At 45.7% G+C, this 144179-nt stretch overlaps 3 protein-coding genes across 3 annotated transcripts; 2 read left to right on the top strand and 1 right to left on the bottom strand.

Moving 5' to 3' along the window:
- The first annotated feature begins 21359 nt into the window (after positions 1–21359).
- ZMYND19 (zinc finger MYND-type containing 19) lies at positions 21360–56615 on the top strand. The gene is made up of 6 exons (XM_082262932.1): positions 21360–21430; positions 31704–31763; positions 43444–43550; positions 44510–44650; positions 44925–45105; positions 56116–56615. The coding sequence occupies exons 1-6, from the start codon at positions 21380–21382 to the stop codon at positions 56257–56259; spliced, it is 684 nt and encodes a 227-aa protein (XP_082119058.1). The 5' UTR covers positions 21360–21379; the 3' UTR covers positions 56260–56615.
- Positions 56616–82715: 26100 nt separating this feature from the next.
- On the top strand, positions 82716–105474 carry DPH7 (diphthamide biosynthesis 7). The gene is made up of 10 exons (XM_082263662.1): positions 82716–82799; positions 85373–85537; positions 89794–89930; positions 94830–94917; positions 95108–95199; positions 95408–95571; positions 96623–96695; positions 96984–97049; positions 98279–98445; positions 104744–105474. The coding sequence occupies exons 2-10, from the start codon at positions 85397–85399 to the stop codon at positions 105157–105159; spliced, it is 1344 nt and encodes a 447-aa protein (XP_082119788.1). The 5' UTR covers positions 82716–82799; positions 85373–85396; the 3' UTR covers positions 105160–105474.
- Positions 105475–108806: 3332 nt separating this feature from the next.
- MRPL41 (mitochondrial ribosomal protein L41) lies at positions 108807–119817 on the bottom strand. The gene is made up of 2 exons (XM_082262658.1): positions 119681–119817; positions 108807–109230 (listed from the first exon to the last, which is right to left on the bottom strand). Exon 2 carries the CDS (start codon positions 109219–109221, stop codon positions 108814–108816), a length of 408 nt encoding a protein of 135 aa, XP_082118784.1. The 5' UTR covers positions 109222–109230; positions 119681–119817; the 3' UTR covers positions 108807–108813.
- Between the last annotated feature and the right edge of the window lie 24362 nt (positions 119818–144179).

Raw genomic sequence — 144179 nt, 5'->3', positions numbered from 1 at the left:
GGAGCCTGTACCTGTAACCTGTGAATCCCAGGTAGAGGTGGTGGAACTGCTAGTTGACGGGATCAAGAAACACCAGGTGACCTTGCCTAGCAGGTCTGATCCTTGCTGATTCAGCCGGTATAACTGGCTGAGACTTTATGGTTTACCCTTTTGGACGTTTGGGAGATCCGTCATAGTCTGAGAAGATAGATATTTTTACCTGAAGCCATAATCGCTGTCCTATAATATAGACAGCTATTATTTCTAGTGAGTTTGTATTTCAGCCATCTGGTGGAGGCCTATTGTGCACGAGTTATTTCCTATAGAGCACTCCTATCTTCCACCGTTTTTGTTTTTGACGGAATATTCCTATTATCAAGGACTCTTCATCACATCTGTTTTCACTGTAACAGAATATCTTGATGGACATCCAGCAGTCTCTAGACATATTATTTTCACAGATATGAGCATTGAATTTTTGTTAATTTTCAGGACTTTTATATTTTTGCATATATTTTTGCTTATTAATTTGCAAATGTATACTTTATTGTGATACATTATTGTTTACTTATAGCGCTGCAATTTTTTCTTTATTAGGAGCCTGTAAAGCATTGCATCCGTGATCAGCAGATCTCAAGAGCAATAAAGGGCTCTTTCAGACTGTCAGTCTAAGCCAGGAATGGGCAAACTACGGCCCGGCGGACCTTTTATTCCAGCCCGCGGAGCGCGCAGTGTTCCCCGGGCCCCGGACCGGTACCATGGATCAAACGGTATCGGGCCACCTGAGGAACTTCGGCAGTGGCGGCCGGGGTGCACAGAGCAGTGCGTCCCGAGCCCGCCCATTGTGTGACAATAGCGAATGAAAATAGCGAATGAAAATTCGCTATTGTCACATGAATCCTCCTCCTAACCAATCAGGAAGCTGGTCCTCCCACTTCCTGATTGGCCGAAAGGCAAACCCCATGCCATTGGCCGAGGAGGAGGCGGGAGGACTGAGGACTCGAGGAGACATCGGGGGAATGAAGAGAAGTGCTGCCTGAGGTAAGTGCACTGGTCTCGTGGGGGGGGGGGGGCACGCTGGCATATCTGCGCTGAAAGGGGGTACGCTGGCATATCTGCATTGAAAGGGGGCACGCTGGCATATCTGCACTGAAAGGGGGCCCCCTTGCATATCTGCATTGAAAGGGGGCACGCTGGCATATCTGCATTGAAAGGGGGCCCCCTGGCATATCTGCATTGAAAGGGGGCACGCTGGCATATCTGCATTGAAAGGGGGCACGCTGGCATATCTGCATTGAAATGGGGCACGCTGGCATATCTGCACTGAAATTTAAATTTAATTTATATTAATTCACACATACACACCGTCCATCTACTCTTGGTCCGGCCCCCGGGTCCAATATATGAACCCATTGTGGCCCTCGAGTCAAAAAGTTTGCCCACCCCTGGTCTAAGCTGTCTGCTCATACTTCGTACAAGCAGGAAGTTACACACCGGCAGGTAGCACCAATGAACTACCCAGAGTGATCAACAGCGCCCTGCTACTTCATTGAGAACTACAAGCCCACAGCTGCAAAGGCTGTTGGTACTTGTAATTTTCATATCCACAAAAAACTGTGAATGACTGATGCTCACTTTCAAAACAGGGGGGGAAGGGGGTGCATGGGTTGCTGCATCTGTAACATGTTACACCCTGAATATGGGTGTAACATGTTACAAAAGGTGAACTTATCCTTTAAAAAGAAGAAAGCAGATATATCCTAACAGAATAAGTGACCAAAGGTTTGGAAACCTCAGTGGCAAATGCAGGTAATTTTGAAGGAAGCTTTTCTTGAGAAGCATGAAAATTGCTATTGCTGACTCCTTACTCTGAAAATGCTAGTTCCTTGGCTGTCATTTTGACCCTCTGCCTTCAATACTGTTACTAACTAAACCTATATGCCCTATAGACTTCAGGGCCCTTAGATCATCCCATGTGTATTGAACGCATATTTTCTAGTGTATTGCATTAAGTCCCAGTTCACACTGGTGCGATGCGGGAAACCCTGCAAATCAGTGCCGGTTCTCGCATCAGAATCGCACAGTGGTTCACACTGGGATCTGCGAATCGCTGGGGGTGTCAATGTAATGACACCCCCAGATCAGTTTTCAGATTGCAGTTCGAACTGTGAAATGGTGCAGGAATCGGATTGCATAGGTGTGAACACCCGTGCAAACCGATTCCATTGCAAAGCAAAAAAAGGGTCCTGCACCATTTTGGTGCGAATGCGATAACAGCCATACATTTTGTATGGCTAAAATTGCAGACATCACATGTGATCTGCACAGCAATGTGGTGCGAATCATATGCGATGTCTGGCATCACACTAGTGTGAATTGGTGCTTAGACATTCTGCCATTTTACAGTGGGTACGGAAAGTATTCAGACCCCCTTAAATTTTTCACTCTTTGTTATATTGCAGCCATTTGCTAAAATCATTTAAGTTCATTCTTCTTCCTCATGAAGGTACACATAGCACCCCATACTGACAGAAAAACACAGAATTGTTGACATTGTTGCAGATTTATTAAAAAAGAAAAACTGAAATATCACATGGTCCTAAGTATTCAGACCCTTTGCTGTGACACTCATATATTTAACTCAGGTGCTTTCCATTTCTTCTGATCATCCTTGAGATGGTTCTACACCTTCATTTGAGTCCAGCTGTGTTTGATTATACTGATTGGACTTGATTAGGAAAGCCACACACCTGTCTAAATAAGACCTTCCAGAACACAATGCATGTCAGAGCAAATGAGAATCATGAGGTCAAAGGAACTGCCTGAAGAGCTCAGAGACAGAATTGTGGTAAGGCACAGATCTGGCCAAGGTTACAAAAAGATTTCTGCTGCACTTAAGGTTCCTAAGAGCACAGTGGCCTCCATAATCCTCAAATGGAAGACATTTGGGATGACCAGGACCCTTCCTAGAGCTGGCCGTCCGGCCAAACTGAGCTATCGGGGGAGAAGAGCCTTGGTGAGAGAGGTAAAGAAGAACCAAAAGATCACTGTGGCTGAGCTCCAGAGATGCAGTCAGGAGATGGGAGAAAGTTGAAGAAAGTCAACCATCACTGCAGCCCTCCACCAGTCGGGGCTTTATGGCAGAGTGGCCCGACGGAAGCCTCTCCTCGGTGTAAGACACATGAAAGCCCGCATGGAGTTTGTTAAAAAAAACACCTGAAGAACTCCAAGATGGTGAGAAATAAGATTCTCTGGTCTGATGAGACCAAAATAGAACTTTTTGGCCTTAATTCTAAGCGGTATGTGTGGAGAAAACCAGGCACTGCTTATCACCTGTCCAATACAGTCCCAACAGTGAAGCATGGTGGTGGCAGCATCATGCTGTGGGGGTGTTTTTCAGCTGCAGGGACAGGACAACTGGTTGCAATCGAGGGAAAGATGAATGCGGCCAAGTACAGGGATATCCTGGACAAAAACCTTCTCCAGAGTGCTCTGGACCTCAGACTGGGCCGAAGGTTTACCTTCCAACAAGACAATGACCCTAAGCACACAGCTAAAATAACGAAGGAGTGGCTTCACAACAACTCTGTGACTGTTCTTGAATGGCCCAGCCAGAGCCCTGACTTAAACCCAATTGAGCATCTCTGGAGAGACCTAAAAATGGCTGTCCACCAATGTTTACCATCCAACCTGACATAACTGGAGAGGATCTGCAAGGAGGAATGGCAGAGGATCCCCAAATCCAGGTGTGAAAGACTTGTTGCATCTTTCCCAAAAAGACTCCTGGCTGTATTAGATCAAAAGGGGGCTTCTACTAAATACTGAGCAAAGGGTCTGAATACCTAGGACCATGTAATATTTCAGTTTTTCTTTTTTAATAAATCTGCAACAATGTCAACAATTCTGTGTTTTTCTGTCAGTATGGGGTGCTATGTGTACATTCATGAGGAAGAAGAATGAACTTAAATGATTTTAGCAAATGGCTGCAATATAACAAAAGAGTGGAAAATTTAAGGGGGTCTGAATACTTTCCGTACCCACTGTACTTGAATTTTATTGAGAATTGAAGGAATTGTAAGGGCAGAAGGTTTTTTTTTTATCTAAATGCATTAAGATAAAAAGCCTTCTGTGTGTAGCAGCCACCCCAGCATTCCCTAATACTTACCTGAGCCCCATTTCTATGCAGCGATTTCCACGAGTCCCTCGGCCGTCCGGGACTCTCTCTCCCGATTGGCTGAGACACTGGCACCATTGGCTCCTGTTGCTGTCAATCAAAGTCAACTAGCCAATCAGGAGGGGGAGGGCAATGGCAGCTCTGTGTCTGAATAGACATGCAGAGCTGCAGCTCGGCTTGGGTGGCCCTATGGCAAACAAGCAAAAAATTGGGGGAGCAAACCCTGAACATGTATATCTAAAGCCGGTGCAGCTATGAACCAAGCGACATGTATATTAAAAAAGAATAGCGCACACATGCAAAAGAAATGACTATCAAATATTGAGACAATCCATAAATAAAAATGGGGATTTGGTCCCACCATATGGCCATATCGTGCTCAAGCCCACCACTACGTCAAAGTACCTCATTGCCAGTGGGTCCTGCACTATCCATAAAAAAGGGGTGAATCCAGCCTCTCTAACCCTTGGAGACAACACTCCTTGCTGGGAGAGATGTGCTAATGCACTACAAGGGACTCCTCCAATATCTACATGATAGTGGACACTGATAGAGTACAGGTGTGTGTGTGTGGGGTGCTCAACCCCAGAAGTCTGGTCAGACCGAATAAATAATAAACAAGCAAAAAATTGGGGGAGCAAACCCTGAACATGTATATCTACTGTAAAGCCGCTGCAGCTGTGAACCAAGCGACATGTATATTTAAAAAGAATAGCGCACACATGCAAAAGAAATGACTATCAAATATGAAGACAATCCATAAATAAAAATGGGGATTTGGTCCCACCATATGGCCATATCGTGCTCAAGCCCACCACTACGTCAAAGTACCCCATTGCCAGTGGGTCCTACACTATCCCTAAAAAAGGGGTGAATCCGGCCTCTCTAACCCTTGGAGACAACACTCCTTGCTGGGAGAGATGTGCTAATGCACCACAAGGGACTCCTCCTATATCTACTTGATAGTGGACACTGATAGAGTACAGGTGTGTGTGGGGGGTGGGGTGCTCAACCTCAGAAATCTGGTCAGACCGAATAAATAATAAACAAGCAAAAAATTGGGGAAGCCCTATGGCAAGCTGCTTGCTGTGAGGCACTCGACAAAAGGGAGGGGCCAGGAGCAGAGAATAGGGACTTGAGAAGAGGAGGATCCGGGCTGCTCTGTGCAAAACCACTACACAGGGCAGGTAAGTATAACATGTTTGTTAAAAATAAATAAATAAACAGGAGACTTTACAATCACTTTAAGGAAAATGGGTACTTACAGAGTGCAATAAGATTATGCAATAGCACAAAAAGTCAAGAGAAGTTTCTCCCTGCAAGTATTATACCTACTGCTGCCCAGCAGCATTAAATTAATAGGTAGTCAAATAGCAAAGCCCATTCCTGAAATTGCAATGTGTATCATGTCAAAAAGGTGGGGGCCCTTCAGCTGAGGACCATAGATCAGCAAAATACATTCAGTCGTCTATGGGACCACTCTAGCTTGTGGCCAAAATGCCGGTTTCAAGGCAGAGAGAAGAAAAAGTAAAATAAAATAATAAAGAAAAACTATGAAAAAGAAGAGAGGGTGGGAGGAGGCTATCCCTGTCCCGGTGGCTTGCAATGAAAAATATTAACACGCTGTACTAGATTACTTCCCATTAACACAACTGCCTATGTGCTTCCTAGAACTGTAATCTAGCCAGATCTGCCAGATGCGCTGAAATTTATTGTGTTTGTCAGTTAGAATCGCCATCACTTTTCACTTTGTCGAAGTTGAGAATAAGCGTCTTCCCCTCTTTAGCAATCGTTTGTTTAGTGGCCGAGAAAATATGGGCCACAATAGAGCGCTCTCATTTGGTGGCGCCTTCTATCAGTTTGTGTAGGAGTGCCTACAAAGGAAGACATCCTGTTCCCTTGCTTAACTGTCTCTGGATTTTCTGGATTCAATAGCATATGAATAATTGACCGGGAACAAGTCAGAACTCTTCTGCGTACCTTTTCTACTTTTGTGTCACAGGAAATATTAAAGCCACTGGACCAGCATGACGTCCAGGCACCAAGCATTTTTAGGAGGTCAGTTTCATATTCTCTTAGTGCTTCTCTCTCAAGTCTGCATGAATAAGATCTTCACATGTAATAATAAACAGCAAAATTATCCTAGATCAGGAAGGCTATACCTTTTATCATTACAAAGCAGTCCTTATGATCCAGTTTAGAGACATTTCCTAGGCTAAGATAATGTCATCAGTTTGTTGCAGATAGAAGGAAGCATTTCTTCAGTCCCAACTCTCCCAGTGATTACTCACACTGGAAAGCTTGTAGGAAGTCACAAGGCCCAGAGGCTGCAGCCCGTGGCTTGGGTGTGACAAATGTAGGTAAACACTGGAAGGTGCTGCACAGGTACCAGGATTTACATGATTATGTCATCACAATCACAGACGTTTTAGTCCAGGAAGTAAATGCTGACCCTGCATAATGCCTGAAAAAATATAGTCCATCCTGCTAAGGAAAAAAGTTTATAACTGCATTATGATCACTGTGATATGTACCTAGATAGCAAGCAATTGTGCTGCAAGTTTGAAAATGACTTGCCAGGCTTCACAAGTTTGTTGCACAATTGCAGTAAGTCTGCATTGCATGGCCCCAGATCAACTTTCTTTGCAAACATTCTGCAAGTCTGCTGCAAGTTCTGGTTCAGTTATGTTGTGCAATAGTCATCCCACCACAGGGGTCACTGTGGCTGAATTTTCATGCTGTAGACTTGCAGAGCTCTTGCTGTAGACTCGCCACTGCAACTTTGCTCTTGCTAGAGACTTGCCATGCAAATTTGCTACAAATTGGAAATGTGCCAACTAGAACTTATGTTTCAAGTGCTCTGCAAGTGTACAACTTGCCGGTGAAAATGTGCAGCAAGTTAACAGACTTACAATTCAACACTGCCACCAATTTGTGGCAAGATATCTTTGCTATCTGGATTATAAATACCTGTAAGGCAGCCTATACATTGATCATTATTTTTACATTCCATTCGGGGGGGGAAGTTTACCAAAAAAAAGATCTGATTCCCCCATTCACAAATTTGATGTGGATGTGATATTGTATTCTGACAGCGGGGAGCCCACTGCCCCATCAGCATACAATGATCAGTGTTGCCAGCTATAGCCGGCGGCACTGATCATTCGGGAAAAACCTGACAGGCTGGTAGTACATAAGTAGATCAGTAGATTGACTTGCGTACAGCAAGCCTGCTCATACATGGATTGATATCTGGCCAGTCCCTGCTCAACCTGCAGAATTTTGATCCACGTATGGCCGGCTTAAGTGTTAGGTTCAGGGTGCGTGGGGGGCGCAGAGAACACAGTAATTAATGCTAGTGGCTATGGCCGCTAGCAATAATCGCATGCTAAAAATCCAACATGTTGGTTCTATCCAAAGTGGATCGATTAATCGACTTGGGTACAATCAGGCTGCTCATGGATGGATCGAATCTCGGCTGGTTCCTGCTGAACTGGCCAAGATTCGATTCATCTATGGCCGGCTTTAGAACTCCTCGTGGTAAGATAGAAGATGAACAAACGTATCTGTATTCCACATAAGGTATAGAGAATGCACTGAAAACCACAACAAAAAAACCACAACAAGGTCTCATTCACACTTGCGGCCACAGAGCTGAAGTTTTACCACTCCCTGACTGCCCACCTTAAGCTACAATGGTAGCTGGATTTGGTTGTACACAAACTTCTGCAAAAATTATATCCCATGTTAAAGGGAATAGGGTCATGCTGAAATCGCCTTGCAACTGCATGTAATGTAGGTGGTTGCGAAGCAGTGGTGTGAGCTTTTCACAGAACAGGCAGTAAGGGGGTGACATCCAGCCACCAGTCAAACACCCTCTGAAAAGTGATCCATGGTGGATATCTTCTCAGAAGAGAGGAAACGGCTGTAAGTCCGAATGAGCCCTAAGATCCCATTCACACCTCAGCATTTTGTAGCTTGAAGTTTCAAAATGCTAAAGGAGGGGAAAAAAAAAAATTATTCTCTGTGGAGTTGGTTCACATCTCCACTCCAAGTCACTTGAAGCTCGAAAAATTTTGGAGTTTTTTTTTGCAGCTCAAATTGGGAAGATTTGAATGTTTTTGGCACATTTTACCCACATAGAAATGAATGGAAACACACGCTTTGCATGTTTTTGTGCGCATTTTGTCACACGTTTTTGTGCAATTTTATGCTCAAATGAAAGAATGTAAATAAAATAGTAATAATATATGAATAAATACACAAATAACTAAAAATCATAAAACTATATGAATAATATGTAATAATAAATAATATTTAATCCCTAATCTTAAAAATGTTATTTATTAAATGGACACGACCTGCAGCTCGGCTTGGGTGCCCCCAAAGCAAGCTGCTTGCTGTGGTGGCACTCGACAGGAGGGAGGGGCCAGGAGCACAGAAGAGGGACCATAGAAGAGGAGGATCCAGGCTGCCCTGTGAAAAACCACTGCACAGGGCAGGTAAGTATAACATATTTGTTTTTTTTTTAAAAAATAAAAAAAAAATGAGACTTTACAGTCACTTTAGTTTATTATTATTATTAGAAAGTAGTAGTAGTATTAGCACCCTAACAAAAATAAATTAATAACTCTAACCTTCTAATCCTACCCCTAAATGTAACCCCTTACCCTAACAAAAATAATAATAATAATAATAATAATAATGAATTATAATAAAAAAGAAAAAAAAGGTGATGGAAAAGCTATAATTGCTGAAAAACCTAGCAACAAATGATGTAACAGATGATAGTTTTCTCTATTGGCTAAAAAAAAAAAAAAAAAAAGCCAAAGCTCAAAAAAACGCTGTATAAAAACGCCCAAATTGTGCATACAAACGCTGGAAATAAGCTTAGGTGTGAATGCAGCCTAAGGGTGGAAAGAGTTATTTTTTAAAGTAGAAACTTGTTTGATTTCTTTGTAGAAAGAATTAATTTGTTTCAGTTAAGTTCTTTAGTTTTGAATATCCAGTTATTTGGACATCATATCGTTAAAGATCAATTAACCCATTAGTCCCGGCCGCACGCAAATATGCGGCCTCTGGGCGAATGGGCCTTGCCGCTGAGCGGACACATATTTCCGTGAATTGGTGTGAATACAGCTGTGCGCTCCTGGCGACTAACGGAAAGCTCCCAATAGCTACTTTGATCAGGAGCTTTCTGACCATGTGACCGCTGTTACAGCCAATCACATCGGGCACGCGATCATAAACCCCGCCCCACCTCCAGACATCCTAAACCCCTTAAAGGGCCAGGAATTACTGGCTCCAAGGGTTTAAATGAGGAATGGGATAACTAGGATTTGTGAAGTTGATGGAACAGGTATGGGTCTGTTTTACAGTTGTGTTCAAAATTATTCATCCCCCAATGCTGTAAAGGGTTTTAGGGAATTTAGTGTACATTTGTAATTGTATTCAGAATCAAATCCTACAAGGACTTCTTAAAGAACCATATGCAACTAAAATGACATCAATTGGTTTTGTAATACAGTAGTAAATGTTTCTTTTCTGAATTCGTCATTGACACAATTATTCAACCCCTTACAGACTACCACTCAGAAGAACAGAGGTTCATTGAAGTGTTTTCAATCAGGTATTGAAAACACCTGTGGATGTCAGGGAGCACCAATAAAGCCTAATAAGCACCAATTAGGCAGCTTTAAAATGACTGTGATACTCAGCTCCTTCTAGACATTTACTGGTGTGGTTACAAACATGGTGAAGTCAAGAGAATGGTCCAGGAAGACAAGAGAAGAGGTGATTACTCTTCACAGGAAGGGCAATGGCTATAAGAAGATGGCAAAGATGTTAAACATACCAAGAGACACCATAGGAAGCATCATTCGCAAATTCAAGGCAAAGGGCACTGTTGAAACGCTACCTGGTCGTGGCAGAAAGAAGATGCTGACTTCAACTGCTGTGCGCTACCTGAAGCGTAGAGTGGAGAAAAGTCCCTGTGTGACTGCTGAGGAACTGAGAAAAGATTTGTCAGATGTGGGTACTGAAGTTTCTGCTCAGACAATACGGCGCACACTGCGTAATGAAGGCCTCCATGCCAGAACTCCCAGGCGCACCCCCTTGCTGTCTCCAAAGAATAAGAAGAGTCGACTGCAGTATGCCAAAAATCATGTGGACAAACCACAGAAGTTTTGGGATAGTGTTCTGTGGACTGATGAAACAAAATTAGAACTGTTTGGGCCCATGGATCAACGCTATGTTTGGAGGAGGCCTATGAAGAAAAGAACACTTTGCCTACTGTGAAGTATGGCGGGGGGTCAATCATGCTTTGGGCCTGTTTTGCTTCTGCAGGTACAGGGAAGCTTCAGCGTGTGCAAGGTACCATGAATTCTCTTCAGTACCAAGAGATATTGGATGACAATGTGATGCAGTCCATCACAAACCTGAGGCTTGGGAGACGTTGGACCTTTCAACATGACAATGATCCCAAGCATACCTCCAAGTCCACTAGAGCATGGTTGCAGATTAAATGCTGGAACATTTTGGAGTGGCCATCACAGTCACCAGACTTAAATCCGATTGAGAACCTCTGGTGGGACTTAAAGAAAGCAGTTGCAGTGCACAAGCCTAAGAATGTGACTGAACTGGAGGCTTTTGCCCATGACGAATTGGCGAAGATTAGTGATGTCGCGAACCTAAAATTCGCCGTTCGCGAACGGCGAACGCGAACATCGGCAAATGTTCGCGAACCGCCATAGACTTCAATAGGCAGGCGAATTTTAAAACACACAGGGACTCTTTCTGGCCACAATAGTGATGGAAAAGTTGTTTCAAGGGGACTAACACCTGGACTGTGGTATGCCGGAGGGGGATCCATGGCAAAACTCCCATGGAAAATTACGAAGTTGACGCAGAGTCGGGTTTTGATCCATAAAGGGCATAAATCACCTAACATTCCTAAATTGTTTGGAATAACGTGCTTTAAAACATCCAGTGTGTGAATACGATCAGGTATGATGTTTTATCGGTCAAGTAGTGTAAGGGTTACGCCCGTCGCCCGCTTCACAGTGACAGACCAAACTCTGACAGACCAAACTCCCCGTTTAACAGTCAGTCAGTCCATTTGCACAACCGCAAACTCCCCATTTGCACAAGGTTGGATACCAAGCTAGCCATGTCCCGTTCCTTGTCCTCACTGACATCATTAAAGGTCTCTTCCTCCACCCAGCCACGTACAACCAAGGGTCCCCGAAATGTGAGAACAAGCCCCCTGGGACGCCTGCTGTGGCTGGTATTCCACCTCCTCAAAGCCACCTTCCTCCTCTGACTTCTCTTCTTCAGACTCCTCTCTCTGCGTTGCCACAGGTCCAGCAATTGACAACGACAAGGCTGCTTCTGGTGGTGATGGGGACCACAACTCTTCCTCTTCATGCTCATCTACAGCCTGATTCAGTACTCTTCGCAGGGCACGCTCCAGAAAAAACGCATATGGGATGAGGTCGATGATGTTGCCTTGGGTTCGACTGACCACCAGGTTTGTCACCTCCGCAAAAGGACGCATGAGCCTACAACCATTGTTCCTGAGCATTCAGTAACGCGGCCAAAAAATACCCAGCTCCGCAGAAAGAATAAAAGAAAATGAATGTTTTTTCTATGAAAAATTATCCCGCGGATCGCTTTTGGTCTGTTCACAATGAAGCAACGTTTTTTTTTTTCATCTGGGGTGTGCCAACACACTCCTAGAGGTGATCGCTTCATTGTGATACGCAAGCCCCTTCACCACGACAAGGTAACGATCACGAAGGGGAATTGACACATGTATGTGCCTTTTTTTTTGTTTTTTGTTTTTTTGCAGCCACAGTGTAGCACCAGAGGCCAGAAAAATTAGGCATGTACACATGCATGAAAAAGTAGGTATTGTTGAAAAATTGAGGTTTTCAAGGCAGAAAGTGCACTAAAACATTGCGGCTTGAACCGTAGTTGGTGGCGGAGACGTCATGTAAGTCATCCGGCATGCAGAGAATGATTAAATACAGCAGCGTGTGGACCATTTTTAGCCCAAGGCATCTCAGTCATCACCAGGCCTTTTTTAGTCAAATGCATCCCCCACTGTCAGTCCCTTCGGGATCCATGCCTCATTCATCTTAATAAACGTGAGGTAATCAAGACTTTTTTGACCTAGGCGACTTCTCTTCTCAGTGACAATACCTCCTGCTGCGCTGAAGGTCCTTTCTGACAGCACACTTGAAGCGGGGCAGGCCAGAAGTTCAATGGCAAATTGGGATAGCTCAGGCCACAGGTCAAGCCTGCACACCCAGTAGTCAAGGGGTTCATCGCTCCTCAGAGTGTCGATATCTGCAGTTAAGGCAAGGTAGTCTGCTACCTGTAGGTCGAGTCCTTCTCTGAGGATGGACCCCGAAGGGCTGTGGCGATGCGTAGGACTAAAAAAGCTCCGCATGTCCTCCATCAACAAGACGTCTGTAAAGCATCCTGTCCTTGCCGGCGTGGTTGTGGTGGTAGGAGGAGGATTACTTTCACCTCTTCCCCTGTTGGATTCCCGTTGTGCTTTGACATCACCCTTATATGCTGTGTAAAGCATACTTTTCAACTTATTTTGTAGCTGCTGTATCCTTTGCGCCTGCCGGTAATTAGGTAACATATCAGAGACTTTCTGCTTATACCGGGGGTCTAGTAGCGTGGCCACCCAGTACAGGTCGTTCTCCTTCAGCCTTTTTATACGAGGGTCCCTCAACAGGCATGACAGCATGAAAGACCCCATTTGCACAAGGTTGGATGCCAAGCTACTCATGTCCAATTCCTCGTCCTCACTGATGTCATTGAAGGTGTGTTCTTCCCCCCAGCCACGGATACCAGATAGGTGACAACGAGCACCCTGGGATGCCTGCTGTGGTTGGTGTTCCTCCTCCTCAAAGCCACGTTCCTCCTCTGACTCCTCTTCCTCAGACACCTCTTCCAGTGTTGCCGCAGGTCCAGCAAGCGATGGTAAGGCTGTTTCTGGTGGTGGTGATGGTGACCACAACTCTTCCTCTTCACGCTCATCTACGGCCTGATCCAGCACTCTTCGCAGGGCACGCTCCAGGAAAAAAACATATGGGATGATGTCGCTGATGGTGCCTTCGGTGCGACTGACTAGGTTTGTCACCTCCTCAAAAGGACGCATGAGCCTACAGGCATTGCGCATGAGCATCCAGTAACGTGGCAAAAAAATACCCAGCTCCGCAGAGGCTGTCCTAACACCCCGGTCATACAAATACTTGTTGATCGCTTTTTCTTGTTGGAGCAGGCGGTCGAACATTAGCAGTGTTGAATTCCAACGTGTCGGGCTGTCGCAAATCAAGCGCCTTACTGGCATGTTGTTTCGCCCTTGAATATCTGCAAAGTGCGCCATGGCCGTGTAGGAACACCTGAAATAGCCACACACCTTCCTGGCCTGCTTGAGGACGTCCTGTAAGCCTGGGTACTTGTGCACAAAGCGTTGCACAATCATATTCAACACATGTGCCATGCACGGCACATGTGTCAACTTGCCCAAATTCAATGCCGCCAACAAATTGCTTCCGTTGTCACACACCACTTTGCCGATCTCCAGTTGGTGCGGGGTCAGCCACTGATCCACCTGTGCGTTCAGGGCGGACAGTAGTGCTGGTCCGGTGTGACTCTCTGCTTTCAGGCAAGTCAACCCCAAGACAGCGTGACACTGTCGTATCCGGCATGTGGAATATGGGGAGCTGGGGGGGTGCAGTTGGTGTGGAGCAAGATGCAACAGCAGAAGAGGACTCAGCCGAGGAGGTTAGCAAAGAGGATGGAGTAGGAGGAGTAGAGGAGGTGGCAGCAGGCCTGCCTGCAAGTCGTGGCGGTGTCACCAACTCCTCTGCAGCAGAGCCACGCATTCCATGCTTGGCAGCCGCCAGCAGGTTTACCCAATGCGCAGTGTAAGTGATATACCTGCCCTGACCGTGCTTTGCAGACCAGCTATCAGTGGTCAGATGGATCCTTGCCCCAACACTGTGTGCCAGACGTGACATGATTTCCTTTTCCACAATAGAGTACAGGTTGGGGATTGCCTTTTGTGAAAAATAATTTCGGCCGGGTACCTTCCACTGCGGTGTCCCAATAGCGACAATTTTTTTAAAGGCTTCAGACTCCACCAGCTTGTATGGTAAAAGCTGGCGGGCTAAGAGTTCCGACAAGCCAGCTGTCAGACGACGGGCAAGGGGGTGACTCTGTGAGATTGGCTTCTTACGCTCAAACATTACCTTGACAGACACCTGACTGTGGGCAGGTGAGCAGGAACTGCTGAAGGTGAGAGGCGGAGGGGCGGGTTGTTGATAGGGGGCATGGAGGACAGCAGTGGTTGACGTGGCTGAAGATGCTGGACCAGGAGGAGGATGGTGGCTTTCAGTTTGTGTGCTGCTTTTACTCATGTGTTGATCCCATAGGCGTTTGTGATGTGAGATCATGTGCCTTCGCAAAGCAGTTGTACCTAGGTGGGTGTTGGACTTCCCACGACTCAGTTTCTTTTGGCACAGGTTACAAATGGCATCGCTGATATCAGAGGCAGACACACAAAAAAAATGCCACACTGCTGAGCTTTGCAAGGACGGCATTCTGGTGGTGGCAACAGCTTGCGTTGATTGGCGTGCTGTCTGGCTGACCCCGGGTGCCGAATCTACATGCTGTCTGACTGCGCCACTAGCTCCTTGCGATGACCTCCTCCCCCTGCTTCCAACTCGTCTCCTCCTCCTCTCTGTCTCCCCATCTGAACTTTCCCCCTCTTCTTCTGCTCTTCGAGCAGGCACCCAGGTGACATCCACAGACACATCGTCATCATCAGCCGCTTCACTTGACAACTCAGCAAAGGCAGCAGCAGCAGGTACAACATCATCATCATCATCACAATGTACGTCCATGTGTATAATGCTGCCTGACTGAGACATATCCCCGTTATCTACATCCTCTGGCACTAATAGTTGCGCATCACTTATTTCTTCCAACTGATGTGAAAATAACTCCTCTGACGGATCAAGTGAAGCGGCTGTGGTGCTAGTGTTGGTGGTGGTGCCGGCGGGCTGGCGAGTGGTAAATTGAGAGGTGCCCGAAGCTGAGCTGGAGGAGGATGGTGCATTAAGGTTCCGAGCGGAAGCTGTAGACGATTGGGTGTCCTGTGTAAGCCAGTCAACTATGTCCTCAGAATTTTTTGAGTTCAGGGTCTGTGGTGGCCTCTGAACACTGGGCATTATTCTACGGCCTAAGGAAATCACAGCACCACGACCACGACGGCCCTTGCGGGGTGGCCTACCTCTGCCTGTCATTTTTTTTTTTAATGTGTTGTACTATGAGTGCAAGGTGCCTTGCCACCCTATAGGAGTGTTGGGCAGTGGGTACAGTACACTCTGTGGGCCTGACAGTCACTGGCACCCAGGCAACTGCAATTATAAAAAAAATATATATTTTTTTACTTTGCAAGCTGCTGTGCCACCTTATATATCAGTGGTGGGTGGGCAGTGGCACAGTACACTCTCTGTGGACCTGACAGTCACTGGCACCCAGGCAACTGCAATTATAAACAAAATATATATTTTTTTACTTTGCAAGCTGCTGTGCCACCTTATATATCAGTGGTGGGTGGGCAGTGGCACAGTACACTCTCTGTGGACCTGACAGTCACTGGCACCCAGGCAACTGCAATTATTAACAAAATATATATTTTTTTACTTTGCAAGCTGCTGTGCCACCTTATATATCAGTGGTGGGTGGGCAGTGGCACAGTACACTCTCTGTGGACCTGACAGTCACTGGCACCCAGGCAACTGCAATTATAAAAAAAATATATATTTTTTTACTTTGCAAGCTGCTGTGCCACCTTATATATCAGTGGTGGGTGGGCAGTGGCACAGTACACTCTCTGTGGACCTGACAGTCACTGGCACCCAGGCAACTGCAATTATAAAAAAAAATATATATTTTTTTACTTTGCAAGCTGCTGTGCCACCTTATATATCAGTGGTGGGTGGGCACGCAGTGGCACTGCAGTGGGCACAGTACACTCTGTGGACCTGACAGTCACTGGCAGCCCAGGCAACTGCAATAATAAAAAATATTTTTTTTTTCAATTTGCAACAAGATGCTGTGCCACCGTATATATATCAGTGGTGGGCAGTGCACTGCAGTGGGTACAGTGCACTATGTGGACCTGACACAGCACTCACTGCAATTATGACAGAGGAAAAAAAATATTTTTTAAAATGCAAGGTACTGTGCCTGTGCCACCCGAAATGAGTGTGGTGTGCACACAGTACAGTCTGTGGTGGGTCTGTGGCCTCTCACACACAGTGGGCAGGCAACTGCAGTGTACAATAGATATATATATATATATATATAAAGAAAAAACTCAATTACCAGCCCTTAAAAGGGCTTTTGGGGACACTAGATATATATATATATATATATATATATATATATATATACAGTGGGTACGGAAAGTATTCAGACCCCCTTAAATTTTTCACTCTTTGTTATATTGCAGCCATTTGCTAAAATCATTTAGGTTCATTCTTCTTCCTCATGAATGTACACATAGCACCCCATACTGACAGAAAAACACAGAATTGTTGACATTGTTGCAGATTTATTAAAAAAGAAAAACTGAAATATCACATGGTCCTAAGTATTCAGACCCTTTGCTGTGACACTCATATATTTAACTCAGGTGCTTTCCATTTCTTCTGATCATCCTTGAGATGGTTCTACACCTTCATTTGAGTCCAGCTGTGTTTGATTATACTGATTGGACTTGATTAGGAAAGCCACACACCTGTCTATATAAGACCTTCCAGATCACAATGCATGTCAGAGCAAATGAGAATCATGAGGTCAAAGGAACTGCCTGAAGAGCTCAGAGACAGATTTGTGGCAAGGCACAGATCTGGCCAAGGTTACAAAAAGATTTCTGCTGCACTTAAGGTTCCTAAGAGCACAGTGGCCTCCATAATCCTCAAATGGAAGACGTTTGGGACGACCAGAACCCTTCCTAGAGCTGGCCGTCCGGCCAAACTCAGCTATCGAGGGAGAAGAGCCTTGGTGAGAGAGGTAAAGAAGAACCCAAAGATCACTGTGGCTGAGCTCCAGAGATGCAGTCAGGAGATGGGAGAAAGTTGTAGAAAGTCAACCATCACTGCAGCCCTCCACCAGTCGGGGCTTTATGGCAGAGTGGCCCGACGGAAGCCTCTCCTCAGTGTAAGACACATGAAAGCCCGCATGGAGTTTGCTAAAAAACACCTGAAGGACTCCAAGATGGTGAGAAATAAGATTCTCTGGTCTGATGAGACCAAAAATAGAACTTTTTGGCCTTAATTCTAAGCGGTATGTGTGGAGAAAACCAGGCACTGCTCATCACCTGTCCAAAACAGTCCCAACAGTAAAGCATGGTGGTGGCAGCATCAAGCTGTGGGGGTGTTTTTCAGCTGCAGGGACAGGACGACTGGTTGCAATCAAGGGAAAGATGAATGTGGCCAAGTACAGGGATATCCTGGACAAAAACCTTCTCCAGAGTGCTCTGGACCTCAGACTGGGCCGAAGGTTTACCTTCCAACAAGACAATGACCCTAAGCACACAGCTAAAATAATGAAGGAGTGGCTTCACAACAACTCCGTGACTGTTCTTGAATGGCCCAGCCAGAGCCCTGACTTAAACCCAATTGAGCATCTCTGGAGAGACCTAAAAATGGCTGTCTACCAACGTTTACCATCCAACCTGACAGAACTGGAGAGGATCTGCAAGGAGGAATGGCAGAGGATCCCCAAATCCAGGTGTGAAAGACTTGTTGCATCTTTCCCAAAAAGACTCCTGGCTGTATTAGATCAAAAGGGGGCTTCTACTAAATACCGAGCAAAGGGTCTGAATACTTAGGACCATGTGATATTTCAGTTTTTCTTTTTTAATAAATCTGCAACAATGTCAACAATTCTGTGTTTTTCTGTCAGTATGGGGTGCTATGTGTACATTCATGAGGAAGAAGAATGAACCTAAATGATTTTAGCAAATGGCTGCAATATAACAAAGAGTGAAAAATTTAAGGGGGTCTGAATACTTTCCGTACCCACTGTATACATATATATATATATATATATATATATATATATATATATATATATATATGAAGAAAAAACTCAATTACAGGCCCTTAAAAGGGCTTTTGGGGACACTAGATGATATATATATATATATATATATATATATATATATATATATATAAAAAAAAAATTACACAAATACCAGCCCTTAGAAGGGCTTTTTGGGGTGCTGTCAGGAATAGGATGCTGTCCTTACAGCAGTAGTGGACCAAGAACACTGCAAGACCAGGAACAATGACTAACTGTCCCTAGCTTAACAGCAGCAGCAGCAGCTCTCCCTACTCTCACTACACACACTGCTTCAGAATGATCTAAGATGGATGCTGCCCTTGCTTATTTATAGGAGGTGGGAGGGTGTGGGAGGGAGGTATGCTGATTGGCTGGAAATGTGCCTGCTGACTGTGAAGTTCAGGGTCAAAGTTTGCCTCAATGATGTATTATAGGGGGCGGACCGAACATCGCATATGTTCGCCCGCAGCGGCGAACGCGAACATGCTAAGTTCGCCGGGAACTGTCCGCCGGCGAACAGTTCGGTACACCTCTAGCGAAGATACCCGTAGATCGCTGCAAGACACTTGTGTCAAGCTATGCTTCACGTTTAAAAGCTGTTATAACTGTAAAAGGATGTTGTACTAAGATTGAATGTCACTTGGGGGTTGAATAAAACTGATAATGATGTGAGCACAGAAAAGACATTTGTGGTTATTTCATTATAAATGTTGTGTTATATTTGTCTGACCTACACGTGCCTCTTTGATTTAATTGTAAGCAGGATGACTGAATGATCAAAATCAATGTCAAACTGGCCATAACAATCAATTTCAGTGGGGGTTGAATAATTTTGAACACAACTGTATGTGAGTGAGAATGGAGCAGTGGTGTACCTGGTTCCTATGAAGAGGAACTCTAGGTTTGGAGGATCATTGTTGGGGACTGTTCATGGAAAGGCTGTGGATGCTGAATAAGAAAAGGGCTAGAAAAGAGTAAAAAGTCTACCTCTAGCTGTGACCTCTCTGTGGCAAGTGGAGAAAGCATCTTGGTTTGAGTGACCTATGAAGAGTGAGTACAGAGTTTCTGCTAAAAGAATTATGATGATATAATTAGATGCAGAGAGTCGCCCTAGGAATGGTCCCCTATGTCAGGTGGTAAACAGACACTTCTGGGAGATCTTCACATCATTGCAGGAGAAAGAAATGAGAGCTAAGGGGGGACCACAGAGATTGACACTCCTGAAAGTGTTGGTTTTTTAGCAGAGCTACAATTTGCTCTAGGCTAGCCAGTGAGTCTTCTGGTAGCACCATCACTGCTTGGTGGGCATCATCCTCTAGCGAGTTAATGGCCAGCTTTACAATTAGCTGGGTGGGGACCTGATACAGGCAGGCAGCACTCTCCAGTCTATCTTCCCACTCTGATAGGGAGATGTTGGACCTGTTGAATTTTGGCAATAAGGCCAAGGCTGCTCCTAGTGGTGCCATGGTGGCCCCCACTACTCAATCTGTACCAGCTGCGAAAAGGGGCAAATACTGCTGACTACCACCAAGTTGTGAGCAGGGTGCACGTGGTGTGTTGGCCAACAGGGACCACATAGAGGCCAGAGTAAACGACAACAGTGTGTTCACAATAAATCCCAACAACGTACAGCCAGGCCCAGTGAGTAGACACAGCTGGCCACAGCCACTTACAGAGTCTGCAAAAAATATCTTTCAATTCAGATGATACTGACAGCGTCTGCAACAGGGAGAGTGAATGCAGCCTGACCAATCCACACCCAACTGGGAAGTTACTCCAAGCAGAGCCACAGAAAAAAGGTGTAGCCCCTACTTCTCTGGAACCTCTCCCTAGCTCTCAACACTTTCCCTGACAGATGAGGAACCGTCCCTCCACTCAACACTCGCAAAATGCACAACTTAAATTGACACTGCCCTCACCCAAGATGGCTGCAGGGTCAGTTGGGGCACCAGTGTCCAATGGGATGGCTGCTCCCTTGACGACAGCAGGAAGTCATCGAGGAAGTTCTTTACCCCTTTATTCCCCTTCTGTACCGTCGCTAGAGCCACCTACAGAAGGGAGTACAGACTGCGCCTGCCTACAGTTGGCCTCCAGATCTCTATCCAATCAAGCATCTGTTGGATGTGCTGGAAATACAAGTTTGATCCCTGGAGGCCTCGCTTCACAACTTACAGGACTTAAAGGACCTGCTACTGAGGGCTTGGTGCCAGATACCAGAACGTATGATCACAGGTCTAGCGGAGTCCATGCCTCGAGGGGTCACGGCTGTTTTGGCAATAAAAGGGGGACCTACCCAATGACAGAAAACAATATGGATAGATAGCATCATGGAAACAAGGAACATGAAGTTAAGTAAGCTCCGGGAGGCAGTGGAGGACAGAAAAGTCTTGTCCTATGGTCCATGAAGAGTCGGACATGACTAAACAACAATCCAATGTTAGTTGGGTAGTCATAAAATAATGGCTGATCACTAGAAATACCAGCTGCCAGTCTGGAACTGGAGAACTCCTATGCTGACTGCTCTGATCTGACCATGCTGACTTCTCTGCTCTGCACCCTTGTTCGGGGTCACAGTGAAGGCAGAGGCTATCATCACACCAGCCTCTTCTAAAGGAGGGCACTAGCGATAGGCCCGCCCCCGCACTGGCCTCAGGCCCGGCCCCTTTTTATTCCTGGCACTCATCTTCCTTCTATTACATCACTGAGGGATCACGGCGGTTCCCGCGAAACTAACGTCACTAGACGGTCCCTCCCGCCCCTTGTCCATCCGCGTCAGAGAAACCGACCGGCCACGCCCATTATTCCCCCTGATTGGCTGACGTGTGCCGGCTGCGCGCTGAGGTCTCCATCCTGACGGCGTAACTGATTGGCTGCATGAGCGGCTTGGGGCCGGGGCTCCGCCTGCTCTAGGTGTAGCCTGTCGCGCTCGGCGTGTGGGGGAAAGGCGGCGCGTGGCACCCCCAGCTTCTCCCGCGTGCAGCGGCGCGAGCTCCGGCGGCAGGGCACCCGCGTCCTGAGCGGACCGACCTCTGAGGAGAGAAACACGAGCGCCCCGCTCCTTTACCGGCCATGACCGACTTCAAGCTGGGTATCGTGCGCCTCGGCCGGGTGGCTGGCAAGGTGAGCTCTGGAGCTGACAATACATGTGTGGGAGACTGCTTGTGTCCGGCATGGGCTCACCCTTCTGTGGGAGGGACCTGCACTGCTCCTCCTTGTGGACAGCGTGAGGTAATATGAGGGCGACTGGGGCCACGTGCTGGGGTCTAATCCCTGATTACTGCACTTCACCACTAGGGGGAGCTCTGTCACCTGTGTGGGGTACCTGAACATTACTGTACACTGCCACTAGGGGGAGCGCTGTCACCTGTGAGGGGTACCTGAACATTACTGTGCACTGCCACCAGGGGGGAGCTCTGTCACCTGTGCGGGTTACCTGAACATTACTATACGCTGCCACTGGGGGGAGCGCTGTCACCTGTGAGGGGTACCCGAACATTACTGTACATGGCCACTAGGGGGGAGCTGTTATCTGTGCCGGGTACCTGACCGTTACTGTACACTGCCACCAGGGGGCGCTCTGTCCCCTGTGTGGGGTACCTTAACGTTACTGTACACTGCCACCAGGGAGAGCTGTCACCTGTCCCAGGTACCTGAACGTTACTGTACACCGCTGCCACTAGGGGGTGCTCTGGCACCTGTGCCGGGTACCTGAACATTACCGTACACCACTGCCACCAGGGGGCGCTCTGGCACCTGTCCTGGGTACCTGAACGTCACCGTACACTGCCACAAGGGGGAGCTCTGGCACCTGTGCCGGGTATCTGACTGCTATCGTACACTTCCACAAAGGGGAGATCTGTCACCTGTGCCGGGTATCTGAACGTTACTGTACACTGCCACAAGGGTGAGATCTGTCACCTTTGCGGGGTACCTTAACGTTACTGTACACTGCCATCAGGGGGCGCTCTATCACCTGTCCTGGGTACTTGAACGTCACCGTACACTGCAACAAGGGGGAGCTCTATCACCTGTGCCAGGTATCTGAACGTTACCGTACACTGCCACAAGGGGGAGCTCGGTCACCTGTGCCGGGTATCTGAACGTTACCGTACACTGCCACAAGGGGGAGCTCGGTCACCTGTGCGGGGTATCTGAACGTTACTGTACACTGCCACCAGGGAGAGCTGTCACCTGTCCCAGGTACCTGAACGTTACCGTACACCACTGCCACCAGAGGGCGCTCTGGCTCCTGTCCCGGGTACCTGAATGTTACCGTACACCACTGCCACCAGGGGGCGCTCTGCTCCTGTCCCGGGTACCTGACCGTTACCGTACACCACTGCCACCAGGGGGCGCTCTGGCACCTGTGCCGGGTACCTGAATGTTTTACCGTACACTGCCACAAGGGGGAGCGCTGTCACCTGTGCCGGGTACCTGACCGTTACCGTACACTGCCACAAGGGGGAGCTCTGGCACCTGTGTGGGGTACCTGACCATTACCGTAGACTGCCACCAGGGCGTGCTTTGTCACCTGTGCGGGGTACCTGAACATTACTGTACGCTGCCACCAGGGGGAGCTGACTTTCCTGTGCAGGTATTTTCATGACTGTACACCACCACTAGCGGAAGCTTTCCTGTGCAGGGTATAGGCATGTGACCATTTATTACCTGTGCTATGGCACTGGGGGGGAGCTCATACCCCTGTACATAGTATAGGTATGTGACCATCTAATACTATTGTGTGCTGTTACAAGAGGGAGGACTGTACCTTTTGCGGGTATCATAACATTACTGTGTACACTGCCACCAAATGGAGCTCTCCTCTGCAGGATACAGGCATGTGACTAATATTACTGTGTGCTGCCACTAGAGGGAGCTCTGCAACTTGTGCCGATAATCATCACCATACATTGTACAGGGAAGGGAGTTCCCGCTGGCAACAGAGTATTCTCACTGTACATTGCCACCAGGGGGAGCTAACGTGTGTGTGTTGTATCATACCCCCATTGTACTCTGCCATCTCCGGGAGCTCTCCTGTCAAGGGTATAGACATGTGATTGATCATGTAATAATGTGTGCTGCCACTAGAGGGAGGGAGCTCTGTCACCTCTGCTGGATATCATAACATCACAGTACACTGTCACCAAATGGAGCTCTCCTGTGCAGGGTATATAGGCATGTGACCATCTCCTTTGTGCTGCTACCAGAAGTAGCTCTTTCAGCTATGCAGATTATTATATCCATACACTGCTACCAGAGTGCACTCATTCCCTATACAGAGTCACTGTACACTGCCACCGGGGTTGGGAACTCACTTTTCCTGTGCAGGGTATCAACATCACTGCACACTGCCATCAGAAGGAGCTCTCCTGTGCTGGGTATAGGCATGTGATCATCTAATAGTGTGCTGCCATTAGAGGGAGCTCTGCCACCTCTGCAGAGTATTATCACTGTACATTGCAGGCTAAAGGCATGGTCTCTAATGCTACTGTGTGCTGCCCCCCAGAGGATGCTGTCACCTGTGCAGGGTATGCGCACTGTCACTTTCCTGTGAAGGGTATTGTAGCATTACTGTACATTGCAGCCAGGGGGAGCACTCCTGTGCAAGGAAAAGGCATGGCATCCCCCTGTAAAGTTACTGAGCACTGCTACTGGAGTTGCACTGTCATGCGAGGGCATTTTACCATCTCCTGACTTGCTGCAGTCAGTGGGCATGGTTATCTCTTGCAGAGCCCAGATCTGGAGTAGTTGAACTCCCTTTCTATACACAGCCACCAGATGACTGTCTTGTGTAAAGTACATGGAGATGTGTAGTACACGATTGCCAGAGTTTACCCCGATAGCCCCCTGAAAATAGTTTTTTTTTTTTTTTGGTTTTTTTTTTTTGTGTCAGATGTGATATCAGTCACCAACCCCTAGAGATCAATCTGCTGCTAGTTGTGCTTGTTGGCTTATGACCGCCTCATGCCTATAGTGTACATGGTTATAGAGATTGGAGGAATTTGATGCATTTTACACATGTGTATTAGCAGGCAATGCTGCTAGAGGATAATAAAAAATGAGTGGGGGGTAACCAGCGCTATGGAGTTGTAAAATTTTACAGGTATGGAAGCTGCCACCAACCAACCCCTAAAGATTAGGAGCCAGAGATGTGTAGGAAAAAATAAAACGGTTGGAATCGGCGCTACCTGGTATATATAATGTTCCAAGATACTGTGGAGTGATTGTATTTCCAAATCGCAAATCAATATATAAAATAAGTGCAGGATAAGGTGAAAGTGCAAAATGGCAGAGACAGTATCTGGGCTAAATGTGTAAGCCCTGTGAAGTGCTTAAAGCGGAGTTCCACCCTCGGAAAGTGTTTTATTTAAAAAAAAAAAAAAAAAATACTCCCGGGACAGTCAGGGCTAGTACATTCCACAGGGCTAGCCTCTGATCTGTCCCGGGTCGCACTTACCTTTTAGAAGAAATACTTACCTTGAAAATGTCTTGTCCAGCGCTGCCATCTCGGGTGTGGGCAGCTGAAGCCAGAGCGTCCTCTTCGTCCCAGAATGCCCTGCACCGGCTCCGCTTGTCATGTCCGGTGCAGGCACGTCATTCTGCACAGCTTCTGGGCATGCCCAGAAGCTGTTTAGCAGTGAATGACGCGCCTGTACCGCAAGTGACAAGCGGGGCCGGTGCAGGCGCATTGATTCCTGGGAACGATGACGCTCATCTCCCAGGAATCAATGCGAGCAGGAAGTGACGGGCCGCGGCCGAAGAGAGAGGAAGAGGATACTGAGTATATTTTCTTCTAAAACAAGGTAAGTAAAGGAAAAAAAAAACGTGATTATCCATTTATTTTTCAGGTGACAGAGAGCAAGCAGCAGGGGAAAAATTACTTTTAAGGGTGGAACTCCACTTTAAGGTGCTATAAAAAATATACAAACTAATAACGCAAAGTGCGGATAAATAATTTGTTGTGGGGTGCAAGAAATATATATTTTTAAAATTGTGCACCAGGATCTATATAACCTGAGTGGTAAAATAAATAAAAAAAAACAGTGACAGAGAAATATATGGTGAAGTAAAAAGGGGGCGAGATCCCCTATATAAACAACTGTGCTTGGATAAAAGTCCGTGATGGGTGAGATAAAATAAAGGTGAGTATAGTGGAACACAGGTGCCTGTACCTATAGTGTCCACTAGATGTCGCACTCACCCTTTTTCTCCACTTTAGAATCACAATGCAATGTAATCAAAGTGGATAGGATTCCAAAGGGGTAAATGGGGTCCGATCTGTGACTGCTGAGCCAGGTTCCAGATAATTCTCACGGATAAGCGGGTCCCATCTAGGTGCTCAAACACAGAGACATCCCCATGGTGTAGTATATACTGTGAACATTTTATAACAGATAGTAGTGACTCGCGGTTCAGGCTGATCGATTCCCCCTTTGGGCGGAACTCTGCGTTAACGTCCCTTCCGGTTTGCAGTTTGCCGTTGTTGGAATGCGGAAGCATCCCGGCGCTGCATCTTATACACTGAATCGATCAACCGTGATAAAGTTTGAAACACAAAATCATAAATTATAATATAATAAATAACTATAAAAAAAGTTAATGTATGTGTGTATATATGTATGTATATATGTATGTGTGTGTAAAACTGCAGGAAAGGGCACTGGGGGGCAAACTAATGTGAATTTATTTCATTTTGCAATGTATCAGTGTGTTTGGTGTTTTTTACTTTTGAATTTGCCGCCGGTTCCACCCCCTGTGAACGTCACATCGCAGGAGACGGAAGCCGGGGCACACAGAGCATCGGGAGGAAGCTCCGCCGCCGCACACCGCCGGGATACATCGCTGGATCCCAGTGACAAGGTAAGTAACCCCTCTACCAGGATCCAGCGATCTTCCAAACGCTACCCCGAGTATGGCTTGGGGTTACCGCTTTTGGCACTGAAATTTAACCCCGAGCCACACTCGGGAATACCGCTAGGAAGGTTAAGTCCCCACCAGATGGAGCTCTGCCCCATGTGCTGTGTGAAGTTACTATGTGTGGCACGCAAGAAGGGGGGGTCACTTTATACTTTCCTCCATTGGAGGATGCACTGTTGTATGGTACGGAGGTGTGGCCTAGAATGCTCTGTCAGTTAGCAAATGTTTGCTCTTTCCTTTGTCACTCTAGTCACTGTCACACAGTCAGATAAAATATATCAGAAATAAGAATGGTCTTTAACCCCCCCCCCCTCCCCTAGTCATTCTTTTAAAGTCTGCGCTGACTATCATTGGAAAATTGTGAACCTGGTGTCTCTTGCACAGTGCAAAGTGTTTTGGATACTAAAGCCCCGTACACACGCATCGATTATTGGCCGTGAATTTTTGGCCAACGTCCGATCGGCCGATTGTCAGCTTGTTAGTATGATGCTTCCGACAACCGACTCTGATTTTTCGGCCGAAAAAAATTTGGTGTGCAGGCTATAAAATTTTTGTTGGCCGTCAACACAACGGCTGATTTTCCGTCAGTCAGTACAGATTTCGGCAGACAAAAATCTGATGAGCAAGACTGGGCATGCTCAGAGAAGATAAAACACACAGAAAGTAAACCAGCCCATGATATCACTTCTGAAGTTGATTTTTGTTGGCCGAGAAAATTCGTGTGCAGTCTAGGCACATTCCGACCAACAAAACACCACTTGGACAAAAGTCGGACGATCGGTCGGCCGATAATCGTTGCGTGTGTACGAGGCATAAGGCTCTCACCACACACATTACAATCTGATTGTACAGTCGCCTTTAGATCTACCAACAAATTAAAATACAAGAGCCGCCCTGACTTTGGGTACAAATTGATTGTGTAGTGTTGTATGATTTGCTTTTTTTCCCCTCTAAATTTAGAGGCATTGCAAGTGCCCTTACAGACAGACCTGATCGGGTCCTCCAGTGGCAGGTGTCAAAGGCATGTGTTCGTTGACATCCGATCCTATCTGCTAAAAACAGACCGATGATCATCCGTTGCCCATCCTTCGATCAGATGGCAGTCCGTTTTACATCTGACCACCTATAGAGGAGAGCAGGCTGTGTCCTCTCTGCAGAAGAAGAGTAAACACGGACCAGCCATCTGCCTCCTCAGCGAGTTTCAGCAGACAGCTCCAACAAAGCCGACCCCGTGTGTGAGGCCCCCTAAGGCTCCATGCACATTGGTTTAAAAATTGCTGCTTCTAATGGAGTTTTGTGTTTTGCCTGTAGAAACAGCTCAATGTTATCCTATGTAACATCCATGTATATTAGGACATATATATTTATTTATGAAATAATGAAAATAGTAAACTGCTGTGCACACAACTATCTTTTTATTCTACGTGTCCTCTGATTTTAGAAAATATATGATGGGGTTTTTAACTAACTTTTTAGTCACAAATGCAGATTTTTACTTGTGCTTAAAAATGAAAAGAAATTGCCATAATGCTGAAGTAGTTGCGTAAATTTTATGTTGCATCTTACCAGTTCTTGGATTTGGTAGTTCCATTCGTTTTCTTTTTTATTCAGGCTCAGAACATGACCTGCATATGCAGTAAAATACCTATTGGTCTAACATCTGTGAACTAAAATCTCCCCTGTCTAGGTGGCCCGAGCAGAAGTGGGACCGGGTACCTGTCAAAAGTAATTAAAAAAAAAAAAAAAAAAAAAAAAAAAACATGCCAAATGAGGCATGTCAGGGGGTTAGGAGGCCTTAAAGCAGGAGTTCCACTTTTAAGTTTTTAATTTGGAAGCTTTGAGTAGAGGTCAGTGACTGGATAGGGAGCCGATGACTGCATCACTGGAATGGAGGTGCGTTTTCTAAGGATTGCAAGTTCAGACTTGACACCTCGATCTTACACAGGTGGAGCTTCGCCACCTTTATCATACACAGGTGGAACTAGGAGAAGCAAGTCCTCCAGCCTTAGTTCAGATACAGTTGGTAGTTGCTCTTATTTCTGTAGCAAGTTATGATTGCCCAAGTTTCAGCTGTTTCACTTTAGAGAGTTGAGGTAGAAGCCAGCAAGGGGCAGTTTTTTTGTTCTTCAAAACTGTACTACAGAAAAGACATGTGGAATACCTTGAGTTTTTGCAGATTGGTGCTATAGCTGCCCACATACAGAAGATTATAGCACTTCCTCAGCAGGCATGTCATTTTCCATGTTCAGTCATGGCTGAGAACACAAGAAGAGCACAACACGTGTGGAATGTATGGCTCCCTCCTAATCTCTAGAAGGTGCAGTAGGAAGCTAACTTGTTATGCTGATCGGTATCTGTGGCTGTCTGGCGTCAATCGTCGGCCTCCTTTGTATGGCCAGCTTGTGCCTTTCAAGAATTTTGCATAGTTGGTTCAGGGTAAATCTAATTTGTTTAGTAGGGGAATGCTAGAACCTCTATTGGCTTTTTATTTTTGTCGGTTTCCCTTTTGCAGATTTATCTTCACAATCCTGTCTGATAAAATGTTGTCCCCAGAACAGAAATTGAGAAGAAATCTCCAATGGGGCCCCAAATAGCAGTAACCCCTAACGGAGTCTAATCTTTCCAAATTCTATCCAAAACAAAATAACCAGTTTGGGTAGAGGTAAACTTTCATAAAAGTAAAGAGCATTGCATATAGCAAAGAAATGCAAAAAACATACTAGAAATCGCACTGGCAGGTTGCAAGACAAAGCGGCTGACAAAAAACAGTCGGGTACATCGTGCAAACCATAGCGTGTAAATACTTTGCTGCGCTACCAAATGAAAGAAAACAATCTTATATGGTGACATAAATACATTTTAAACAAATTATAAATACCATGACAAATATTGCATCATATTTATAGTTTTGTTTCATTTATATCATTTTAAAGCGGTAGTATACCACTTTTTTTAACTTTTAACTACAGGTAAGCCTATAATAAGGCTTACCAGTAGGTACAATTAATATCTCCTAAACCTGCACGGTTTAGGAGATATTACCACTGCCAGGTCTGGGGGGTCCTTCAGAGTTCCTTGCTGGGAATTTACTCCCGAGCGCATGCGCGGGAGTGACGTCATCGCGGCTCTGGCCACTCACAGCGCCGGAGCCGCGGACCCCAGAAGAGACGCCGTGGGATCATGTCCGCTCCCACAGCGGTGTCCGGGGGTCCGTGTCGGGGCTTCGTTCTAAGGTAAGTAATTCATAATGAGCTAGTATGCGATGCATACTAGCTCATTATGCCTTTTGTTTTGCAGGGTTTTTTTTTTTGTCTTGTCAGAGTTTACTACCGCTTTAATAGCATGGCAAATTTGCATTTATACTATAGAGCAAAACAAGGCAATGAGATCTGTGTTGAGTCTTGTTTGGCCAAACGTGATTGGGATTGTGCAAGATCTATAAAATGCTTGTGAGGCTGGGTGTGTCTCCACCCAATCTGTAGTGATCCCAGCCTCTGTACTCTCAAGCTTTTAATACTTAAACATTTAGATTTTCAGGGACCTTGTGAGTTCCAAGTCCATATAGTTGATTAATGTTTAAACTTGAATACTTTGGTATTTGCTGTGTGGTTTGTGTTTATCTAAAAGTGGGTAAGCCTTTTACAATTTCTTTGATGTTTGTCTAGTGACAACCACCTCCACTATCACCTTTCCCCTTAATTGATTTGAGGCTTCAGTTCCCATTGTTATATTCCTGCTTAGTTGGATGACAGATTTACCAAAGGCATGTAGTGGATGTTCAGATACACTGTCAGTTTTCTCCTGAGACTGCAGTAAATGCATTTTTTTTTTTTTTTTTTTTTTTTTTGCATCTCTAAAAATTAGAATATCATCTAAAAGTTAGTTTCTTTCAGTAATTCAATTCAAAAAGTGAAACTCATATATTTTATAAAGATGCGTTACACAGAGTGATACATTTCAAGCATTTCTTTCTTTTATGATTATTGCTTGCAGCTAGTGAAAATCTAAAATTCAGTTTCTCAGAAAATTAGAATATTACAGAAGACCAATAAAAAAATGTAATACAGAAATGTTGGCTTACCGAAAAGTATGCCATGTACAGTATAGTATGCACTCAATACTTGGTCAGGGCTCCTTTTGCATGAATTACTGCATCAATGCGGCGTGGCATGGAGGCGATCAGCCTAGGGCAATGCTGAGGTGTTATGGAAGCCCAGGTTTCTTTGATAGCGGCCTTCAGCTCCTCTGCATTGTTAGGTCTGGTGACTCGCCTTCCTCTTGACAATACCCCACAGATTTTCTATGTGGTCAGGGCCAGGCGAGTTTGCTGGCCAAGGTATTGGTACATTTGGCAGTGTGGGCAGGTGCCAACTCCTGCTGGAAAATGAAATCAGCATCTCCATTAGGCTGCTCAGCAGAGGGAAGCATGAAGTGCTCCAGAATTTCCTGGTAGGGGGCTGCACTGACTTTGGACTCGATAAAACGCAGTGGACCAACACCAGTAGGTGACATGGCTCTCCAAATCATCACTGACTGTGGAAACTTCACACTGGACCTCATGCGACTTGGATTCTGTGCCGGTCTACTCTTCCTCCAGACTCTTAGACCTTGATTCTAAATTAAATGCAAAATGTACTTTCATTTAAAAAGGACTTTGGACCACTGAGCAACAGTCCAGTCCTTTTTGTCCTTAGCCCAGGAAAGACACTTCTGACATTGTCTCTGGTTTAGGAGTGGCTTGACACACAGACTGCAACATTTTTTTTAGCCCATGTCCTGGATACATCTGTGTGTGGTGGCTCTTTGAAGCACTGACTCCAGCCCTAGTCCACTCCTTGTGAATGTCCCCCAAATTCTTTAATGGTCTTTTCTTTACAATCATCTCAAGGCTCCCGTTATCCCTGTTGCTTGTGCACCGATTTATACCACACTTTTTCCTTCTACTCAAATTTTCATTAATATGCTTGGATACAGCACTCTGAACAGCCACCTTATTTAGCAATGATCTTTTGTGACCTACCGTCCTTGTGGAGGCTGGAGGGTGTTAATGACTCTTCTGGACAACTGTTAAGTCGGCAGTCTTCCCCATGATTGTGTAACCTACTGAACCAAACCAAGACCATTTAAAGGCTCAGGAAAACTTTGAAAGGTGTTTTGAGTTAATTAGCTGATTAGAGAGTGACACCATGAGTCTACAATTTTCTGAGACACTGAATTTTGGGTTTTCACTAGCTGTAAGCCATAATCATTGAAATTAAAATAAGTAAATGCTTGGAATATATCACTCCTCTGTGTAATGAATCTATATAATGTACGAGTTTCACTTTTTGAATTATATTACTGAAATTTAACTTTTTGATATTCAAATTTTTTGAGATGCACATGTACTTATTAAAAGCGTTATTTGAATTAATACATTTAAATGCTCAATTTAATGACAGCTTTTTTTTTTTTTTTTTTTTTTTTTCTTTTTTAGATCAAGTATACACTAATTGATGAGCAAGACATCCCTCTTGTGGATAACTATTCATTTGAAGTAAGTGTTTTCAAGACCTTTAAATCAGTCCACCCATAACAAATGTTCCAGTGTTTGGTAGATGACATGTTGTTCAACCTAATATCCCTTGAGGAATCTGGTGAGAACGCTGCACCTTTCCCCAGCTCTTCTCACCTACTGAAGCTGCTTTGAGGAGCTCCCACTGTCATTACTGAAATATTTTCTTGAATACGATGTAGAATGTGAAATAGAAACACAAACTGTAGTAGGTGGAGCAATTCTCCAAAATGGACAGGAGGTACAGAGTTGGCAGCTATAGCATTGGAATCTTGTTGCTGGAGTCCCCAATAGACCTTTCAACCACTAGCCGGAGGTCAGCTTTCTTGTAAAAGCAATCCTAGTGGCTAATCTGCTAGGTTTTCTCTTAAAAGCTGTGGAAAGGGATGCTGTCGCCTTCTGCAGGTCTCTCCTCGCACCAGCATTTCTGCTGGCTGACCATAGAGCTGATCAGAGACTGGAACAATTCCAATCCTCTCTATGGTATAGGAAACCTTAAGTAATGATGCATTTCATTTGGTTTCACGGTTGTGAACATGCCCTTTGTGGTTTAAGAAAAGATCAGATCATGCCGATCTTCATATGATCTGTTGTCCTAATAGGCTCCAGATCTCTGAGTGAAAAAATTTGAAAGCGACAGTGTGGGGAATCTGTAAGATTGGACTTGCTGGTCACTGGACTTCACGCTAATCTGCATGCTTAAATGATCCAACTTGGCACAAGGGCTCTCATCCTAAGTGGTGGTGAAAGACGGCGCTTTGCATTCAACTCAAAGTACTGTTTACTTCCCCCCCCAACTTTATTGAAATGTCAAAATTTACATTTCATTTATTTATGCACTGCAACGCAGCTGTGGTGAAGTGATGGACAGTGATTTCCTGTGGGCTGCAGTGTGTTGCATAAGAATGCAGCCTTTTTGCATGTTTGAGCAGTGCACTGCAAGTTACCTGAAGGCAGTAATTTGGTGTGACTAGGGCAAATGGAAGACCATTTTTTTCCTCTTTCGTTTATTGACGGACACAGCTCCTGATCTTCCTGACCATTGGGTTATACTACAGTCCTACCCCAGTCTAGCCAGCGAGCACGCGCAGACCTCAACTCCGCGCCAGGTCGGCCGTGACATAGCCCCACCAGATGGGGGCTGGCCTGCGAGGTCGCATACAACCCGGTCTCAGCCTGCGTCGCAGCGTTCCTCCTTTCCAACAGCCCTCCCTTTTCAATGGCGAAGAGGTTCTGTCTGGAGCGGTGCCAGCCTGGTTCCTGGTATGGTGAGTAGTTATCACCCCTCTCCCCCTGGAGGGTTTTGGGGTGGACGCGGGCCCCTCTCTGGGAAGGTTGAATTCCCGAGTTCCCCCTCCCTGGACGCAGCACGTGGAGTGCTTTGATCCTGGTGCTGCCAGTGACTGCCTGGTGGGGTGATAAGTCTGGTGGGAGCCTCTCCCTCTACTGCAGGAATCGGGAGGGTGCTCTGCGGCTGGTGACCAGGTGGTGTTGCCAGCGCGGTGGGGTGTCCCTTAGCAGTGTTTTTTTACACTTTTGTGAAGTGCCCTTATTCCTCATGGAGTCCTTGGAGCACATTTCCCCACCTGACCCCCTCTCAGAGCCTGCGTGGCCCTCTGGGTCCCAACCGTCTATTGATGCACTGACTGGAGTCCTGTGTGTCCCAGGAGGTGGGATAGTAAAAAGCGAGAGTGAGACTTTAAATGGAGGATGCTGCTTAAGCTGCGGCGGAGGCACCGGTTCCCTTTGGCACTCACAAGCCGTCTAGAGCGGCAAAAGTGTTTTCCTTCCTATTTTAAAAGATTTGTCGCAAAAGAGTGGGAATGTCCAAAACGTCCCTTTGTGGTCCCTAAGCGATTCGCAATGAGGTACCCATTTGAAGAGTCCCTCCTTAAGAAGTCGACTGTCCAGCTGACAGAAAGGTGGAGGCTGTGGCCCGCAGTATGTTCACTGTGGCTGGCTCGGCACTCAGACCGGTCTTTACAATTGCCCTGGTATCTAAAACTGACGAGTGGGCTCAAATGTTAGTCTGCGGACCAGATCTCTAAAAAGCCTTAACTGATCTTCCTTTTCAAGGTGATCACCTGTTTGGAGCTACACTGGATGACGACATTAAGAGTCTCACAGGGGGGAAGAGCACCTTTCTTCCGCAGGCTAGTAAGGGTAAGGATCCTCATCAGACGTGGCCCATCCTTCTCGGCTCGCAGGAAGGTTTTTTTGGTCCCTCAGGGTCGGCTGACAAGGGTTCAAAGCCTTTCTAGGCTTCTTCAGCAGGATCCAAGCGAACTTGGTCTGGCAAGTCCAAAGTGGGTTTCTCCAGACCCGCAGACAATGTTCCTTCTGCATGAAGGTGCGCCCTCACCCGTACCTGGGGTGGGAGGGGGATGTCTTTGCTGGTTTCCGGACCTGTGGAATTCCTTAGTGCAAGACAAGTGGGTCCACGAACTGATACGGTCCGGCTACAAGATTGAGTTTCATTCTTATTCTCCAGAGAGGTTCTTTCCTTCCAATTAGCCTCTTTCCCTGGACCGATTTGCAAGCCCTCTTCAGGGCGGTGCAAAACCTGTTACTTTTTGGTCTCGCCTCTGCTACTCAGGTCTTTGCAAAGGTGTTGCCCCCGGTGCTGGTGTTACGTCAGCGAGGGGTCGCAGTGCTGGGCTACCTGGGTGACCTTCTCTTGCGAGCAGAGTCTCTTACTGCTCTGATGGGACAACGTGGACATCACTATCCAGACTCTGAGGGAGTTCGGCTGGCTTCTGTGTTTTCAGAAGTCTGCTCTGGTTTCTTCCACAAAACTGGACTATTGGATCCCACTCTGGCCGGCGTGTTCCTTCCTCTGGACAAACTCTAGAAGTTGCATGCTGCGATTCTCTTGCTGTCCAGCAGGTGGTCGTCCCTCCGGACTTGCATGAGGGTGCTGGGCCTGATGGTTTCTACCTTTTTTGAGGCAGTCCTGTTTGCACAGTTCCATACGAGGTCCCTGCAAAGGGAGATCTTGGCCAAATGGGACAAGTGTCTGAAGTCTCTGGACAATCCGATCCGGCCGAGCCAAAAAAACAAAAGGGTCTCTGATCTGGTGGCTTCACTCTCCAGCTCTTCGCCAGGGCAAATCTTTTCTCCTCGTGTTGGACAGTGGTCTCCAAGAATACCAGCCTGTTCAGTTGGTGTCCTGGGTCGGCACTCCGGTCTCGATCAATGTCCTGGAACTCCGAGCGATCAGGCTGTACCTGAATCACTGGACAGATCGCCTTCAGGGGTGTCCAGTGCAAATCCAATCAGACAATGTCACGGCCGTGGCTTATGTCAAATCACCAGGGTGGAACAATAATTGTATTGGCAGCTCTGGAGGTAGCCGGCATTCTTCGGTGGGCAGAATGTTTTGTTCCGGCCCTCTCCGCTGTACACATTCTGGGGGTAGAAAATTGGCAGGCGGATTATCTCAGTCAGTAGGTGTTGGACCAAGGGGAGTGGTCCCTTCATCCGGAGGTGGGTCTGTTTGGCATCTTGACTCAACAGGAAGGTGAACAGGTTTGTGGCACGGTCATAAGATCCGCTAGCAGATGTGCTGGTGGCCCCCTGGGGCCAGTATCGTTTGATTTTACGCTTTCCCTCCTTTGCGCAGGATCAAAGCAGAAGAAATTCTGGTCATTCTAGTGGCCCCGGATCGGCCTTGCTGGTTATGGTACACCAATTGTGTACGGCTGGTCGCCAACGCCCTTGGAGACTACCTCTCAGGGAGGATCTGCTGTACCAAGGGCCAATCTTCCATCCTGCTTTATAGTCACTGACTTTGACGGATTAGCAGTTGAAAGCCAGGTGCTGAAGGATAGAGGTTTGTCTGGGCCGGAGATTTCCCACACTACTGAAGGCTAGGAAGTCTACTTTTTCTTGGAAAGCATACATTTCATGGTGTGAGTCGCCTGGTGTTCACCCTTGCTCTTTTTCGGTGGCTCGGGTCTTGACCTTCCTTCAAGGAGGGGTTGAGCAGAAGTTGGCCTTGAATACCATTAAAGGCCAGGTGTTGGCCTTAGCGGTCTTCTTTCAATGACCCTTAGCAATGTACTCCCTGGTGCGTACTTTTTATTCAGATGGGTTCAACGTTTGACTCCATCAGTGCGATCCCCACTACCGCATTGGGATCTCAACTTGGTGCTTTCAGCTGTACAGAAGCCTTCCTTTGAAAATATTTGGGATATTCCCCTGCTTGCGCTATCCCAGAAGGTTGCCTTCTTGGTGGCTACCACTTCTGCATGCAGGGTGTCTGAATTGGCAGTGTTGTCTTGTCGTTCCCCTTATTTGGAGGCCCACAAAGATAAGGTGGTTCTGCGCCCCTGTCCGTCATTCCTTCCAAAGGTTGTCCCTGCTTTCCATCTGAATGAGGACATTGTGTTGCCTTCCCTGTGTCCCAGGCCAAAACATCCTAAGGAAATTGTGTTGCATTCCCCGTATGCGGTTCTGGCTATTCGGGTGTACCTGGCGGCAGCTACGGAGTTTTTTTAGTAAGTCAGACTCCCTGTTTGTGGTTACGGATGGGCCTCGAAAAGGACTTTCTCTTACGTCCTCCGACAGTCGCCGCCTCTTCATATTCGTCACATATGGGGTATTAGACTTTGCTCCGAAGGAGTAGCTAGGCAACAGAATATGTTAACAATAAAGCTTTAACATATCCCACCCTCAAGGGGTGGTCCCCTCAGTCAATACCCTCCTACTTCCTGCAACCATATCTCAGTTTTAATGTCTAGCTTGTCAGGAGTGGCTGGCTCTCTCTGTGCTGGGACTTTTTGTCCCAGACTCTTTCTTCTTTTTGATATTTTGTTTGAGTTTTCTCTCTACCTTTACTTAGCTGTTATTTTTGTCAGCATTAGTTAGTTCTTCGGACGAAGAGGATCATGCGGACTGGGTCTCGGGCTGATCCCCCTGGTCGCAGGTCGTGGGTCAGTGGCTTCCCAGTCTGCCATCGAGCGTTCAGCCAGGTAACGCTCCTGGCACAGTGAACGACCCATCCCTGTTCGGTGCAGGGATGATTGGTGAGGTGGCTACCTCACCGGACGCTGTGCGGTTTCTGAACCGCCATTGTGTGTGTCTTGAATTGCGACTCTCCCTGCCTCATGTGCAGCGGCTTGTTCGCCTGTGCGGGTTCCCCACGCCATGTGAGGTAAGTGTATCTATGTGGGGACCTGTCTGTCTGGGGGGGGGTCTCAGTCTGGGACTGTGTAACCTGCCTTTAATCACACTGCTTGTCTCCCTATCTCTCGGCTGCATGCTGTGGGCTGCAAGGGGGGGGGGGGAGCTGTATGACACTGAGTATGTCAGGCTGGGCAGTGTGAGGAGCTGTGTGCTGTGGGGCATGTTTTTAATGGCATGTTGGGGCATATACAGCGATCGCTGCGGCGATCTAACATGTATCCATATAATGGGATAATATTGTGTGTGATTTTATGCACTGTGGAGCGGCGATTTCGGCGCCAAACGACGCCATTTTACCGGCGCCCGCTCCGGCCGCATGGTTTACATGCACGGCGGCCATTTTCTTGTAGCCTCCATAGGCTTACATAGAGCGCCCTGGCAGCATCACTTCCTCTCTCCTGGAAGCACCGATCGAGGCAGCAGCAGCAGCGGAGTCTCCTCAGGTTTTATCCTTCTATTCCTGTGTTCCATTGCCTGTATTCAGTCTGTATATTCCCTGTGGGGGTCTCATTGTGCCTGAGTGTGGTGCGGTGGGCTGCGCTTGCCGCGCTTGCTGTAAGGGGGCAGTTAACCCTTGGTTGTCTGGCATACAGGGGCAATGGATTCTCAGGAGGGCAAGTTTCCCACAGTATTGGTGGAAAGCCAGGGGACCGCTGTTTCCCCCCCAGGGGGGGACTTAGCCACTATTGTGGCTGGCCTTGCTGCACAGGTGCAAATGCTGGTGGCTGCTCAATCTACTAAACGGCCCAGAGTTGCTCTGTCCTCTGATTCTGAGGGTGAAGGTGATGGGGCTGTTCTGGCGGGGACTCCCCTATCGGGGTCCCGCTCCTCTCTTGATCTAGTGGGGTCTGAGGTAGAGGCTGAAGTTGAGGGGGTTGATAATTCTCCCCCTGGCTCGCCTGAAGAGCTTGCAATCATGGATGAGTTGATTGCTTCCATTAAGCAGACGCTACGTTTGCAGGACGAGGTGTGTCCCCCAGCTGCCTTGGCGGCTTATGGGACGCAGAGAAAACGCAGGACGCCGCAGGTTTTTCCCTGCAATGCTGATTTTCAACGCGCTGTTAAGGACCAATGGCGCGATTTGCGCAAGCCTTTTGCGGTACCAAGTAAATTTAAGCTGCGTTATCCTTTCTCGCCTGCCACTGATGAACGGTGGTGTGTGCCTCCGCCAGTGGATCATGCTATTGCGGTTTTGAACAAAGCCACTGCGATCCCTGCAGAGGGATCCCCTGTTTTCCGTGATGCCACGGATAGGAGACTGGAGTCTCTTGCCCGTCATACTTATTCTGTTACGGGTTCTATGCTTAAGGCTCTGTTTGCTTCTCTCATGGCGGCCCAGGCGATCGCAAGTTGGACGCAGATGCTTAGGCGCGTCCTAGTGGCCGATTCGGCCTCGGCGGCGACCCTGGATATGGTGGATCAGATCCACCAGGGTGTCATGTATCTGTGTGATGCGGACCTGGACCTGATTCCGTTGGCTGCGCGTGTGCACAGCGTGGCGGTGTTGTCTCGCCGCCTGGTTTGGTTGAAATGTTGGTCGGTGGACCAATCTTCACGTAAAACCTTAGCCAATCTGCCTTATGATGGGTCTCGCCTTTTTGGGGAGTCCCTGGATGTGTTGATTAAGGGGATTACCGGGGGTAAGAGCACTCTCTTGCCCCATTTCCCCAAGGCTAAGGGGGCTTCTGGGAAGAAGCATGCTCATTTTCGGCCCCCTCAGGGGTCCTTTCGTGCCTTTCGGCCGCACTACAAGGGCAAACCGTTCAAGGGCCAAGGCTCTCAGAAGAAGCCCTGGTCTGGGAAACAGAAGTCCGGTCAATCCGGACCTGCGGCCCATAACAGTTCGGCCTGAAGGGGCGCCCTCACCCAGTTTTGGGGTGGGGGGACGCTTGCTCGGTTTTCTTCAGCCCTGGTTGGCCCGTGTGAGGGACAGATGGGTTCTGGAAATCGTTCGATCTGGTTACAAGATCGAGTTTCTCTCTCGGCCGGAGAGCAGATTTTTTCCCTCAAATCTTCAACTGTCTCCAGAGCGCCTGCGGGATCTGCACCTGGCGGTGCGGGACCTGAGGGCTCAGGGAGTGGTGGTTCCGGTGCCTCATCGGGACAGATTTCGGGGGTTTTATTCCAATCTGTTCACCGTGCCCAGGAAGGAGGGCAAGGTTCGTCCGATTCTGGACTTGAAAGCTCTGAACCGCTCTGTGCGGGTTCGCAAGTTCCGCATGGAATCCCTGCGCTCGGTGGTGGCTGCCCTGGTTCCGGGGGAATTCATGGCCTCCATCGATTTGAAGGATGCGTACCTTCACATCCCCATATTCGAGGGTCATCAGAGGTACCTTCGATTTGCCATTGCGGAGGATCACTACCAGTTTGTGGCGTTGCCCTTTGGGCTCGCCTCGGCTCCGCGGGTCTTCACCAAGGTGCTTGCACCGGTTCTGGCATTATTGAGAGCCCAGGGCATTTCTGTCCTGGGGTATCTGGACGACATTCTGGTTCGGTCTGCGACCAGACAGGGTCTGGAGAAGGACCTGTCTGTCACAATGCAAACTCTGCAGGAGTTCGGTTGGACGATAAATGTTCCAAAGTCGACACTGAGTCCGTCGGTTCGTCTCCCCTATCTGGGAATGATACTGGACTCGGTGCAGGCGAAGGTCTTCCTGCCGGAAGACAAACTCAGGACTCTTCAGGAGGAAGTCAGGTCCCTCAGGGACGTTCCACACTCGTCTCTGCGGACGGGTATGAGATGTCTGGGATTGATGGTCTCGGCCTTCGAGGCGATTCCTTTCGCGCAGTTTCACACGCGGGGTCTCCAAGCGGAGATCCTGTCCAGGTGGGACGGGCGACCTCAATCTCTGGATCTTCAGATCTCGTTGAGTCATCGCACCAGGGAAAACCTTCTGTGGTGGCTCCAGTCCCCGTTGGTGTCCGGGGGCAAGTCGTTTCGTCCGATCTCGTGGACGATAATCACCACGGATGCCAGCCTGTCGGGCTGGGGTGGTGTTCTGGGCGTTCTGTCCGCCCAGGGGACCTGGTCGGAGGGGGAGTCTTCCCTTCCGATCAACATTCTGGAATTGCGTGCGATAAGGCTCTGTCTTCATCGCTGGACGGACCGGCTGCAGGGCTGCCCGGTTCGGGTGCAGACGGACAATGCCACGGCGGTGGCCTACATCAACCACCAAGGGGGCACCAGGAGTGCCCGAGCGGCTCGAGAAGTGGCCGACATTCTGTCTTGGGCCGAGACTCATGTCCCGGCGATAACGGCGGTTCACATTCCGGGAGTGGAGAACTGGCAGGCGGACTATCTGAGTCGCCAGACCCTGGATCAGGGGGAATGGTCTCTCCACCCGGCTGTCTTCCAGATGTTGTGCGCGAAGTGGGGTCTTCCAGATGTGGACCTGTTCGCGTCTCGCCTCAACTACAAGGTGAAGAGGTTCGTGGCAAGGACGCGCGACCCTCGGGCAGACGCGTCGGACGCGTTAGTGGCCCCGTGGCATCAGTACAGGCTGATGTACGCGTTTCCACCGATTCAGTTGCTGTCCAGGTTCCTTCGCAGGTTGCACTCGGAACGCAGCACGGTGATTCTTGTGGCACCGGACTGGCCTCGCCGGTCCTGGTACGCAGACCTCGTGAATCTGGCGGTCGACGCTCCTTGGCGTCTGCCTCTTCGAGACGATCTACTGTCTCAAGGACCGATTTACCATCCTGCTTTACAGTCGCTGGCTTTGACGGCCTGGCTGTTGAGACCGAGGTCCTGAAGGAGAAGGGTCTCTCTCCAGAGGTCGTTCATACTTTGATCAACGCGAGGAAGTCTTCCTCGGGGAAGGTTTATTACCGTACTTGGAAGGCCTATTTTGCCTGGTGTGAGTCCAGGGGGTTTTCACCCCGCACGTACTCGGTTTCCCGTGTGCTGTCTTTCCTTCAGACGGGTGTCGATCAGCGTTTGGCGCTGGCTACGATTAAGGGTCAGGTGTCGGCGCTGGCCGTTCTGTTTCAACGTCCCGTGGCTTCCAACTCCTTGGTTGGCACTTTTATTCAGGGTGTGCGGCATCTGGTTCCTCCTAGGAGGGATCCCTTGCCCCCTTGGGACTTGAATCTCGTTCTATCTGTGTTACAACGTGCTCCTTTTGAACAGATCAGGGAGATCTCGTTGTCTATGTTGTCCAAAAAGGTCGCCTTTTTGGTGGCGATCACTTCGGCTCGCAGAGTGTCGGAACTGGCGGCTTTGTCCTGCAAGTCTCCGTACCTGGTTGTTCATTTGGATAAGGTGGTCTTGCGACCTAATCCTTCTTTTCTACCGAAACGAGTTTCGGAATTCCATCTTAACGAGGATATTGTTTTGCCTTCATTGTGCACAAAGCCTAAACATCCGAAGGAGGTGCGATTGCACTCTCTGGATGTTGTTCGGGCGATAAGGGTTTACCTTAAATCGACTGAGTCTTTTCGTAAGACTGACTCCTTGTTTGTTCTTCCAGAGGGTCCTCGGAAGGGCATGGCGGCTTCCGCCTCTACCATTGCCAAATGGATCAGGCAGACCATTGAACAGGCCTATGCCTTGCAGGGGAAGGTTCCCCCTGTGCCTGTGAAGGCGCACTCTACTAGATCACTGAGTACGTCTTGGGCCTGCCGTCATGGGGCTTCTGTAGCCCAGGTGTGTAAGGCGGCGACTTGGTCGACCGTACACACTTTCACAAAATTCTACAAAGTAGATGTTCAGGCATCGGCGGATGCTTCCTTTGGCCGCAAGGTTCTTAGTGCGGCTGTTCCATAGGGTCCCTTGTTGGGGACTCCTGGCTGTTGGGATAGTTTTATGTATCCCCTGGTTTTTTTGTCTTTTCCTGGGTTGTTGCTCCTGTTGAGCACTTATTTTTGCTGTTGCCCAGCTGGTTTCCTTCCTTTGGTAAGGTTCCTTTCTTTGATGTGGAGACTGCGTTGCCTTTCGGCGCGGATGCGTTTCCCACCCCTCATGTTTGCACTGCTTTGGGACGTCCCCATATGTGACGAATATGAAGAGGCGGCGACTGTCGGAGGACGTAAGAGAAAACGGAATTTTTGTAAAATCTTACCTGTAAAATTCCTTTCTCTGAGTCCTCCGACAGTCGCCGCCCCCGCCCCTCTTTTGGGGTTTGAATGTATACTCTACTGCTATTCCACTAAAACTGAGATATGGTTGCAGGAAGTAGGAGGGTATTGACTGAGGGGACCACCCCTTGAGGGTGGGATATGTTAAAGCTTTATTGTTAACATATTCTGTTGCCTAGCTACTCCTTCGGAGCAAAGTCTAATACCCCATATGTGACGAATATGAAGAGGCGGCGACTGTCGGAGGACTCAGAGAAAGGAATTTTACAGGTAAGATTTTACAAAAATTCCGTTATTTGCTTCATCTGCGACCATTTCTAGATGGATCAGACAGATGGAGGATCAGGTTCCTCCTTTCCCTGTGAAGGCGCACTCTATGCGGCGCTCTTGGGCCTTCCATCATCGGGTATCCGTAACGCAGGTGTGCAAGGCGGCTACTTGGTCATCGGTGCACACTTTCACAAAATTTTTATAAAGTGGATGTGTTGCCATCTGCAGATGCTTCTTTTGGCCGCAAGGTTTTGCAGGCTGCGGTTTATGGGGCTTGTTCCCTCCTTTGGGGGTGTATTTTTTTCAAGTGGGCTCCAGTTGTTTTGGTTGAGCTCCTGTTACCTGTTTTGGTACGGTTTAGCCTTGGGAATTTTTTTTCTTGCTCTTCCCTCCCTTCATGTTTAACACGGCTTTGGGACGTCCCGATGGTCAAGGAGAATAAGATCTGTGTCAATGAATGAAAAAGAAAATGGGATTTTTGACTTGCCGTAAAATCCATTTTCTCTGATGTTCATTGATGGATACAGCACCCACCCCTCTATGGAGTTGTAATACTTCTGACACTGCTTGTAACAAAACTTGAGTACCTATAGCACAGAGGAGGAGTATACCACCCATAGGCATAGTCAAGGTTTTTTTTTTTTTTTTTTTTTTTTTTCTGCCTAGTGTCCTACTCCTGTAGGGGGCAGTATAACCCAATGGTTAAGAGGATCAGGAGCTGTGTCCGTCAATGAACATCAGAGAAATTGATTTTACAGTAAGTTTAAATATTTGATTGTGGGGAAAAAAATCTTAAAGGAACCCCGTCACTACATTAAAATAAATGCAAGCACACTGTAAGGCAGTACAGCAGATGGCGTGTCTGTCGATGTTGTGGGTAGTACTGCTGCTATTCAAAACTTCAGGTGTATTGAATAGCATATGACAGCCACCTGTGGTGAGAAAGGATCATGCTATGGTAATGCATGCACAGGGAGGGAGGTGGTGGTGGTGGTAATGATTTCCTATGAAAGTACGACAGCAGTTGTTTTTCTGCGGGTTGGGTGCTTTTCTTCTGTTGATTCGGTTGGCTGTCTCACGGTTACCAACCACCTGAATTAGTGGCTTAACTTGAACCCCTCTGTTTCAGGCTCGGATGGAAGTGGATGCTGATGGCAATGGGGCTAAGATTTATGCCTATGCATTTGACAAGTACAAAGGAAGGGGTTCTGGGTGCCCGCTTCACGAGTTGTTGTGGTATGTATTGAAATAATAAAAGCAGATTGTGTAATAAACACAAATGAAGATTCATTTTATGCATGTGTACACTGCTTTACCTTTTGTTCATACCATTTGCGAAAAATATTCCCCCCCCCCCAAAAAAAAAATTGTACCTAACTGCTTACTGCTAGTGTCACTTTATGTGCAGTCACTTTGTGGAAAAGGCTGCACTGGTTGGCACAGAACACACCTCTGCTTTCAGGGACCATTGTGGGCACACTTTGCATAATGTGAAAATCCTGAACATTTTTGAAGGGGCTGAGGGGATCAAGAAAATCATGACATGCTGTAGAAATATTCCACTTGCGTGATGCAAATACAAATTCACTTTATTACCCCTTATACTGAGCTGATAAATTGAGAGCGGTAGTCCTTAAGTATACAAAGCCAAAACAAAACAAAAAAAAAAGCAGTGGATAACTACTGATACTCCTGTGTTTGAAGACATCTGGGCACACCTATTGTCATTTTAATTATAATGCCCAACAACCACATAGGATAAACTTTCATTAAAAATTTACATTGTCCTCACCAAATGCCTTTTACAATGCCAGAAATTACATTGTAAAAGTAGCAGTGGCATCATCGTGCTGTACAAAGCCTGTGCAGTGAAGAGTTGTAGGAGGGGCTTAGTAGGCTCAACTCGCTACAAGCTGTCTACAGAAAACTGGAAGGCTGAGACAAGACCAGTCACAATGACCATAGAGAGAAAGCAGCAGCACACCAAGATCCATGTAAGCATACAGATGACAAATGGGAAGCCGGATTAAATGGCACCCTTTTAAAATGCCCAAAAATCCCCCACTTAAAATGGTGCTGTGCCTCCATTCCCGAAACGTAGTTTTCCTAATGTTTGTGTTTAAGTTTTTTTTTTTTTTGTTTTTTTTTGTTTAGCAGAAGACTGACATTCTATGTTTTGTAACACTGTTTTCCAGGCAACGACACAAAGGCGGCATTGCTGCAGGACTCCAGGTGTTACATTTAAATGGCATTACGGTTGATAACAGATTGGACAATCTACAAGCGGTTCCTCGGGGCATCAAACCTGCAACAGAGGAGGTGTCCAGCAAGCAAAGGTAAAGAAAAGACCACTAACCTTTGCCTTTCATCCAGCTGTTTAGGATTGACTTTCTTTTACATTTTCTTGCATCCCCACTTGTATGATAACTCATAGCAATCTGAGAATTTATATTTTAGCAGTCTGACTGTAATAAAATCCATCTTTAAGGTTCTCTTGGGTTTTAGAGCAATACAATGCTATGCTAAATGGGCTCTTTTGGGTGTTTGAAATGGAACATGGCTAGGATGTAGGGCAGGCTGGCTTCTCATGTACATTTTCTTGTATTATAGGGAACAGTCTCTCTACTGGTTGGCTATACAACAGCTTCCCACTGACCCCATAGAAGATTTGTTTCCACTGCTGAATGTTACTCGCTGCTACAATGCTAATGGAGAAGTGGTGCGGGAAGAGGAGAACTCCTGCACGTATTATGAGTGTCATTATCCTCCTTGCACTATGATGGAGAAACAGGTATGGGTCATCTGATCAGAAAATGTATTATTTTTTTTCCTTTTTTATACAGTTTATTTTCAGACACCAACAACTTAAACATTTGTTTCTCACAACAAGTAGCTTTTTTGTTCTGTTTTTATATTGTACTAATGTTGTCCCTCATTCAGGCGAGCTTTACACTGTACAATATTTATGTATAATGATTCAATGCGCTTAAGAGGGAGTTGGCTAGTCTACAGCTCCCTCTGCCCCCCCCCCCCCAAATTAAGGAATCTGATAGTTTTGCTCCCCGTTGCCTCTTGTCATTATTTAAATTTGTCACAGCTGTGTGTTGCTTCCCATGCACGGCAATGTCATTCATTTACAGGGGTCTGTGAATTTAATGAACTACATGTCCCATCTACCACTGCAGCAGACTTGTAGTTCTCAGTGGTGCGCAAGTGCAATGTCAGTGCCCTTTCAGTCCATTGATACTTCCTTCAGCTCAAAGTGAAAGTCCATACCTTGGTGCCTATGATACCTATGATGAGGCTTACCTATAGGTACTGTAAATATCTCCTAAACATGTACCGTTTAGGAGATATTTACCTTACATGCAGCCAGTGACGTCACTGGCGCATGCGCTCTGAAGGAACGGCCGCTGGTGCTTGTTTAGCAGGGGTTGAAAGTGCCCAGTGGGCAAGTGGTTAAGCAGCACCTTTTCCCCCCTGAGTGCAGCCCGCCTGGTAAATACTTTATTTGCTGTACAGGGTTATTTCTCTTCCTACTACGCACATGTGCACCTTTGCGCCATTCATTCTGATGGTACAAATATACCCATGAAGGCCTGCAGCCACCCCGTGGGGTATTACTTAGTGCTTTGGTGTACATGGAGGAGCAGGTTAGGTCTATTCGGGGGCAGAATTGACATTGTCTGCAGATATTGCACCCCCCCCCCCCCCCATGCCTTTTCCAGGCATGTATGCTTGGACACACTCCCATGTGGCCTACCTGCACCTCTGTCATTGCTTGGGCTGCTGTTACCAGTCATGAACATGGTCATCTGGGAAGACCAAGGCATTATTGCCTGACCTTCCCATTGCAGCATCATAGCATGTCTAAGATCCGAACCTAATGAGGCTGACTGTTGCTCCGGAATTATAGAATTCTGGAGGGGGGGGGGTGGGTTTTCGCTGTCTGCCCAATCAGGTCAAAGTGACAGTGTCTGCAAAGTAAAGGCCCGTACACACGTACCGATTGTCGGCCGAAAATGTTTCGGCTTGTTAGTATGATACTTCCGACAGCGCACTTTCGGCCGAACAGAATCTGTCGTGCAAGCATTAACATTTTTGTATGCCGACACCAGAACGGCCGATTGTTCGCCAGTCAGTACAGAATTCGGCCAACAGACATCAGATTTGCAAGACTGGGCATGCTCAGAAAAGAAAAAACACATGTAAAGTTAACCATCACATGACATCACTTCTGCAGTCGGCGGACAAAATTCGTGTGCAGTCTTTTGCACTTTTCAGCGGACACAACAGCCCGGGGACAAAAGACGGCCGATCGTTCGGCCGACGATCGGTACGTGTGTACGGGGCTTTAGTTTCTCTTTCGTTTATTGACGGACACAGCTTCTGATTTTCTTAAACCATTTGGATTGGGTTATACTGCCACCTACAGGAGTAGGACTCTAGGCAGAAAAGTCTGGCTGCGCCTATGGGCAGTCCCAGGGGGTATACTCCCTCTCTCTGCTATAGGTACTCGTTTTTTTCTGCCTAGTCAGGAGTAAGGCCCTAGTTCCTTTGTTGGGATCTCTGATCTGGCAATTTTTTCTTTTTTGATAGAAATTTTTCTCCTGGTTTATATCCTGTGAGATCTACAATCAACTACCGGACTGGGTGACGGGCTGGATGATCTAGATCCAGTGGTCACCCTTGTCTGGCCAGCGCATGCATGCAGACTTCAGCTCCGCACTAGGTCGGCCACGACATAACCAGACGAGGGCTGGCCTGTAAATGAAACGCTTTACAAGGTCACATATAGAGATATGCTGGTTTTCGGTAATTCGATATATTGCGGTATTGCATACCCACGGTATTGTTATTGTGGCATTTTTAAAATACCGAGTTTATCTGCTCCTCAAGTCTGACTTGTGAATTGATACATTTCAGTGAGCTGGATGACTCATTCACTCACTCAACAGAAACAGCTCTGGTAATATGATCCTAGAGTGAGAGACTTAGCTCCTCCCTGTAACCAATCAGATGACACGCACACCCATGCTTCTTCCAGGGCTTAGACACAGAAACACTGCTGATACAAGCAAGTTTCTGCAGATAGAATAAGATAGATAGATAGAATTAGATAGTTAGAGATAGACAGATCTAGATATATTTTTTTATATATATATATATATCACACACACACACACACACACACACACACACACACACACACGCGCATACCTACATGGGCATAGCAGCATATTATATATATTATACATTATACGCACACAGGCATAGCAGCCCACATTACATTATTATATAGCCATCAAGCAGTGTCTGGCCTACCTGGTGATGACTGGTGCTCGGCTCCGATGGCCTGGTCATTAAGGGGGCAAATCCTTGCGGTCCAGAAGTGGTTAAACCTGCAGGAGGACCAGTGTTTTTATCTATAAATGACTTTAATATTGCTTTAGGCCTCATTCACATATATGCGGGTTGGCGGCCCACATTTGCACAGGCATAGCAGCCCATTGATTTGAATGGGCTTGAGCTGCTATGCCTGCGTTTTTGGCTGAAAAAAGCCGCATGCAGAATTTAAGAAAATGCAGTGGCCATGAAATCCACCCTTCTTTTGCACCATGCGACTTACCTGCAGTTGCTGCACACGCAAACTGTGTTTTTAAATGCTGGGCCCACGTATATAAAAAACGCAGAAAGCTTGCTAGTGCAGAAACTGCAGGTTAGTCGCATGGTGCAAAAACAGGATGGATTTCAAGGCCACTGAATTTAAAAAAAATGCTGCATGCACCTTTTTTCTGCAGAAAATGAGAGCTAAGCAGCCCGTTTCAAATCCATGGGCTGCTATGCCTGTGCAAATGTGGGCCGCCAACCCGCATACATGTGAACCGCCAACCCGCATACATGTGAACCAGGCCTAAAGCAATAGTAAAGTAATTTATAAAAAACACCGGTCCTCCTTCAGGTTTAACCACTTCTTGACCACAAGGATTTGCCCCCTTAATGACCAGGCCATCGGATCGGAGCCGAGCGCCAGGACCAGTCATCACCAGGTAGGCCAGACACTGCTTGATGGCTTATTTTAGGCCTGGTTCACAGTCTGTACTGACTGACTATATAATTATGTGCATAAGTGAACCAAAGTCCCTAAATTCAGCAATGAAATTCAAGTGAGGTAGAAATTTAATAATTGAATACCGTGATAATACCATATACCGTGGCAAAACCTTAATCAATTAATCGCATCATGAAAATCTGATATCGTCACAAGCCTAGTCACATACGACCGGGTCTCGGCCCGTGTCACAGCATTCCTCCTGGCCAAAAGACCCCCCCCCCCATTTTGATGACGAGGGGTTCTGTCTGGAGCGGTGCCAGCCTGGTTTCTGGTGTGGCGAAGAGGGTTTTGGGGTGGACGTGGGCCGCTCCTTGGGATGGTTGAACCCCTGGATTCCCCTCCTTCCTGACAGGCACCCCCCCCTCCATTGGACGATCGGCTGTGCACATGGTGGGGGCTCCTGCCTGGGCCTGTCCTTAAGGCCTAGGGATTCCTTGTGGTGCCGCCATTTTGCTATAGCCTGTGATAATGCACGGTAGCCATGTTTGTGTAGTCCGGTGGCTGGCCATTGAACATAGCGGCAGCCATGACAATGGAGCCCTGTGAGCAGTGATTTTGCCAGTGGGAGCCCCTCCTCATCCCCTGGTACTGACTCCTGGATCTTTTCACTTCCTGATCGCCGCACATTAAGTGCAGATTATCCTGGTAGTTGCAGGTGCCTGTTTCTGCTGGGTGGCGAGTCTGGTGGGGTCTGCTTAGTGCTTTGTGCCTGGCGACCGGTTGGTGCTGCCAGCATGGTGGGGGTTGTCCCTTTGCAGTGTTTTACACTTTTTGTAGGTTTTGTAGTCTTGATCCCCTCTCTGAGGCTGCGGGGCCCTCCTGGTCCCAACCATCCATCGCTGCACTGGCGGCGGTCCTGGAGTCCTTTGTTTTCCTGGGTGGATGTGGCTTTCAGGCGACGGGCTAGCAAAAAGCGCCCATCATCCCTGCCTAATCTCTTATCGGATCCTGAATCTGAGGCGGACGTGGGAACTCCCTGCTGGGTCTGCGAACACGCTCCCAGAATCCCCAGATAATGAGGATGATTCCTCCACATCTGCAATTACGCACGAAAAGATGCTGGTGGAAGTACTGATTGTATCTGTGCTTGAGACCTTAAAGATGGACGCAGCTGCGACGGAGGCGCAGGTTCCCTTTGGCACTCGCAAACCATTAAGAGCAGCAAAGGTGTTTCCTTCCCCCGCTTATTTTGACAGAATTGTTGCTAGAGAGTTGGGACGCCCAAAGCGTCCTCTTGGGGTCCCTTAAGGGATTTTCTAGGCCATAGCCCTATGAGTAGTCCCTTATTAAGAAGTGGACTGTTCCACCAGTGGTGGACCCTCCACTTTCCAGATTGATCAAGGCAATAATTTTGGTTGAAAAGTCCCCAGCCTTTAAGAACCCAGCTGACAGGAAGGCAGAGGCTGTGGCCTGCCATTTGTACACTCTGACTGGTTCGGCACTGAGACCAGTATTCTCCATTGCCCTGGTATCGCAAACTGACGGAGTGAACTAAGCTTTTAGGCCATGACCTGGAGGGAGAACAGCTCCCCCTGCCTTTGCTGAGCTGGCGGACCAGCTGGTCCAGGGGCTGCAGTTTATCTGTGATGCCTCTTTGGATGCGGCTCCCCTAGTGGCTTGGTTCCCCGTTTTTGGCAGTGGTCCTTCGGCATGTCTTTTGGCTCAAATGCTGGTTTGCGTAAAAGACTTCTAAAAAGGCCTTGACTGATCTTCCTTTCAATGAGATCGCCTGTTTGGTGCTACCCCGGATGACATCATTACAGGTCTCACAGGGGGGGAAGAGTACCTTTCTTCCACAGGCTACGAAGGGCAAGGACCCTTGTCGTAGACGTGGGCCCTCCGCGGCTAATAAGTTTCATCCCTCCGGGGCGACTGAGGGATCGGAGCCCGTTGGGGCCTCCTCCTGGAGGATCCAAGCGAACTTGGCCTGGCAAGTCAAGTGCGGGCTTCTCCAGACCTGCGGATAAGACCCCTTCAGCATGAAGGTGCGCCCTCACCCGTATCTGAGGTGGGGGGACGTCTTCGCTGGTTCCCGGACCCGTGGACCAAAGAACAAGTGGGTTCACAAGGTCATTCGGTCCGGCTAAAAGATTGAGTTTCTTTCTTACCCTCCGGTAAGGTTCTTCTTTCCATGTGCGACTTTATGGGTCATGGTCCCGGTTCCGACTTCGGAACATTTTCAGGGGTTTTACTCAAACCTGTTTCCAGTTCCTGGGAAGGAAGGCAAGGTGCGTCCAATTCTGGACCTCAAGGAAATGAGATTCTGGCCAAATCGGACAAGGCTGAGCCAGGAACGAAAGAGTCCCTGATGTGGTGGCTTCGTGCTTGGCTGGGCAAGTCCTTCCTCCCCATGTATTGGACAGTGGTCACTAAGGATGCCAGCCTATCCGGCTGGGGAGGCATCCTCAGCAAATACTCTGCTCTGGGGATCTGGACACTGGAAGAGTCCAGACTGCTGATCAATGTCTTGGAACTCTGAGCAATCAGACTGTGCCTGGAACATTGGACGAATTGTCTTCAAGGATGTCCAGTGCATATTCAATCAGACAATGGCATGGCTCAAAAAGAGTGGGGCACAAGAAGAGTCCTGGCAGCCCTGGAGGCAGCCGGCATTTTAAGGTGGGCAGAACGCTTTGGTTTGTTCCTGCCCTCTCCGCCGTACACATTCCTGGGGTAGAAAACTGGCAGGCGGATTACCTCAGATGGCAGGCGTTGGATCAAGGGGAATGGTCCCTTCATCTGAAGGGGTTTCGTCAGTTCTGTCTCCGTTGGGGCATCCCCGAGGTGGATCTGTTGGCTTCCCGGCTCAATAGAAAGGCGCAGAGGTTTGCGGCTCGGTTACAGGATCCTCTGACGGACGCCACAGACGCGCTTGTGGCCCCATGGGGGTCAGTATCTGATTTACGCCTTCCCTCCTCTCAAGCTTCTGTCAAGACTTCTACTCGGGATCGAGGCAGAAGGGATTCCGGTCATTTTAGAGGCCCTGGACTGGCCTTAGTGGTCTTCTTCCACATACTACCTGGTGTGTACTTTTCTTCAGGGAGTTAGGCATTTGACCTCTCCAGCGCGGTCTCTGTTGCCGCCTTGGGACCTTGATTTGGTGCTCTGTTCTCCAGAAGCCTCTTTTTTGAGAATCTTCAGGAGATTCCCTGCTTAAGCTGTCCCAGAAGGGGGCCTTTTTGGTGGCTTTCACCTCTGCGCACAGGGCGTCGGAATTGGCGGTGTTATCCTGTCCACCTAACAGCTGGTTCTTCGCCCCTGTCCGTCGTTCCTCCTTCAGGTTGTCTCTTCATTTTTCATTTGAATGAAGATTGTGTTGCCTTCCCTGTGTCCCAGGCAAACTCATTAGAAGGAAATTGCTTTGCATGCCTTGGATGTGGAGTGTACCTGGCAGCTACAGCATCTTTTAGGAAGTTCAAATCACTTTTTGTACTCACGGATGGGCCTCAGAAAGGGTTGTCTGTTTCTTCTGCGACCATTTTTGAACGCTTGCATATAAATACATAAGTGCGGTGATTAAACACTGGAAAAAAAAAAAATCAAATAAAACCAATAAGTGCTATACAATGCAAAAAAGACGATCTGTGCAGAAAGTCCAAATGAACAATTTTATGCATGAACACAAAATTGCCTGTAAAGTCCCATACATACGCAAAATCACAAGTGACTGGTTACAGTGCCTTGAAAACGTATTCATACTCCTTGAAATCTTTTCCACATACAGTATTCTCATGTTACAACTAAAAACGTAAATGTGTTTTATTGGGACTTTATGTGACAGACCAACACAAAGTGGCACATAATTGTGAAGTGGAAAGAAAATGATAAACGATTTTTTAATTTTTTTTTTTTTTTTTTTACGTTTTTCACAAATATCTAAAAAGTGACATGCATTTGTATTTAGCCCCCTTAACACTGATTCCCCTAACTAAATTCTAGTGGGACCAATTGCCTTAAAAAGTCAACTAATTTGTAAATCGAGTCCACCTGTGTGTAATTTAATCTCAGTATAAATACAGCTGTTCTGTGAAGCCCTTAGAGGTTTGTTAGAGAACTTTAGTGAACTAATATAGTCTTGAAGGCCAAGGACCACACCAGACAGGTCAGGGATAAAGCTGTGGAGAAGTTTAAAGCAGGGTTAGGTTAGAAAAAAAAATAAAAAATCCCAAGCTTTGAATATCCCCTAGAGCACTGTTCAATCCATCGTCCGAAAATGGAAAGAGTATGGCACAACTGAAAACCTACCAAGACATGGCTAACACAGCTAAACTGACAGGCCGGGCAAGGAGAGCATTAATCCGAGAAACAGCCAAAGCAGCCCATGGTAACTCTGAAGAAGTTGCATAGATCCACAGCTCAGGTCGGAAAATCTGTCAACAGGACAACTTAGTCATGCACTCTACAAATCTGGCCATTGTGGAAGAGTGGCAAGAAGGAAGCCATTGTTGAAAGAAAGCCATAAGAAGTCCCGTTTGCAGTTTGCAAGTAGCCATGTGGGGGACACTGCAAACATGTGGAAGAAGGTGCTCTGGTTAGATGAGACCAAAATTAAACTTTTTTGTCTAAAAGCAAAACGCTATGTGTGGCGGAAAACTAACATTGCACATCACCCAGAACACATCATTCCCAACCGTGAAACGTGATGGTGAAAGCATGTTTTGGGGATGCTTTTCTTCAGCAGGAACAGGGACGCTGATCAGTGTTGATGGGAAGATGGATATAGCCAAATACAGAGCAACCTTAGAGGAAAACCTATTTGAGTCTGCAAAAGATAAGAGACTGGGGTGGAAGTTCCCCTTCCAGGAGGACAACAACCCTAAACCTACAGCCAGAGCTTAAATTAAATGTTTTAGATCAAAGCTAAGTCATGTTAGAATGGCTCAAAGTCAAGACCTAAATCCAATTAAGAATCTGTGGCAAGACTTGAAAATTGCTCTCTATCCATTCTGACAGAGCTTGAGCTATTTTGCAAAGCAGAATGGGCAAAAAGTTTCACTCTCTAGATGTGCAAAGCTGGTAGAGACATCCCTAAAAAGACTCGCAGCTGTAATTGCAGGGAAAGGTGGTTCTACAAAGTATTGACTCGGGGGCTGAATACAAATGCACACCATACTTTTCATATATTTATTTGTAAGCGTTTGAAAACTATTCATTTTCCTTCCCCGTCACAATTATGTGCCACTTTGTGTTAGTCTATCGCATAAAAACCCAATAAAATAAATTTTACGTTTTTTGGTTGTAACATGACAAACGTGGAAAATTTCAAGGGGTATGAATACTTTTTCAAGGCACTGTATTAATCTTGTGGAGGTGTATCCTAAAAAAAAAAAAAAAAAAACAGGCTCCGAAGATCATTTGCGGAGTCCCGCTACGTAAATTACCCCAGTTGATACAAAGTGAGGACTTATCAGATTGTGATGACCCTAATTTAAGTGAAGTCAGAAGGGCTTTAGTAAATGTGTATAGTGGCTCCACATGATCTCCAATCTCCTCGCTGGTAAAGTGATGTAGGTCACAACGTATTACAATGTGTACTGAGCAATGAAGCTTTCATATACCAGTATTTACCATAAAGGAAAAGCATGCACTCTCCATAGTGTGACTAGTTTAAAAAACCCAAAGTTTAATACAATTTTGCACTTGCAAAACTCAAAATATGAGCAAGAATTCCAAACAAATCAATCCCGGGTCTGTTCCCACAAGCAAGAAGGCCACAGCTAGTTGGCACTCTTTCATTAAACATCCTACATAAGTTGAACCTGTTCATCTGCTGTCTTTTCTCTTCTCCATCTGTTTAAAGTCCAGAATATTTAAAGCTTGTCTGAGATTTCAGATAGCAAGGAGTGGAGAGCTGAAATTACACTCTGCAGTGTTCCGTGGGGAGAGCCCTGAGAGGGAGACACACAACCCACTTCACACAGGAATAGAGCGGAGGCTGTCAATCACAAGCTGTGTACTGTAGCTCTTCCCAGTCAATTTTTTTTTTTTCCTCTTGGTGTCAGGAAAACCCGGCAGAAGTGACTTATGCTGATGGCAGCGAACAGAAATGACACTTAGTGCTCTAAATTGAGACAAGTACACACTATAGAGGGATATGCTGTGCTCCTATTTCATGTTTGAGATTTATAAACACTTTAAGGCATGGCATTACTTATGTATTCAGTGGTCCCGTCATCTCTTAAATTTTATCAAAAGCAGGAATTATATTGTTTGTGTGCACCAAAATTAATTTTTTGTGTATTTTACTGAAATTACAGTAGTGCAAATATCACGTAACCTAAAAATTTGCAACTATCTCTTGTCTCTACATGTTCTTTCAGAAAATATTTTTGTTGGGACGGTTTAAAGGATAAGTTCACCTTAAGTAAAACAATTTATAAATGCACACGATTTTGCAGGTAGAAAATATGCATTTACTGTATGTCAATACATACAATGTCAGGTTCCTACAGGCATTCCTAACAGCTGGGCAGACAGGGAGTGTCAATGAACTACAAGGTTGCTCATCAGCGTGCTTGTAGTTAATTGAGAACTACAGTCTGCTGGGGTGGCAGACAGGACTTGTAGTTCATTCACAGATCTCTGTGAATGAATGAGGCTGTGTTGTCCGAGCCCCACACAGCTGTTCGGTTTCTAAAATGACAGTGGCTGCGGGGATACCAACCCTTGCCCACTGTCATAGAGAAGGGGGGATCGAGGGGTGAGGTAGGGGTCCTGAACATGTTGCACCCTAAATATGGGTGTAGCGTAAAATTTTAAGAAGGTGAATTTAGCCTTAAAGTGGTTAAGCCATTCTGACCTCCTTTTTACTATCCACTCTGTCTCTTAATCCTGTGTGCCCCTGTGCGTGTGATTTATAAAAAATAAACTGGCATCTATACCTGCTTTCAGCCTGACTGCTGCAGCTGGATGGGCAGAGAATTCCCTGCTGATATCAGTGGGGAGGAGAGATTTAGCCGGTCACGTGAGCGCCGAGCGGCCCTCTGAAAGCAGGTATAGACTTTTTTTTTTTTTTTTAAATCACACACGTGGGCACACAACATTAGGAGACAGTAGATAGTATAAAAATGTTAATGTTATTTCAGCAGCAGGAGTGGAGGGGCGGGCACTGTCATTAGCTTGACAGGGAGTGGTGCGGGGAGGAAGGCAGACAGGGGCTGCGGATGATGGAAGGCACGAAAATTGGCCATGGTGTCGGGGCTCAGCAACAATGATATACCGTGGTCAGTTTACAGGGGGGAGGGTAGAAACTGGCACAATCACAGGTTTTTTTTTTTATGTTAAACAAGGGGCCAAATTACACAGCACAAGCACTGTGCTGTATAACATGCTTTAAAGCAGGGTTCTTCAAACTATGGCCCTCCAGTTAAGGAACTACAAGTCCCATCATGCCTAGTACTGTCTGTGAATGCCAGAGTTTTACAATGCCTCATGGGATGTGTAGTTCCGCAACAGCTGAAGGGCCGTAGTTTGAGGATCCCTGCTTTATTAAAGGAACAGGATCCCCCTTTGTTACCCTAAAAAAATAAATAAAAAAGCTTTTGTCATTTTCAGGCATAAAATGCATGTTGTATATGTATGCATGTTTTAATGTGTGGTGGATGTTAAAAAAAAAATCTCTAGCATCTAAAGGGTTCATGGCCATAACTAATTTTCTTCTTTTTTTTTTTTTTTTCCCTCCCCCAGTTGCGTGAATTTAACATATGTGGTAGATGTCAACTAGCAAGATACTGTGGTACCCAGTGTCAACAGAAGGACTGGCCTGCCCACAAAAAACACTGTTCAGAGAAGGTGCGAATCTCTCAATGTGAGCCGGAACCAGAACGGTGACCCCAGCCATGTCACTCTGTACTGCAGCACGCTTCATGTTTGAGGGGTGAACAGGATGTGTTCTGCACACTTGCAAGTGACTGGTCAGTGATGCCAGAGGCACTGAAGAAAATCCTGTGATGCTTGAGCGGATTTAGGGCTATGATGGACAATGCCGTCTAGAACTGGCTATTTTGGACTATGCCGCCTGGAACTGTGATGACTAAAGGAGTGGGGGCGTTCCATTCCAGTATTAGCATTTGTCTCACAGACTACTGTGAAAGCTCCAAACCAGGAGCTTGTAATTTATGTTGTTCGTAAAAGTTAATGTACAGTTTTTTTTTTTTTGTTTTTTTTTTTTGTTTATTTTTTTTTTTTTTTTATGGTTGAGACTACAAACAGTTGATCCCAGTTTCCAGAGTGTGAACTCTTACAGGCTAATGTTCAACTTTCCTTTCCAGACTTTACTCGCATTAACGTTTTCACAGCAAAACGCAAAATGCCTTTTGGATATATAGTCTGGTCTACTGGGGAAAAAAACAATGTTATGCATGGAGATGTTCTAAAAAAATTAAAAAGAAAAAAAAAAAAAAAATGAAAGTGTTGTGTTAGTTTAACCACTTGAGCTCCGGAAGGTTTTACCATCTTCATGACCAGAGCAGATTTATCACTGTGCTACTTTAGCTGGCAAATGCACGGTCATGCAACACTGTACCCAAATTAAATATGTGTATGTGTGTGTATATGTATGTGTGTGTGTATATGTATGTGTGTGTGTGTGTGTATGTATGTGTATATATAATATATTATACACACGCGCACACACACACACGTGTGCGTGCGTGTGTGTGTATGTATGTATGTATATATATATATATATATATATATATATATATATATATATATATATATATATATATATATATATGTATGTATATATATATATGTGTATATATATATGTATATATATGTATATATATATATATATATATATAAATTTTTTTTGGTGGTATTTGATCGCCACTGGGATTTTTATTTATTATATAAGAACATTTTGAACCCCCCCCCCCCCCCCATGTTTTCTACTTTGTTATAAAACCTATCCCAATAAAAAAAAATCTTATTTCTTTATAAATTTAGGCCAAAATGTATTCTGCTACATGTCTTTTTGGTTTAAAAAAAATCCCAAGAAGTGTATATTGGCTTGTGTTGTAGTGTCTACAAACAATGGTGTATATATTTGAAGATTAATCAATCCCAATGTACTGACGGCTGACTGATCTTATTTTTTGAAAATATTTCTTCTAAATTGCGAGGACAGTACAAATGGCCCCCAAATGACCCTTTTTGGATAATGGACCGTCTGAGGTATTTAGTAGTAGGCATTGGTGAGATTTTTGATATTGTAATTTTTTTGTAAAATTAAGAAATTACATATTTTTTTCTTTTATTCTTTAACATACGGTCACCAGAGCAGTACAGCATTGTCCTATGACTGATCAAGTATACTGACTGTATGTTTAAAACATTTTAAAAAATCTATTTTTTTAACTTTTTATTTATTTTTTTTTTTCCGGCTTTAGGCTGCATTCACATGTCAGCGTTTGGATCGCGGGCAGAACCGCCGCGGTTCCGCCCGCGATCCGGAGATTATTGCAAATCGCGGGACGCCTAGCGTTGCCCGTTGATTTGCAATAGCCCCCCAAACGCCGAGCGATGTTGCCGCGATTTCCGCCTGCCGAATCGCGGCAACATCGCGCAAACAAAATCGCGGGACTCAATACGCTCCAAAGAAGCTCTTGTACTTCTTTGGAGCGTATTGCGTCCCACGATTTTGTTTGCGCGATGTTGCCGCGATTCGGCAGGCGGAAATCGCGGCAACATCGCTCGGCGTTTGGGGGGCTATTGCAAATCAACGGGCAACGCTAGGCGTCCCGCGATTTGCAATAAATCTCCGGATCGCGGGCGGAACCGCGGCGGTTCTGCCCGCGATCCATACGCTCACATGTGAACGGAGCCTTAATCCTTTTTTGGTTTTACAAAGAAAAAGGCAATACAAAACATTGCTATGAATGGAAAGCCTTTCATGATGAGTGGTTTACATTGTGATCAACATGACCAATTATAGCGATCACATGATGCCCGTTTACCGATAACTAATTAGTCACATGAGGGGTGACTGAGTACGCAATACAAGAGTATGCGATTGTGCCACCCTGCCACCGTACATTTACTGTGGTGGGTTGGCAAGTGGTTAACCACTAGCTGTCTAGGCCAATTCTGGCACTCCTCTCATACATGTAAAAATCAGCATTTTCTTTTTCATTCAGACACACAGCTTTAATTATTCAGACCATTGGGTATTATATTATGCTGTCTCTCTTCAGGAGTAGGACTAGGTGGAAAGCTTTTTGGTTACACCCCTGGGGCAGTCTCAGAGGGTATACCATCACTTCCTGCTGTAGGACTCCAGTTTTTTTTGGCCTAGTCAGGAGTAAGGACCTGGCTCTCTGGCATCTGCAGTCCTGGCATTTTTTCCTATTTGCATGGAATTATTTACTTTATTTTTATTATTTTTGTTCCCATGTGAACTACAAAAGCAGCTGGACTGGGCGATGCACTGGATATACTAGATCCTTAGGATCTTCACAGACTGGCCTACAAGCGTGACTCAACTATTAGCTCCGCGCTAGGTTTGGCCGCGACATAGGCCCACTAGACAGGGGCTGACTGGCGTGTGAAACGCCTCACAAGGTCGCATAGCCCAGGTCATGACCGACCAAATTCACAGCGTACCTCAGGCCGCAGCACCCTCATTCCAAGATGGTGCGGTGGCCTGCTTGGAGTGGTGCCGGCCTGGTGACTGTGGTAGGAGACGGGTCCCCCCTCCTTTCCTGCGTAATTGCTGGGGTGGTCGCGGGCCCCCCCTGGGGATGGTAGGCCCATCCTGTGTCCTTCCTCCTCCTTGTGCTTACACTTCTCCTTTTGGGAGCCCATGGGGTGAAATTGGGTAGGGGGCTGCATGGTGCGGTGGTTGATGCATCGTGCTGGGTTAGAGGAGCGGTGGGTGATGCCGCTGTCGGCCCCCTGTAGGGGGTGTCTGTACCTAGGTTCTGCGGTGGGGGGGGGGGCAGGGAATTTATCTATGGGGTTCAGGGTCCATGCAGCGCCGTATTGTGCTGCCGTTTTGCCGTGGTCTCTGTATTCCCGGCTTCGACTGCCATGTTTGTATAGTCCAGAGGCCATGTTGCTGGTTTCTCTATGCCACTGTCTGATGACCCCCTGGGGGATCCTGTAGACCGCATGGGGCACCGTGGAGGCTGCCATTTTGCTCTAGTTTTCTGCTCTGCATCAATGTAAAAGTTTCTCATTGGAATGCATGGGCGCCCATGTTTTTGGTAGTTCCCTATAGGAATGCATAGGCCGGCCATTTTCTTGAAGTCCACGATCGCTGTACAGCAAGGGAGAAGCTAGGGGCTCTAGGCATGACCCAGGTGTTTCTCTGTTCCTCTGTCAGATCGTTTCTCATCTCTGCACAGCGTTCCTGTAGCCTCCAGACCGTTTTGGTGGTATGTTCCTGGGGTCGGCTGTGTTAGGGCTGGGACTTGTGGTACCGCTGGTGCAGCAGTGCGGATCGTGGTTTTTGCAACTTTTCATAGTGACACTGCCTTTTTTTTGTACTCAGTGATTATGGAGTCTCAGGACCAAATTTCGCCTACAGACCCCCTCAGTGCGGTTGCGGCACTGGTGGAGACACTTATTGCGTTAAACCTTAAAAATGGTGGCTGAGTCTACAGCGTCGGGGATGCAGGTGTGTTTTGGCACCTGCAAATCTGAGAAGCCGGGCAAAGTTTTCCCCTGTCCGTAACTTTTAGACAACATTGTCAATGAACAGTGGGGGCGCATCAAACGAATGTTAGTGGTGCCTAAACGCTTTAAAAGGCGCTACCCCTTTGCGGATGTGGTTTCCACTAGGTGGACCGTGCCACCAAAGGTGGATCATCCACTTTCCAGACTAAACCAGTCTACTGTGGTCCCGATGGATAAGTCCCTGGTATTTACAGACCCCGTGGATAGACTGATTGATTGAGTCTCTGTCCCGCCATTTGCATGTTAGCGGGCTCAATACTAAAACCAGTCTTTGTGATCACTCTGGTGTCACAGACCATCACAGAATGGGCAAAGTTACTGAAAGACAATGCCACGACTGACTTGCTTCAATCATCAAGGGGGCACCAAGAGTGTCTTGGCAGCCCGGGAGGTGGCAGATTCTGGAATTGGCGGAAAAGTTTGTTCCAGCCCTTTCTGCAGTGCACATCCCAGGTCTAGAAAACTGGCAGGCGGATTACCCAAGTCATCGTGTGTTGGATCAGGGGGAGTGGTCCCTGCACCCAGAGATGTTTCATCGCTTGTGTGTCCAGTGGGGGACACCTGATGTCGACCTGTTTGCTTCTCCACTCAACAAGAAGGTTCAGAGGTTTGTAGCCAGGTCGAGGGATCTTCTGGCCGATGCCACAGATGCAATGGTGGCTCCTTGGGGTCAGTATCGGCTGATCTATGCGTTCCCTCCGCTGAAACTCCTGCCGAGGCTTCTGTGCAGAGGTGGAAGGGATTCCGGTCATTCTATTGGCCTCATTGGTCTTGGTACACAGATCTGGTAAGGTTGGTCGTCGATGCTCCTTGGAGACTTCCTCTCAGGGAGGAACTGCTGTCTCAAGGGCCGATCTTCCATCCTGCTTTAGTCGCTGGCTTTAATGGCGTGGCTGTTGAAAGCCAGGTATTAAAGGATAGAGGTCTTTCTGATTCTGTGATTCCTACACTGTTGAAGGCCAGAAAGTCTACTTCCAGGAAGATCTATCATCATACGTGGAAATCGTACAACTCATGGTGTGAATCGCTGAAGGTGCATCCTCACCTTTTTTCGGTGGCTGGGATTTTGACCTTTCTTCAAAAAGGGATTGAACAGCGGTTGGCTTTGGGCACTATCAAAGGCCAAGTGTCAACTTTGGCTGTGTTCTTCCAACGCCCTTTAGCATGCCTTGATTCGCACTTTTTATACAAGGGGTTCACCATATGGCTCCTCCAAGGCAATCCCCATTACCTTGGTGGGATCTTAACCACTTAAGCCCCGGAGGAGTTTCCTGCTCAAAGACCAGGGCCTATTTTGCGATTCGGCACTGCGTGACTTTAACTGACAATTTGCGCGGTCGTGCGAGGCTGTACCCAAATTAAATTGACATTCTTTTTTTTTTTTTCCCCCACAGAGCTTTCTTTTGGTGGTATTTGATCACCTGTGCGATTTTGTTTTTTTTGCGCTATAAACAAGAGCGTCAATTTTGAAAAAAATAACTTTTTCACTTTTTTTTATGAAATCCCCCCCCCCCCCAAAAAAAATGTAAAAATTAACTTTTTAGGCCAAATTGTTTTCTGCTACATATTTTTGGTAAAAAAAAAAAATGCAAAAGCGTATTTTGATTGGTTTGCGCAAAAGTTATTAGGTTTATTAAGGGAAAGATTTGTCATTTTTTTATTTTTTTTAACTAGTAATGGCGGCGATCTACGTGTTTTTTTGTTTTTTCGGGACTGCGACATTGTGGCGGACAGATCGGACCCCTGACTGACATTTTTGACACTTTTGGGGGTACCAGTGACATTACTACAGTAATCAGTGCTATACATATGCACTGTTACTGTAAAAATGACACTGGCAGGGAAGGGGTTAACTTGGAGATCCAGGGGTTAAGTGTGTCCCTAGGGGCATGCTTCTAACTGTCAAGGGGCGTGGCTTTGATGTAACCACAGAGACATACGATCCTACATAGCAGGATCGTATAGTCTCTGCTGTTACACCAGGGAGAATGACAGGCGGCTTTGTTTACATTAGCCGCCTGCCTTTCTCCCTCTCCAGCAGAAGATCGCGAGTGACCGGCGGACACCGGAGCCGCTGGTCACTCGGGCGCGGATGGCCATTACCGAGCGGTGGCAGGAGCGTGCCTCCGACAGCGCGCGCTTGCCCCCTACAGGCTCCTGGGCGAGCGACTTGGTACTACGCCGCTTTGCCCAGGAGGGGCTGACTGCCGCAGTAAATGTACTTGCGGCGGTCAGCAAACAGTTAATTTGGTATTGTCTGTTCTTCAAAAACCTCCTTTTGAGAACATTCGCGAGATTCCTCTGCTTACATAGTCTCAGAAGGTTGCCTTTTTGGTGGCTATTTCTTCTGTCCACAGAGTATCTGAATTGGCGGTGCTATCCTTCCATTCACCTTCTCTAGTGGTTCACAGAGATGGTGGTATTTCGACCTAATCAGTCGTTTCTCCCTTGGGTGGTTTTTATTTTCATCTGAATGAAAACATTGTGCTGCCTTCACTCTGTCCTAAGCCCAAGCATCCTAAGGAAATTGTTTTGCATTCTTTGTATGTGATCCGGGCAATTAGAGTTTACCTGGCGGCTACTGAATCTTTCAGGAAATCAGACTTTGTCCTCACTGAAGGACCTTGAAAGGGATTGGCTGCATCTGCTGCGATCATATCTAGATGGATCATGCAAATGGTGGTACAGGCTTATACACTGAAGGGTCAGGTTCCACCTTTCCCTGTGAAAGCGCATTCTACTAGGGCGCTGAGTGCTTCTTGGGCTTTTTGCCATCAGGCGTCGGTAATGCAAGTTTGCAAGGTGGCAACTTGGTCGTCGATGCACACGTTCACAAAATTCTACAAGGTAGAATTCTTCCTCGGATGCCTCTTTTGGCTGCAGGGTTTTGCAGGCTGCTGTCTAAAAGAGAAAACTTTCTCTTGGAGGATGTATGTTGTTTCTAGGTGAGCTCCAGTTGTTCCTGGTTGAGCTCCATGTTACCTGGTTGGCTAAGTTTAGCCTTTGAGGAATTATGTACATTCTTTGTTTTTTCCCACCCCTTATGCAAATACTGCTTTGGTATGTCCCAATGGTCAAGAAGAATACAGAGCTGCTTCTGTTAATGAACCATAGAGAAAACTGGATTTTTGACTTGGCGTAAAATCCTTGTTCTCTGAAGTTCATTGACAGACGCAGCACCCGCCTCTCTAATTATGAGTGGGATTTTTTTTTCTTCTTCTAAACACTGCTTGCAACAAAACTGAAGGCTATAGCAGAGTGTGGGTGTATGCCTGCAGGGACTGCCCCATAGGCGTGGTAAATCTTTAGTGTCCTGCTTCTGTAGGGGGCAGCATAACCCAGTGGTCAAGAATATGGAGCTGTGTCTGTCAATGAACTTCAGAGAAAAGAATTTTACGGTAAGTCAAAAATCCAGTGTTTTCTTTTGCTGAGCAGCGCAGTTCCATTTAACCCTTTATGGTCATGGAGCAAGTTTCACCACCCGATCCACTCCTAGAAGCTGCGGGCCCCACTGGGTCTCAGTCTGCCTTGGCGGCCATGACGGTAGCCCTGCAGTCACTAGTAGCCAAAGTTGATATGGCCCTGCAAAGGAGACCTTGCAAAAAGCGCCCCCCCTCCTCCCCCGCCTTTACCTGTATCCTCTGCTTCCTCAGATTCTGAGGTGGATTTGGCCAACGCGGACCAGAGTCAGCCCACGCATGCTGAGTGCTCTAATAGTGAGGATGAGTCATCCTCCTCTTCAGCCACGCATGAAAAAGCTCTGGTGGAGGCCCTGATTGTATCAGTGTGGGAAACTTTTAAGTTGGAGGACTCAGCTACGCCGGTGCAATTTGGCACCTGCAAATCATCCAAGGTGACCAAGGCGTTTCCCTTTCCTGCCTAATTTAACAAAATTGTCACTAGTCAGTGGGGTTCTTCGAAACGCATGGTTGGCATTCCTAAGCGTTTTGCTAGGAGATATCCCTTTGAGGAGTCTCTTCTGAAGAAACGGTTCCACCATCGGTGGACTTTAAGGTTTCCAGGCTAAATAAGGCCACACTTTTGCCAGTGTAAGATTTCCCTGTCTTTTAGGGACCCTGTGGACAAGAGCTGAGGCTCTGGTCCGGTACCTTTTCACCGTGGCTGGTTTGATTTTAAGACCGGTGTTTGCCTTTTACCTTGGTATCTCAGACCCTAACGGGAATGGGCTAAGATTTTGTGCCAGGATCTGGGGGGGGAGGGGAGTCAACACCCTTCTGAGCTGGCGGACCTGGTGGATCAGTTTATCCAAGGGTTGCAGTATATTTGTAATGCATCTCTGGACGCGGACCCCTTGGCCGGCAGGGTTTCTATAACGGTGGTATTCCTTCGCCGTATGATCTGGTTGAAGTACTGGTCAGCTGACAAGGCTTCTAAAAAGGTACTGACTGATCTTCCTTTTGTAGGTAACTGTCTGTTCGGTGCCTCTATGGAAGAGATCATTAAGGGTCTTACGGGAGGCAAGAGTACATTGCTTCCGCAGACTGCTAAGGACAAGGAACCTGACTGTAAGCGGGGTCCTTTCTTTGCAACTCACAAGCAGCCCTTTCGTCCGGGCTAGTTTGCAGGGAAAGGGCTTCGAGATCCACCCGTAACTTTGCGGGAGGCTCCAAGAGACCCTGAAATGTCCAAAGCAAGCACTTCTGGTTCCGTAGACAAGCCTTCCCCAGTCTGAAGGGGCGCCCTCATCCGCGTCTGGGGTGGGGGGACGTTTTCGCGTCTTTCCAGATCTGTGGACCTTGCTCATTCAGGACAAATGGGTCCACAAACTGATTTGGTTCTTTCCTTCCAACTTACGCCTGTCTCCAGAGTGGCTACAGGGCCTCTATGGAGCAGTGCAGGACCTGTTACCACAAAGAGTTATTGCGCCGGTTCTAGAGTCGGAATGTTTCCATGTTTTCTATTCAAATCTGTTTACAGTTCCCAGGAAGGAAGGCAAGGTTCTGGATCTTAATTAAAATTTTGGATAGAGTCCATTCGCACAGTATTAGCTTTCTTACATCAAGGAGATCTGCTGGCCTCTATCGATCTCAAGGACGCTTACGCTCATATTCCAATATATGTCGGCATCAGCATTTTCTTTGTTTTGCCGTGGGTGAGGAGCACTTTCAATTAGTGGCGTTACCCTTTGGTCTTGCTTCAGCTCCTCGAGGTGTTCACAAAGGTTTTGGCCCCAGTTCTGGCATTGCTACGGCAGAAAGGGATTGAGGTACTAGGTTGCCTGGACGATCTGCTTCTGCGTGCAGAGTCTTCTTTGGCTGTAGAAGCGGACTTGGACGTTATGGTGCGAACTCTGGCAGGAGTTCGGGTGGACAATGAATTTTCAGAAATCAGTACTGTCTCCATTCACCAAGCTGAACTACCTGGGTCTGACGGATTCTGCGTCAGCCCGGGTGTTTCTTCCTCAGACGAAACGTCTGAAGCTACAGGATGCTGTTTGGCTCCTGTTGTCCAACCATCGATTGTCACTCAGGACTTGCATGCAAGTACTGGGTCTGATGGTCTCCTCTCCTCCTTTTTTTTTTTTTTTTTTTTTTTTTTTTTGAGGCGGTTCTGTTTACGTAGTTCCACACCAGATGTTTGCAAAGGGAGATGCTGATTAAATGGAACAAGGATCTGCTGTCAGTGGACAATCTGATTCTGTGGAGTCTGGGTTCGAGGGAGTCTCTCCTATGGTAGCTCCACTCCCCGGCTTTACGTATAGGGAAATCCTTTCTTCCCCTGTATTGGACTGTAATCACCACGGATGCCAGTCTGTCTGGATGGGGAGGTGTCTTGGGAGTGTGTTCCGCCCAAAATGTCTGGACTTGGGAAGAGTCCAGGTTGCTGATTAACATCCTGGAAATTCGGGCGGTCAGACTTTCTCAATTGGCGGATAGTCTGCAGGGGTGCCCTGTGAGGATACAATTGGACAATGCTATGGCTGTGGCATATGTCAATCATTAAGGGGGCACAGAGTGCCCTGGCAGTGGCCGGCATCTTGAGGTGGGCATAACATTATGTTCCGGCCCTCTCTGCTTTGCACATTCCGGGTGTAGAGAATTGGCAAGTGGACTATCTCTGACGACAGACATTGGATCTGGGAGAATGGTTTCTTTACCCGGATTTTTTCTGTCAACGGTCTTCGGTGGGGGACCTTGTTGCGGACCTGCTGGCTTCCCATCTCAACAGGAAGGTGCAGAGGTTCATGTCAATGTCTCGGGATTCTCTGGCTGACATCAGACGCTCTGGTAGCCCCTTGGGGTCAGTATCGTTTGATTTACGCCTTTCCTCCCAATACAACTTCTGTTGAGACTGCTACGCAGAATTGAGGTGGAAGGAATTCCAGTCATTCTGGGGCACCAGACTGGCCTTGTCGGTCTTGGTACGCAGGCCTGGTAAGGCTGGAAGCAGACGTCCCTTGCAAACTTCCTTTCAGGGAAGATCCTCTGTCTCCGGGAACAATCTTCTATCCTGCTTTACGGTCGTTGGCTTTAACGGGGTGGCTATTGAAAGCCAGGTACTGAAAGAGGGCTGTCGGAGTCGGTGATTCCTAAGCTGTTGAAGGCTAGGAAATCTACTTCCAGGAAGGATTATAATCGAGTTTTGAAGGCGTATATTACTTGGTGTATCGCCTGTTGGAGTTTCTACAATTGGGTGTAGATCACCGTTTGGCTCTGGGTGCCATCAAGGGCCAGATTTCCGCCTTGGCTGTTTTTTTTTTTTTTTCCAAAGGCCCTTGGCGGCGAAGTCCTTGGTTCACGCTTTTGTGCAGGGAGTTTGCCATCTGGCTCCTCCGGTGCGATCCCTAGTACCTCTCTGGGATCTCAATTTTGGTTCTGTCAGTGCTTGAAAGGCCTCCCTTTGAAAATATTTGAGAAATTCCTCTGCTCACTCTGTCACAGAAGGTGGCTTTCTTAGTAGCTATTCTGCATGTCGTGTGTCTGAGTTGGCTACGTTGTCCTGTCGGTTACCTTACTTGGTGATTCATAGGGACAAAGTGGTGTTGCGACCCTGTCAGGCGTTCCTTCCTAAGGTTGTCTTGGATTTCATTTGAATGAAGACATTGTGCTACCATCCCTATGTCCTAAGCCAAAACATCTAAGGAAATTGCCTTGCGTTCTTTTAGATGTGGTAAGGGCGATTCGTGTGTACCTGATGGTGACTGAACCGATTAGGAAATCTGATTCTTTGTTTGTTCTTTTGGATGGACCTCCGTTTCCGTTTCCGAGTGAATCAGGCAGACGGTGGTGCAGGCCTACTCCATTAAGGGTCCGGTTCCTCCTTTCCCTGTTAAAGCGCATTCTACGAGGGCGCATAGTGCCTCCTTGGCCGTTTGTCATCAGGCGTCAGTGGTTCAGGTGTGCAAGGCGGCTACGTGGTTGTCTGTACACACATTCACAACATTTTATAAGGTGGATGTACTTACATCTTCGGATGCAGTGTTTGGCAGGTTGCTTCCTCTTGAGGGTGAAAATTTTTCCTGGTGGTGAGCTCCAGTTCTTTCTAGTTGAGCTCCTGTTGTTACCTGGTTGGCTATGTTTAGCCTTGTTGGGAATTCTGCATTTGCTGTGTTTTTCCTTACCCCCTCATGTTGACACTGCTTTGGGACATCCCAGTGGTCTGAAGAATTTAAGCTGTGTCTGTAAGTGAACGAAAGAGAACTGGATTTTTGTCTTACCATAAAATTATTTTCTCTGAGGTTCACTGACAGACACAGCACCTACCCCTCTTTTTTGGGGTTATTTGTTTTTCTGACACTGCTTGTTACAAACTGGAGTCCTACAGCAGGAAGTGATAGTATACCCTCTGGGACTGCTCCAGGGGCATAACCAAAAAGGTTTAGGTCTAAGAGCGACAACATAATACCTAATGGCCTGAAGAATTGAAGAGCTGTCTGTCAGTGAACCTCAGAGAAAAGGATTTTACAGTAAGATAAAAATCCAGGTTTTTTTTTTAGTAGATAATTACTTAGAACCCCCAGACTGCTTTCAAAAAAATTTAAGACTCAGGAGAAAAAAATATTGTAGTTGGCAATTTTTTGTTACACATTTACGTATAGTTTTTCAAACGCAAACGTTTTGGAAAAAAAAAAAATACACCATCCCAGTTAGATGCACAGGAGCTCTGGTGCTAGATTTATTGCCCTTACTATGACATTCATGGCGATACGTGGGATCACTGTTTTACTGGTGTGTGCAGGACCGTCGTATGTGTTTGTGGGGGAACATGGGCACTTTAAATTTTTATTTAAAACTTTTTTTTAAGTGATTTTTCTTTTTTTTTTTATTTTTTTTTTTTTTTTTTTCTTTTACACTTTATTGTGATTGCTTGGGCACAGGTCTTTTTATAAAGAGATCTGGGGACCATTAGACCCCAGATCTTGCCTCTGTCCTCAAAAGCATCTGATGAAACGGAGATCTGTCTGATCAGATGCTATTACAAGCCAGTAACGGCTTGTAAACAAACCGGAAGTGACAAAATTCAATCACTTCCGGTCTCAGATCATAGAGATGATCAGGTAGCTTCTGTTCCTCCATCTCTATGGTCAGTTGGTGAAAGTGCTGGTGGTACCTCTTTGTGCCACATGATCTAGTGGCCTTATAGCCGATGTGATTGCTTTTATTTTCAGCATCGCTGGTTAAAAAAAAAAAAAAAAAATGTGCTGTAGCCATGACCCCAGTATACCCAATAAAACACTAGGAAGTATGGGTGTGCCCTAAGGGCAGGAAGAGGTTGAAGGATGTCTGGGACCCACCATAGCTGATTTTACACTCTGCCTAGGTGGCTGGGCTTTACTGCTATAAGTCACTGTCCTGGAATAGGTAGCCTGAAACTGACTTCGCAACTCATGATCTGTTTACATGTTCAATTTTGGTAAGCACTGAAGCAGGAGAATCCATATAACAGCAAGGCAAAAGCACTGAGGCAGGAGGGCCAGCTTGATAGCTAGGCAACTACTTGGGTTTACGTAATACAGGTTTTTATTTTTTTGGAGAATGGCATAGAATGGGTATCCTTTCTCTGAAAGTCTGCCATGGTCCTGCTTTGACTTAGTTCTTCATGATGCTATTCTCATGAAATTATTTTCCCAGTTTGCTCTAGACTGGAGGCATTTTAACCAACGGGGCTGATCTTTGAATGGCAGGTCAAATCAAAGCAGCCAAAATCAAATCCACACAGCAAAGTGGACTATTTTAATTTTTTTTCTTTAGTACATGTATTTTAAGAAAAATATGAACACTGACATTGCTGGCCTCCTTGTGCAAATGGTAGTCACTTAGTCATGTCTGTTTCATTACACCTGAAACAACTATGCAGTAGGCAAGTGTCAGAAAAGTGTTGAAAGTCCTATTTCTCTCTCTCCCCCCCCCCCCCCCCTTGGGCATGCACCAATGCGCCTGTCTGACAAAAGCAGATTTTTCTATATAGGGGACATTGTTACGGAAGGAGCAGAGGATACTCTTTCTTGATGGGGGGTACTAGCTATGGACACATTTTTTATTTTTTTTCCCTGAGAATACAATAAGGTGGTGCACACTAGCGTTTGCCTAACTGCAATGGATTCCCCACAGTCAGAACAGACCCCTATAGGAATAAAGAGAACGGCTAACGTTGGCCATACATGGGCTGAAGGCTAGCCAGTCCCTGCTGAACTGGCAGATTTTTGTTCCATTTATGGCCACTGTGGTTCAAGAGAAGTTGATCTAATGGTCAACCTCTATTCAACTGCCCTGTTGTTAAAAAGTTGCTCGATCTAGACAATGACAGTGCGGAGAATTCCCTCACCCACTTTGAATGTGTGCATGGGGGAATCAAGTCAGTCTTTCTTTCAACCAGCAGGTTGAATGAAAAAAAAAAAAAAAACAGCCATCTATGGCCAGATTTAGTTTAAAAGGTCTTTCCCAAACCAACACAGAAAGATTGTGCTCTTCATGAGGATTGACTATGCCCTGAAAAGGTTTATACTCTGCCTCAGCTTTTGCTGATATTTATCCTATTAATCAAGGTTTTGAAAAAAGTGGCCTATTCAGGTACAGTGCCTTGAAAAAGTATTCATACCCCTTGATATTTTCCATATTTCTCTTTCATTCACTGACGGACAAAGCTTCTGCTCTTTGGAACCATTGGGTTATACTGCCTACAGGAGTAGGACACTAGGCAGAAAAAAAAGTCTGGCTACCGCTAGGGACAGTCCCTGGGGGGTATACTCCCTCTCTCTGCTATAGGGCTCTCTGGTCCTGGCAATTCTTTTTAGATAGAATTCTTTTTCTCCTGTTTTTTTTTTTTTTTCCTGTGAGATCTACAATCAAGTGCTGGACTGGGCGAGGGGCTAGAAAATTTAGATCCAGTGGTCACTCAAGTCTGGCAAGCGAGCACAGACCTCAGCTCCGTGCTGGGTCAGCCGCAACCTAGACCCACCGGACAGGGGCTGGCCTCGAGTTAAATGCCTCGAGAGGTCGCATACGACCGGGTCTTGGCCTGAGTCACAGCTTTCCTCCTGGCCGACAGCCCCCATTTCGATGGAGAGGAGGTTCTGTCTGGAGTTTTGCCCGCCTGGTTCCTGGTATAGTGAGTGACTGTCCCCCCTCTCCCCCTGGAGGGTTTTGGGGTGGACGTGGGCCCCCAATGGGACGGCCAGACCCCTGGGTTCCCATCCTTCCCGTTAGACACTCCCTCATCGGTCTGGTGGTCCCTGTGGGCCATTACGCCCTCCTTTACTGAGGCTGACCTGGTCCACCGCCTGGGGTGGGGGCAGGGTGCTGTGCTGGCGGGGGAGGGGGTGTGCCGCTGGCCATCAGCTGTAGGGGGGGCTGTACCTGGTAGGGGGGTTCCTGCCTGTCCCATTTTCTGAGAGCTAGGGATTCCTCATGGTGCTGCCATTTTGCTGTAGCTTGTGTGCTCAATGCACGGCGGTCATGTTTGTGTAGTCCAGCAGCCATTTTGTGGTGGTTTGCCATTGAAAATAGCGACGGCCATGACAGTGGACCCCTGTGGGTGGCGATTTTGGCGGTGGAAGCCTCTCCTCATTCCCTGGTGCGAACTCCTGGATCTTTTCACTTCCTGATCGCCATATGTGGAGTGCAGATTATCCTGGTGGCCGCAGGTGCCTGTTTCTGCTTCTACTTCTGTTTCTGTTTTTACACCTTTTTCTTGTGGGCCTCCCCTATTGACTCATGAAGTCTTTGGAGCACATTTCCCCACCTGATCCCCTCTTTGAGGCTGCGGGGTCCCAACCATCCATCGATGCAACGACGGCGGTCCTGGAGTCCTTTGTGTCCCGGGTGAAGGTCGCTTTTGGGTGATGGGCTGGCATGAAGCGCCCCCGCCTTCCCCTGCCTCATCTCTCTCATCAGATCCTAAATCTGATTCGGCCGCTGCAGACGTGGGTCACCCTGCTGGGTCTGTGACCTGGAGGGGGAGCAGCTCCCCCCTGCCTTTGCTGAGCTAGCGGACCAGCTGGTCCAGGGGCTGCAGTTCATCTGTGATGCCTCTTTGGATGTGGCTCGGCTCTTGGTTTCGGCAGTGGTTTTTCGGCGTGTCTTTTGGCTCAAATGCTGGTCTGCGGACCAGACTTCTAAAAAGGCCTTGACTTATCTTCCCTTTCAAGGAGATCGCCTGTTTGGTGCTACCCTGGATGACATCATTAAAGGTCTCACGGGGGGGGGGAAAGAGTACCTTTCTTCTGCAGACTACTGAGAGCAAGGACCCTCATTGTGGGCCCTCCTTCTCGGCTCATGAGAAGTTGTTTCGTCCCTCAGGGTCGATTGACAAGGGATCGGAGCCCTTTGGGGCCTCCTCTGGAGGATCCGAGAGTGATGTGTTGGAGCTGGAGAGAGTCCAGAGAAGGGCAACTAAACTAATTAGGGGATTGGAGGACCTTGACTATGAAGAGCGTCTACAATCGCTCGATTTATTCTCCCTGGAGAAGAGACGTCTGAGGGGGGACATGATAGCAATTTATAAATATCTTAATGGGGATCCCAGCTTAGAAAAAAAGCTGTTCATTCGAAGGGATTGCATGAGGACTCGAGGGCATACAATGCGATTAGAGGAGAAGCGTTTTAACCACAGGCAACGTGGGGGGTTCTTTACTGTTAGGGCTACAAGATTGTGGAATTCTCTACCACAAGAGGTGGTTTCTGCGGGTAGTATGGTGGCTTTCAAAAGACTCTTAGACTTACATCTCAAGGATCAGAACATTCAGGGGTATGTGAGATGAGTACAGCCACACACACCTACACAGGTTGAACTGGATGGACTATTGTCTTTATTCAACCTCACCTACTATGTAACTATGTAACTTGGTTTGGCAAATCAAGTGCAGGCTTCTCCAGACCCGCCGACAAGGCCCCTTCAGCATGAAGGTGTGCCCTCATCCGTATCTGGGGTGGAGGGACATCTTCGCTGGTTCCCGGAACCGTGGACTCCCCTGGTACAAGAACAGATGGGTCCACGAGGTAATTTGGTCCAGCTACAAGATCCAGTTTCGTTCTTGCCCTCCGGTAAGGTTCTTCCTCCCAACATGTGACTGTCCCTGGCCCGCTTGCAGGCTCTTTTTGGGGCAGTGCAATACCTTTTTACTTTAAAGGGTAATGGTCCCAGTTCTGACTTCTTCGGAATGTTTTCAGGGGTTTTACTCAAACCTGTTTCCAGTCCCCAGGAAGGAAGGCAATGTACATCCAATTCTGGACCTCAAGGCACTGAACTTCTTTGTGCGGGTGCATAAGTTCAGAATGGGAGTCCATTCGCACAGTGGTGGCTTCCCTGCATCAGGGGGATTTTCTTGCCTCCATCGACATGAAGGACGTTCACCTTCACATTCCAATATGTGTCGATCTCCAGCGCTTCCTCCGCTTTGCAGTGGGAGAGGGGCATTATCAGTTTGTAGCATTACCCTTTGGTCTCGCCTCTGCTCCTCCGGTCTTCACGAAAGTGTTGGCCCTGGTGCTAGCATTGTTATGCCAATGGTGGATTGCGGTACTGGGCTACTTGGACGTCATCCTTCTTCAAGCGGAGTCTTCTACTGCTCTAGTGGAAAACCTTTAAATCACCTGAGGGAGTTTGGCTGAATTGTGATTTTTCAGAAGTCTGCTCTGGTTCTGTCCACAAAGCTGGACTATCTGGGTTTGACTCTGGACAGAGTGCTCCTTCCTCTAGACAAACTCCAGAAACTACAGGCTGCAATTCGTCTCCTGCTGTCAAGCAGATGGTAATCCCTCCGGACTTGCATGCAGGTGCTGGGCCTGATGGTGTCTACCTTCGAGGCGGTTCTGTTTGCACAGTTCCATACTAGGTCCCTGCAAGGGAGATTCTGGCCAAATGGGACAAGAATCTGCAGTCTCTGGACAATCGGACCTGGCTGAGTCGGGGAACGAAAGAGTCCCTAAAAATGGTGGCTTTGTTCTTCAGCCCTTTCGGCTGGGCAAATCCTTCCTCCCCTTGTATTGGAGAGTGGTCACCACGGAATGCCAGCCTGTCTGGCTGGCGAGGCATCCTCTGCAAAAATTCTGCTCGGGGGCTCTGGACAGCCCAGACTACTGATCAATGTCTTGGAACTCTGAGCAATCAGACTGTGCCTGGAACATTGGATGGATCGTCTTCAGGGATGTCCAGTACCCATTAAATCGGACAATGCCACAGCCGTGGCATATGCCAATCACCAGGGGGGCACAAGAAGTGTCCTGGCGGCTCTGGAGGTAGCCGGCATGCTAAGGTGGGCATACTTAGCCCCCATTGCTACGCCTCTCTTTTGGGTGTAAAATTTGCCCCCAAACCAAACCAAAAATAATTGTGCGAGAGGCAGTAGATCAACATGTGGCTTAGGAATCTTTTCTGGGGGGTCGGAGATATCTTCCCTCTGACTGAACGCCCAATTCAGGGCAAGGAGGGCGTCATCATGTTGGATCACTGTATATAGTGACGCAACATCTGCTGTCACCAGGTATACGTCCCCTGTGTCCAATCCCTCTAGATTTCTATGTGAGGGAACAGTAAACCCATAGATAAAAAAAAAATGGGTGCGCTGATAGGGGTAAAGCTGCTACCTGAACTTAAACCAAGTGAACATAAATGTTGAAAAATATAGGTGCGCTAAACAAGAGTGTTGGGATAAATTAACACATATAATTCACAATTGAATAACAGTGATATCACATCTAGGTGCATATATTCAGTGAACCGAAGGGGAACGTGATCCAGTACAAAAATTGAATAAAATCAAGCAAGTGCAAAAACCAATAATAGTCCACAAAGTCCAAATAATATAGTCTTCACCATGCTGTGTAATATATAATAATGAAAAATCAACTTCCAGTGATGTATCAGTGATATAAATAGTGATTCCCACCACCGACAGGCTTTCCTCCTTACCAGAATTGATAAAGTAAGGTGCAGAATCAAATTCAATATGGCCCAATGGAGAGGAGGAAAACTTCCACCGCAATGCCACTCTGTGAGATGACACTAATGTGCCTCTTACCAGATGGTATATATCATAATGCAGAAAAAATCCTCCTGAATGAATGTCCCCTCTCCTGATCGGAAACCTCATCCCGTCATCCCCCGCGACAGAATCTTCCTAGATTCCAAAGAATGGTCTGTAGACTCAGAGACAGAATTGTATCAAGGCACAGATCTGGGGAAGTGTACAGAAACATTTCTTCACCATTGAAGGTCCCAGTGTGCACAGTGGCCTCCATTATTCATAAATGGAAGAAGTTTGGGACCACCAGGACTCTTCCTAGAGTGGGCTGCCTGGCCAAACTGAGTGATCGGGGGGAGGGCCTTAGCCAGGGAGGTGACCAAGAACCTGATGGCCACTTTGACAGCTTCAGTGTTTCTCTGTGGAGAGAGAACCTTCCAGAAGAACAACCATCTCTGCAGCACTCCACCAACCAGGCCTGTATGGATAGAAGCCACTCCTCAGTAAAAGGCACATGAAAACCTGCCTGGAGTTTGCCAAAAGGTACCTGAAGGACTCTCAGACCATGAGAAACAAAATTCTCTGGTCTAATGAAACAAAGATTGAACTCTTTGGCCTGAATGGCAAGCGTCATGTCTGGAGGAAACCAGGCACCGCTCATCACCTAGCCATTACCATCCCTACAGTGAAGCGTGGTGGCAGCATCATGCTGTGGGGATGTTTTTCAGCGGCAAGCTTTTGGAGACTAGTCAGGATCGAGGGGAAGATAAATGCAGCAACGTATAGAGACATCCATGATGAAAACCTGCTCCAGAGTGCTCTGAACCTTAGAGTGGGGGCGAAGGGTCATCTTCCAACAGGACAACGACCCTAAGCACACAGCCAAGATAACAAAGGAATGGCTACGGGATAACTCTGTGAATGTCCTTGTGTGGCCCAGACTTGAACTTGATTGAACATCTCTGGAGAAATCTGTAGATGGCTGTGCATCGACACTCTCCATTTAACCTGATGGAGCCTGAGAGGTCCTGCAAAGAAGAATGGGAGAAACTGCCCAAAAATAGGTGTGCCAAGCTTGTAGCATCATACTCAAAAAGACTTAAGGCTGTAATTGGTATAGAGCAAAGGCTGTGAATAAATGTACATGTGATTTTTTTTTTCGTTTTTTATTTTTAATAAATTTGTAAAGATTTAAAACAAACTTCTTTCATGTCATTATGAGGTATTAAAAATAATGAATGAATCAATTTTTGAATAAGGCTGTAACATAACAAACTGTTGAAAAAGTGAAGCGTTGTGAATACTTTCTGGATGCACTGTCATTGGGCTTAGGTATTAAGATTTGTTTTACCCTTAGGTGTGAAGGGGTTAAAGAAGAAACTTCTAGGTGCAAGAAAAAGTGATTTTTGGAGGCATAAGGCCTAGGTCACACATGAATTTAGGGGCAGACTTTGAATTTCTGAAGGAGAATCAGCGGGGTTTCTGTGAACAGTTGTGCGTGGGAAGCCCCATACAAAGCAATGAGAGCCTAATAGCACCCACAGCCATTCACATGTAATCAGACATGCATTGAATACCTTTGGATGATCGTTTCTGGGCGCAGTTTTATTTCTATGGCTGTTCATAATTGTTGCCTGTCTGATTACATGTGAATGGCTGTGGGTGCTTTCAGCCTCTCATTGTTTCTTTTTAGGCTTTCCACAAGCAGAAACCTTGCTGAATCTCCCGCAGGAATTTGTAGTCAGCTCCTAGATGCACATGTGACTGAGGCCTACATTTTTTTTTACTTTGCACTATTGTTCGCGCATGCGCAGTTTGAAAATTGGGTCCAGTGATGTCACCCGCAGCTGCGATTGGGTGGCAGGAACGTGTCGGGCAGGAAAGGTCAGATTTAAGGGGAGGGGGTTTTCCCTGCATATATGGAAGTTGGAGAGGCACTATATATATTTGTTTTCCTTGTGTAAGTGTCTGAGAGCCCCTTTGCTCCCCCCTCCCCTCTTTCTCTTTACTTTGGACCAATGGGACATCTTGGGATTTGAGTTTATGATGCCTTTATTATTACCTTAGGTCCCCCAATTTATACTTGGAGACTTGGCACACTGTTTGCAATTGGTATCAATAGAGGAAACTGGCGTTGGGTGTTGGGGGTCACATCTGTATCCATGTGGATTTGCCATCTTCCTTCCCTCTCTCTCCGACTACAGAAGACAGGTGTTTCCAAATTTGGTTAGTATTTTTTCAGATCTGTGTAGGCTTGGCACGTTAGGGTCTTTATGTTTGCTATTACCAGTCCTCTTAAATATCTAATTTATGCCAGATTTGTAATACATACCTCTCCCTTTGAACTGGTTTTCTCCCACGTCCACCCCTTGGGAGATGTCTTTTCTAGTTCTTTAGAATTACATCCTTGGGAGTCCTTGCCATTCAAAGAGTGGGTAACCCCTATGGCGCAGCCTGGTGTTTATTTGTATGCTGACGTTTTGTACCCATGTCTTGACTAGTAACGATTTACTTTTGTTTGTCTAGAACAGTGGTTGCTTGCCTTTATCTGGCTCTTTGGACACCATTCCGTTAACTGACACCAATGATGAGGCACCATTCCGTTAACTGACACCAATGATGAGGCACCATTCCGTTAACTGACACCAATGATGAGGTACCATTCCTCCCACTGACACCAATGATGAGGCACCATTACTCCCACTGACACCAATGATGAGGTACCATTCCTCTCACTGACACCAATGATGAGGCACCATTCCTCCCACTGACACAAAATGATGAGGCATATAAATAAAATATATAAACATATATTTTTTAGTACTTTCAATAAAGTCCCTCCCCCGACAGTAAACACTCCCCTAGGCTCACAATTAACCCTTTGATCCCCCCTAGGTTAACCCCTTCCCTGCCAGTGTCATTATTACAGTAACAGTGCATATTTTAGCACTGATTACTGTAGTAATGTCACTGGTCCCCCCAAAAGTGTCAAAAATGTCAGTCAAGGGTCCGATCTGATCGCCGCAATGTCGCAGTCCCGCTAAAATCACAGATCACCACCATTACTAGTAAAAAAAAAAATACATAAAAATGACATAAATCTTTCCCCTAGTTTTTAGACGCAATAACTTTTGCACCAACCAATCAAAATACACTTATTGTGATTTTTTTCTTTTACCAAAAATATGTAGCAGAATACAAATTGGCCTAAAAGAATGAACATTTTGTGATCAAATACCACCAAAATAAAGCTCTATTTGTGGGGGGAAAAACAGGACATCAATTTTATTTCGGTATAGCAGCGTATGACCGTGCAATTGTCCGTTAAAATAACGCAGTGCCCAATCGCCAAAAATGGCCTGATCTTTAAGGTGACAAATCCTTCCGGTCCAGAACTGGTTAAACAATAATAAAACATGCCATAAATCTAAGACTAATCAACACAAAGGGTACAGTACAGGGGGGGTTGCAGAAGGGCACAATACAGTTTATGGGACGCTGCCCGGACACAGCCATCCCAGGACAGCTTAGTAGAAAGCGTGACTGTCCCGGCAAATCCGGGACAGTTTTTACGTATGATGAAATCAAGATTATCATGGGGACTCCATGCACCTGGGGCCCCTGGGCAATGCCCATGCTTTAAGACAGCCCTGCATTATATTATGTGGTGACGGGGTACTAAAAAGGACCATTTTCTTTTCTACTAAAAACTTTTCCTTCCAGAGAACTTTCCTGCTTTTGGAAAATCTAAACACAGGATTGCCAGTGTAAATGAAGTCAAGCTTGACTTTTCTTGATGGATGGGCCAAATTTGCTTAGTAAGTGGCCCTGCTTGCTCCCTCCTTCATGACATTTTCTATTAAAGGAGCCAAGCTGAAAAGTATCAGCTGAACAGTAGCTGCATCCAATCCATCAAATAAGGGCCCTTTCACATTGATGTGTTTTTACCTTGCTAAAAATACAATACAAATATTTCCGTTTAAATCCTATGGGACTCTGCACACCACTCTGCTGCGGGTGCAGTGAATTTTGAAAAATCCTGCATGCTGCATTCAAAACCGCACCAAAAACACCGCTCCCCATTGAAATGAATGGAAAACGTCGCAAAAAAGGCATCAAAGTCACATGTCCATGTTTCACAGGTGCATGCGACTCGCATTTGAGTCACACATCCGCGTTTCACAGGTGCATGCAACTCGCATTTGAGTCACATGTCCATGTTTCACAGGTGCATGCAACTCGCATTTGAGTCACATGTCCATGTTTCACAGGTGCATGCAACTCGCATTTGAGTCACATATCCATGTTTCACAGGTGCATGCAGCTCGAATTTGAGTCACATATCCATGTTTCACAGGTGCATGCGACTCGCATTTGAGTCACATGTCCATGTTTTATAAATGCATCACCACCGTCACCACTGCTGACGGCCAACAAAAATTTTATAGCATGCACACCAGATTTTGTTCGGCCAAAAAGTTGCAGTCGGTTGTCGGAAGCATCATACTAACAAGCCGACGATCGGACGTTGGCCAAAAATTCACGGCCAACAATCGGTGCGTGTGCACGAGGCTTAAGTCTATGGGTGATGTCACTCCCCATTCATTTCAGAGCCATTGTCGGCTGTGTCCCCTGCAGAGCTTCCGCCATTGGAGACTGGATCGGATCGGCTTCAAAAAAGGTATGTATTCTGATTTCTTCTTTACAGGGCTAGATAGGTTAGTGTGAGATTGTGGAGGTCTATAGATGCATGGATTTTAGTTTTAAGGTGGACTTACACTTTAAAAGTTTTGGTCATACAGTTAAAAGTGAACAATATCATTAAAATGCCTCTAATTGGCTTCCAAGGCATACCTCCAAAAGGTAGTAGTCCATTTAAAGCGGAATTTCGGGCACAGAAACATTTTTTCAGTGAACATACCCAAGGGACAGTCAGGGCTAGTACATTCCACAATGGCTAGCCTCTGATCTGTCCCGATTCGCACTTACCTGCAAGAAGAAATACTCACTTATAAAATTTCTTCCACAGCGTTGCATCTCTGTTGTGGGCAGCTGAAGCCGGCGCGATCCTCTTCTGCGTCCTCTTCCGTGTCTTCTTCTCCCAGAATGCACCTTCACCGGCCCCTCTCGTCACTTCCGGCGCGCCGCCGCATTCCTACACAGCTTCTGGGCATGCCCAGAAGCTGTTTAGCAGGGAATACGGCGTCGCACCGGAAGTGACGAGCGGGGCCGGTGCAGGCGCATTGATTCCTGGGAGCGATGACGTTCAGCTCCCAGGAATCATTGCAAGCCGGAAGAGATGGCGCGGGCCGAGGCCGCAGAGGGAGGAAGTGACGAAAGGTGAGTATTTCTTTCTACAATTACAAGGTAAGTAAAAAAAAAAAAATAATCCTAACTATCCAATTCTGGTCTCTGGATCCCTGGTGCCTCCAATGGACTGCAAGGTGCAGCAGTCCTCCTCCAACACACTCACAGCATGTATGGCTAAGAGCGGCTCCGCCCGGACCTCAGCCTCCCCCCTTTTTATATCACAGGTGGGCAAGCTGGATCCAAAAAAAGCACAGAAGCACACAAGTTACCCCTTTCCCCCCGAACCCAGGCCAGCCACACCCACTACCTGAGCTAACATTACTGTAGGCAACCTGCCTACATGCCAACCAGAATATGCGCTGGAAATGCACCAGAAACGCATGTGCATTTTAATAATTTGTTTCAACAGGGCAGTATAAAAGCACCTCAACATCGCCATCTCTTCTCCTTAATAGGGGGGAGGTGTTTTGTAGTCTACAGACACAGCAAGGAACAATGCTAACTGACTCTTGTACCAAATTGTATTGTAACTGTAATGTCTGCCTTCATTTTGTTAAGCACTGTGCAAACTGTTGGCTCTATATAAATCCTGTATAATAATAATATTAACAGTCCAGAGGCAGCGTGTACAGGACATGATGAGCTCACAAGATTTCCAGCTGAACAGCTATTTTATTTTTGCTCTTGTCAAATAGAATAATGAAACACCTTCAGTTTCATATTTCACAGACCAAAAGGAAGCAAATAAGGGAAATGTATTGTTAGAGTTCATACACACTTTAATTATCCACATTACGACCACCCGCCACACATTTACTGCGGCAGGCTGCCTCTCCTGCATGAACTGACATAGCCCTACGTCGGTCGCACGCGTGGTGCATGGGGGGTGAGGCAGTGGGGATGCCAATGCACGGGGCTGCGAATGCCGCAAGTTCCCTGCAATCGCTCCCCGCTGAGAGAGAAGGACAGGCAGCTGTTGTAAACACAGCTGACCGTTGTTCTCACTAAAATGATCACAGAGCACCGCCTATGATCCTCCTATATAGGATCACAGGTCTCTGTGTTCATTTCACAAGTCACTCCTCCATACAGTTAGAAAACACTCCCCTAGTCTCACACTTAGCCCTTTGATCACCCCTAGGTTAACCCCTTTCCTGACAGTGTCATTACAGTAACAGTGCATATTTTTAGCACTAATTACTGTATTAATATCACTGGTCCCCCAAAAAGTGTAAAAAATGTCAGTTAGGTGTCCGATCTGTCTGCCGCAATGTTGCAATCTCGCTAAAAATCACAGATCGCCGCCATTACTAGTAAAAAAAAAGAAATCAATAAAAATGACATAAATCTTTCCCCTAGTTTGAAGACGGGATAACCTTTGCACAAACCAATCAAAATATGCTTATTGCGATTTTTTTTTACCAAAAATATGTAGCACAATACAACTTGGCCTAACAGGATGAAAAATTTTGTTTTTTAATTTTTTTTTTTGGGGGGGGGGGATGTTATGTAGCAGAATGTGAAAAATATATATTTTTATTTTTTTCAGAAATGTCGCTTTTTTTTGTTTAACCACTTGCCGACTGCCTAACGACTATTTACGTCGGCAGTCAGCCCCTCACAGACAAAGCGACGTAGATCTACCTAGCCTGTGAGGCTCTAGGGAGCGTGCTCCCGCTCGCTCACGCCCCCCCCCCCGCGTGTGTGAGTGGCGGACCCGATGTCCGCCGGTCACTCGCGATCGCCGGTTACACCGGGAGAGAGGCAGGAGGCTAGTGTAAATAAAGCCGCCTGTCATTCTCCCCTGTGTAACAGCAGAGATCATATGGTCCTGCTATGTAGGATCATGTGTCTCTGCTGTTACATCACTAGCCACATCCAATCACAGTTAGAAACACGCCCCTAGGGACACACTTAACCCCTCCCTCTCAAATTAAGTTAACCCCTTCCCTGCCAGTGTTATTTTTACAGTAACAGTGCATATGTATAGTACTGATTACTGTAGTAATGTCACTGGTACCCCCAAAAGTGTCAAAAATGTCAGTCAAGGGTCCAATCTGTCCACCGCAATGTCGCTGTCCCGCAAAAAAAAAAATCACTGCTATTACTCGTTAAAAAAAAAACAATAAAAATGACAAAAATCTTTCCCTTAGTTAGTAAACGCAATAACTTTTGCGCAAACCAATCAAAATACGCTTTTTGCGATTTTCTTTTTACCAAACATATGGTAAAAAAAAAAATTGGCCTAAAATGTTAAAAAATTTTGATTTTTACATTTTTTTTGGGGGGGGGGGGAATTTCATATAAAAAATGTGAAAAATATTGTTATTTTTGCAAATTTGTTGCTCTTTTTTTGTTTATAGCGCATGATCAAAAAATCGCACAGGTGATCAAATACCACCAAAAGAAAGCTCTGTTTGTGGGAAAAAAAGGACGTCAATTTCATTTGGGTAGAGCATTGCACGACCGCGCAATTGTCTATTAAAGTCATGCAGTGCCGAATCGCAAAATAGGCCCTGGTCAGGAAGGGGGTAAAATCTTCCGGGGCTTAAGTGGTTAAAGCACAAAAAATTAAAATCGCACAGATGATCAAATACCACCAAAAGAAAGCTCTATTTGTGGGGAAAAGAAAACAACATCAGTTCTATTTTGGTACAGCTACGCACGACCGCGCAATTTTCCGTTAAAGTAATGCAGTGCCGAATCGCAAAAAAAATTGCCTGGTCATTAAGGGAGCAAAACCTTCTGGTCCAGAAGAGGTTAAACATGAAAGCTAAAACAACTGGACTTCTATCTGACTGAGCAGGAGGCAAGGATGAGCAATTACACCCTGCGCCCTTCTAAGGCATTCTCTATAGGCTGAGCCTCCTGTCAGTCAGTGTGCAGGGAGGCGGATCCCAGCACTACAGAGACCCGGAAGTAGTTGTAGCTCCTGTGTTGCTGGCAGTGCTGCATGCAGGTGAGTCACATGCATATGGAGTGCATGCTGTGTACATGTCACATACATCCCAGCTCCTGTACATGGACACTGACACTGGAAGGTGCTGTCTACACACCAAGACTTATAGCACACTGATACAATTTGCAACATAATCACAGATACTTTACATTCTACATATGTGTAATGTAAGCACAATGTGCAGAGTGCTGGAGCTCTTTAGTTTTATGACAACCCACCACTTCCTGTGATTCTTCCTCCTATGTTGTTATTTCTCTTACCCATTTGTTCACCTTTCTATGTTATTGGTGATCTGTACATATGTAGAGCGCCCTAGCCTGACTATAACTACTAAGTCACATACAGTACACTTTACAATGCTCTCGAGATATTTAGGAGCGTTCACACATTGCATGTGATTCGCACCGCATTGCTGTACAGATCACATGCAATGTCTGTGCAAATGCAAATTCTGGCTGAACTTGCATTGCTTTCGCACGAAAAAGGTGCAGGTACCCATTTTGTCCCCCCCCATACTGGAATCGGAACACACCCATACAATCTGATTCCTATCTGAATTCACAGTTCACACTGCGATCTGTGAACTGATCTGGGGGTGTCATTAACTTTGTATTGACACCCGCAGCGGCTGGCAGAGGGCAGTGTGAACTGCCTGTGGGGGAGATGTGATGCAGGAACCTGCACTAGAATTGCGTTGGTTTCTGCATCGCATATGGGTGAACCCAGGTCAAAGCCAACGTTTTTTGGTAGTGAATGAAAAGGTTAAAATTTTTCTCCCCTTTCTTCTGTCTGTGTCCCGTTGAGAGTTTTCCCTTCACTTCCTGTCTTGCAGTAGAGGCATCAGGTAAGTGTAAGGAAGGCCCCAGCTGTCACCAGAACAGGTGTCCCTATGGGTACATTTACCCCATTTTTTAGGTTCTGGTGACAACTACTGTTTTAGATTTTTCATTGTTTTCTGTCCCGGTCAATGGGACAAATAGGATTAATCTTTCTAGCAGGTGCACACACTGCAATAACCCCTACCTCTGTGTAAGGACCCGCTGTCTATCACCCTCTGTGGCCATAGGAACCCGCTGTCCACCTTCCTCTGCTGCAGGATCCCGTTATCCTCTTCTGCCAATGCATGACCCTGCTGTCTGCTCTCCTCTGCCAATGCATGACCCTGCTGTCTGCTCTCCTCTGCCATTGCATGACCCTGCTGTCTGCTCTCCTCTGCCATTGCATGACCCTGCTGTCTGCTCTCCTCTGCCATTGCATGACCCTGCTGTCTGCTCTCCTCTGCCATTGCATGACCCTGCTGTCTGCTCTCCTCTGCCATTGCATGACCCTGCTGTCTGCTCTCCTCTGCCATTGCATGACCCTGCTGTCTGCTCTCCTCTGCCATTGCATGACCCTGCTGTCTGCTCTCCTCTGCCATTGCATGACCCTGCTGTCTGCTCTCCTCTGCCATTGCATGACCCTGCTGTCTGCTCTACTCTGTCAGTGCATGACCCTGCTGTCTGCTCTACTCTGTCAGTGCATGACCCTGCTGTCTGCTCTCCTCTGCCAGTGCATGACCCTGCTGTCTGCTCTCTTCTGCCAGTGCATGACCCTGCTGTCTGTTCTCTTCTGCCAGTGCATGACCCTGCTGTCTGTTCTCTTCTGCCAGTGCATGACCCTGCTGTCTGTTCTCTTCTGCCAGTGCATGACCCTGCTGTCTGTTCTCTTCTGCCAGTGCATGACCCTGCTGTCTGTTCTCTTCCGCCAGTGCATGACCCTGCTGTCTGCTCTCCTGCGCCAATGCAGGACCCTTCTGTCTGCTCTCCTGCGCCAATGCAGGACCCTTCTGTCCGCTCCCCTCCACCAATGCAGAAATCTGCTGCCCGCTCCCCTCCGCCAGTGCAGGATCCTGCTGCCCACTCCCCTTTGCCAGTGCAGGATCCTGCTGCCCGCTCCCCTCCGCCAGTGCAGGATCCTGCTGCCCGCTCCCCTCCGCCAGTGCAGGATCCTGCTGCCCGCTCCCCTCCGCCAGTGCAGGGCTCTCCTGCCCACTCCCCTTTGCCAGTACAGGATCCTCCTGCCGGCTCCCTTCCAGGAATGCAGGACCATCTGTTCATTCCCTTGCAACAATGCAGGATTCTGCTGTCAGCTCGCAGCCCTCAATCAACACAGGACCCTACTGTCCACTCCCCTCTGCTGTCACTGAACCCTTCTGTCTGCCACCCTCTACAACGCAACCCAGCTGTCTGCCATCATCTGCCACTACATGACCTCATTGTCAGCCATCACATGAACCTGGCCAACGCATGACCCCAATGTCCACCAACCTACAGTTCTGCTTTCCACATCACACTGAAGCGCACCTCACTCTGTCACCATGCTGATGCACACTTCTTAAGTTGGCCCATTAGAGAACAGGCACACTTTTGCTTCTATACAGTAAAATATGTATTTTTATGTTTGTAATAAACAATCCTATCTTATGCCGCTCAAACACATAGACTTTTTTTTAAGGTAGAAAGCCCATTTGTGTGTACATGTGTTTTAATTTTGTAGTGTATTTTTTAAAGGTTTATGTTTTTCTCTGGTATTAGGAGAGGTGATGTCCACAGACAGACATGGCAGTGAGCAGCAGGACTCAGACGTTGCAGGTCACAGACACGGAGTACAGTGCGGATGCTGTGGAATGGTGTCCTGTGGATGACTGGAACACAATCCTGGCCTGTGGCACCTATCAGTTGAAGAAGCCGGACAGTGATGTGAGTATCCCGTACTTTTCTCTTATTGGCTGAACTTCTAGATTGACAGGTATTTGCCTGCTGAAAGTGAAGAAGTGAAAGGAAAGATGTAAAAACACACTGGGTTATAACTTATACTACTATTAGAAATGGTAATGAAAAGGGTAAATGCCGGCACTGTTCTAGTCCTCTCATGTCTATGCTCAGTCTGCGAAATGCCAATTTGCAACAGTTGAAGGATGTAGATGCTAGAATCTGCTTATCATTGGCCACATTATACCAAGAAATTTGAACTACCTGTACCTGGAAAAAAAAAACAGCTAAAATTGAACTCCACTGAGGTAGGCCATACATATGATTGTAATACCAAGACCAGCCAGATTGGATATAAATCAAATAATTGTTCAAATAGTCCCTTGCTTTCAGGGTGGATTCGATTTAACCACTTAAGCCCCAGCCCTATTTCGGACACTTTTTGTTTACAAGTTAAAACCAGTATTTTTTCCTAGAAAACTACTTAGAACCCCCAAACATTATGTATATTTTTTTAGCAAAGACTCTGGAGAATAAAATGTCGGTCATTGCAAAACTTTTTGTCAAGCGATATTTGCGCAGCGGTCTTTAAAACGCCATTTTTTTGGAAAAAAATTGAAAAATCACATTTCACTGCATTTAAAAAATACTAAACAGTAAAGTTAGCCCAATTTTTTTGTATATTGTGAAAGATGATGTCACGCCGAGTAAATAGATACCCAACATGTTACGGTTTAAAATTGCGCCCCCCCGTGGGATGGCGACAAACTACGGTCAATAGAGATCTCAATCTGCGACGCTTTAAATTTATTTAACGGTTACCAGTTTAGAGGTAGAGTGTAGCTCTTTTTTTTTTTTTTAAATTATTGTGCACGCTCTGGCGATTGCGGCGATACCTCACATGTGGGGATTGAACAGCGATTTCATTCGCGGCTCGACTTGCGTATACGTTTTTTTTTTTGTGCGCGAGCTAACGGTGACGGGGGCGGCAAATTTTTTTTTTTTTTTCCTATTTATTTTTTATTTTTTTTAAACTTTATTACAGGTTTTTTTAAAAAAAAAAAAAAAATCTGATCACTTTTATTGCTGTCACAAGCAATGTAAACATCCCTTGTGACAGCAATATGTGTGACAGGTACACTTTATGGAGGGATGGAGGGTCTAAAAGACCCTAGACCCCTCCACTACACTTCCCTGTATGCAAAACGCCGAAAACGGCATTTTTGCATACAGCCGTTTTTTAAATTTGCCGCCTTTTGCAGCACAGTAACCCGGAAGTGACGTCATGGACGCCGCCTCCGGGTTACGTCATCAAAGCCCTGATCGATGCCGTTTCCGGCATTCATCGGGACTCCATCCAGCCGGCGGACGTGCCGGCTGGGTGCTCGGGGCTCCCGGTGGGACGGGAGCCCCGGGCAAAGCCACGGAAGGCGGCGGGAGGGGGGGGGACGTCCCCTCCCGCCCCCCCGGGTAACGATCGAGCGGCTCCCGAGCCGCATCGGTCGTTACCGACAGAAAGCCGACCGTCGGCTTCAAACCCTTGGTACCGGGATGATGCCTCTAGCTAGAGGCATCATCCCGGTATAAACCCGCAAAGTGTACCGACGTATCAGTACGTTACTATGCGGTAAGTGGTTAAATCACAATTTAATTTTTTTTGGATTCGATTTAAATCACTAGTAAAAAGGCTTGATTGAAATCAATTTGATTTAAATCATAATCTTCAAAGAGCAATTGTCATCTCTGTCCCGCAGCGGCTTCTCTTCTGACCCGCTGTTGGCTCACTAACAGTCCCATTCACTTTAATGGGACGGCTGGTGATGCGGCAGTGACACAACAATGTGAGGGACGTGGCGGCAGCAGGTGAGTGGATGCCTGCTAACAGGCACTGCCATGATGGATCTGAAATGACAGGTGCTCTTTAAATATAAGGACTTATGCCCCGTACACACGCACCGATTGTCGGCCGACCGATCGGCCGTCTTTTGTCCAGTGTTGTTGTGTTGGTTGAAATGTGCTCTAGACTGCACACGAATTTTGTCGGCCAACAACAACCAACTGCAGAAGTGATGTCATGTGATGGTTAACTTTCCGTGTGTTTTTTCTTCTCTGAGCATGCCCAGTCTTGCTCATTTGATTTTTGTTGGCCGAAATCTGTACTGACTGAGGAACAATCGGCCGTTCTGTTGTTGGCCAACAAAAATTTTATAGCCTGCACACCGGATTTTGTTCGGCCGAAAAGTCGCAGTCGGTTGTCGGAAGCATCATACCAACAAGCCGACAATCGGCCGATCGGACGTTGGCCGAATATTTACGGCCAACAATCGGTACGTGTGTACGAGGCTTAAGTCTTGCTGGTAGTTAGAATATTTAATATTTGCAAACAAAATTAAGGTTTCCTATCTAGAAAAATAAGTGCTCAGGTTAGAAAAACAGTGATTTCAGAACCAAATCAATCATACAGTTTGTAGTGTACATAGATTTGCAAAACAATGGGATAAAGGATGAATTCCTGAACTTTGTTTTATTTTGCGGTTACTGTGAAATTGTGTGAATGCATCAATGCAGTGCATGTTATCTCAGCTTGCAGAGCTTGGATTTATTGAATGAGTTTACCAAAAATGTAAATATTGCAGAATATACAGCTTCATGCTACATAACTAAGCTCAATTTCATGCCGGATAAACTAAATTATTAATGTACCTTAAATAGAAAACTATCTTTGAATAGATTTTTACTCCAAAAGCATTTTATTAAAATACATTTGCTAAAAATCAAAAAAATCAGATTTAATTAAAAAACGATTTTTATTTTATTATTTTTAAATCGTTGATTTTTTTCCACCTTGCTTGCTTTACATGGTTTTGGTAAATCTACTTGAGATTGTACAACCAGATTGTAACACATATGGCTAGATTAAGTAAGATCTGCATCTATATTGACCTCCCAACACAACCCTACTGTAGTTTAACCACTTAAGCCCCGGAGGATTTGGCTGCTCAAAGACCAGGCCCTATTTTGCGATTCGGCACTGCGTGACTGTAACGGACAACTGCGCGGTCGTGCGAAGCTATACCCAAACTAAATTGACGTCCTTTTTTCCACACAAACAGAGCTTTCTTTTGGTGGTATTTGATCACCAGTGTGATTTTTACTTTTTGCGCTATAAACAAAAAAAGAGCGACAATTTAGAAAAAATAACAATATTTTTCACATTATTTTATATGAAATTCTCAAAAAAAAAAGTAAAAATCACAATTTTTTAACATTTTAGGCTCGTGGGCGAGTGACGTACCGATACGTCACTTTGCCCAGGAGAGGCTGACTGCCGCAGTATATAGTCGTGCGGCAGTCGGCAAGTGGTTAAAGCAGTGATAAACTTTGCATTTTTATCATGTACCTACAGGTAAGCCTATAATTATATCTTCTAAACTTGAACTGTTTAGGAGATATTCCATTGTGTATCAGCACATGACTTCACCAGCTCATGCGCACTGCGCTCTCAATAGATTGCACACTCGAGTATGCTGTCCATTGAGAGTGCATTGCCACGATTGTGGCTCCCGCATGATGTCATCGGGCTCTACCATTTAAATGACCAGAGCCCACAAACCAGAAAGGAAGACCGGGTGAAGATGGAATCCCTGTTAGCGGTGACTGCCCCGCTGGAGGATCCGTTTTCTAGGTAAGCCCCGGTTCACACTTATGCGATGCGGGAAGGCTGCGAATTCGCAGCCTGTTCCCGCATCGCAAACGCACCCCTGGCAGTTCACACTGCCATATGCGATACGCTGGGGGTGTCAATGTAATCTTAACGACACCCCCAGTTTGATCGCATATCGCAGTGCGATCTTGCAGTTCGCACAGGATCGGATCGCACAAGTGTGACCCGCTGTGCGATCCGATCCTGATGCGGCTGCAAAAAAGGGTCCTGTGCGTCTTTGGTGCGGTGCGAATTTAGCCATACAAAGTGTATGGCTAAACTCGCACCGCACAGCCGATCGCATGTAATGAAGGAGCAGTGCGCTCCGACATTACATGCGATCGCCGCAGCCGCACATGTGTGAACCGGCACTAACTCTGACCTGCTACTATCATTATTGTTTTGACCACTTACAAACTAGCTAAAGGTGAAAGTTCATTGGTTGCTGTGGATTATGACTCTGAATTACCTCCGCACCTTCAACATTACTGTGTTCTCTGTGTTGCCTCTAGACCAAGTAACTTCTTGTTTTACCCCATAGTATGGCGAGGAGAAAAGCGATGATCCCCATATGCGACTGGGCCGTCTTTACCTTTATAACTATGATCCCCACCAGCTTTTTTCACCTGTATCGGAACTGCAGAGGATTGAAACAGCTGCCATATTGGACATTAAATGGTAAGGAATGATAAGGATCTTTCTGCCATATAATCTTTCCTATAAAGCAAGTACAGTTTATACATTGTACAATCATGTTTAACTGCTTCCCGCCTGCGCCATTGTAAAATGACGGTCGGGCTGAAACCCTATTTTTCTGGGAGGATGTCATATGTTGTCCTCCCGAGAACACGCCTTGCGCGGCCCATGCGGGCGACGCTCTGGTGCGATCTGTCACCCGCTGTGTCCACTGGGCACAGCAGATGACTGATCAGTGTACCGGCCTGCTGCCGTAGCCATGTGACCGCTGTGACCAATCACAGCAGATCACATGACAGTTGTAAACAATGAATGGCTTCTTTCCATGCCATTCATTGTATACAATTGTGTTGCTATCTGTGATTGGTCATTGATCACATAGTAAAGACAGTGCCACTCGCTGCTCATTTGTACCATGTGATTAGCTGTGGCCAATCACAACTAATGACAACAATACACAGTGTCTACGCACTGTCATTAAGTAGAAATTACTATGGTAACATTGTATTGCTCTGGTCAAAGTATGTAAAAAAAAAAAAATATGAAGAAAAATTCTTAAAGTATTTTATTTTTTTTTTTCATACTGTCACCAGTCAGTGTCTCTGGTCACCCCCACACCAGTTATAAGATGATGCTGTACTGCTGACAGTGTGGTGTACAAAATGGTTAAAAATTGTAAAAAAAAATGTTTTTCTTAATTTTCCAAAAAAATTCGATTTAAAAAAATGCGCCATGCCTCTTACTAAAATACCTGAGACTGCCTAATTTCCAAAAAGATCATTTGGGGGATATTTGTGTTTTTCGGGTCTCAAGAAATGAGATAGGCTGTCAGTACATCAGGATTGATCAATTTTCAGATATACAGTATTGCACAAAAGTGAGTACACCCCTCTCATTTTTGTTAATATTTTATTATACCTTTTTATGTGACAACACTGAAGAAATGACACTTTGCTACAATGTAAACTAGTGAGTGTACAGCTTGTATAACAGTGTAAATTTGCTGTCCCCTCAAAAGAACTCAACACGCAGCAATTAATGTCTAAACCGCTGGCAACAAAAGTGAGTACGCCCCTAAGTGAAAATGTCAAAATTGGGCCCAAAGTGTCAATATTTTGTGTGACCACCATTATTTTCCATCACTGCCTTAGCCTTTTTGGGCATGGAGTTCACCAGAGCTTCACAGGTCGCCACTGGATTTTTCTTCCACTCCTCCATGATGACATCACAGAGCTGGTGAATGTTAGAGACCTTGCTTTCCTCCACCTTCCATTTGAGGATGCCCCAGAGATGCTCAATAGAGTTTTTTGATCTGGAGACATGCTTGGCCAGTCCATCACCTTTTACCCTCAGCTTCTTTAGCAAGGCAGTGGTCCTCTTGGACCACTCTGTTTGGGGTTATCATGTTGGAATACTGCCCTGTGTCGCAGTACATGTTGGCATTCATGGTTCCCTCAATGAACTGTAACTCCCGAATGCTGGCAGCACTCATGCAGCCCCAGACCATGACACTCCTACCACCATGCTTGGCTGTAGGCAAGAAACACTTGTCTTTGTACGCCTCACCTGGTTACCGCCACACACGCTTGACACCATCTGAACTAAATACGTTTATCTTGGTCTCATCAGACCTCAGGACATGGTTCCAGTAATCCATGTCCTTAGTCTGCTTGTCTTCAGCAAACTGTTTGCAGGCTTTCTATTTGCTGGCTTTCTTGTGCATCATCTTTAGAAGAGGCTTCCTTCTGGGACGACAGCCATGCAGATCAATTTGATGCAGTGTACAGTGTAGGGTGTGAGCATTGACAGACTGACCCTCCACCCCGTCAACCTCTGAAGCAATGCTGGCAGCATTCATGTCTATTTCTCCAAAGACAACCTCTGGATATGACGCTGAGCATGTGCACTCAACTTCTTTGGTCGACCCTGGAGAGGCCTGTTCTGAGTGGAACCTGTCCTGTTAAACTGCTGTATGGTCTTGGCCACCGTGCTGCAGCTCAGTTTCAGGGTCTTGGCAATCTTCTTATAGCCTAGGGCTAGGCAATCTTTATGTAGAGCAACAATTCTTTTTTTTTTCCAGCTCCTCCGAGAGTTCTTTGCCATAAGGTGCCATGTTGAACTTCCAGTATGAGAGAGTGAGAGCAATCACACCAAATTTAACACACCTGCTCTCCATTCACACCTGAGACCTTACACTAACGAGTCACATGTCACAGGGGAGGGAAAATGCTAATTGGGCCCAATTTGGACATTTTCACTTGGGGAAGTAATTACTTTTGTTGCCAGTGGTTTGGACATTAATGGCTGTGTGTTTGAGTTATTTTGAGGAGACAGCAAATTTACACTGTTATACAAGCTGTACACTCACTACTTTACGTTGTAGCAAAGCGTCATTTCTTCAGTGTTGACACATGAAAAGATATAATAAAATATTTACAAAAATGTGAGGGGTGTACTTACTTTTGTGAGATAGTGAGATAGCTCTGCGGTGAGATAGCTCTGTGAGATAGCTCTGCGGTTTATCAAGGTTGACTTGATAAACTGCATAGTGCGAAACATGTAGTCATGGCAACCATATAGCTTGTGGTCCACCCTGGTTCCTGGTACTGCCCCGCAAGTGGCGCCTGTCTGGCTGATGTCACCGCTACGGAACTACAGCGGAGTCCTTTCATCCTCGCGCTGGCTGGTTTCCGGCTTTGTGCACACACTGCTCAGCAGTCCTGGGAGACTGACCTCCTCGCACTCGTGCTGCTTGCTGCCAGGTACCCTTGTCCACTCCAGCCCAGGGGAATGTAAGCATTTTATGTACTTTGTTTTTCGGTTATCAATACCAATAAACTGTTAACCCTTTCTATACTGGATGTTCACCTGATTTCCTTATCCATTGCATCCCGGTGTGGTTCATGCGCTGCCTTCCTTATGTACTTTTATCCATATCAGCACCCTTCCTATGCTTGTTGGCTAGCGGCAGAAAAAACGCTGGGGAGCCTCACAGGCTTATTTCTATCCCTCCACCCCAAAGGCACCCCAGGAGCGCCAGATTTGTGATTATTGCTTTGACTTCTGGACTGGAATTTTTCCTATGGCTGCCCTGGGTGCGAATCTCTTTACTGAGCCATTAGTTGGCTAACAGCAGAACAAGCGCTGGGGAGCCTCACAGGCTTACTTCTTTCCCTCCACCCTACAAGCATCCCAGGAGCGCCTGGTTTGTAAATATTGCTTTGACTTGTGGCCCAGAAGTTGACTGACAGCATGCCAAGGCAAACTGCAGAGGTCTTGAAAGAGAAGGGTCAAGACTGCAAATGTTGACTCGTTGCATAAACTTAATGTAATTGTCAGTAAAAGCTTTTGATGCTTATAAAATGCTTGTGATTATACTTCAGTATACCATAGTAAAATCTGACAAAAAGATCTAAAAACACTGAAGCAGCAAACTTCGTGAAAATTAGTATTTGTGTCATTCTCAAAACTTTTGGGTCTTAATGATGTTGGAGATATCCAACCACTAGAGTGCAGGGTAGAAGAGGCAGCAGAGACTGGTCTTGCAGCACAGAGGAGAATTGGGTTCCTTTAACCGAAGAAGGAGAAATTCCATATTTGTCACTGTGACCCTTTTTATTGTCTCCATTTTAATTTTAATGGTGGGTCTGGCAGCAACCACTAAAACAGAAAAGGTCACGGTAGGAGGCTGCTATCCAGGTGTAATTCTTGGATTTGGATCCATACTTGGAATCATTGGATCCAAATTAATAGAGAATAAAAGACAGATGTCATACCTGAGATGGGAGGCAAGGGTCCATTGTGAACCCTGCAGAGAGATCGGTGGAGTGAAGTGTGGATTTAGAGAGGCAGAGCTTTCTTGATGGAAGTGATCAGGATCTGAAGACCATATTGTCCCTTTAAGTGCATTTTGACCTTTTGGTCAATTCCTAAGGTGAGCGGCCATCATCTGCAGGTGGAGGTTGCAGTTCACTGATCTTTCCACTATATGAACTCTTTCGATATATTTTTCATCAATAGTGGTGGATTCAGCACTTGCATCTGTAAAGTGGACTTATGTCTTGGTTTATAAGCACATTTTTTGGTAATCTACACATCTAAATCAGACTTTTATTTATTTATTTATTTTTGTTTATGTGCACAATATATAATTTTATGACTGTTCTACATGTTCTAATGTTTCCTTTTTCGAACAAGCAAACTTTTTTTTTTTTTTTTTACAATACTGCTTGCTTTTAATGTTTTTGAGTTCACTAGTAAATGGTTGCAGCGGTGTACCTTGGTAGTGGTTATCGCATCACAAATAGTTATATTTATTTCTTTTTTGATTTTCTTTAATGTTGTGTGTGTGTGGTTTTTTTTTTTTTTTTTTTTTTTTTTTGTGTACACCGTATGTACGCTTGAGTAAGTTTAGTTTTTTATTTACATTTTTCGTCCTTTTTTATCTTGAATTACATAGTAGCGCGCAAGTATTTATACACACACACATATCAATAGAGTACTACTATTATAAATTGTTGTCCTAGCATAGTAACAATCTGATGTCCCCTTCTGTGTGTCCAACTTCTATCTGCTCTTCTTGATTGGAAATTTCAAAGGGGTTCAGGGTTAATATCAACAGCAACCTCTGCAATCTTTATCAATACAGTTCTGGATTTGTGTTATTTTTACATGAGACCCCCTCCCACCTCCAGGCCCTATAGCAGTGGTGTGGGCTGCAGTGGCTATTGTTACACCACTGTCAGTATTAGTTCTGAAGGGAAATGAGAACTCAGCCAGTGTGTAGTGGAATATTGGAAACAGCCAAATTCCATTCAATATGGACTTGCACGTTTATCACCCAATAAGCAATTGAAGACAAATATCTTATTTTCTGTCTAGGTGCCACATTCCCCTCTCAGATCTTCCTGTGTTGGGCATTGCTAATGCTAAGGGTGCACTAGAGCTTTATAAACTACAAGGCAGCAGGGTAAGTGTGTACACAATCCTTGATCTAGTTACATACTACTGTTTAGTCCCTTGACTTGGCTTCTGACAAATACAAAGTGCAGTAACTTAATGCAGCCAATCAGAATTCCTATTTAATTGGCCCATTAATGTATTGTATGCGTAGCTGTTCATCAGATCAGGTTTCTGCAGTGACTGTTTTTCTTCAGTAGGAAAGTTGCCAGGTGGAGCCTGTGTACAGCATGGATGTGGGTGATGACTGCCTGGCGTTGTCCCTTGACTGGTCCACAGGAAAAAGAGAAAAGTAAGTTATGAAGATGTTGGGACAATTTGTAAAAAAAAAAATCCCCACAGTGTCCAATAAGATTTCAGCGGCAGTTTATCTATTGAAAATTAAGAAGTTAGACAAAAAACCTCTAGGTTGTTATAAAAATGCCTTCTTTGTCTTTATGTTTTACACCAACCTTGTGTTTAGTTTTGTGACGTGTGCCTTGCTATTTCCTGTTCAGTAGTTCTCCCATAAAAATCATCTGCAGCGACTCAAAGGGGCGTCTCAGTTTGGTGCAGGTAGAGGAATCCTCACCGTCTCTAGACATCCAGTGTCAGTGGGGAGCCCATGGGTTCGAAGCCTGGATTGCTGCATTCAACTACTGGAATTCTAATACAGTGTTTTCAGGTGTGTGTAGAAACCGTAGGCCTGTAGTTAACATGGAATGATATGAATTTATAAAATAAAATGTTCTTCATTGTAAAGTTTTTTTATAATGTGCACAAACTGTGTGTAAACCCTGGGATAGGAGGTCTGGGGAAGGGTATAGGACTGAGGACCATGAAGGGGCAGGGAGACTTAGATCCAAGGAAGGGGACGAGCTTGAGGAGAGTGGAAGGGGACGAGCTTGAGGAGAGTGGAAGGGGACTGGACTTGGGCCCGGGGAAGGGAACAGAATGGAAGTTGGCAAGGGGGCAGGGCTGAAGCCCTGGGAAGTAGACAAATACGAAATCCTTTGGAAGGGGGCAGGTCTGAGGACCCTGGAAGGGCACATGACCAAGCACTGGATCAGTAGCACTAAATAACACTGCATTGACATGCAACATTCGGGCTTAAAAACATGTATGTTATTTATCTTCATTATTATCATTTTCATTGTTTTGCATAAATTTCACTTTGAGTTTATGCATCAAATGATAACACTTCTATTATTGCTTTGTAGAATTGGTGATTTATCCTTGAGAAAGGCCCTCATCGGGCCGAAACGCGTAGGACTTACTAGGATCATACCCAAAATCCTTTTCCCTTATTTTGCTTTGGATTCTGTTTATCCCCAACCTGGAAAATAGAAACAGCAAAATAGGTGGATCTCTATCACCGTTTTCAAGTCACAATTTTTCCATACTTTATCTGACTTCACACTATGGGCTTTACCCATACACCAATTGTCTATGGTATGGGTCATCCCATCTTTAATATGTAATCTGTTATTATTATTATCAATAAATTTTCTTCTTTTTCAACGTTATTTTCTAACCTACTCTTGCCCTTAAAAGTCCCCTTACCTGGGTTTAAGGCACCCACATCCACCACAATTTTAGAATCTTCTGGGACGGTGGCAAAAACCTACTACAGGGTCCAACTGAGACATAAACTCCCCTCCTAAATAACACTGCATGTCATTTGGTTACAGGTGAAAATCTACACCTTAATAACCAATTCCTAATTCTTTGGTCAGGTGGAGATGATTGTTTACTGCGAGGATGGGATACAAGATCTACACCAGACCACCCAATATTTACTAGCAAACGGTAAGCACAACCATTGTGTATACTAGTTTATAATGTAATAATGCTATCCCATTATTTGTGGTTAATTCAACCTTGACTGTTTTGATTGTCAACACATAGGATGCTCTTATTCTCAGCTATAACAGAATTTAATGGAGAGAACCTATAAAATCTGCCTCAAATCTGGTTACTATTGACAATGACCTCTGTGATCAGTGAACAGTACTCATTACTATCTTTCCAAAAAGTGAATGTGATTGTGTAACTGATAAAAATATTGTATGGTTTGTACTTGTTTCTCATTATCAGGCATTCAATGGGAGTGTGCAGCATTCAGAGTCACCCTCTTCGGGAGAATGTTCTGGCAACAGGAAGGTAAGGAACCTGGAATATTCTGTTTATATTTGCAAAACTATTACCATAAAATAAGTTGTTTGTAAAACACTGGAGATGTAAAAATGAATGCTTAGATTCTATTCACAGTACAGGCAAGCTTCTGAAGCCTGCCTGCACTACTCCTAGTTCACCAGTAGATGGTGATAAGGCATTTCATTTCGTTGTCACCCCAGTCTTGATGAGAAATTGAGTAGATTTTACTTCTATGTCATCAAAGCCTTTTTGGAAAACAGAAGTGAAGCCGTTTTTGGCCGCAGCAATTAACCAATTTGTTTTTTATTTATTTATTGTTATTTATAACACTGCAGAAACAAAAAGTGTCTAGGACTAGTTGCGTTTAGCTCATCTTGATTAATTTGGTGGCAATGTTGTCATTTTAAATCTGGTGGAACTTTTTAAAATGTTTGCTATCACTAAATTTACACTTTATTATGCTGCATTTGTTCTCTATCTGTAAACTCTGTCTTGTGACCCTTCTACAGGTCACATTGGTTTTTGATGTAATTTATTTTGGTTAGGAGGACAGCATCCTAACGGATGAGTCGGTCATATTATATAAGGTGGTGCGCTGTTTTCGACTTTCTATTTAATAGTTTGTTTTGGTATTCAAACACCCCTGCCTTGTCCCAAGGATCACATCCCTATTCATACTGTAACTTTAATTTTCACTTGCATGATCACTGCAATTTTCCAGTGGGAACCATTACACTGCCGGTATCCTTTAGTGCTTTTCCTGTAAAAGACATGTTAGAGTGACAGCACTTTGTCAGGCAATAGAAATGTGATTGGCTTTCAGTGCAAAGTGCAAGTGATTAGATTTCAGGCATTGATAATGGCATTTTAATAAGAATTTATAATATAAAACAGGACTAAAGTGTGTACATTTTTACATAAAACACCACCTTTTTACACTTTTTAAAATTTGGGAATACATGGAGAATGCTGTCCAGGATTTAGGGCATTTCGCTTATTAATTTGCTTGGGAGAGCAGAGGGCTGCAGAAATCTGAGTACTTATCTAAAATTAGCATTTCCTAGACAAGATTTCTTGGGGGAGATGCTACCATAGATATTGACTCACTTGTACAAACTGTCTAGTTTCAGATAAGGGGCCACAGATTTGGCTGTAAAATGTACTGTAAGGTAATGAACTGTAAGCTTTGTATTGGTGTTAGATTATTACTCCTGATGTTTCTTTTTGTATCTCAGTTATGATGAGCATGTTCTCATCTGGGACTTACGACAGATGAAGCAGCCTGTGTCTGATACCCATGTTCAAGGTGGAGTCTGGAGGCTGAAGTGGCACCCAACAGAAAGCACCCTCCTGCTGGCCGCCTGTATGCATAGCGGCTTCCACATTCTGGACACAGAGTCTGGTAAGTGCAGAATTAAAGCGTTCCGACCTTTAAAGAGTTCCGGCCTCAAAATCGATAAAATCTATTTTGGGCCATCCGCTTGCTGAAGGGCAACCTGAAAAAGAAATGGATACTGGCGATTTTTTTTTTTTTTTTTTTTGTCACTTACCTTATTATAGAAGAAAATATACTCCCCTTCCTTCCACTTCCTCCCTCTGTGGCCGCGGCCTGCGCCGTCACTTCCGGTTTGCGATGATTCCTGGGAGCTGAATGCCATCTCTCCCAGGAATCAATGCACCGGCCCGCTCATCACTTCCGGTGCAGGCGGGGCATTCACTGCTAAACAGCTTCTGGGCATGCCCAGAAGCTGTGTAGGGATGCCGCGCCTGCGCCGGAAGTGACGAGCGGGGCTGGTGCAGTGCATTGTGGGACTCCGATGTCACGGAAGAGGACACGAAGAGGGACGCTGAGGCTTCAGCTGCCCACACCTGAGATGGCAGCGCTGGAGAAGAAATTTTCAAGGTAAGTATTTCTTCTTACAGGTAAGTGCGACCCGGGACAGTTCAGAGGCTATCCATTATGGAATGTACTAGCCCTGACTGTCCCGGGGGTATTTATAGCTCAAATTGACCCCCGAGGCCGGAACTCCGCTTTAAAGATGCAAACAATTCAGCCAGCTCAAAGATGGTGGGTAGAACCACTCTGCTAGTCTTTTAACTCTTAGAGGCTATATTATTTAGATTCCTATGTGTTTCTGCTGCCGCCCTCTTGCAGCTAAGCGCCACAATTCATTTCATATTCTACATTATGGCAAATCAACCATTGAGTCCTTTAGCTTCGTGAAGAGGGCAATAACTGGGTGAAACCTGAGTTATGAAACATTTATGTACTGGCAACCATGCAAAACTGTCTTTCAAGTACAATGTAATGTATAGGTTAAAGCAATTGTTACATTAAAGTGTAGTTATACCCCAAACATTTTTTTCAGTTGTGGATTAGGTGGGGAAAGATTAGGACCCCTGTCAGGTTTAACTGTTATCTGGGACTCTGTTAGAAAGATTTCCCCTTGCTTCCTGTACGAGGGACAGCCTTTTACTGCACAAGAAGTGAAAGAAACTCTCTAACAGCAACATAGACAGAAGTGAAAATGCTTTTTTTAAAATTAAGTATAGGATTGTTTTTGTTCAGATATGACCTGTTTTCTCAGCTCAGCTGGTCCTTAACAAATCAACCACAATACAGGTGGAAGATCCACCTGTATGAGCCAATAAACAATGGGAGCCCTTTCCAGAACTCTGTACTTACTGGCTCCCCCCCCCCAAGCACCTGATCCTTATTTTAATTAGTCAAGCATATCTGACTGTTCATAATCCCCTAAAATGTATCTAGCTCAGCCACTGCTTTTTGTTTATCCACTCCCTCTAATACTGTGTGAAAGACCTCCATGCGTGGCTCCCTGCCCACCTGCAAAAAACGCAATTTAAGTCTGCCAAATCCTCAGATAAGCCTTCTTCAGCGTGAAGGTGCCACCCCATTTCTAGAGTCGGGGGATGTCAGTTGATCTTTGTGGATTCTTGGATATCTTGCATCCTTGATGCCTGGGTGCAAGAGGTGATGTCCCAGGGCTAGTAATTCAAGTTTTTTTCCTTGCTCCCTACCTCGTTTTGTCACTCCAAACCTTCCTGTTACTTCTCTCAAACTGGCAGATCTTCATCTTGCCCACTCATACCTTCTGGTCCGATGTGTGGTAGCCCTGGTCCCTGCTGCAGAATGGTTTCAGGGGTTTTACACTAATCCTTTCACTGTTTCAAACCACAAAGGGGCAGTCACTCCATATTTGGGCACAAAATGGGATGGAATCAACTAGCTCCACCAGGGAGACTTTGTGGCTCTATCCCACACTTTATGGTAACGGCCGAGGGAACCCCTGTTAGTATGAATAACCTTCTTATACTGTAAAGATTGGTTAGCATCTGTTATCCACATGGCCAAATCGGGCCATGCAGGTTGGATCCAGGTGCGGGCAAGCAGCTTTCTGGCACTGAATAGGGTTTCATGAAGAAATTTAACAGTATCATGCACATGAACTTTAATGACATCCCCGTCTTAGTCTGTGGGGTTCAATATTGAGTTGGGCCACCCTTTTCAGCTATAACAGCTTCAAGTCTTCTAGGAAGGCTGTCCACAAGGTTTAGTAGTATGTCTATGGGAATACTTGACCATTCTTCTAGAAGCGCATTTGTGAGGTCAGGCACTAATGTTGGAGAGAAGGCCTGGCTCACAGTCTGCACTCTAATTCATCCCAAAGGTGTTCTTTTGGATTGAGGTCAGGACTGCAAGGTAGTCAAATTCCTGCACCCCAAACTCGCTCACCCATGTCTTTATGTCTTTATGGACCTTGCTTTGTGCACTGGTGCAAATCATTTGGTGGAGGGGGGATTATGGTGTGGGGTTGTTTTTCGGTGATTGGGCTTGGCCCCTTAGTTCCAGTGAAGAAAACGCCTAAAGCGCCAGCATGCCAAGAAATTTTGGGCATTTTCATTTTTTTCCCCATGAAGTTTCTTTATTGAAAAATTATAGGTTATACAAACATAGTGCAAGTAAGGATAAGGTGTGCCTGAACTAAGACAATTACATATCAGTTGTGAAGATAAATACGACCGAATTATATTACAACAACATCAACAGTAACATTGAATAGAAGGTCATGTTGAGCTTCTCGGTTGGTTGCAAAATCTTATCCAAGAGAAATCAAAATTTTATAATTTTGGAATAAGTTTGAACTGTTCGTATGTGCACTGATAATCGACTAAGGCCTCAATAAACCTGGCAATGTCCTGCATTGCCAAGCGTTGAGGGTTTGTAGGTCTTGTAGTGTACCGTGGGTAAAGAGAATTAAGTCATGTGTCAGTTGGAAGGGGGTTAGGAAAGAAAAAGAGAACAAAAGGAGGGAGGGGAGGTGGGCGGGATTGGGGGGTGCTGTAGTCTCGGAGGAGTGAGATCTGATGGAACTGCCAGGGTTGTCACTCGTCTGTCAGGGTTCTCATTTAGATGTGAAAGAGTGGTACAGTATTACTCAAATTTGTTAATTTCTCATGCGTACGCTTCTGAAGATTGGAAGTGTAGCCAGGGTTCCCAAGTGGACGTAAATTTAGAAGGTGCATCTTTAGCAATAGCAATCAGTTCCTCCATTTCGGCTATCTTATAGCGCTTTTCCACTGCATAGAACCGTACCGGCTCGGCACGCTTTTGTGCTTTACCACTGCGGTACCGCATGGTATAGGGTCGGAACGGTTTGGTACGGTACAGTATAGGTTCGCTTTTCCACTGCATGGAACCGAACGGTACGGTACGGCTCTGAAAAAACAGTACCTACTCGATTGTGGTTCCAACAGGTACCAAACTGGTACCATATCCCACAATCCTTTGCATGCAATCACTACTAGCCACTGATTGGTCAGAGAATCACACCCACCCCGTTGTTATCCCACCCACTTAACTTTAGTACTACTTTAGTGGAAAAGCAAACCTATACCGTACCGTACCGTCCCGACACTATACCATGCGGTACCGCAGTGGAAAAGCAAACCGGGCCAAGCAGGGCCGAGTAGAGCCGAGCCGGTACTAGCCGGTACTTGCAGTGGAAAAGTGCCATTATTCGTTTGTACCAGGTGGCTATAGGTGGTGCTTCTGTGGTGCCCCAGAGCACTGGAATGCATGTTTTGGCTGCATTGATTAACATCATTGCGAGTAATTTGTGGTACCCATGAGGCATGGATTGAGAATAGTGAAGTAGGTATTGCGATGGTGAAAAATCTAGTGCGATTGAGGATATGTGTGATTTAATTATGGATCTTTTCCCAAAAGGTTTGTATAAGGGTGCAATCCCAGCAAATATGTAGGATTGAGTCTGTGAATTGTTGGCGGCATCTCCAGTATTGATTTGAGATGGTTGGATTGAAAATGTGGAGAAGGGAGGGTGTTAGGATTTTGTAGCTATTTTCTTGAATGAAAATCCACTGACCAAGCTCTCCACGCTCCCCCCCCCCCATCAACATGTTGGTGCTCCCACAAGATGTTATGAATTTTGGATATTGTATGTTGTTGAGGGGTATTTGGGGAACATAGTTTTTCAAAGGGGGATAACGGTCTGGAAATTGATGTGGAACGTTTTATTGTGTGCAGAAAATGGTTTAGTTGTCTATGTGACCAGGGGGTCAAGGTGTAGATTTGGCCAACTTTCTGCAAACTGGTTTTGTGTAAGGAGTGTCTCAGCTTTAGTCATATCAAGAAGTCTAAGGTCCATGTCTGTGTTTCTTCTGAAGAAGATGCTTGGCTGTAAGCCTGGAGGGAATTCTGGATTCCCTGTGTCAAAAGGCCCAGGTACTTCTGAAATCTTGAATGTAACATGCACTTCGGAAACTTTGGAGGGTCGGGCCTAACAACGGGTGGTCTTTCAGGTCTTTGGTGATGTGCGAACTTTGAAGCCATGGAATAGAGCTAATAGGGTAAGATGAGAGAGTTTTCTAAGGATACCTAGTTGGACATTTTCATGCTCCCAACTTTGTGAGAATAGTTTGGGGTCGGCCCTTCCTGTTCCAACATGACTACGGACCAGTACACAAAGAGACTTAATAGTGAACCCTACGGACTAAGATTGGGATGCCATTAAAGTTCATGTGTGTGTAAAGGCAGGCGTCCCAATACTTTTAATAATATAGTGTATCAATGACCATCCAGACAATACAGAGGTTTGGGTGGATCCTGAACCTTAAAAAATTGTTGCTGGAGCTAACTTCTCACTTGTAGTATATCTGGGTCTGGACATGTCTCAAGCCAGCATATTCCTTCCCCAGGAAAAAATGTCAGATTCTCTGGTCTCAGGTTTAAACTCTTCAGTCCAGAAGATGTCCGACTCTTTACTTCTGCATGAGAGTCATGGGTCTGATGGTAGCCTCCTCAAGGCAGTTCCTTTTGTAAGACTTCTAGAAGATGCACTGCCGGGCTGCCTAAATCTGATATCCCAGGGACTGATTTGCCAACTTGCTTCTTGACCGCTGGCATGAACAGCATGGTTGTTGAAGTTTGAGGGGATTAGGGTATCTCTCGATCTGTGATTCCTACAATACCCAAGGCTAGGAAATCCAATTCTTGCAAGGTCTATTATCCGACATGAGAGGTATAATCCAGGGGCTTATACCCTAGAAACGTCTCTGTGGAATGGCTCCTATATTTGGGTCTGGACCTATGTTTGGCTCCCAATGCCATTAAAGGTCAGTTCTGTTTCAGACAATTTTGGATTTCTACTCTCTGATTAAAACCCTTTTGCAAGGGATCTCTTATGCGGTTCCCCCAGCCCAATCCCCTTTGACTCAGTGGCATCTGAATCTGATTTACTCAGGGCTTCAAAAACCACCATTAAAACCCATTAGAGACATTCCTCTCTCTTCTCTAACTCACAATGTTGCTTTCCTGGTAGCTATCGCCTTCAAGGCTGATTCCTGAGTTGGCAGCTTTATCTTGCAAAGACCCCTTTTTGGCCTTGCATAAGGACAAAGGTGGTGTTGAGGCCCAGACCTTCTTTCCTGCCCAAGAAAGCCTCTGTCTTCTCCCAGATCAGGACTTTTTTTTGCCACCTCTTTTTTCCTACCCCAGTTCATCAGAGGGAAATTTTCTTCCATTGTCTGAATGGGCTGTGTAAAGCCCCATACACACGCGTTGAAAATTGGCAGGGAATTTTCGGCCAACGTCCGATCTGCCGATTTTCGGCTTGTTAGTATGATGCTTCCAACAACCGACTCCGACTTTTCGGCCGAAAAAAATCTGGTGTGCAGACTATAAAATTTTTGTTGGCCGTCAAAACACGGCCGATTTTCGTGCAGTCAGTACAGATTTCGACAGGGAAAAATCTGATGAGCAAGTCTGGGCATGCTCAGAGAAGAAAAAACACAAAGAAAGCAAACCAACACATGACATCACTTCTGAAGTAGATTTTTGTTGGGCGAGAAAATTCATGTGCAGTCTAGGCACATTCCAACCAACAAAAAACCACTCTGGACAAAAGTCAGACGATCGGTCGGCCGATAATCGTTGCGTGTGTACGGGGCTTAAGGCTCTTCCTCAGTGGCAGTATAATCCAAAGATTTGTCTTCCTGTGTGCCTTAAGGCACTCGAAAAAAATTTTATGGCGAGTACAAAACATACATTTTACTAGTTTACAGTAATTACCAACTCCTTAAAATAGCACAGCATGGAGTTTACAGTGAATAGAATCTATGTACAACCCAGTCTTATGTGGTTACTTTTGTCCCCCTATTAGATGGCTCCCCTATTGCCTCCTCGTATGTTCTTCACAACTCGTTGGCCTATGGAGCGGATTGGTCCACACTGTCTTCTTCATACAACTCACCAGCCAGTCCTGAGCCAGTTTCCTTGCAAGCCAATGAGTCAGATGCCGCAGGCTCAGATGGGGCTGCACAAAACCTTGACCAACCCATGCAGAATCTGAAAATCTTCTATGAGTCACCCACTGCCAGCTTTGATGTGATTCTTGAGGACGAGCATGGTGAATACTTGCCTGAAAGTGACCCTGTAAAGGATTTAAACAATAAAGCACCACCAGAAAAAGCTATATACGGACCAGCAAACACCAGCTTGGTGGCCACCTGCTCTTTTTATGACCATGTCCTGCATGTGTGGAGGTGGCGGTGGCAGAGAACACAGTCTGGGGAGTGACGCTGTCTCTTGTTTGTCTCATTTGGGTTTACCAATCTATCCTGGAACATACTACCTCCTGGTATGCTTGTCCCAAATGTTTAAAGGCCTAAAATATTTTCTGAATGCTGGACATACCTTGGAGTATGTATGGCACTCTGATCTAATTTAGTATAAAAATATACCACTTTAAAATGACAAGCCACTGTATAAAATCAGCACTTTTAAAGAAGAACATTTAACGTTCTGTGGAATTGTAAACTTGTGCTGACCTGCCACAACCTATTCATAGAGCAAGCGGAGAAACTCATGGTAACTAAGCTGTAAGATGTTAAAAATTAACCTGAAAGGGGTCCTAGATTTTTTTTTCCCCTACATGTACTTGTTAGGAGTGTGGATTTGTAAACTTAACAGTGGAACACCAGCTAAAACATTGTTCGTTTTGGTAAGAATAAGGAAGCGTTAAAGCCTGTAAGGTTTTTATTGCTGTCTTGGCCTGGTGGTATTTGCCTATGATGCCAGTGCGGATGATCACGCAGAAAGTGGGGAAATCTCCACATAGTAGGTACTCGGAGTTCTTATTTGCTCATTTTGTGTGTGCCAAGGGAGCACTCACCTTACATAGGGATTAACCTTACTCTGCCTTGTAGTTTTGGTATGTCCTATGCTGCTATCCCTGTATTCTCAGGGGAAGCCTTATCAGCCGATAGAAAGTTCCAGGACCGCTAAGAGTTCTAGGTATTAGCAGCCAGATTGTGATGTCTGATTTTAGGAAAGAAAATGTGTAAAATTAGTACCGATGGAAAGAACAATATTTTCTATACAGGGAAGAGTTTTAATCCCTGCATTAGGGAAATGGAGATGAGCGAACTGTTAAACTCTGCAGGCTGATCTTATCTGTGGCTCTTCCCTTTGTTTAGTCTGGGGCATAGAAGATTCTGCCTGGCAATGCGTTTCCTTTATGCATGTTCTATTTCATTTTGTATGAACCTGAGCTTTGTCCATGTAGAGCAAAGCTACACATTCACTTAAATTGCTTGCACCCCTCCCTGATACTTTTTCATTTGTTTCCCAACTACAGTGAAAAAGAAAAGCCATGTCCAAGCTCAATCCAGTTGGAGTTTACGCAAGGCTTACTATTATCCCCCCACCCCCAGGTGACCATAATCTGGTATAGCCATTGGCTACTTATGTATCCAGCAGTGCATTATGGGAGGAAGAGTAAAGCATTCCATTCTTCCTCATACCCAAAAATGCTAGGTATTTTTCTGCATTTCATGGTATCCAGGTTCACTTTGTGTTGGCTACACATATCAAACTCTCCTAAAATAAATTATCTTCTGGCTCCTGAAGTCCACATGCATTTTTCCATCTCAATTCTCAAATCATATAGACTAGACTACTATGATCACAACCGTAGGCTAAATTATATGACACAGGGTCCATGTGATCATCTTTATACTCCTAAAAAAGGTAAGAATATGAAGCAATAAGCAAAATACACCATATGCCTGTTCTATCACACACAATTTTCTAAAGACCTCAGCATTGTATGTACAGTAACAGAAGAGCACATTGCAATATACCAGCAAATGTATTTATATTATAAAGGAGGATTCTGACCGACTGCATGCTTCACTCTATACAGCACAAGCTGATCTGTATTTTTGCTACTGTGATTTTATCAATAAAAGTGCTTGTTTGGGTAACTAATCTCTTTAATTATTTTCATATGGAGGTACAAGAGAAATGGCACCTAGCCTGAAACTCTCCCCCTGCTTAGCCAGTCAAGTGTTTCTAAACTACAAAATAATGGACACAATAGTCTTGAAAAAAGTTTGGAAGGGTTATAACCTTTGTTGTTAGGTACCTGTTGTTTTATCAGGACTTCAGCAAAGCTTTTGATACAGTTCCACATAATGATCTTATAAAAAAAAAAAGAAGTTGTACACCGCTAGGACTTAAAGAATAAGTTCTCTTTTTGGAATATGTTACACCCATATTCAGGGTAGAACATGTTACAGATGCACTTACCCCCTGCACTGCACCCTCCCCCCCATGTTTGTTGTTTTTAATTCTCTAGTATTCAGGGAATTCAGCAACGCGACACACGACAGGAAAAAGGGGTACAACAGCATCATGTGATAATGATGACCGAAGAGGCGGGGTGGAAATAGCCCATGCAGGAATTGCTGATGATGTCTATAGACTGTTAGCATTCACCAATAAGAGTCGAATTCCAAGGTTTCTACAAGCAATCTACATGCAGGAAAGTCAATCCCCCCCATTATGAAAGGGGTGTATGGGGGTGGAGGATCTTCTCTCCCAATCCCCCCCACGCTCGCTGTTCCAATAATAAAAATTAAAAAAAAAAACCACGGCGGTGCAGGGCTCCGTCTGCGTCACTCCTTCAGTGTTTATTGAGAACTTGTAGTTTTTCTTTTAGAACTACCAGGCCGCTGTTGAGCTTTCATTGAGCTTCCTGTCAGAGTGTAAGGGTCCTTTCACACGGAGCGGAGCGGTTTTTGATCTGCTCCGGCACTTTTTTTTTTTCTTACGGACACGGATGACACTTGTGTCATCCGGTCCGTATGTCCGTTTATCATCCCATCCATTTGCGGAGGATAAACGGAGATAATGCATGTCAATGGGATTGCGGATGACATCCGTTTTTGCGTCCATTCTGTTTTTTTTAAAATGGAAGAAAAATAGGGTTCTGTTCTGTTCCAAAAAAACGGAACTGATCGGAAAGGACGCAAATTGGATGTCCGTGGATGACCATCTGCTGACATCCACAATCCCATTGACATGCATTATATTTGTTTTTCAACCGCAAAAAAATGGAATGAAAAACGGAAATACGGACCGCCCGTGTGAAAGGACCCTTACTGCGTGTCCCAATCGGAGGCATGGGCAGACCGCTACAGACAGTCTCAGGGCCGTGGCATTGCACCCATGATCTGCTGATTGTAGGTGCAATGCTTTACAAGCTACGAACATTAAAAATAATAAATGCATATTCTTTTTTTTAACTGCAAAGATCAAGAACAAGAGGACATGACCTCAAACTAGCAGAAGGAAAGTTCAAAACTAATCTCAAATTATTTTACTGGAAAAGCAGTTCATGCTTGGAAATAAACTTCCAGCAGAGGTAGTGAGTCAGTAAACGGTAAGTGGATTGAAACTTGCTTACGATAAACATAGGTCTGTACTCTGTTGAAAAAAAATAAACGGTGCAGACTTGGACCACTTGGTCTTTTTCTGATGTCACTGTTTCCTGTTTTACCTGGCAAAAGATTTGCCAATCTGTAATTTTACACATTTTTTTTCTTCACACTGCACAGCTAGACTAGTGACACAGGCAATTCCTGTCAAGCAATTAATTCTCCTGTCACCTCAGCACCCTCACCTTCGCCCACATAGCTAAACTAGAAAATACGGACTGATCTTACTGACGAGCAGGTGTATGAATTGCAAGGTTGGTTGGCCAAAATTACACATTCTTTGGAATATAAATCGTACACAAGTATGTATTTTGACTGCATTTTGTTTTTGTCCAGAGTTTCAATTTTAATTTTATACAAAAGAAAAGGCACGACTTTTACTTTACAAGGTACATTTAATTAGAAAAGTTCATTATGGGCATGAATCCATGATGTGACCTGCTAGTTTGGATTACTGAACATAATTCTTTGGATACAACTTGAATAGTTTGCCCTCCTGTGTGGGCTCAAATCCATATTTTTCTAGATTATTAGCATCAAAGGTTCCTTCTTCAAGGTCCTTCTGTATGGCTGGAGCTACAGTTTCCATAAACAGCTTTTCGGCTGTCATTTCCTCTTCCTCTCCAGGAGGAGCCTTGTAGGAGACGTATGGTCTCAACTTGAACCCAGTCAGATCAGGGACTATGAACTGCGGCACCATCTCTTTCACCTTGACAAACTTGCGGTTGGAGGTCAGATACCCTGTTTTCTTGGTTCCTCGGCCTCTGTTGAAGGATTTCGGTCCCATTTTACTGGTGATCTCAGCCATTCTGTCTGAACCACGAACCAGGCCTCGGACAACATTCTGAAGCACCCCCATGGTGGTTTGCTGGGAGAGAAACAGATATAGTTAAGGTAATAGATCAACGTGTCAGAATGTAACTAAGCATTAAAACTGCCTCCAAAATAATGCTTATCCTGGGTAGTCAGGAACCTATCCAAGTAACTACACAGTATACAGATTTTTAGTCACCAATGATGCACTCTGCATGTCATGGCATTGCAGCTGTGAGTTTATTTTAAAATTGTACAGCCGTCTCCAGGCTACAATAAAGAAGTGCAGATAATACTGGGGTGGCTGTGTGGCCTACACAAGTATTTGCAAATGTGCGTTAAAAAACAGGGGTTTAGTTTGCACAAACTGTTAGGATAATTTGGTTGGTAAGTTGAGCTGGGACCTGAGTGTGGGGGGGGGGGTACACATTTGAACCACATTTTTGTCACCTGCCAACCGCCCCTCCTCAAGCTGCAATAGGAAGCAGAGGGGGACGCGTACATGCTGCAACCGCGGCTAAGTTGACCCGACATGTATGGGGGAAGTGCCACAAACGCCCAATGATTGCGTGCAATGCACGCGGTTGTGGTGCGATGGTCAGCAAATAGTAGGGTGAAAACAGGCAGTGAGGAGGCTTCACATCACTTCCTCACAGTCTGTCAGTAGCCTCTGGAGTGCGATCTAGAAGCAGATTGGGCTTCATATGCAAGGAAGATTTAGAGTCTTTTAGACGCATGTCTAAATCTACTCTTGCAGGTCGATGGATGCACCCCCATGCACAGTCCCCAAAGCTCTCCTGGGAGCCCATGCCTGGCCCAAGTTGTTAAGAATGGCTGATGGAGAAGGACTGGTAAAAGTCTATTTCCCAATCCCCATGGATAGAATCCAGATGCGCTCTGCTCTAAGCACTTCCAGGTTCAGACCTGGTAAACTCCCATGGTTCTAGCCAAGGAAAGAAGCAGATCAAGCCCTGTTTTTGCTAGAGTAGAGGACAGGGGAGACATCAGGGGTTTAATATACCCAGATTTCTACTTAAGAAGAATCTGTCACCTTCCCAGTGCTATCACATAAGCTGCTTTTCAGCCCCCTTGTGATGGCAATAAAGTTTAGTGAATTTTTTTTAACTCTAATAGAATAACAAAAAATGAAAAGACCCCCACCTAGGGTGCATGTTTGTACATAAATGGTGACACGCCAGAATGAGAGGAATAATTCTACAGTCATTAGTTTGAGTAACATCTAAACTTATGTGTTGGCATCGTAACATGGGTGCGTTATTGATGCGTTTTTAAGCATTTCAATGGGAGCTGCCTTTTTTTTTTTTTTACAGGCACAAAGCTGCAAATAGGGGTTAAAGCTCTATTGAAGCCACCGATCCACATTATACTAACAACCTTCACCCCCATAGCAGTTGTGTAGCGAGTTGAAATAGGACTGCTCAGTCCAGTAGGCTGCTGCGTCAATAGTGGCCTTTAATGACATTGCACCCAGTGGACAGAACCTCCGCACTTAGGGGGGGTACCAGGCATCGGACACAACAAGCAGTCTATTGGATGCTGAGGATCCTTTGGCAAATGTCCGAGGCACTGGGTGCCAGGACGGGGGAGTATTACTAATCATCTTCTGTAGGAGGTCTTTTTTTACATTTGTTTTAGGTGGCAATAGAGTGATTTTAAAATAAATTATGATCAGCCTCAAGTGATTGTATAGCCAAACATTTAGTTTGGAATAGTGTAAGGAAGAGGTAAACCCCTGCTAGTTTAGTTTTAGCTGTCTTGTGTACCTTTTGAAGAAATTCTCCTTCACTTCCTGTTCAGAGATGCAGCAGAAAGTTAGAGGAAATCGCTTAATCCCTCTTAGAGAATTGTCCCTGGCACAGGTGTTCCCATCCCCTTACTCTGGAGACAATTTTAAAGTGTTGGATTTCCCCTCAATTGGTTTCAATGACAATGGTCATCTGTACCGTAAGAGGGAGGACAAAGATGGCAATAAAAATTTGAGAGGGGGTCAAACTAAGGCTGGCCTATTAACAGCTAGTTTTTCTTAGTCAATGGTCTGAACAAAAAGTAACAGATTCCTCCATCCACACAAACAAAGTGGAATCCCCCAATCAGGACACAGCGTCACTCAGTGTTTTCAGAGTACACTGATCAGTGGCTGCAGCTGTTGATGGACTGAGAAATTTCTGACACGTCCCTTCGACAGAAGTAATTTAAACCATCAACTTCTGGTGAATGGAGGAGGCCACACACTAATCGAAACTCAGTGGGTCTCTGATGAATGTTGATTAGTGTATGAGAGATACAAGTTCAGCTCCCAGGTTGTTGAGATCTACAAATACAGCTCCAGACTCACATAGGGAGTCTTCCATGACTCACTGAACCCCCCCCCCCCCCACCCTTTGACAGGTGTGGGATTACTGTTGAGTGTCTCTCCTTCTGCATGAACGTCTATACACGCTGTAGGGGATCTCCCTGCTTAGCAGGTGGATGACAGGTATGCAAGCCCGCCGTTGGATGACAGGTATTCAGAGCAGACACAGCCCGCTGATCCGATGTTTTTTGGCGGACAGGAACGGATCGGGTGTCGGCAGACACAGGCCGCTGTTCTCTATGGGGCAGTCAGATGGAAATGGACCGCCTATGTTTCCATCCAACTGTCACCCGATCCAATGTCTTTGGCGGACAGGAACGGATCCGAGGTCGGCGGAGACATGTTCGCTGACATCCACCGCTCCATAGAGATCTATGGATGGTCTGATCAGGTCTGCCTGAAAAACTGACAGGTGGACCTGATTGCACAGCCAGTGTAAAACCAGCCTATGTCTAGTTTGGCTCTTTGAGGATTTATTATCAATACCCCAGGAATCAACCACTTTCTACATTCACCTTCCAGCGAAATATTTTCTCAGGACTGTGGCAGAGGCTGCTAACCGACAGAAGGATTTATTGCCCCAGGCTGCACATTAACACTGAGCGACGCTTTTTATCTTGTCATTCAAATGAGTGCATTGATTTATGTTTTGATCTCAACCCATTCAAGTGATTGTAAAAGGATTTATAAAAAAAACCCCCACTAATAAAACAAACATATTATACTTACCTGCTCTGTGCAATCATTTTGCACAGAGTAGCCCCAATCCTCCCCTTCTCTGGTCCCCCACTGGCACTCTTGGCTCTTCCCCCCCCACCAAGTGCCCACCATAGCAAGCCACTTGCTATAAGTGACACTCAAGTGAGCGCGCTCTTGAGCCATGTTGGTGTGTCCACTGACACAGCGAGCATGGCTCTACCCCGCCCCCCCCCCAGGCTGTGATTGACAGCAGTGGAAGCCAATGGCTCCCACTGCTGTGTCTGAGCCAATGAGGAGGGAGGGAGAGAGAGAGCCTCAGTCCACCAGTGGAGAGTGCACACTGGTGGACTGAGATTAGGTGCAGGTAGGTAGAAGGAAGGGGGAGGTTTTTACCTTAATGCCTTAAGGTAAAAACAAAAAAAACTTTCTGCCTTTGGAACCACTTTAAAATATTAGCTGAGCTAGTTCTATGCAAGTTCTCTTTTTCTTCTTTAAATATTCTGCCAACCAATGGCAAAGCTTGATCTGCTGGGGGACCTGCCCATCAGGCACTGATGCGTTTCGTCATTACGACTTCTACCGAGGGCGTAGGCGTTGTGCGACACGGATCTCAGTTTATATGTATTGCAATCTCTGACTCCACCTGCATTTAACCCCTACCAAGCTAGATTTAGTGTGTTTAAATCACTCCGCAGAGCCACTAACCACGGTGCTCATTCAGAACAAGACATCCACGCTATATTCTAACTGAAGGCTAATACAACCTCCACACGGGCTTTCTAATTCAGTTCTAATCATTCAAAAACAGGGCCCGCATATTTGATTTTTTAAGGTGCAAACATATATAAGTATCAAAAAAATATTTTGAGTATTATATATTATGATTGATAATTCAACATTGTCATGGTTAATATAACATTATAAATTCAATTGAATTTTTATGATTCATATAATGTATTTTACATATCATTTTTATACTTACCTTTTGTCCATTTGAATGTCACATTTTAAATGTGGGATATTTTGTTTATAATGCATCCCTATACGCTACTGGCGAAGGCAATATGAATATACATGTATAATGTGATTTAAAATTAAGTTTGATGTTTGCCCCTTAAAAAATCAAATATGCGGGCCCTGTATTTGAATGATTAGAACAGTTGTAACTAAATTAGAAAGCCTGTGTGGAGGTTGTATTAACATTCACTTAGAATATAGCGTGGATGTCTTGTTCTGAATGAGCACCGTGGTTAGTGGCTCCGCGTAGTGTTCTAAACACACTAAGTCTAGATTGACCATTGCAAATAACCAGCTTTACTATATTAGGTGAGTAGGGGTTAAATACAGGTGGAGTCAGATTGCAATACATATAAACTGAGACCCGTGCCGCCCACGCCCTTGGTAGAAGTCGTAATGATGAAATGCGTTAGAGCGTGAGCACGCGGTCTCCTAGGACACGGTGACGCCAGGTACACTACTCCGGAACTCTCTGCAGGGCGCAAGCTGGAAACGGTGCTTATGTGGGGAGAGCTACACGGTGCACACATGCTCCATTAGGAAGTATTCAGGAGGAGAGGAGCTTATACTCATATCGGTGAGGAGAGGAGCATTTCTCTTACCTATTCTTTGGCGATTTTAAAGATGTATATAATGTAAGCAGAACGAATGAAGGGGAGGGAGTTTGCTGTGCTGTGATTTTTATCAATAAAAGTTTGAAACAATATCACATTATTGGTTCCCCCTGGTTTTATCTTTCTGACCTACATGTCCCTATGGTGGTGATTGACAATACACACTGAGATATATCGGCAAACAAAGAAAAAGGACGTTTGTTCAGTGGGTAGCCGAATAAGGAATTGTCCAGTGAAGTGAATTTGGAGAGAAGTGGAGAAAGTACTGATGCATACAAAGTGTCATTTGCATTAATATCTGGTGAGTGCCCATTGCCTTAAAGGGGAGCACACGTGGTGTGGTGAAGGAAGACACAGTCTAGTTTGATAGCGCCTCAAACACACGGATGAGCACCAATGGGATGACCTATATTGACTTTATGTATTAATGCGAGGATCTTTAAGAACTATATGCACAGTTGTTTTCATTTATCTGCATACCTTGAAGGGAATTAAGGACAGTGTGGAACAAGACCACACTAGCGCTGCTAAATGTTATTGGATGTAATTTTTTAATACCATTCTTTTGAGAGAAGTCAGTCTTAGGAACATTTTATGAAAATTCTTAGAACATTTGTTTGTAGAATTTTGTTTGCTTTTAACATTCAAAAGTAGTTTAAGAGAATTATACTTACCGTATTTTCCGGCGTACAAGACGACCCCCCCTAATTTTCATCTACCGGTAATACTTATACTTAGGTTACCTCGGAGAAATTATACTCGGAGTATAAGACGACCCCCCATTTTTGGGGGATTTTTTTGATGTTCAAAAGTAATCTTATACGCCAGAAAATACAATACTTAGGTGGATGCAGCATTGGTCCCCCGCCGGCTCTAACACTGCCATGGAAACTCTGCCAGCATGCGATGTCCACATGGAGACTCCACCAGGTCGGTGAGAAGAGAAATGGTGACTGTCGGTCACCAGCTCTCTGCTCTGCCCCCTCTACCACTTGAGCGCTGGGCTGTGAAGTGGACGGGAGCAGCCGGCTAAGATTCTCAGCGGCTCACTGAGAGGCTGAGCCTGGTGCCAGTCCAGGGATCTGCCTCTGTGAGGTCAGTCTGCTGTCTCCTAAAAGGGAGTGACAGGAGTGCAGAACGAACTGCTCTCCTGTGATCCACAGTAGAAATACAACCAAATGAGCTTTGGCTGTACTTCTCCAATTTTGGGATGAATGGAATTTACCAAACATAAAACCACATTCACTGTTAGAAATTCGTTTGAGAAAGATTTCCCATCCTTCCAATTTTTTCATCATTGAAGTCAAATACTAGCATCAATTTGACCCCACTAATGATGAGATAAATGAAAAAAACTTGCTTTCTATTCCTAAGAATTTTAATTTGAAATCCTTCGGCTCTATGGACAGCTTTATAAACATTGCTTTAAGGCTCATGCACATGGATATTATAGGGCCATATAATGGAAAATACAACTTTTTTTCATCATCCGGAAGCCACAGGTGTTGTGTAGACTTGTCTATATTCCCATCGCACACATTTCTGGAAACAAGGCTCATCAGTATTGGGTGCTGCATCGATTACCAGCTGGATACCGGAAACACCAAGTCAATGTACATATTCACCAGCACACCAAGGATCTTCAGTTATCATACAAAGGTTTTGAAGGTTTTTGCAGAAAGATCACATCACAAAGACAAGTGCCACGTTACGAAACCGCACAGGACCCCTTCGTCAGGCATGTGAAAGAATTAGCCATAGACATCAAGGACAGGAGCCAAATAGTTGACGCGTTTCACAAAATCACATTTGCTTAATCCCAACTATGTTATGATTAAGCGAATGTGATTCCGTGAAATGCGTCAACTATTTGGCTCCTGCCCTTGATGTCCATTTTACGGATTTATTAATAAATCAGCTAATTCTTTCATGTCAGAGTGCAGTCTTTCATCTCTTATGTGAAAATTGCTGCTGGGATTGCGGATCTGACGTGCACCCGACCTCTGACTGCTGGATTGTGTACACCTGAGCGCCTCTCTCTCTGTTATCTTCAGTCCTTCTCTGTTGTGTAGAGTCACCTGTACAGATGGATTATAGGATATGGCTGTATTCAGCTCCAAGCGTAGTCATGGGTACATTTACTAAAATCAGAAAGTGCAAAATCTGGTGCGCCTCTGCATTGTAGCCAAACAACTTGTTCAGTTAACCCCTTCTCGCCGATGGAACACAAAAATGCAGCCCACGGCTTCAAGGGATTGTACTGGAGTGATGCCTGCAACTAGAGGCATCACCCTGGCACCGCTTTTAGAGTTAGAGCTGACGGCCGGCTTTCGTATTATAAATACTGATGCAGCTGCTCAGTTGTTATTACAAGGAGCGGGAGGGGACGTCCTGCCGCCTTCCGTGGCTTGTCTGGGTCTCCCGTCCCACGGGAGGCCTGAGTGACCAGAGGGCACGTCTGCTGGCTGAAGGCTGGAACAAAGCCGGATTCGGCTTTGATTGGGTCGCTAATGTAGACACCCGGAAGAGATGTCATAACATCACTTCTGGGTACTGGAGCCTTAAAGGCGCCAGATTTAAAAAAAAAAAAAAAAAAAGTCAGTATTCAAAAACAGCCAAACTTGGCATTTTGAATGCTTTTAAGTGCAGAGGAGACCCCAGATCCCTCCATAAAGAATACCGGTCACTGCGTATTACTGTCACAAGGGATGTTTACATTCCTTGTGACAGCAATAAAAGTGTTAAAAAAAAAAAAAAAGTTTTAAAGCACCCTGTCCCTCCGTGCTCTTGCGCAGAAGGGAACGCATATGTAAGTTGCGCCTGCATATGTAAAGTGTTCAAACCACACATGTGAGGTATCGCCGCGATCTTTAGATCGAGAGCAATATTTCTAGCAATTCTAAGACCTCCTCTGTAACTTTAAACTGGTCCCTGTTAACATTTTTTTAAAGCGTCCCATGTGGAGATTATTAGGTACTGTAGTTTGTCACCATTCCACAAGTAGGTGCAATTTTAAAGCATGACATGCCAGGTATCTATTTACTTGGCATAACATTATCTTTCACATTATATGATAAAAATTGGGCTAACCTTATGGTTTTTTTTTTTTTAAATTCATGAAAGTGTTTTTCTTTAAAAAAAAAAAAAAACAACTGCATTTAAAAGAATGCTGCGCAAATACAGTGCAACATTAAATATTGCAACGATCGCCATTTTATTCTCTAGGGCAGGGGTAATGAATTAAAATTCAAGGAGGTCCGGTTGCTAAAATTTTCTTTGGGCCGAGGTCCGAATCTGAAGTCTTTGCTATGACTCAGAAAGATTGGCAAAACAAAACGTGTCCATCAGCGTTGCTCTTAACATAAAATATGCCCATCCGAGTGCCCCCTAACATAAAATATGCCCATCAGAGTGCCCCCTAACATAAAATGTGCCCATCAGAGTGCCCCCTAACATAAAATGTGCCCATCAGAGTGCCCCCTAACATAAAATATGCCCTTAGCATAAAATTTGCTCATCAGCGTGACCCTTAACATAAAATAAGGGACACGCTGATGGGCATATTTTATGTTAGGGGGCACTCAGATGGACACATTTTATGTTAGGGGGCACTCTGATGGGCACATTTTATGTTAGGGGGCACTCTGATGGGCATATTTTATGTTAGGGGGCACTCTGATGGACACATTTTATGTTAGGGGGCACTCTGATGGGCATATTTTATGTTAGGGGGCACTCTGATGGGCACATTTTATGTTAGGTTGCACTCTGATGGGCAAAACAAAACGTGTAAATTAGCGTTGCTCTTAACATAAAATATGGCCATTAGAGTGCCCCTTAACATAAAATATGCTCCTCAGCGTGCCCCTTAGAATTAAATATGCCCATCAGAGTGCCCCTTAGCATAAAATGTGTCCATCAGAGTGCCCCTTAGCATAAAATATGCCCATCAGAGTGCCCCCTAACATAAAATGTGCCCATCAGCATGCCCCCTAACATAAAATGTGCCCATCAGCATGCCCCCTAACATAAAATATGCCCATCAGAGTGCCCCTTAGCATAAAATAGGCCCATCAGCGTGACCCTTAACATAAAATAAGGGGCACGCTGATGGGCATATTTTATGTTAGGGGGCACTCTGATGGGCACATTTTATGTTAGGGGGCACTCTGAAGGGCACATTTTATGTTAGGGGGCACTCTGAAGGGCACATTTTATGTTAGGGGGCACTCTGATGGGCAAAACAATACGTGTAAATCAGCGTTGCGCTTAACATAAAATATGCCCATTAGAGTGCCCCTTAACATTAAATATGCCCATTAGAGTGCCCCTTAACATAAAATATGCCCATTAGAGTGCCCCTTAACATAAAATATGCCCATTAGAGTGCCCCTTAACATTAAATATGCCCATTAGAGTGCCCCTTAACATAAAATAGGGGGCATGCTGATGGGCACATTTTATGTTTAGGGACGGCACTCTGATGGGCACATTTTTTTTTTATGGGGCACTTTAATGAGCACTACAAAATATGCCCATCAATCTGCAGACTTTTAAAACCTCCCATCCGCTTTAAGTGCAGCTATGACCACATTACATTCTCCCCTTGTGCTCCACATACCTGGAGCCAGGAGCCGAGCCAGAAGCCGCGAGCAGGGGGCGGGGCGCGCACATAATGTCACGCCCCAACTCGCTGCCTGGCTGAATGGGAGCCGCAGTCAGGAGCGGGGGGCGGGGCGCGCGTGTGACGTCACGCCCCTACTCGCGGCCCGACAGGACACTGGCCGGGAGCCGCAGCGCACACACAGTACGTCAGTGGTTGCTGGGACACCCGCGGTCCCAGCTAACCATCGAATCAATACAGGAGGCGGCCTCGCGGTCCGGGTGAAAGCATCGTGCGGGCCGCCAATGGACCGCGGGCCGCCATTTAGTGACGGCTGGGGTCTCTGCTAAAAAATATATATATATATATATATATATATATATATCCCCCAAACATATTTTATATATGGGGGTTCCAAGTAATTTTTTAGCAAAAAATACTGATTTTAACTCGTAAGCAACAAATGACAGAAAAAAGGCTTAGTCATGAAGAGGTTAAGCTTTGACAATAAAACCTGGAAGCGGTTTCTTTGCAGAGCTGCACCAGATTTTGTACTCTACAGTTTTAGTAAAAATAACCCCTAAGTGTCTGCCTCCAGGAGTGTACATGCACATTTACGCTGGGTGCTGCGTATACCCCCCGTATCCTCTAGTCCAGGGTACCTCAAACTACGGCCCTCCAGCTGTTGTGGAACTACATATCCCATGAGGCATTGTACAACTCTAACATTCACAGACATGACTAGGCATGATGGGAATTGTAGTTCCTGAACAACCGGAGAGCCAGTTTCTTCTGAAGACCCCGCGTCCATTTATACAGGTGGCTGTACACAACATCTGTGCCTCCTGAGTGATAAGAAAAAAAAAATATATATATATATATATACACACACGTGTGTCCTCAATGCATTTGGAGTCATGGATCCCAAACATGCCTGTGATGTCAGATCTCAGTGTAGTTCAATGACTTGGTCCAGTTACTGAATCCTGAGGATCAGCCTCACAGCCAGGTGCACAGAGAGAGATCAGCAATGACATCACCATGTGTTCTCTCCATACAACTCTACTACAAATGCTGCCAACATACAAGAAGAGGAAACCTCCAGAACACTAGATTCCATTCCTTCCAACCCCTGAACATTCCAGGAGACAGGACTGGGAACCTCTCCCCAAATACATTCCCCATACATAGAACTCACCTTCACCCACCGCCTTCACACTCAGAGCCGACCGGAAAGTCAAAGTCACACAACAGGAAACAGAACCCTCATGCTTGCCAAGCCTCGTTCACACCGTCCAATCACGGTGAAATATCGAAGGACGGATGACTGATTTGCATTCTAGTTTCGGATTGGAGGAACTCGTTGGCACCGCCCTTTTTCTTTACTGTGGAGGGTGTAACGTGCTGTCACGTTGTGTAAAGTGGATTGGTCAGGGGCGTGGCTTCCTTGTTCTATGAGCAGTTCTACACAATAATGCTAGGCTCCCTGACAGGGGAATCCTTAAAGTGGTAGTGTACTCATAGGGAAAAAAAAAAAAAAAAATTGGTGCCCCTACAGGTTAATGGCATAATGTGTTAACCACTTGCCTCCCGGTCACTTTCACCCCCTTCCTGCCCAGGCTCATTTTCAGTTTTCAGTACTGTCACACTTTAACTGACAATTGCGCGGTCATGTAATGCTTTACCCATCCCATATGACATTTTTTTCATACGAATAGAGCTTTCTTTTGGTGTTTTTTTTATTTTTTTTGCTAAATAAAGACCGAAAAGTTTGAAAAAAAAAAAATTATTTCATAGTATGTTATAAAATTTTGCAAACAGGTAAATTTTCTGATGTGCGCTAATAGTCTGCACTGATGAGACGGCACTGATGGGAACTGGTGGGCTGCACTGATGACACGGCACTGATGGGAACTGGTGGGCTGCACTGATGAGACGGCACTGGTGGGCTGCACTGATGAGACGGCACTGGTGTCAACTGGTGGGCTGCACTGATGGGACGGCACTGATGGGAACTGGCGGGCTACACTGATGAGATGGCACTGATGGGAACTGGCGGGCTACACTGATGAGATGGCACTGATGGGAACTGGTGTGCTACACTGATAAGACGGCACTGATGGGAACTGGTGAGCTGCACTGATGAGAAGGCACTGATGGGAACTGGCGGGCTACACTGATGAGATGGCACTGATGGGAACTGGTGTGCTACACTAATAAGATGGCACTGATGGGAACTGGTGTGCTACACTGATAAGACGGCACTGGTGGGAACTGGTGAGCTGCACTGATGAGACGGCACTGATGGGAACTGGCGGGCTACACTGATTAGATGGCACTGATGGGAACTGGTGTGCTACACTAATAAGATGGCACTGATGGGAACTGGTGTGCTACACTGATAAGACGGCACTGATGGGAACTGGTGAGCTGCACTGATGAGACGGCACTGATGGGAACTGGTGGGCTACACTGATAAGACGGCACTGATGGGAACTGGTGGGCTACACTGATAAGACGGCACTGATGGGAACTGGTGGGCTGCACTGATGAGATGGCATTGATGGGAACTGGTGGGCTGCACTGATGAGACGGCATTGATGGGAACTGGTGGGCTGCACTGATGAGGTGGCACTGGTGAGCATTGATAAGGAGGCACTGGTGGGCACTGATGAGGCTGCACTGATAGAGTGCACTGATGGGCACTGATCGGTGGCACTGGTAAGTGGCACTGATAGGTGACACTGATGAGCACCTATTGGCGGCACTGTTGGGACTGCACAAAATAATCAGGACACTTCATCACATGGTAAAGAACCGGTGATTGGCTCTTTACCTCAATCTGTGATCGGCAGTGTTCTCCAGGAACTGTGATCACAGAGCGCACCGCCCACGCCCCACAGCGGGTGCAATCACAGAAGGCTGTCATAGGACAGCCTCCCAACGCTGGCTGGTTGCACTATAGCCGTCATTTGACAGGGCTTCCATCTTCACCCGATCTTCCTTCCAGGTTCACATGCTCTGGCTGTTTGAATGGATGGGCCGCGATGACGTCACTCCTGCCCATGCACATCGGAGCCACAATCGGTGCACAGCACTCTCAATGGAAAAGTGCACCATTCATGTAGACCGCAGTGCACATGTGACGGTGACATCACCAGCTACTGCAATGTAAATATGAATATCTCCTAAAAGGTGCACATTTAGGAGATATTCACTGGACCTTCAGGTAAGTCTTATTATAGGCGTTCCTGTAGGTACAAGGAAACAAGAAGACTTTACTACTGCTTTAAGGAATGCCCTCACTCATTTGCAAGTGCTCTACTCTCTGAAGGGCAATCTGAGTTTAGGTTGCTTTACAGAGACCTTCTGTAAGGTCGCCTCCACACCTCCTGCTTTAACTTCTTGAATCCCATTGCACCCAGCTGTGGGGTGCTTGCTGAGTATCCCCATCCATTTGATTAGGACATTGGGTATAATTCTTGCTGCAGCATGTGTACACCCCTGGCTGCTGCCTCTGCAGCTAAAGTTAATTTGGGGGAGGGGGGATATTAAAAAGTGCAGCTCAACCCCCAAACCTCACGTGTGAAGGAGCCCTTAGAATTCTGTTGGTGTTTTCCCTGATTCCTGTTCTGTAAGAGACAGATGCACAAATCTCTCCATGCCCCCACTAAGATCGGAGTGTCCATATGGGACACCCCCCCACCACCACCCTACTACTTCACCAGTCACACATGGCTGGGGAGGCTGTACTAGGAGTGGGCGGAACCCAATGGGGATCTGAGAGGCTAGTTCTCCATCAGGTGCACTTTACTTTTGATTGACAGCACTCAGCAGTGGGCAGATGGATAGGCACTATTCAGTCTGATAGCATACTGCAGTGGGCTGATTTTAAAGTCGATATCAATGAAAAGTAAAGTGGACCTGATGGGGGACTAGTCTCTCAGGTCCCCATCAGGCTCCAACCACCCGATGACACAAGTCATTGGCCAGATATGGGCATTGCCATATTTTGGCCCTAGTCTGACCTGTAACCTGGGGCCCCTTTGTTTTTCATTCGATTTTTCTGGGAATCTCTCAGCCCAAAAGCCTAATGGCCCTGTACGGGAAGTGGTCACATACAGTACATGACCACTTCCCAGCACAGACATGGCTCACTCTAAGTTCTGGAGTACCTCTCTGTGCCAGCTCAGAGCTGGTATTAATTACTGCTAGTTTCCTAATCTGAGACTAATCTGAGCCAGGGGCAGACTGGCAATGTTCGGCCCAGGAGGCAAGTATAAATCAGAGGCCCATGGTGCAGTGACTCGGGCCCCCTCCCACTCTCCCAATCCTCCTCCTGACCCCCATTCCAAGCTGAAGCCCTGCTCCAGATACTCTCTACTTACAGGCTCAACCTGGGTTCCTGACCTGGCCAGCAGGGGGTGGTTGGGGGCAGCTGGGTCAGCAAGGTTGGGGCTGGCCGGGGGAAGAAGAGTCTCCAGTGGGCATGGAACCATCTTCTGCACGGTCACAGTTTACACCATCCATGCTGGGGGGGGGGGGGGGGGCATGCGCTTTGTCCTTGTCTTCAGCCCACACTCAGTAGGTCAGCGGCAGGGACTTTTACTTCTCTTTACCAGGAATCCTTTAGGCATGTCTGTGGCAGAAGCGGTGCAGACTTTTTATGGGGCATCAGAGCGGCCCAGGGGGAAATTGCCCCTCTGCCCCCTGGCCCAGTCCTCCCCTGACCGGCAGTAAGGCATTATTCACACAGGCGTTTAACCACACTGCTTATCCCAGTGTCAAGAATCTACTGATTCTTGTAGCTGGGATTGACAGCTGTGTACATATAGCTGCGGCCCCTGAGCCCACACAATGTACACAATGTGCGTCCTGCCATGATCACAGCATGTAATCTCTGGCTGTACGAACAGTCATGTATAGCTGTGGCCGCACCTATCTGCGCACAGCTTCCAATCCCAGCTGCAAGTATCAGATTCTTCAGCCTGGGATCTGCAATGTGGCCATACACCCATGCGAATGTAGCCTAAAATTTAAAACCTGTTGTTGCCATGGTGACAGGTCCTAAATAGGCAGTAGTACGAACTACCTGAATTTGCCACACAAGTTGGTAATTTTACCAAAATCGGAGCAAATGCTTGCCTAAATTAGGTGCAGGTAGATCTAAAGAAAGATTTTGCCAAAAAGTTTTTTGGGACTTTACTGAATTCCCTAAATTCAAAGTGTTGGAAATTAAACAGGATTATAACTATACACTATATTGTAAAAAGTATTGGTACGCCTGCCTTTACACGCACATGAACTTTAATGGCATTCCAGTCTTATTCCGTAGGGTTCAATAATGAGTTGGCCCACCCTTTGCAGCTATAACAGCTTTAACTCTTCTGGAAAGGCTGTCCACAAGGTTTAGGAGTGTGTCTATGGGAATGTTTGAGAATTCTTCCAGAAGCACATTTATGATGTTAGGCACTGATGTTGGGCAAAAAGGCCTGGCTCGCAGCCTCCACTGTATTTTATCCCAAAGGTGTTCTATTGGGTTGAGGTCAGGACTCAGTGCAGGCCAGTCAAGTTCCTCCTCCCCAAACTCACTCATCCATGTCTTTATTGACCTTGCTTTCTGCACTGGTCCAAATCATTTGGTGGAGGGGGAATTATGGTGTGGGATTGTTTTTCAGGGGATGGGCTTGGCCCCTTAGTTCCAGTGAAGGGAACACTTAAGGCGTCAGCATACCAAAACATTTTTGACAATTTCATGCTCCCAACTTTGTGATAACCGTTTGGGGATGGCACCTTCCTGTTCCAACATGACTGCACACTAGTGCACAAAGCAAGGTCCAAACGGATTCAATAGCCGCTATTAGGCTGTCTAATGGCTATAAAATCCGCACACTACTGTCTGCTGTCAATCACTGTTAATCTGAAGAGAAGTGGACCAGATGGGAAACTAGTGCCTTACCCCACCTCAGTGCCTCACCACCCACCCCACAGCTCAACTCCTCAGCTGCTATAATAAAAAATAGTGCAGCACTTCAGTGCTCAAATAATACATGCAACTAAATATCAACAGTCCAAAGAGTTAAAAAAGCAAGATAAGTGATCCAAAAGAGTCCACAAAAACCTCAGTGATCCCACAGCCGTGATGGAAGTAAAGCCTCGTACACACGCAATGAATTTCCGCCGACCGTTCATCCCTCTTTTGTCGTGTCTGTTGGTTGGAATGTGCTCTAGACTGCACACGAATTTTCCCGAACGACAGAATTCTACTTCAGAAGTGATGTCATGTGTTGGATTGCTTTGTATGTGTTCTTTCATCTCTGAGCATGCCTAGTCTTGCTCATAAGATTTTTCCCCATCGAAATCTGTACTAATGAGATGAAAATCGAACGTGTTTTGATGGTCTACAAAAATTTTATAGCCTGCACACCAGGATTTTTTCGGCCGAAAAGTCAGAGTCGGTTGTCGGAGGCTTCATACTAACAAGCCGAAAATCGGCAGATCGGTCGTCGGACGAAAATTCCCGTCCGAATTTCCACTCGTGTGTACGGTCCTTGAGAGTCTCCAAGAAAGCCCAACAACACCCTTCACTCTTATGCTCTGCTTACCGGAAAGATTGTAACACCCCTGATAAGAGTGGTCAACATGCGCTCTTTTTAACATAGCCAGTCCAGCATCTCAGAGGAAGGAGGATCCCTTCCAGAGTGTGGATAAAACAACAGGTATCAGTCAGCTTCTAACCACATGAGGTCCTCCCAGGATCAGGCTGCTCCTGACTCTCTCTGTGGTCTCAGGGTGGTGGATCAGAGTGTGGTGTTAATGAAACCAGACAAGGAGCTGACCGCTGATAAAGTGAGTTCTTTGTCGTTCTCCATTCATCCTGTTCCTCTTCACTCACTGCTGTTTTCCGGATATTTTTGCTGCCAAATCCAAGCAGATGGTTGTGATCTCCAATTACAGAGATCAAACACACTTGAGAAAAAATGGATCCCTCTGGGTGTCTCTAAATGGGATCAGTATGGTCCACTGAGTTTCAACATATGATATTGCCCAATACCAACGCCACAACTATGGATCCAACTCAGACAGCCACCATAGAGGAAAAGGAATATAGGCCGAACATAGCGTGAATACCGCTAGTATACGTTTTTTGTTAAAAACACCACAAGGTTCTCACATGTTTCAGGACAATAAAGGACACTGGGCTGCTATGCCTGTCTGTGTGATGGGTGCTGTGGCCAGACAGGAAGGATAAGGAGCCTGGTATGGATGTCAGTGCTCGCCACCATTGCAACATGTACGTGATTCCATCGCATGCACCGGCTTTTGTTGTGCAGAGCCATGACAACATTTAAGAAGTGTCTATGACACTCTATGAAGTCCAGAGTATATATCTACCAACTGTCCCCAGATTGCTAGGGAATTTTTGGAGATTATCCCTTTACATGTTCAAGCTTCCAAATGTCTTTCATTTGGAATCAGGCCCCCTTTTTTAGGGCTGATGCATAGACTGGTATGTAAATATATGGAAGAGCACTGGGGCCAAGACAAAAAAAAAAACAACTTTATTATTAATTCTTAGATAGGATCTAAAAGTTCTGAAATATTGTGACTGGTTTTCTTAAGTCAAACAGGGTGTTTACTTTACAAGGGAAGTTGCACTTTGCAGAGGATTTTTCCCCAGAGCTTAGTGAATGTGCTGACTTTCATCATCCAATCATGTGCAGGCAAAAATTTTTTTTTTTTTTTTTTTTTTTTTTTTAATTTTCCTTTGCACGTGATTGGGTATTCATTGCATTCGATAAGTTCTGGGGAAACTTCCCTTGCAAAATGAACAGCCTATTTGCCTTTTGATAATGAGTTCCATTATGTCAGAATTAGGTGTTAGTATGTCAGAATTCTGCATTATTATCTCAGATTTCTTTGTTATTATCTCTGAATTTCCACATATTATCTCAGAGTGCTTTACGAAATTAGCTTAGAAATTCTAGAAAATCAGAATTCTGACAATAAAGCATTTGCTCCACTTTTCTGGCAGTTTGGCCATCTATAGTCAAAATGCCCTGCCACCAGTTTCTGTAGCTTTACAGAAACATGTGACAGACTCCGATAGCTCTTAATAGCACCACTTTTACAAAGTAGTGCTATGGCTACACCAGATTAAAAAAAGAATTACCTACAGTAGATATCGAAACTGGAGGTATATATGAGCAACTCCAGGCTGGCATACAGAGACAGACAATGTGCCTGTCTCTGTACATTGTGTGGTTGGGTGGTATGGTTGCTACTGCTACCCCTACCCCCTCCCCACCTGTCACTGTATGCCAAGGATGTTATTGGCTGTATAGTTGACAGCCTCCTAGCAAAAAGTGATGCAGAAAGTGGGTGGAGCCTGATGGGGGGCTAGTTCCCTACTAGGTCTGCTTTCTCCTTGTGATTGACAGCAGGCAGTGGGCAGAGTCCAGAACCAATAGCAGACTGTTTATTGGCTATAGATCTGTCAGTCACATGGGGAGCAGACCTGATGAGTTGCTAGTGTCTTTAAATCTCCATCAGACTCCGCCTACCCAGCTTCAAAAATACTCAGCACTGTACTGTCTTGCGGCAAGTGCAACAGCAGAGAGGGAGCTTAGTTGTGTGTGAGTGCGGACACTCTGGTCTCAGTGCCCCCACATGCTGTGTGTTCCACAAATTCATGTACCCATTTACACAGGTGCATGAAACTATCGCCTGCACTGACACTTGTGGTGTGGAGGTATGATGGAAACCTAAAAATTGTCATTTTTTTTTTCTTAGCTCCAGCAGTGGAGTGGTTCTTCAGACAAATTTTATCTGCAGGGTTTCCATAATCTTTGTCCCCTTAAAGTATGCTCTTTATTTTTTTTTTATATCTATGTGCAATAATACTGAAAGTCCATTTGTTCATTGGGTTTTCCTGCTTCCATATTTAGTTCTGCCTGTTTACTGTCTGACTATCTCATTTCTTAAGGTCCGAAAATGCAGGGACTGTACAGATATCTCCCAAATGACCCCTTTTCGGAAAGTAGACAGTCCCAAGTATTTTGTAAGAGGCATTGCGAGTTTTTTTGAAGTTGTAATTTTTTGTCACAATTTTTTGGAAAATTAAGAAATCTAAAAAAACATTTTTTTCGTCGCAATTTTTTTTACATAGTCTCCAGTGCAATACAGAGTCATCATATAACTGGTGTGGCGGTGAAAAGGAACACAAACTGGTGACAGTATGTTTTTCTTTTTTATTACATTTTTTTTTCTTTTTTTTCTTTTTTTATTTATTTATTTATTTATTTTACACACTGTGACCAGAGCAATACAGTGTTACCACGTGGAATTGATAAGGGTTTTTTTTTTTTTCTGATTGCTTACACCAGTGAATTTCCTTGTTTTAAGCAACTGTTTTTACTAAATGAAATTGATTAATTTACTGTTTACTATTGTGGTTGTGGTTAGCTGTGCTGGCCATAGCTAATCACACGGTATCACGGTATCGATGGGCTGCGATTGGCCCTGCCTGTACCATGTGATCATTGTGACCAATCACAGAGATCAACACTTTTGTACACAATACATTGCATGAATCAAAGCCATTCATTGTGTACAATTGTCATGTGATCTGCTGTGATTGACTTTTCCTAAGATTTTTTGTTCGCAATTTTATCTATCTATGGCCAGCTTGGGATTACATTGTCTGTGGTGGATGGAAAGTCTCAGTGCAGAATCCTTGTTGCCTTTCACTGTTATGTTAAGCTGGCAATAAACCCACAGATTTCTTTGGTTCGGCCTAAGAGTTGAATAAAAGAAATCTAAGGCTGGCCATAAACTATTCAATTTTTCTTTTTGATCATCCATCGTCCCCCGAAGCTGTACAGGCTTACCGGTTTCAAGGCTGCGCCTCTTCTTCAGAGGCTCTGAAGAAGAGGCGCAGCCTCGAAACCGGTAAGCCTGTACAGCTTCGGGGGACGGTGGAATCCCGATATCGATGCTGAGGATTTTATGCTTGTTTGATGTGCCTTTTATCAAGAACTTGTTTGTGAGTATTTTTAATTCATAATTTTAATAAACCTGTTTTAAGGATAATGCACTAGGCCGGTGTGCCCTTGTGTTTGTTTGTCATTTCACAGTGTTTCCAGACCACCCTGGTCTAGTGAGGGGCTGCAAGGCTGAAGCATTAGAAGGTCCAAGAAATGTGCAATTTGGGACTTTATGTGAGAACTGGCGAGCACTGCTCAGTGTCTCCATCCCTGTGAATAGTCAATTGAAAAGCAAAATGGGATAAATGAAGGTGTGTGAAAAACAGCCGGTCCCTAGTTTGAAATACTTAACCACCAGTCTGCTAACAAACCAAAATAAACCTGTCTAACAATATAAGTTAAAAGCAGGAGTTTAGTTAACACATATTTGCAAATGCATGCGGAAGCTGCAAGGCCAACGACAAGGCATCCTGCGTTACTTGCAGAACCTAACACTAAATAACACTACTCAACCTGAGTGTCCAAGTGTCTTCACAAAGGGAAGTACATGCTTGCTAATAGATGGATGGGAAACAGATGGGATTGGAGACCGCCCAATCCTCCCCCACCTGCTCCAATCCATGACTGGCAAAGAAAAACGCATGGCTGTATAAAAAAACCATGGGGTGCAAACTAAATGTGATCAGCTGGGAGACACACACCCCCATCCCTTTAGTAAAGATGTTATAGGCAAATGGGGACTTTGAGTGAGTCCCCATTTGCCTATAACATCTTTACTAAAGGGATGGGGGTGTGTGTCTACCAGCTGATCACATTTAGTTTGCACCCCATGGTTTTTTATACAGCCATGCGTTTTTCTTTGCCAGTCATGGATTGGAGCAGGTGGGGGAGGATTGGGCGGTCTCCAATCCCATCTGTTTCCCATCCATCTATTAGCAAGCATGTACTTCCCTTTGTGAAGACACTTGGACACTCAGGCTGAGTAGTGTTATTTAGTGTTAGGTTCTGCAAGTAACGCAGGATGCCTTGTCGTTGGCCTTGCAGCTTCCGCATGCATTTGCAAATATGTGTTAACTAAACTCCTGCTTTTAACTTATATTGTTAGACAGGTTTATTTTGGTTTGTTAGCAGACTGGTGGGTAAGTATTTCAAACTAGGGACCGGCTGTTTTTCACACACCTTCATTTATCCCATTTTGCTTTTCAATTGAAGCATTAGAAGGTTGCCGAATGATTTGTTCTCATCTACAAGTCGAGCTGGATAGAGGATTGCACCACTTTGAGCGCAGGGAATAGGTGCAGAGTACTGACAGTGTACCTACTTGCTTGTATCTGTTTCCTGCTTTGTCCCTTCTAATGGTGGCTGGAACTCTCCTGCGCATGTGCGTGCCGCTCATCAGGACGTTCGCGTCAGAGGGGGCAGAGCCTGCATGGGTCCCGGGAAGATTTAAACAGCTGTCAAAGCTGTGTATCCTCGGGATGTCTGCGGGCTCAACGGTGGCTTCCCAGTGCTCTGTTCAGCGAATATCATAGTGATTCCTCTATTACCTTGTTCTAGAGGTGGAGTGGAGGGGCAGTGAAGAGAGGGGGGGGGGCTGTATTTACTGAGACTCACCCTCTCCCCATTGCAGGCTGTTATCTTGAAGCCTCAATGGATTCTTCACCGCCCCCTGGTGGCCAGTCCCTGCGCAGCAGGTAAGCCAGTTACTTTAACCCTTGCCTGTCTGCTGCTTGGTCTTACCTTAGCCCTAATTGTCAACCAGGAAATTGTCCTGCCAACGATTAGATCTACAAATGACCTTAGTGCTCATCCATTGGATGCGGGCGAAGTCTTGCAACTATACTTGAAAGTCACGGCTCCTTTCTATCAGTCTGATCATCTATTCATTCTCTTCTATGGGGAAAACAAGGGCAGCGTGCCTCTTCAAGGTCAATTGCATCTTGAATAGTCCAGACCATCCAATGGGCTTATAGAGCCAGGGGCTTGGCACCTTCAGAGGCGGTGACTGCTCATTTCACCAGAGGGATCTCTACATCTTGGGTGGCCTCCCGGCATGTCGCGCCTGAGTTTATCTGCAAAGCCGCTTCATGGCCCTCGATCAATACCTTTATGGCACATTATTGTCGAACCAGCTTCTTTGTCTTCTGTTAATTTTGGTTTAAGAATCCTGTCAGTTGATGGTGCAAATTAAACCGTTTTCTGTTTGACCAGCAGTGCCCACCTGGGAGTGTATGGCTAGTTATTTCCCGTATGTATGCTGCCATGGAGTCTGTTAGGAAAACTGAAAATTTCCTATCAAATACTTACCGGAATTTTCCTTTCTTAATGGACTCCATGGCAGCAGGAGTTCCCTCCCATCTGCTGGAGTAGTCTAGTTATGGAACACAGCTCCTGTCAAGGAGCAAAGATTTATGGGAGTGGGGTCCTATGGGGTAAGGAGAGGAGGCGCAGCTCCCTGTACGTATGCTGCCATGGAGTCCATCAGGAAAAGAAAATTATGGTAAGTATTTGATAGGAAATTTTCAGGTTTTGCTGTAACTGCTTAACCACTTTACCCCCAGCCCTATTTCGGACACTTTTTGTTCACAAGTTAAAACCAGTATTTTTTCCTAGAAAACTACTTAGAACCCCCAAACATTATATATATTTTTTTAGCAAAGACTCTGGAGAATAAAATGTCGGTCATTGCAAAATTTTTTGTCACGCGGTATTTGCGCAGCGGTCTTTAAAACGCCATTTTTTTGGAAAAAATTTGAAAAATCACATTTCACTAATTTTAAAAAATACTAAACAGTAAAGTTAGCCCATTTTTTTTTGTATATTGTGAAAGAACATGTCACGCCGAGTAAATAGATACCAAACATGTTACGGTTTAAGATTGCACCCCCCCCCCCCGTGGGATAGCGACAAACTACGGTCAATAGAGATCTCAATCTGCGACTCTTTAAATTTATTTAACGGTTACCAGTTTTGAGTTAGAGTGTAGCTCTTTTTTTTTAATTATTGCCCACGCTCTGGCGATCGCGGCGATACCTCACATGTGTGGTTTGAACAGCGATTTCATTTGCGGCTCGACTTGCGTATACGTTTTTTTTTGTGCGCGAGCTAACGGTGACGGGGGCGGCTAAATTTTTTTTTTTTTTTTTTCCTATTTATTTTTTCTTTTTTTTTAACTTTATTACAGGTTTTAAAAAAAAAAAAAAATCTGATCACTTTTATTGCTGTCACAAGCAATGTAAACATCCCTTGTGACAGCAATATGTGTGACAGGTACACTTTATGGAGGGATCGAGGGTCTAAAAGACCCTAGACCCCTCCACTACACTTCCCTGTATGCAAAACGCCAAAAACGGCATTTTTGCATACAGCCGTTTTTTAAATCTGCCGCCTTTTGCGGCACAGTAACCCGGATGTGACGTCATGGACGCCGCCTTCGGGTTACGTCATCGGAGACCCGATCGATGCCGTTTCCGGCATTCATCGGGACTCCATCCAGCCGGCGGACATTCCGGCTGGGTGCTCGGGGCTCCCGGTGGGACGGGAGCCCCGAGCAAAGCCGCGGAAGGCGGTGGGAGGGGGGGGGACGTCCCCTCCCGCCCCCCCGGGTAACGATCGAGCGGCTCCCGAGCCGCATCGATCATTACCGACGGAAAGCCGACCGCCGGCTTCAAACAACGGTACCGGGATGATGCCTCTAGCTAGAGGCATCATCCCGGTATAACCACTCAAAGTCAGCCGACGTAGATCTACGTGGCTGGTCGTTAAGTGGTTAAAAAGTGTTAGCTGAAGTTTGACTTCAGTTTGTTAGTGTATTTATATACAGTATCAATGCTGCTGTCCCAAAAGTGCCCCCTGTGCTCCTTCATCCAGAGTGAGGGCACTCTAATACAAGAGGTGTGTTACTGGGCAGATCCCCAGGTAAAAACAGAGAGCAGAAAGCCTAAAAAGAGAAAACAAATGCAAATGCCACATCTAATGATTGGTAAGCTGCAATATAATACATTTTTGGTTTGGGGTTTAATACCGCTTTGTAGACGCCATACCTTTTGCGCAAAACAATCAAAATACAGGGATTTTATTTTTACCAAAAGTATATAGCAGAATACAAATTGGCCTAAAAGGATGAAAAAATTAGATTTTTACATTTTTTTGGGAATGTTATATACCAGAAGGTGAAAAATGTAGTTTTTTTCAGAATTGCCGCTCTTTTTTTGTTTATAGCGCAATAAATAAAAATCACACAGGTGATCAAATACCACCAGAAGAAAGCTCTATTTGTGGGAACAAAGAACATCAATTGTATTTAGGTACAGCGTCGCACGACTGCGCAATTGTTAGTTAAAGTAACGCAGTGCTGTATCGCAAAAAATGGCCTGGTCATTAAGGAGTAGGGATGATTGAACTTTTGAAAAGTTCGGTTCGGCAAGAACATCTGAACTTCCCGAAAGTTCGGCCCGGATTTCAGAACCCCATTGAAATCAATGGGACCTGAACTTTGGTAATCAAAAAACAAAATTTTGAAGCCCTAAAACCCAATAAATGCCCCTACAAATTGCCTAGGGTTCTGGGTCATACCCCAGGGACTATTAATCACACAAAAAAAAGTTCTTAAAAATTGTCATTTTTGATAGAGAGACAATTATTGAAAAAAAAAAAAAAGAGATTTTTTGATTTTGACTTTGGATTTAGTATCTGGGGGGTCTAAGAAGTTTCAGCTCTGTAGCATGTCCAGAACCATAAAAAAAAGAGATCGTTTGTATTTTGTCACTTATAGAGCAGGGATATGGCTCCGCTCTTTTCACACCTTGCCGGTTTAGTAGCAAGCATTTTTTGGGGTCTTTGGAGGCAGGCAAAACATCTGAACTTGTTTATAAGGGTATATATAGACACATACTTATATGTATATATACCCATACACATATATAGGTGTGAAAGTAGCAGAACACTATACTTTTACTAATCATTTCATTAGCGCAATTGGCTTTTACTGATGGTTCTGGTCCAATCACAAGCTTTTAAAGCCCATTTCCTGAACCATTGCATTTTGGTAGGTTCTGGTTGCTGAATTCCGAACTTTTTGGGCAAAAAGTTCTAAATTCGGCCGAACCTCGAACAGCCAATGTTCGGGTCAAACCAATGGTCGACCCGAACCGTTCGATCATCCCAATTAAGGAGGTAAATCCTTCCGGTCCAGAAGTGGGTAAAGAATGTCAGGTGGAGTGACAGGGTCACCCACTGTTGGAATTTTGCTCAGTGTATAGCCAGCTTTAGGTCGAAGTCTGATGTGCGTCATTGGCATTACTGCCACAGAGTGCATCCAAACATATAATATGAACCATCTATTGATGAATTTCTGCCATTTGGAAGACTTCTTTAAGAAGCTTTATTTGTGACAATCAATTCTAGTTATTAACAGCTTATTCTGGTAAATGAGTTGTAAACACAGCTGATACAATATTTCCCTCTGGAAATCATATAAAAAGAAAAAGGAACCTTGAGGGAAAAAAAAACCCCAGGAGACCCAAGATTGTGTTTCCTGCAGATGTTTCTGTAAATAATTGTTTATTACCGAAGACTGAGCAGAGAAGAGAACTTTGAAAATCCCTAAAGTATGGTGTAACTAAATTTAACGCTAACTAAAAAAGATTAATTAGCATGTACAGGTACATAAAATTTAATAATAAGTATGTAGAAGGAACCGTAAAGGTAAGTAGGACTTTAAAGGTAGCCACCATTATTCCCATAAAGAAAAAAACAGTACTCAAAAATTATAATAGAAGTTTTTATATAACTTTTAATATTTAATATTATATACTTTTAACACTTTTAATATAATTTTAAGTATTGGCTTTTTCCTTATGGGATTATTGGTGGCTACCTTTAAAGTCTTACTTACCTTTACGGTTCCTTCTACATAGCATGTACAGGTGCATTTAAAAAAATTAGAGTATTATCAAAAAGTTAATTTATTGCAGTAATTCAATTAAAAAAGTCAAACTCATATATTGTATAGATCCATTATACAATTGAGTGATATATTTCAAAATTCTAAATTCTAAAGGAAAAAATCTAAAGACAATTGTATAGTGCAGGGGTACTGAATTAAAATTCATGGAGGTCCGCTTAGTAAAATCTTCTTCTAGCGGAGGTCCGAATCATGTTTGTGATTTGATTCAGATCCTTTACATTACAGCACCCTCTCCTAGGCGGTCCCATCTCTGCAGCTGGGGAATGCAGGTGAAACTGCACATGTTCCCGGCCCGCAGAGGAACACGCCACACTTCAGCACAGCTTGGTACTGCGCAATTTAAAAAAAGGGTCAGGGACTTGTTTTCCTGCATTTCTCATGGGTAGTGCAGCCCATTAAAATGAATGGGCTGACCTACCTGTGACACTGAGCCCCATATCACAATCCCATCCTTACATCTATTCCACATTGTCCACTGCACATCACAGTTCCCTCCCCCCTTTGCGTTATCATACCCCCTTAACATCAACACCCTTCTTATCCCCTCATTACAGAACCCAACTCCCCTACATTACTATCCTCAGCCCCTCATCACAGTACTCAGCTCCCCCACATTGTCCTCAGTTCCCCATTACAGTATTCACCCCCCCCCCCCGACATTAGAGTACTCAGCCTTAACCCCCATTCCCCCCACATCAGAGTCCTCAGCCCCCACACATAGACTCCTCAGCCCCCCACACATAGAGTCCTCAGCCCCACACATATCAGAGTCCTCAGCCCCCACACATATATCAGAGTCCTCAGCCCCCACACACACATATCAGAATCCTAAGCCCAACACATATCAGAGTCCTCAGCCCCACACACATATCAGAGTCCTCAGCCCCCACACACATATCAGAGTCCTCAGCCCCACACACATATCAGAGTCCTCAGCCCCCCACACACATATCAGAGTCCTCAGCCCCACACACACATATCAGAGTCCTCAGCCCCACACACATAGAGTCCTCAGCCCCCACACACACATATCAGAGTCCTCAGCCCCACACACACATATCAGAGTCCTCAGCCCCACACACATAGAGTCCTCAGCCCCCACACACACATATCAGAGTCCTCAGCCCCACACACATAGAGTCCTCAGCCCCCACACACACATATCAGAGTCCTCAGCCCCCACACACACATATCAGAGTCCTCAGCCCCCACACACACATATCAGAGTCCTCAGCCCCACACACATAGAGTCCTCAGCCCCCACACACACATATCAGAGTCCTCAGCCCCACACACATAGAGTCCTCAGCCCCCCACACACATATCAGAGTCCTCAGCCCCACACACACATATCAGAGTCCTCAGCCCCACACACATAGAGTCCTCAGCCCCCACACACACATATCAGAGTCCTCAGCCCCACACACACATATCAGAGTCCTCAGCCCCACACACATAGAGTCCTCAGCCCCCACACACACATATCAGAGTCCTCAGCCCCACACACATAGAGTCCTCAGCCCCCACACACACATATCAGAGTCCTCAGCCCCCACACACACATATCAGAGTCCTCAGCCCCCACACACACATATCAGAGTCCTCAGCCCTCGCACACATTAGAGTACATAGCCCCCACACACATTAGAGTACATAGCCCCCACACACATTATAGTACATAGCCCCCCCCCCCCCACACACACATTAGAGTACATAGCCCCCCCATACACATTAGAGTACATAGCCCCCCCATACACATTAGAGTACATAGCCCCCCCATACACATTATAGTACACAGCCCCCATACACATTATAGTACACAGCCCCCATACACATTATAGTACACAGCCCCCATACACATTATAGTACACAGCCCCCATACACATTATAGTACACAGCCCCCATACACATTATAGTACACAGCCCCCATACACATTATAGTACACAGCCCCCATACACATTATAGTACATAGCCCCCATACACATTAGAGTACTCTTCTTTGCTGTACTCAGTGTCTCTCCCCTACCTTACACAGCCAGGAGCACTCGAGGCATAGCAGGTCTGGAGGAAGGAAGCTGCAAGATGGTGATGGGTTGCTTAGACTGCCATTCATCTTGGCAACCAATCACTGGCTGTTTACCTCGGGCAGTTCCCGCCCTCCCTTCAGAGCTGTCCTGCCTCACGCTGTCGGCTCTGCAAAGAAATCATCACAGCTGAAAGGAGAGCAGGCTGATAAATGGCGAGACAGCTGCGGTCCGGGAGGGGGAAGGAGGGGGGCCGGAAACGGACCGCGGGCCGCCATTTAGTGATGCCTGGTATAGTGTGTATGGCCCATTAGTCTGGCTCAATAGGTTACGCAATCATTGGGAAGCTTGCTGACTTGACAGTTGTTCACAGAGTGCTGTATCCAAGCATATTAATGGGAAGTTGAGCGGAGGAAACAAGTGTGGTAGAAAAAAGTGCACAAGCAACAGAGATCACTGCCACATTGAGAGGATTGTGAAGCAAAGGCCATTCAGGAATTGCAATTGAATTTTGGATTTCATTTGGAAATCAAGGTAGCAATTTATAGATACCTCAATGGTGATCTCAGCATAGACAAAAAGCTATTCAGTCGAAAGGGTTGCATGAGGATTCAAGGGCATACAATGCGATTGGCGGAGAAGTATTTTAACCTCAGGCAACGCAGGGGGTTCTTTACTGTTAGGGCTACAGGATTGTGGAATTCTCTACCACAAGAGGTGGTTTCTGCAGGAAGTATGGTTGCTTTCAAAAGACTCTTGGACATTTATCTCAAGGATCAGAACATTCAGGGGTATGAGAGATGATTACGGCCACACACATCTACACAGGTTGAACTGGATGGACTATTGTCTTTATTCAACCTCAACTACTATGTAACTATGTAAGGTCCCAGAGTCTGAAAGAAGAGGGGAGCGGCACAGAATCCACGTTTAGAAAAAAAACCTTGTGCTTTGCTCAAAGTGTTCTATTAAAAATTGGACTGCTGCAACCTAAATAACCCAGACACTGGGTCAACAGCAAATCTTTTAGAAAAAAACAAAGTGCACGATCCCTTTAAATCTTATAACAATTGATCAAATCAATCCAAAAATAAAACTGTGAAACTCTGAATGTGAAACACTATACATAATGTAGTACAAAACATTATTATTATTATTATGAAAAAAAACCTGTTGCAGTAACATTTTAGTGCAAATCAATCAATTGTGTAAATAAACGTAAGAAATCAAAATGAAGGGTAAAGTTTCTAGCTGCAACAAAGTCCTTTTATATCCACTGGTAACATGAGTGCTAAAAGTGTTCCTTGAGTGAAAAGTGGTCGTTTACTAACCAATGTTGATCCCAAATGATAGGGATTCAAAATGTTTGTAATGCATCTCCAATTAAGGAGCTCCCACGCAAAGCCAAATCGTAATGACCTGCTCCTTACTAGTGGATTATGATAGGTGCAACACTGTATCTTGGCCTAGGCCTAGACAGCACTTTGCAAGGGGCACCAAAAAACCTCCCCCTCACGAAAAAAACAGCCTGCTCCCGAACTAAGATAGTCCCTGCTGCCTTGCGCTACGCTTTTAGTGTAGCGCCAGCAATAGCGTTGCTATGGGGGTGTGGACCGCACCCGGGTGACACCCCTCCGCTGGGCCGCATGCCCTAACCACTGGTTGTGGTGTCTGTCTACAGTGCTGAGGGGGCTGTCCCCATGTTCACAGGGTGGGCTAGATGGAATCTGATTGGTCAACACCATCCATGTGAAGGTTCTGACCAATCAGAATTCCTCTTCTGCTGAGAGTTACAGATGTAGGTGATGCCGTGGAGTTTTCAAATCGTCGGACTTGTGAAGCAGCGTCATGACAGCGGTGGATTGCAAGACATTGGAACAGGGGGACTGGGGGGAAAGGGGAAGGTGTCCAGTGAAATTACACTTTAATGTCATGCTGAGATCCAACGATGGCAGAGGAGGGAAGGGCTGTGCTGTGTGCACAGTGGACGATCCTCACTGCTTCCTACCTGGGACCCGCTCCATCAGTCCGCCTCAGCTGACACTGATACCGCTGACATGGATCTTAGGGGGTTTCTATCTGGGTGACCCAGGATGTGTCACCCCATAGGAGAAGAATGTAGGATGCCTGGCTCCAGGATGTGCTGCCATATTAGATGGGTTCTCCTCTGCCTACCAGGAATAATACCCTGTGACCAACCCCTCTCTCCTAGATCTTCCAGGATGTCTTCCAGCCTGTAGTGACCTGTTGGGATCTTCCAGGAATGGGAGTGATGGCAAGTCTTGATCCCTCTCCCCTCCATCATCCTAGAGAAGAGTATAGGGAGGACTCGGCACACCTGCAGCCTTCCCCACACCGACTATGGCTTCGGCTACAGCCAGCTCTCATCAGACAATAGAGACAGGCAAGCGAATCCAACATTGATCAGGTATGTACCTCAAAAAGACGCAGCAGCCCCCAGCAAGGACGACCGCTCCCTGTGCGAGAGGTATGTCCGAGGGTGTTTACAAAAGTCCACTTCTGCAGTGGGGGAAAGAAGCTAGTCCAGAGAAAACCAGGTCAGTGCGTGACAGCTACCTTCACTCCATACATCTCTCCATACATCTGTCCCCCATCCACCCTTCCCTCCTTCTATTCATTCCTCTATCAATAAATCTGTCCATCCTTCCATTCATTCACCTCTACTTCCCTTCATCCATCCATCCGTTTCTCCAACAATCTCCATAAAGCTGATCCAACACTAAAATAAAAAATTGGATTGGACATTCTCCTTTATATGTACCAAAACCATGTAATATAAGAACAAAGCTAAACATATGTTCACTCTGTATCCAATCAGGCAGGCCCTTGTACTACACATTTGATGGTAGCTCAAAAGGAGATTGTACAATAAGATTGTATAGGATATGGCCAGCTTAAGGTACACCATGCATGTTACAAAAGCTGGGGCCCAAAGAGGAAGGGGTGTGGTTTACAGATGGCAGGGCGGGTCTTAAAAGGGAAGGGGCGTTGCATTGACAGGAAGGGGTGGGTCATATTAAATTAGGGGGTGCACGAGTTTAGTCAGGCCTAGGGAAGCACAAAAGCTAAATACATCACTGGATAGGTTGTTGGAAATCGGCCCTTATACCATCATAACACCACTTTCTATAGCGTCACACATTGAAGACAAGCAGGGAGAATTCATAGTACAGTAAAGCCAAATATAAAATTTATTATAAATTAAATACACTCACAATTAGGCAGTTAAAAAACAGCATTGGGTTTAACTACTTAAGGACCAGGCCTATTTCTAACACTTGTTTACAAGTTAAAATCAGTATTTTTTGCTAGAAAATTACTTAGAACCCCCAAACATTATATATATATATTTTTTTAGCAGAGACCCCAGAGAATAAAATGGAGATTGTTGCAATACTTTATGTCACACCGTATTTGCGCAGCGGTCTTACAAATTTTTTGGGAAAAAATACACATTTTGAAAAAAAAAAAAAAAGAAAATAGTAAAGTTAGTCCATGTTTTTTCCATAATGTGAAAGATAATGTTACGCCAAGTAAATAGATATCCAACAGGCCATGCTTCAAAATTGCGCTTGTGGAATGGCGACAAACATTGGTATTTAAAAACCTCCATAGGCGAAGCTTTAACAATTTGTACAGGTTACCAGTTTAGCGTTACAGAGGAGAGCTAGGACTAGAATTATTGCTCTTGCTCTAACAATCGCGGTAATACCTCACATGTGTGGTTTGAACACCGTTTACATATGTGGGTGCAACTTTTTTTTTTCTTATTTATTTAACTTTTTATTTTATTTTTTTACACTGTCCCTTTAAAAAAAAAAAAAAAATTGATCACTTTTATTCCTATTTCAAGGAATATAAACATCCCTTGTATTAGAAATAAGCAGGACATGTCCTCTTTAATGTGAGATCTGGGGTCAAAAAGACATCAAATCTCACATCTACACTTATAAGCAAAAAAAAAAGAAAAAACTGGCCCTTTAAGGCCGTTGGGAGGAAGCAACCTCATACGTTCAAGGCCATAGAGTCAAGTAGGGGCCATCTTGCCCTCACAAGACTTCCTGCCTACAGCCTGAAAGGACCGGATCATTTTCCCCACTACTGATGGGCCCGGTAAACGGGGAAAACAACCGGGAAGTGGCGGGAGGGGGGGGGCACCTCTCCCGGTGCCCATAAAAGTGATCCCGCGGCGAATCCGCCACTGGGACTATTTTTATGTGATAGAGGACCGCCAGCCCTGTAAGAAAATACAGGAGTTATGGCAGTTATCTGCTGGCATAACAAGGGTATTTAACATCAAATTAGCGATGTAAAACTGCGGCGGGCAGTCCGGAAGTAGATAAACACTTGCCCCACCGGCACGTGATGACATCACACACACTTCGCTGACCAGCTTTATGGAGATGCTGATTTCATTTTCCAGCAGAACTTGGCACCTGCCCACCCTGCCAAAAGTACCAATACCTGATTTAATGATCATGGTATCACTGTGCTTGATTAGCAAGCAAACTCGCCTGACCTAAACCTCATAGAGAATCTGTGGTGTATTGTCAAGTGGAAGATGAGAGACACCAGACCCAACAATGCAGATGAGCTAAAGGCCGATATCAAAGAAAACTGGGCTTCAATAACACCTTAGATGTGCCACAGGCTGATCACCTCCATGCCACGCCACATTGATGCAGTAATTAATGCAAAAGTAGCCCCGACCAAGTATTGAGTGTATACTATACTGTACATGGACATAATTAACAGTAAGCCAACATTTCTGTATTAAAAATCCTTTTTTTTTTAGATAGTACATGGTCCCAGTGAGTGTATGTTGTGGGGGCCTCTTCCTCTTGCTTCCGTGGTTGTGGTATGCAGGGCACGGTAATGCACACTTGGTGGTCCTGTCTTAAAGTAAAACATTTCTGGATCCGTATTTATAATTTAATCTACTCACTTACACAGGTGAATTTAATTAAATCGCCACAGCAAGCTCTTCTGGGATATCCAGTTGAAGGAACACCAAGACAGACAGGAAAACTTATAGCCTTAATTTTTACTGTAGCCGGGTTAGCAATAGCCAGATCTTGGAGGACACCTGCAATCCGTTTTGACTTGGTGAAAAACAAGTTGTCATGGATTATGGTGAACGAACACCTTTCGGCAATCTTATTAGACAAACAAGCTTTGTTTGAAAAAATTTGGGAACCCTGGATCAAATAGTTGTCTGACCCCTTGTAAGCTGCCGGGGATGAGATGGGTATAGATCATGGAGTGCATCTTCTTTCTCTTAGTAATCTCTCTTCTCTCTTTCTTTTCTTCTTTCTTTTCATTTACTCCATTTCCTGTACTCCAGGCGTCAAGTGCTGGGAAAAAAGTGTGGGAACTCACCCAAGATAACCCCCCACCTCAAAAATAATAAAGTGTGTGTGTATGTATATATATATATATATATATATATATATATACCTTTTGAGGTACAACCCGCTCTACTCTATGGGCCCTCCGATCCGATCCTCCCAGACAGAAGGGGACAGATCCCTTTCTGTTTTTTTAAGTGGATCGGATTGGAAATAGGCGGGTGTAAGCAGACACAAGTCCATTTACATCTGCCACTCTATAAAGGTGAATGGAGGTTCCAAATGGGTCTACCTGAAAAACAGACAGGCAGACCCGATCAGACCGATTGTGTAAAAGGGGCCTAAGGCTGCTTTCACACGGATGCACTGCAGTTTACCTGCACCTCAACTGATCTAAATCTTCACTTCTTCCTTAGGATTACTGCAGGTATCGCTGGCTGCTGCTGTCCCCCAGGCGGGTATGGCTGGTGGCTGATGCTGGCTGTCCTCCAGGGCTGATACTGCTGGCAGGTACTTCTGGCTGGTAGTGCTGGATGGTACTGCTGATGGATACTGCTGGTGAGTATTGCTGGCTGGTACTTCTGGTGGTTACTGCTGGCTGGTACTGCTGGTGGGTACTGCTGGCTGCTACTGCTGGCGGGTACTGCTGGCGGCTACTGTTGGTGGGTACTGCTGGCTGGTATTGCTGGTGGTACTGCTGATGGGTACTGCTGGCGGGTACTTCTGGCGGGTACTGCTGGTGGGTACTGTTGGCTTGTACTTCTGCTAGGTACTGTTAGTGTGCACTGCTGCCTGGTACTGCTGGTAGGTACTGCTGGGGGATACTACTGGCTGGTACTGCTGGTGGGTACTGCTGGTTGGTACTGCTGGTGGGTACTGTTGGTGGGTACTGCTGGTGGGTACTGCTGGCTGGTATTGCTGGCAGGTACTGTTGGTGGGTACTGCTGGTGGGTACTGTTGGCAGGTACTGCTGGTATGTACTGTTGGTGGGTATTGCTGGTGGGTACTGCTGGTGGGTACTGTTGGTGGGTATTGCTGGTGGGTACTGCTGGCTGGTACTGCTGGTGGGAATTTTTGGCAAGTACTTTTGGCTTGTACTGCTGGCAGGTACTGTTGGTGGGTACTGCTGGCTGGTACTGTTGGTGTGTACTACTGGCTGGTGCTGTTGATGGGTACTACTGGCTGGTACTTCTGGCAGGTACTGCTGGTGGGTACTGCCTGTGGGTACTGCTGGCGGGTACTGCCTGTGGGTACTGTTGGCGGGTACTGCTGGCTTGTATTGCTGGCAGGTACTGCTGGCTTGCATTGCTGGCGGGTACTTATGGTGGGTACTGCTGGCTGGTACTGCTGGTGGGTACTGCTGGCTGGTTCCTGACCATTAGTTTAACAGGCATAGTTTAACAGGAGCCGCGCTGGAGGAAGCATGTGTCTGCAGTAAAGAGCAGAGCCGCTGCTTCCTGTATCGCTCCTGTCCTGGCACAGGCGGAGTACATTTAATATCACTCTGCCTGTGCCAGAAGTTGGCGCTATACAGGAAGCATCAGCTCCGCTTCCTCTAGTGCCGGCTCAGTACCTTCAGTTCCTTTACACTGATGCACGGGGATGGCGGGGTCGGGAACACGCATTCTGGGCTAAACGAACCGCCATACCAGAGCAGAAGGTGACACCGGGATTCTGTTGGGGGTGGGGGGGGGGGGCACCAGGACGCGGTTACTAACGAGGATGGCATTCCTGCTGTGGAAAAAATACAGGAACGCCATTCCAATGCGTTCCTGCAGGACTCGAGCCTTGATGGAGGAGATTCCAGGAGACAGGCAGTTACTCTAGGAGAGCTGGACAGGGCCGTAGATGGTCCTTAACCCATCAGCAGGACCAGTATCTGCTGTTTAACGTGCAAGGAGAAACAAGATGAGGACTGCCAGAGCCCTACAAAATGACCTCCAGCAGGCCACTGGTGCGAATGTCTCTGACCAAACAATCAGAAACAGTCTTCATGAAGGTGGCCTGAGGGCCCAACATCCTCTAGTGGGCCCTGTGCTCACTACCCGGCACCGTAGAGCTCGTTTGCATTTGCCATTGAACACCAGAATTGGCAGGTCACCCACTGGCACCCTGTGCTTTTCACAGATGAGAGCATTGTTCACCCTGAACACTTGTGACAGACGTGAAAGGGTCTGGAGAAGCCGTAGAGAACATTATGCATCCTGTAACATTGTTCAGCATGATCGGTTTGGTAGTGGCTCAGTGATGGTCTGGGGAGGCATATCCAATAGGGACGCACAGACCTCTACAGGCTAGACAATGGCACCCTGACTGCCATTAGGTATCGGTATGAAATCCTTTGACCAA

This window comes from Pelophylax lessonae, assembly GCF_965119305.1.
Source record: "Pelophylax lessonae genome assembly, chromosome: 7".
NCBI classification, from domain to species: Eukaryota; Metazoa; Chordata; class Amphibia; order Anura; family Ranidae; genus Pelophylax; species Pelophylax lessonae.
This window is presented reverse-complemented; position numbering and strand designations above follow the sequence as displayed.

What these genes read in the sequence shown, in the direction of transcription:
- ZMYND19 (XM_082262932.1), top strand. Translation starts at nt 21,380, where the DNA reads ATGACCGACTTCAAGCTGGGTATCGTGCGCCTCGGCCGGGTGGCTGGC. An exon ending in TCGGCCGGGTGGCTGGCAAG is followed by an intron (nt 21,431 to 31,703) that starts GTGAGCTCTGGA and finishes TTTCTTTTTTAG; the next exon opens with ATCAAGTATACACTAATTGA. An exon ending in GCACTATGATGGAGAAACAG is followed by an intron (nt 45,106 to 56,115) that starts GTATGGGTCATC and finishes TCCCTCCCCCAG; the next exon opens with TTGCGTGAATTTAACATATG.
- DPH7 (XM_082263662.1), top strand. Translation starts at nt 85,397, where the DNA reads ATGGCAGTGAGCAGCAGGACTCAGACGTTGCAGGTCACAGACACGGAG. An exon ending in TGAAGAAGCCGGACAGTGAT is followed by an intron (nt 85,538 to 89,793) that starts GTGAGTATCCCG and finishes TTTACCCCATAG; the next exon opens with TATGGCGAGGAGAAAAGCGA. An exon ending in TTCTAATACAGTGTTTTCAG is followed by an intron (nt 95,572 to 96,622) that starts GTGTGTGTAGAA and finishes TTCTTTGGTCAG; the next exon opens with GTGGAGATGATTGTTTACTG.
- MRPL41 (XM_082262658.1), bottom strand. Translation starts at nt 109,221, where the DNA reads ATGGGGGTGCTTCAGAATGTTGTCCGAGGCCTGGTTCGTGGTTCAGAC.